Source organism: Rattus norvegicus, chromosome 7, assembly GCF_021556685.1.
Source record: "Rattus norvegicus strain SHRSP/BbbUtx chromosome 7, alternate assembly SHRSP_T2T, whole genome shotgun sequence".
Taxonomy (NCBI): Eukaryota; Metazoa; Chordata; class Mammalia; order Rodentia; family Muridae; genus Rattus; species Rattus norvegicus.
Window position 1 is genome coordinate 47,215,287 of NC_141540.1, and position 112,540 is coordinate 47,327,826.

At 38.1% G+C, this 112,540-nt stretch overlaps 1 protein-coding gene and 1 long non-coding RNA gene across 2 annotated transcripts; one reads left to right on the forward strand and one right to left on the reverse strand.

Moving 5' to 3' along the window:
* Nucleotides 1–34,232: 34,232 nt before the first annotated feature.
* On the forward strand, nt 34,233–77,760 carry LOC100910482 (uncharacterized). The gene is made up of 3 exons (XR_015624613.1): nt 34,233–34,342; nt 71,633–71,826; nt 74,907–77,760. It is a non-coding gene; the product is annotated as an uncharacterized LOC100910482 (long non-coding RNA).
* Nucleotides 77,761–77,939: 179 nt separating this feature from the next.
* Nts (neurotensin) lies at nt 77,940–87,435 on the reverse strand. The gene is given in 4 exon segments (NM_001102381.1): nt 77,940–78,300; nt 81,426–81,650; nt 85,166–85,227; nt 87,286–87,435. Coding segments are annotated over 4 exon segments (510 nt in total). The 5' UTR covers nt 87,356–87,435; the 3' UTR covers nt 77,940–78,147.
* Nucleotides 87,436–112,540: the final 25,105 nt, after the last annotated feature.

Here is a 112,540-nt window from a genome sequence, read left to right on the forward strand (position 1 = left end):
TCAATACATTTAGTGTGACATTGTCTTTTTGATTTACTGTATTTTTATATATAGTCAATAAATGTTATTCATCACTTTACGCCTTCACTTCCCTCCTCCCCACCTCTCCCAATTCTCTTCTCTCCAACTCCTCCATTTCCTTCAATTGAATGAGACTTTGTTTATTGTTCTAACATTTAAAATTAATGCAATTTATACAAGGAGTTAAGAATGGGTCAATTTAGATTCTTCTGCACGCTGACCTCCGCTTAAGCCAAAACCATTTGTTTAATATACTATCTTTTCTTCCTCTGGATGCTTTTAGCTCCTTTGCCAAAGATCAAGTGACCATAGGTATGTGGGTTCATTTCTGGGTATTCAATTCTATTCCATTGATCTACCTGTCTGCCTCTGTACCAATACTATTTGGTTTTTATCACTATTGCTCTGTGTAGAGCTTCAGGTCAGGGATGGTGAAGTTCTCTTTTTTGTTGGGAATACTTTTCATTATCGTGGGTTTTTTGTTGTTCCAAATGAATTTGAGAATTGCTCTTTCTATCTCTGTGAAGAATTGCATTGGAATTTTGATAGAAATTGCATTGAATCTGTAGATTGCTCTTGGTCACATGACCACTTTTACAATGTTAATCCTGCTGATCCATGAGCATGGGAGATCTTTGAATCTTCTGAAGTCTTCTTCAATTACTTTTTTAGGAGATTTGAACTTCTAGTCATACAGATCTTTCACTTGTTTGGTTAGAGTCACACCAAGATATTTTTTATTATTTGTGATGATTGTGAAAGGTGTCATTTCCCTAATTTTTTTCTTACCCTGTTTATTCTTTGAGTAGAGGAAGCCTACTGATTTTATATCCAGCCACTGTGCTGATATTGGTTATCAGCTGAACTAGTTTTCTGGTGGAATTTTGGGGGTAAGGAAAGTGAGTTTCATTGTGAAACTTTCCTGCATGCATATGTGTCTTTAACTACATTGCATATTTTAAATTATCAATCTATATTTTATCAGATCAAATCTAACATTACAATACAAAAGCAAGAAAATAAATAGCAATGTATTCATCCCATTATTATAAGCTGCATACTTCATTTCACTATACACTTAAGTCCACTTGTTCAAGAAGAATAAAAACAACCAGTTCTCCAGAGATTATTGTTTTCTGTATAAAACAAGCGAAAGATGGAGGGAAATATATGACTTTTTTCATCATGGAAAATGACATCCCAAATCCCCAACTTGTTTGTATTTATTTTTGTTTAGGAACTGGGACATTTACAATATAATTTTTAGGTTTTCAAATCTCAGAATCTTGAGACAGAAAACAAACACACTGGTGTGTTCTGGTTATTTAGAGGGCTAGAAGCAATTTTCTGTAACCCTTGATATATATTCCCAGAAAGGAAATAAATATTTATTTATAAAAACATACAAAATGCCAGAAGTCATAGGGAAGACTTTGTATTTTAAAAAATAATATGCCATGAGAGTAAATTATGTTGGTGTCAACATATCCATATCTAGTTCACATGTCCGTACATAATCCACCTTCACACAAAGTTCCAAGGAACTGCTTCATTAATTCTCCTCATATATTCTCAGGATTATGCAAAGGTTCATCGATAATTTTGGAATATAGAAAACATAAGTAAAAGTAACCAAATTAGGTAGAAAGAAACATTATGTCTGATTTGCTACAGACCAGTCTTTAACTGGTCTGTAAAGGACTACTCTTTTCTGTCTGTCATTACTGGCATTTGGAATGTTAATGATATGAAAGTATATATGTTATGAATTAGGCTGCAATCACACAGTGTAAAGAAGGACATAATGCTTTGTAAGTGACCTGTGAACTTTTTTATTTGAAACTGTCTAACACCCCATGTTCTGGATTTTGTCAGCCAGTTCTTTGCCAGCTACTTAGTATATTCCACTCTCTAGGTGTATCTGTCTCTTTTAACTATTGTCTTACAAGTAGGTCTCACCTTAGTTAAAGAGACAAGCCATGAAATCTTATCTACTTTATAAATAAGAAATAATTCAAGTTGATGAAAAGTTTTCATAAAAGTGAGACAATCACAAGAAACACTGAGAGCCATGATTTCCTAATTAATTCTTAATAGGAATTAATTGAAAAACATAAATATCTATATTATCTTTAGACAGGACCAACTTTGGATCGAGTGGTTTTCAGGGGGGTTGATGTCCTTATCCTTCCAATGGGGTCCCGGCTGGCTACTGTCAGTTGTCTTTTCAGATTCCATATCCCCAGTGTTGAACACTTCGGCTAAGATCACATACATTGAGTCTCCCCCATCCAAGGTCTCTGTGACTTTTTAGATATTCCATCCCACATCCCATACCAGCAACTGCATATTACCATGCATTCTCCTGGCCTTCTGGTCCTCTCTCTTGTCCCTCCCCAAACCTTCCTCCCTCTTCCACCCAGGTCTCTTGTTTCCTTTGCATCCCATGACTATTTTGGTCCCCCTTCTAAGTGGGATTCGAGCATCCTCACTTGGGACTTCCTTCTTGTATACCTTTTTGCATCTATGGGGCTATATCATGGATATTCTGTACTTTTTGGCTACTATACTTATCAATGAGTAGTTACTGTGCATGTTCTTTTGGACATGGGTTACATCACTGAGAATATTTTCTAATTTCATCATTTCCCTGCAAAATTCAAAATGGGTGTTCTTGGTTTAAATAGCTGAATAGTATACTATTGTGTAAATGAACCACATTATCCGTGTCCATTCCTAAATGCAGTGTCTTGCAATGAATTCAATTATCATTCTCTTATTTTCATTATATACACAAGTTTTACATGGCATTTATGTATTAATAACTATGATAATTATTTAGAATTTATTGTATAAATGAATGTATATTTGCACACTTAGTTCAATAGTCTTCTACTTTCCTTTATGCCATCATGTAGTTTAGCCATACCTTTCTGACAAGAATGATTTGTTACCTACATAATATGTGGAACTCTTTATGGAGCAAACATCAAAGTCATTTTCTTCTGTTATCATTAACTTAGTAATTATACAGTTATATGGTTAAATCCTATATCATTGATTGCAATTTTTTTATGATTTCAACCACCATAGTTATTACTGGTTTAGTAATTACACAATTTAATGAAAATGGTTGGTAGTGGGTTTATACTACAGATCCCAAAATTACTGATCTGATGCAATAGTTAAAATAGAAAATATGTGGTAGTACTTTAACAAGTTGCACTGGTCTTCAACTGATAGTTTACAAACTGGGCAAGCTATATCATCTGCATTCTCTTCTATGTAATGGCCAGAGCATATCAAGCCCATGGATGAGTAAACTTCTTTTGTGAGTAACTTTCTTTTTTTTTTATTAACTTGAGTATTTCTTATATACATTTCGAGTGTTATTCCCTTTCCCGGTATCCGGGCAAACATCCCCCTCCCCCCTCCCCTTCCTTATGGGTGTTCCCCTCCTAGCCCTCCCCCCATTGCTGCCCTCCCCCCACCAGTCTAGTTCACTGGGGGTTCGGTCTTAGCAGGACCCAGGGCTTCCCCTTCCACTGGTGCTCTTACTAGGATATTCATTGCTACCTATGAGGTCAGAGTCCAGGCTCAGTCCATGTATAGTCTTTAGGTAGTGGCTTAGTCCCTGGAAGCTCTGGTTGCTTGGCATTGTTGTACATATGGGGTCTCGAGCCCCTTCAAGCTCTTCCAGTTCTTTCTCTGATTCCTTCAACGGGGGTCCTATTCTCAGTTCAGTGGTTTGCTGCTGGCATTCGATTCTGTATTTGCTGTATTCTGGCTGTGTGTGAGTAACTTTCAATGTTATCATATTAGATAATAGTTGTGAGTAACAGGTTTTAGGCTATATAAGAAGAGTTCAAGCCCATACTGTTACTTCATTTGACACATTTCATACAAACAAAAAGATGAGTCCAACTGGACATAGCTCCCTGTCTTACAATCCCAATATGATGATGGGCATTGCTTTTCTCCAATAAACTGCTCAAAAATGAGTTCTTAGTGATTGCTTTTCTCATACAGTAACCTTGAAGTCTTAATACAATTCTGGGACTTCAGAAAGCACTTATAAGCTGTCAAGTCCAAGATTTCTGAATGACTTATATTGTATTATTTGACAATCAACGAAATTTATGCATCAATTTTCTTTAATAGTCTTTGGAAGTGGGACATTTCAAGTAAGCCAGGTCAGCACAAAATGAAAAATTCTAGAATATAGGATTGTTTTGGCAAGATTTCTTCTTTTGTTATTATTCTAGACACTCCTTTAGGATGATGTTCATCATGACAAGTACATGAGTTGCTCTAGGGGTAATAGGATGTATTAGGCAAAATAAGATGTGGGAATAATTAAATGGTGCAAAATGACAAGGGTTGGAATTGCAACTAAGCTGTGACTATATATTTAATATTTAATTCTCACAATTATAATCAAAACTATATATTTCTTATGCCCATTAGTTTCATCTCAAAACATTCCATTTTACTTATTCATTCTGCTCATTCTTTGAGACAAACACAACAGGGAAAGGAGGAGACAGCTCAATGTTCACACACAGCATTTTCATCTGAGTATAGAAAAATCTTACCTGAGCATTTAATTTGTTCTCTGTAATCAAACTATAAAATGTTTGGCTGCTAAACAATGCCCACACAGTTGAGAATCTCAAAAATGATTACTGTGTGATGGAGTTAAATGCTATATAGGTCACACTTAGTAAATCTGACTAACACACAACTATAATGTTAATGAAAGTCAACAACCATTTTCTTACCTGCTCTCAATTTACAATCCTTGTCCTGGTGACCCATACATTAAGTCAGAATATTCTTCTCATCTTTTCATCAGAAAGTCAGTGAAGAGATTATACTGTTATTCTTCTAATAAATAGAGAGTCTGATCTTATTTGGCAATTCATAATGCCCAGCAAAGAATAGTGATAAAAATATTTCAAGTACTTTAAGTTTAGAAAATGAAGTTGCATATATCACACAATGAATATTTAAAGGTATAACAATCTAGATTATCATTTATGGTATTTTTCTAGAATATGAAAGATTTAATAAGGATAGATGCAGCACACAGTCATACTACTCTGACTAGATCATGGATAATGACTTTTGACAATGAGATAGAGATCCCCCGAAGCACTAATGGAACATATCTTATTTCAAACTTATATGGATTGTCTGTGGGGACTAATTTATGTCTACAGCCATATGCACCATTATTTATTTTATCTTTATCTTACCAATAAGGACAAAATATTTAGTGCTTCAATAAGATTCCAATGTATGATTCCACTTTTTCTACAAATATTTCTGATCATAAAATGGCGTATCTTCACATCACTGGTCTCATTCTGTTGCTCAACAAAAAGTTCATTTCTTTTGTCATGGTACCCACTGCCCAGCATAATGACAGGTCAAGGATATTTAAAAAACATATTCCTGTAGGAACTTGGTCTCCATTAATTAGGTTTTACCATAAAAATCAGCATATCATTAACTAGTGTCATATTATGGCCACCAGAATAAGCAAAATACAGTAACTGTAAAATGCTAACAATAGTGAAACAATGAGTGACAATTAGTGTACACAAACAATAGTCAACTAACAATTTTCATTGATATTAATTTCATGTTGTAAAACATCTGTATACCGATATCCACAGTACATATTATTGTAAGATAGAAGATTAGATGCTAGTTGTAGAAATGCTGGTTATAATGCAAATTTCCTATTTGGATAGTATAAATAACTCATTAAGTAATAGAGACATCAGCGTCTTCATTAAATGAAGTTTGATAAAATAACTAAACACATATCAAGTAACTAGCATAAAATGACAAATATTGTTCTAAAATTCCTCCAAGAAGAAAACGGGGAAAAAGCATAGATAATCATGAGAAAAGCACAAACTCAGCCAGTTAGAGATGAGCAGAGACTATTCTAAGAATCAACAGTTATATGTATACTCTATATACAAGGGTAGGTGTCAGACTTAGAAATGATTTAAAACTTTTTGTTAAAAAAATGTTCTTCCACTATCTAAAAAATAAAGTAAAAGTGAAAGTTGTGTACCTCTAATCTAATTTAATTTCCAAGACTCGAAGTTACAGCAGCTTTCAAAAACTGTCAGAGAGTAACATGAAGCGAAGAAGAAGAAGAAGAAGAAGAAGAAGAAGAAGAAGAAGAAGAAGAAGAAGAAGAAGAAGAAGAAGAAGAAGAAGGAGGAGGAGGAAGAGGAGGAGGAGGAGGAGGAGGAGGAGGAAGAGGAGGAGGAGGAGGAGGAGGAGGAGGAGGAGAAGAAGAAGAAGAAGAAGAAGAAGAAGAAGAAGAAGAAGAAGAAGAAGAAGAAGAAGAAGAAGAAGAAGAAGAAAAAGAAGAAGAAGAAGAAGAAGAAGAAGAAGAAGAAGAAGAAGAAGAAGAAGAAGAAGAAGAAGAAGAAGAAGAAGAAGAAGAAGAAGAAGAAGAAGAAGAAGAAGAAGAAGAAGAAGAAGAAGAAGAAGAAGAAGAAGAAGAAGAAGAAGAAGAAGAAGAAGAAGAAGAAGAAGAAGGTACAAATCACCAAACTTAAATTTCATACACCCCATTATAAAATACGAAGGAAATTTAAGGAACTGTTAAGATGGAGATCTGTTCTTCAGGAGATTTTCCAGACTATTTTTTGGCTTCTATTTTGAAATTTCTACTTACAGAGTCTCATTGCTTCAGTTGAAACATGTAATTATAATTAAACAAAGGCATGGAAAAGGTCCTCTCGAACTCATCATATTCTTCGGTGAAATTCATGGGGTAAGATGATTTTGGTTGTGTTGTCTCGTGTTGAGAAGTGGCTTTCAGAAACCTAAGGCCTTAAGGAAAGTAGTACCTATTCTGAATCGACATCTAGTTTCCTTTTTAAAGCCCAGGAGAATATCAAATTTCATAAGATTTTATACAATTGAATAATCTGTTAATTAGTTTGATTCAATAATAGAGCTTAGCTGAATTTAAAATTCACTGCATTGTTTCCCCTTAATCTTGAATTATATGTAATAATTGAGTAATATAAGGAGCAGTTTTGGATGCTCAATTTCATATTGTGAATCCTCAAAATTTCTTGTTCTGAATGCATGTTTCCAAGGATCAATTTATACTTTTCAACAATTGTGGAACAAACAGGAAGGACATTTATGGTAAAAATTTTAACTAGCACTTCTCATGCATATGTTTATGTTCTCCATGGTATATGATCAATTGTACAATCAATATAAAAAGTATTATTATACTTTCTAACTTTAAGAAATAAGTAGGATCCAAAATAATTAAGTGAATTTGAGACAGGAATACATATAAATTTGTGATGTGACTGCTGCAACTCATAGTGTATAAAAGATGATTTATAAATTAAAGAATTCATGACGTTTTAGAATCATGAATGGTAAGTTACAGGTTTGTCCTATGTTAAAGATAATCTATTCTCTTATAATAATGCAGCCCAGAGGAAATAATTTGAGTCAAATAAGGATGATTTAAGTTTACAGGGAAAAACAGCAGCAGAAGACAAAATCAGTGGTGGTCCCCATCACACTTCTTATCCTTAATCATTTAACACTGTCATCAAAGTTTGACTAAAGCCACTGAGAGTAGCAACCACCCCTGAAAGGTTTTTTTCTTTCTCTCTCTCTCTCTCTCTCTCTCTCTCTCTCTCTCTCTCTCTCTCTCTTTTAAAATTTATTTTTCTTGGATATTTTATGTATTTACATTTCAAATGTTATCCCCTTTCCCCCTGTCCCATACCCCTCTCCCCGTGCTTCTATGAGAATGTTTCTATTCCCACCCATCCACTTCAACCTCAACGCCCTGGCATTACCCTACATTGGGGAAACCAGCCTTCACAGGACCTATTGATGACGGACAATGTCATCCTCTGCTTCATATGTGGCTGGAGTCACGGGTCCTTCCATGTGTACTCATTGGTTGGTGGTTTAGTCCCTGGGAGCTCTGGGGTGTCTGGTTGGTTGATGTTGTTGTTCTTCCTATGTTTGGTCTCTATGCTATGGTTTGTGTTTGGACTCATTCATTTCAAGCTGGTGCAGATTTTCCTTTCTTGCCCAACTCCAGAATGAAAGAAAAATTGATGGTATTCTTTAATATAGCAGCTATTTTTAACTGTATTTGGAATTAGCTATTTTCAGCTATATTTGGAATTAGTTTTCTTGGGGGTTGGGGGTTTAGAACAGTGGTAGAGCGCTTGTCTAGCAAATACAAAGTCCTGGGTTCAGTCCTCAGCTCCAGAAAATAAAACAAAACATAGAATTAGTACTCTGGATTCAAGGTCTATTTTCTTCTTGCCTCAAGGCTAATATAATATGATAATAAAATAATGATATCCATTTGACATAAAAATCATCTTCTAAAATTTCTATACAACCCCCCCCAAATCATTTTCACCTATATGCTAAGATAGATCATGAAAGTGTTGAGATGAAGGCTAGGAAGATATTTTCTGTGCTCATGTCTCCTTCCTAAGCCCTCAAACAGAACTAAATGATAGTCTATTCTCATTGGAGTGGCATGGCCTGCATAAACAATGAAGTGCAAGATCTTTAATCATCACCTACTTAACCAGTTTTTCTTTCAAGTTACAGATCTTCCTTCCCATAGATGCACTTGACCTTGCACTTCTTTTACAAATAAGAGACCTTCATTTATAGATTAAGAAAATCAAAATTAGACAGGAATCAATCCTAGGTACCAATACTCAGTTAATAGTAGAACTTTCTTAGGAAATTGAGTTCTGGTGAAAATTATTTATGAGGGTCAGTGATGACAAAATAACAGAGAAGAACAAAATAACAATTTAACAAGCCAAACGTAATAGTTAATACATTATATATATATATATATATTACGTATTATATAATACGTAATAGTTATACATGTAACATTAAGGCAGGAGGATCACCCTGAGTTTGGAGGTAGGCAGAGCTACAGTGTGAGATCCTGTCTCTGACAGAAAACCAATTGTATCAATTTTAACCTATGGCCCTGTGAAGGTTTTCACTTATTTCCTGTCATCACTGTACCAGGCCCACAAACAATGAGGCACAAAGTGCAACCTTTATGTGAGGCAGTTTTCATAATGGGAAGAAAATCACCGAGCAGTTGGGGAACTAATTTCAGCAGAATTTAGCCTATTCCGATATTTTGTCGGTTATGTAACAAGTGATCATGTCTTTCAATTGAAGTTATTATAAACATAATTTAGACTACTAGGGGTAAAACATAGGATTTTGTAGATGGGCTTCATCTCTGCCTCATATAACAATTATTTGCCCCTTGGTTATCTCCGTATGTGCCTGATAGGCAGTGTTTGAGGATAGTTATCATGTTGTTATAATGTTTCTTGTCTGTTGTTTGGATTATGTTTTACACAAAAAGTTCAATCCGAAGTTTACAAAAATACATTGATATTCTCTATGCCACAGGGGAAATGACCCTCTGTTCATCCAAACTTTTCAAAATAATAAACCCAACTATATTCTGTGAATCTTCTAAAACCTTGAAATGGATGTGCTCAAGTCCTATTACAGTTGGCTTATCAAAATGCTTTAACAATACAGAAATTCTTACCTTGAAGTAGCTACAATATGAACAAACTATATTTATATTCTACCTTATTTCAAAACAAAGTAATATCATAGATGCTAAGAAAAGATCTTGGTAGGATAAATGACTCATCTAACCTTTTTTCTGTAAACACAGCTTACACTTTCAATTGACACTTCTGTCATTGTCACTGATGACATGTATATAATTTATTTAAAATATGTTGTTTACATGTTAACATAACAAAAGGTAGCCAATATTTTTTTCTGAGAAAATACTGTAATTCTTAGTTTTCCCCCACAAAACAGAGGGTTGAATTCAAATTTGTGGGGAAAAAAAGGTCCAATTAATTACAACTGCCTCCCATCTAAATCTGTCATTTTAGAGGAGTGATTTGATTGTGTATTTAATTAATCAGATTTTGTAAATATATGACTTTTGGTAGCTAGTTGTTTAGAAACTATTATTGTATCTTTTTGTGAATGTGATTCTATAACAAATAGAAATGTTTACTGTGCATTACGAGTGACCATTTTGAGGAAATGACAGATGTGGGCTGATTAGTAATGTGTACGTATGAAACATGTGGGAACTAATGATCATTTCTATGTTTTTCTAGTGTGCATTATTGTGTAAATCAGATCATTACTATATCAGAGTCAAAGTAATGGAAGTGTATAATGGAAATACCTACCTTTCAAAATAAATGTTTCAATAAATTAGAAGCTAACTCAACACATTATGACTCTACTTCTACAAAACGGAATCACTCAGTTTGTGTTGTGAATTCCTAGATTCAGTGCACCATCTAGTGTTAAACTCCACAATTAGCAACATGAATGTCCCAAGAATTTTCTTTTCCTTGCTATTTCAAATTCAATGTTTATTTTACGTTTATCACTGCATTTTTATTAGTTTATTTGAACAACATTCCATAGTTGGAAAAATATCTGCTTACAAAGAAAAAGGAAAAATATGAAGTCAATAATTACATTTTGTTTTGTAGCATTTTTCTTGCTAGAAAAGAGTAATAGTGAAGAAAAATAACCCAGACTTATACAATAATATGAAGTGAACAAATATATACTAAATTGTAAGCGAAATACAACACATTTCTCAATTCTATTACCAATACTAAAGCTTCATTTAGTGATGAAAGATATCCAGACAGGGTGCTGTCTCCTCTGTAATCATTTTTAATAAAAGATAAATATTAATTATTATGCAAGCTGCTGTGGAGTTATGCAAACTGAGTTAGTAATCTACCAAATAATAAAACTATTTAGGAATAATTAATTATAACATCTATTTTGGATAAATAATTCTCTCCTGAACATGTAAAATAATATTAAATAGTTCAAATAGATATGTCAAGTAGGGGTGAGACACTTAAGGAAGGCAAGGTCATTGTCTTAGAGTTTGACTGCTGTGAAAAGACACCATGACCAAGGCAACTCCTCTTAAAAGGACAACACTTATTGAGGCTGGCATATAAGTTCAGAGGTTCACTCCACTATCATCAGCGTGGGCACATGGTAGCATCTAGACAGTCGTGGTGCAGGAGGAGCTGAGAGTGCAACATCTTCACCTGAAGACTGGGAGCAGAATACTGGCTTCCAGGCAGCCAGGTTGAGGGTCTTAAAGCCCAAGCACCCAGTGACACACCCACTCCAACAAGGCCACACCTCCAAATAGTGCCACTCCCTGGGTCAAGCATATACAAACCATCACATTCCTCTCCCTGGCCCCCATAGGCTTGTTCAAACACATGAGTCTATGGGGACTAAACCTAGCCATAAAATAAAAAAATGTACATTTATCCCAACTTCCAAAGTCCCCACAGTCTATATCAGTCTCAACAATATTAAAAATCCAAAGTCCAAAGTCCAAAGTCCAAAGTCTCTTCTGAGATTCAACCAATCACTTAACTCTAATCTCCAAAGCAAGACAGGAAACCAACTTGGCAAACTCTAAACATCTCCATGGCTGATGTCAAAGTCGTCTTCAGAACTCCACTCCTTTTTCGTCTTTGTTGGCTACAACAAACTTCTATCTCCTGGGCTGGTTCCACTCACAGTTAGCATCTTTCCTCAGCAGATAGCCCAAGGCTCTGGCATCTTGAACATCTTGGGGATTCCAAAGTAATTTCAATATTATAGCTTCTTGTTCCAATGTCTGGGATCCACACATGACTTTCTGGGCTCCTCAAAAGGGCTGGCATCACATCTCCAGCTCTGCCTTCTGTGAGTTCTAAGTTTAGGTCGATCCACTCCACTGCCACTGCTGTTGCTATTGATCACCCCATGGCACTGGCATCTCTAATATGTTGGAGTCTTCCACTGCAACTAGGCTTCACCAATAGCCTCTCATAGTCTCTCTTCATGATTCCAATCTCAACATTTTTGCATGTCTCCTTCAGTCCAGGGCCTTCAACTGCAACTGAGGCCATACCCTCACCAATGGCCATCCATGGCCTCTCACAGTGCCAAGCCTCAGCTGCTCTTCATGACCCATTATGCCTTCAAAACCAGTACAACCTGGGTGACACTTACACGTTAACAATTACAGCTGCAGCACAAAGTACAACCTTGGCTATCTCTAGAAAGCAGCTTCTTTGTGCTCTCAGAAGCCATTTCCCAGAAGATGTTACCTCAATGATGCTGTTCTCTTCTTAATTGCTACTAATTTCTTAACTCAGCCAACCAACAACAATTCCACATTATCACCAGCTTTCTGTTTTCCAACTCCTTCACTAAGCTTGACTGTCCTGGATCTTGCTCCACAGACTGACTTTGGACCCAGAGATCTGAATGCCTGTCTCCTAAGCCCTGGGATTAAAGGTGTGGTCCACCAAGCCTGGATTTAAGTTTTTCTTCACCTAGAACTTGCTCTGTGCCAGGATGGCCTTAAACTCAGAGATCTGCTTGTCTTTGCCTCCTGGGATTAAAGGTTTGTACTACCATGTCTGGATCTAAACTTGGCCAGGTGGGCTCTTGCCCCAATTTCAGTGCTTCACAGGATTTAGCTATATTTCACTTCCTAGTGCCCCTTTAATACTCCAACCATATACTTTCTATTTTTCCTTCTCTACTTGCTCCTTTTCATTAAAATGTTCTTCCTAAGACTGAACTTTAGTAACCATGAAATAGAATTTACACCAGGCTGTTTTGAGACTTCCAATTTCAAAGCAATTAATCTAAACCTCTTCACCTTAGCCTCAGGCAGACTCTCAGACAATGGCAAAGCACAATCACATTCTTCACCAAAATATCACAGAAACAGTCTCTAGGCCAAATACTGAAATTCTTCTCCACAGAAAACTTAAGAGTCAAGTTGGCCCAGTTCAAATCACAACTGCAAAGTCTTCCATATTGCTTTTAGGGTAGCCCATTGAACCTTACCTAATGCATTTCAGTGCTTTCAAAATCCAAAGTTCCAAGATCCATATTCTTCCAAAAATAAAAATAAAACATGGTCAGGCCTACCACAGCAATACTCCAGTCCCTGGCACCAGGGACTTCTGCCTTAGTTAGGGTTGTACTTCTGTGAACAGACACTATGACCAAGGCAAGGGAACTCTTATAAGGACAACATTTAATTGAGCCAGACTTACAGGTTCAGAGGTTCAGTCCATTATCATCAAGACAGAAACATGGCAGTGTCCAGGCAGGCATCGTGCAGGAGGAGCTGGATACTGAAGGCTGCTAGCTGAATACTGGTTTCCAGGCAGCTAGGATGAGGGTCTCAAAGCTCACACCCACAATGATGCACCTACTGCAATAAGACCACACCTACTCCAACAGGGCCACACCTCCAAATAATGCTACTCCCTGGGCTGAGCATATACAAACCATCACAGGCATGTTCATACTCCTGTTACCTGAAAGTCAGTTCTGGGTGAGTTCCATTCAGGTAGAAGCGTTATAGAGTCCAGAACTTCCTCATTACATAAATCTGGATGAATTTGCATTGGGATTGAGAAACTATAGAATGTCTTACCATGGCACATCAAGTAGGAAATAAAGAACTGTGAAAAAGGAGTCAGTGATAAATACAAATAAAATGATGCTCTTATTTAGTTGGCTACAATGTCCAAAAATAATTGGAGAAAAATGAAGTTCTCATAAGTAACAACTCTACAAAACACTAAAACTATTTTCTTTGATTATATCTTTCAATAGAAAGAATAAAATTTATACTATAACTGCCATTAACTAATGAATTCATCTCAAAGAACAAAAAGGAAACGTGAGTTTACTGGTGAAAACTGCTATTAATGAAATGTCAAATCAGCATTACCTATTTATCATGATAAATATCAATAATAAATGGGATTTGAAGAAAGTCTATTCTTAAAAAGTTGAAAGCATTTAAGTAAGTAATGCAAATACTTGACAATTATAAATGGCTATTCTTTTTATATAATATTATATTTATTAATTAATAATGAATAAATATAAAATGGACATTTCACATGGCTATCAAATATGCAAATATTGTTACCAAACACTTCTGATATCTTTAACACAAGCATCTCAAACAATGATAGTGATGTAAACAAATGAAATGTTTGTGAACTATAATCCACAAATTTGTAAAAGTTCATAAAACTTTACTTTGACTTAAAACTGGGAAAAATTGGAAAGGAAGAAGTCAACATATCACTATTTGCAGATGATATGAAATTATACATAAGTGACCCCCAAAATTCTACCAGAAAACTCCCATTCACTGATATACAACTTCAGCAATGTGACAGGATATAATAGTCACTCAAACAAATCAGTAGCATTCCTTTAAACAAATGATAAAACAGGCTGAGAATGAAATAGGGAAGCAACACCCTTCCCAATAGCCACAAATAGTATAAAAAATCTTGCTGTAGCTCTTACCAAGCAGAAACATCTGTAATACAAGAACTCTAAATCCCTGAAAAAAAGAAATCAAGGAAGATCTTAGAAGATGGAAAGATCTCCCATGCTCATGGATTGGTAGGATTAACATAGTGAAAATGACCACTCTACTAAAAGCCATTAAAATTTTTCCATCAAAATTTCAACACAACTCTTCACATACATGGAAAGAGCAATTCTCAACATATGGAAAAACAAAGCAAAACAAACAAACAAACAAATAGGCAAACAAACAGGTTAGCCTCAGGGAGTGGGAGAGGAAGACCCTTCAGAAAGAACCAGAGACTGGAGAGGTGAGAGTCTCTCAGGTGACCTTAGCCTGAATGCCCTACATCGGGGTTGGGGGTGGGGGAGTGGCAACTGGAAAGTCCTCCTCCAGTAGATAGACAGTATCTCAAGCAGATGGGTAGGGTTACTAACCCATGGTCAAAATTTCTGACACAGAACTGCTCCTGTCTAAAAAGAACTGCAGGGTCAAAAATAGAGAAGAAAGTCAGTCCAATGAGGAGCCTAAGAACTTGATATCCATCTCATGGAAAGGCACCAAGGCCTGACACTATTCCTGATGCTATGATGAACTTTCAGAGGAAAGCCAGGCATGGCTGTCCCCTGAGAGGCTCTACCAGCAGCTGATTAAGACATTGGCAGATACTTACACCCAACCATTGAACTGAAATCAGGGACCCGGTATGGTTGAATTAGAAGAAAGAATGAAGAAGCTGAAGGGGAGAACAACCCCATAGGAAGTCCAGCAGACTCAACTTCCTCAGACACAGGGAGCTCCAAGAAGCTGAGCCACCAACCAGAAGCATTAACATGCCAGTCAGGGGCCTTTGGCACATACATAGCAGAGGTCTGCCTGGTCAGGCTTCAGTGGAAGAAGATGCATCTAATCCTGGAGAGACTTGAGGAAGGGGAGGCCTGGTTAGGGGGGTGGAGAACACCCTCTTGAAGTCAAGAGAGAGGAGGAGTGGGATGAGGAACTGTGGGATGGGGGATGAGGGGGCAATGAGTGGAATGTAAATGAATAAAATAAAAGTAGAGGAAAATGTTACCATAAAGGGGAGGGGGTGATTTCCCAGCCAGTATGGTGTGATTCTGACACATCTCGAAGCAAGAGAAACTTATGTGAATAAAATGTAACCCCAAAGACCAAGAGTTTTCCCATTCACAGGTTATTGCTGACAGCTCTGTGGTTGATAAGTCAGGTTTTCTTTCTTCTTCCAGTCTCAATATAAGACTTTTGAGACCTGGGTTGCAGAACAAAGTATTGTGTTAGGTTATCATTCCTTATAGTAATTCTATGCACACCATAGAATTAAAATGATAAATAGGGCCTGGAGAGATGGCTCAGCAGTTAAGAGCACTGTCTGTTCTTCCAGAGGTCCTGGGTTCATTTCCTAGCAACCACATGGTGGCTCAGGAATATTTATAAAGGAATCTGATTCCCTTTTCTGGCCTGCAGATATATATGCAGCAGAGCACTCATACATAAAAATAGAATGTTTTAGGAAAGAAGGAAGGAAGGGAGGGAGGAAGATCCAATGCCAATGCCCTCTTTGGACCTCTAAAGATACAAGGTTCACGTGATACACAGGCACGCATTCAGGTAAATCATGTAGACAGATAAAATAGTAAACCATAAAATAGTTGCTGGCAACAAGGCATGATAACACTTTTGCTTTCCATACTGTCATAACCACTGATGACAGGGTATTGCACACAAACCCCCAGCAAACCAGTGTGATCATGTTACTGGATGTGTTGCTGCTCTTTCTTTAGCTTTATCTTTTAAGATAAATGTTGCTTCACTTTGTCCTTCGCTTAGACACATCTGGACGCTGTGAGTTGATAGTCAGCCTCGGCACATTCAGTGCTTATGCTTGTCAGGTAACAAAAAGCTAAGAAAGTTACCCTGTTTTCATAAAATTTATTGCTTTCTAGAAATTTCATCAAAACAAGAATATACACTTTTCACCTAGTAAGTAAGTGTTGGAATTATTATCCTGATAGCAGAAATGTAGATTGTGCTAAAATTATAATTTTATGCATTACATAAACTTATACAGATATTTTATTGTCATATGTGTGTGTGTATGTGTATGTGTATGTGGGGGGGTGTGGGTGAAGGTGGTGTTGTATGCTATGTGTGTGCAGATACCCATATAGTCCAGAAGAGCACACTACATCCCTTAAAGTTTGAAATATAGGCCTTTGTGGGTGCTGGGAACTGAGTTCAGGTCATTTACATGATCAGTCCATGGTCTTAACTACTCACTCATTTCTCCAGTAGTGCAAACTCATTTTTAAGTTATCACAAATACTCTCCTTTACAAAGAATGGATCATAAGTACAATATTTTCATAAATTCCACCCAGTAAAACAACACTTTTGCAGATTCAAAAATTAACACTTGAAAAGCTACAAGCACTCCAAGATCAGGCTTGAAGTGCACAACAGTGATTCAGGCTGAGTTAATTAAGAGAGTCTCGAAGGCTCCAGAATTGTTGAACCTCCTGTTAAATGTTACAGCTCTGAGTGGAAAGGCATCTCCAGCAGAGGTGCAGCGGCTCTGATCAGGGAAGGTTCATCCACGGTTAGTGTTACAAGTCTGAAGGAAAGCTATCCTACAGTCAGGAGCAAACGAAGACTACAGAGTCACACCACTCATCAAAAGTCACAGAAGAGATTTATTGGGAAAGTCATAAGAGGTGGCTGCCTCAACAGAGCAGCAACAGAGTACTGAGCAGAAGGCAAGCTTTCCAGCAGGTTTCTACTGAGGGTCATGGAATTTTTAAGGGATTGGTGGGATTTCAAGCAACACCCAGGGATTGATGGAATTTTGAGCTCAGGGATTGGTAGCTTATGATAAGTTTTCAAACCCAGACGTGGGCTCCGGGTTTAACCTAGACCATCTCTGTTGATAATCACTAGTCTTTCTATTGCATAACAGCATAAAGTAAGACTTGAATAACTTTTTAGGAATACCATAATATTCTTCAGCGTATATCTGTGTTATTACCATCTCTCTTAAAAATACTTCACAACTGTCTATTTCAACCTAACTTTCATTAATTTTATTTGTTCGTTTGATTACTTCACATCCAGTTGGTGAACCCCTCCCACAGTTAGTCCACCATCCATCTTCTCCTCTGAGAAGGTATAGGTCCTCCTGGGTGTCCCCTCACCCTGGCATATTAAATAACTGCAGAGTAAGGCAGTTCTCCCACTGAGACTACACAAGACAGTTGTGTTGGGGAAACAGATTCTACAGACAGGCAATGTTTTAGGGATAGCCCCAGCTCCAGTTGTTTGGACCCACATGAAGAACAAGCTGTACATCTGATACTTATGTGCAGGGAGGCTAGGTTCAGCCCACATATGCTCTTTGGTTGGTGGTTCAATCTCTGGGAGCTCCCAAAAGTCCAGGTTAGTTGACTTTGTTCGTTTTCCTGTGGAGTTCCTATCCCCTTTCAGGCCCCCAATCCTTACTCCTATTCTTCCATAAGAGTCCCCAAACTACATCCACTGTTTGGCTGTGGTCCTTTGTATCTGTCTGAGTCAGCTTCTGGGTGAAGCCTCTCAGAGGACAGTCACCCTGGGCTTCTGTCTGAAAGCATAACAGTATCATTTATAGTGTAAAGGATTAGTGCTTGTCCGTGGGCTGGGTCTCTATTTGGGCCAGTTATTTCGTGACCATTACATTAGTGTTTGCTAGCCCCTGTCCTTGCATTTCTTGTAGCAAGATACATTTTAAGATAAAAGTTTTGTAGGGAGTTTGGTATCCCTATAGCTCCACTAGGCTTCCCACCTAGATACAAGTGTTGGTCTATAATAGTTCTTTATCCCCACTGACATGAGTCTCAGCTAAGCTCACCCCCATTGATTTTTGGAAACATCTGGTGCCTCAGAATTCAAGACTCTTCCCACTTTCTTTTCTAACAGGTGGAGTCAAGCTGGCCTTATGTCGAGATTGTTGATCCATTTGGAGTTTAGCTTTGTGCGGGGTGGTTAGGATGGATCTACTTGACTTCTACATGCAGCTATCCAGCTTGAGGAATACCTTGCTTTTAAATATTGATTTTTTTTTGCAGGATGGTATTTCTAACTTTTTTGTAAAATAAAAGATCAGATTAATACAGGTGGGTGGTCTTATGTCTGGGTCTTCAACTCAATTCCATCCATCAACATATTTGTTTTTATGGCAATAATAAAAATATTCTTCTAGGGGTTGGGGATTTAGCTCAGTGGTAGAGCGCTTGCTTAGCAAGCGCAAGACCCTGGGTTCAGTCCCCAGCTCCGGGAAAAAAATATTCTTCTAATTATAACTTTGTAGTACAACTTGAAATCTACATGCTCATACTGCCAACAGTTCTTTGGTTAGTGAGGATTGTTTTAGCTAGCCTGAGTTTTCTTTTATTGTTGTCTTATTATTCTCTCTCTCTCTCTCTCTCTCTCTCTCTCTCTCTCTCTCTCTGTGTGTGTGTGTGTGTGTGTGTGTGTGTGTGTGTGTGTGTGCGTGTGTGTGTGTGTGTATATGAAGCTGAAAAATTTCTATTCCAGGTCTGTGAAGATTCATGTTGAAATTTATAGTTTGTATTGAATCTTTAGATTGCTTTAGATAGGTCATTTTAACTATATTAATCCTACCAATCCATGAATACAAGAGATCTTTCCATCTTCCAAAATCTTCAATTTCTTACTTCAGTGTCTTAAAATTTTAATTATACCAGTCTTTTACTTGCTTGACTAGAGCTACACACACACACACACACACACACACACACACAAACACACACACACACACACACACGCACAAACTCTTATAAAATAGCTTAAATCAAGAGTTAAATAGATTCTTATTAAAACTAATGTTGTTTTTCAAGTTTGATGCAAAATTTGTTAAAAACAAAAAACTTTCATGTATTTGAGTGTAAGTCCCTTATTAAACAAAAAATATAAAAGAAAAATGAATGGAGACTAAATTTTCTTTTCCATTTATTAAATCGTTGCCTAAATAATGTTATAAATTTGGTAATGCTGTATTGAGGTGTGAATTATAATGTTACTCCTTGAAGAATCACACATGATATTAAAACTGTACTGCCAGGAAACTTTCGCCTTGCCGTTTTTTACTTAGAATTATATTAATAAAATTCTAAGTAGCAAGGCTTAGAGATGGCTTGGTGATTGACACTTTTTCTTCTTGCAGATGACCTGCATTCAGCTGCCATCACTTGCATGGTTGTTTCAGGTACAGAGGATCTGACTTCCTCTGACCTCCTTGTGCTACAGCATGCATGTGGTACACATCCATACATTCGGGCACACATGTACACATACAACTAAATAAATAAATGCATAATTACATTAATGATCCAAGTAACAAAACAGAGCAAATCTTTAAAATAAGAGAACATTCACTTTAATTACTGGTAGGCTGACCATAAGACAAAACTAATCATCTCCTGATCACAGCAGAGTCTATATGCTTCTGGTATAATTATTACTGCTATTTTTAGTACTCATTGGCAAAATTCCAGTGAGAAAACAGTAATCTAAGGGGATTTGGAAGTGTAATTCTGATACAGGAAAGAATGATGTGTTAATAAATATTTCAAGTATGAACATCAGCGCTTACCTATGTGCAATATTCCATAAATCTTAATGAGAATATAACATTCAGTTTCACAGGAAATTAAAAAGTCCATCTCTTTACATTTTACCAGGAAAATGTAGATAATTGAATATGAAACATTTCTTATTTAAATGATTACCACTGTTTCCATTTTACACTCTCTAAAAGTCTCTTTGCAATTTTGAACAAAAGAAAAATTCATTATATGAGGAAATGACATGTAAATTATACACTCATATTCCATTATTTTTGCATCAAGTAAAGAGCATATTCAAATGTTCTTCTCTTGTCCTACAAAGAAAACTTACTACATTCATGCTCATTATCATCACTTTAAATAACTAAGCTCATTATAGTAATAAGATTCTTAGTTACTGTCTATTAAGGGATAATTTACATATAACTCACCCATTACATTTTAAGGCTGAAAATGATCAAGCAAGAATTATTAAAATTGATTATTGAAATATGATTTGGGGAAAATAAGATTCAGAATTCTGTATTATAATTTCAAAACACACAACCCTAGAATTTAACTTAGTCAGTAGCCAAATGAATAGCCACATAGAATAATCATGTGAACATAAGATACTGAATTTTTGAAAAATCAAAGGAAAGTAGTCATGATGGGAGCCATGTGAAATATGGAAACATGGCTGAGAATTAACAAAGAGACATTTAAAACGCTGTACATTCAAAATCCAGCAAAGTAGGTGCTGAGACCACTTCATTGCTTGTCCTTATCCCTGCACCCAAGTTAAGGCCAAACATAGAATATTTACCTACCTGCCATAGTCATAGCCTAAAGTTAAGATTTATTAAATCATCCTCTGCTTTAAACTCATTCATTGTGTGTCTTTTGTTAGTATACTACATAATTAAGCAGAAAGTTTCCACAGTAAATACTTGAAATTCTAGTTTGAAAAAAAAAAATCCAATATGTGTTTTTTTTAAGACATCAAATATCATTCATGTATTCAAGTCTCAATTTCATGAATTTTTAGTGGTTGGATTATTTGATTTTTAAGAATTAATTTATTTGTGTATGTGTGTGTGTGTGTGTGTGTGTGTGTTTGCACGCACACACATGCACATGGTTACACAGATATGGGCCACCAGATGTTGGTCCTGGAAGATCCAATCTTCTATGACTGCAGCAGGTGCTCTTAACCTCAGTGCCATTTCACTAGCACATTATTTATTAATTTATTTATTTGCTTATGTACATACTTATTCCATGTATGCGCGCGCGCGTGTGTGCGTGGACCTGCATATGTGCACCAGCTTAGGAAAGTCAGAGCACACCTTTGTGCAGTCATTTCTCTCCACTAACGTCATGTGACTCCATGGGATCAAACTCAGGTCATAAAGCATATAGATTTTTTAGTCAAACTATCACTTTGTTCCATTTCCATTGAACCTTTCCTCTCCTCTGAAACCACAGAAGTTAAGCCTTCTCTGTCCACATTTCCTTCATCAATCTTCTCTTCCAGGCTCCTACCAGAATAATCCATCAAGCTCTGAGAACCCAGTGACATTTCCAACCCCAAATTTTAAGCACTTCTTTAACTCTCAAATAAAATAGTCCAAATATATAAAAAGTGACATGCTCAGTATCTCTTGTCTGGTTGGTTATGAGGGAAGCATGCAGAATTCATAGCACACTAAGGCTCTTGATTTCTTTTATCCCTCTAGCAGCACACACAGCTTCTTCTAGTGCAATGAAAGCAACAGAGATGGAGCTTTCTGCTTGTATCAACTTTATTTATCTATAAACAGTGATCAGAAAGTGGTGTTTTCAAGGATAGGACCTTATAATCTAATTACAGTGGGCAGCAAACAAACAAACAAACAAACAAACAAACAAACAAAAAACCCAAAAAAGACACTGATACTTTGGCAACCTGTTTCAGCAACTCCTCTTTCAGTAATTAAACTCTTAAATGAAAACACACACACACACACACACACACACCACATACACACATATGCACACACACACAAATGTATAATCACACATATGCATATACACACATATGTACATATACACATACACATATACATATGCAAAGAATAAAATAGCTCTATTTTGTGCTCCAACATGTAACAAGGGACACATGCTCCACAATGTTCATAGCAGCCTTACTTGTAGAAACAACCCAGATGTCCCTCAACAAAGAAATGGATACAGAAAATGTGGTACATTTACACAATGGAGTACTACTCAGCTATTAAAAACAATGACTTCATGAAATTCGCAGGCAACTGGATGGACCTAGAAAATATCACCCTGAGTGAAATTGCCCAGTCACAAAAGAACACACATGGTGTGCACTCACTGATAAGTGCATATTAGGACAAAGCTCACAATGCCCACAATACAACTTAGACAATATGAAGCTCAAGAAGGAAGGCCAAAACATGGATGCTTCAGTCCTACTTAGAAGGGAAAACAAAATAACCATGGGAGGTAGAGGATGGGAGGGACTTGGGAGAGAGAGAGGAAAGGGAATGGGAAAAAAAAGGGTAGAATCAGTTGTGGAAGGAGACTGGAGAGATAGATGTACAGAGGGACAGGAAATTGAACAGAGGTATGTGGCTGTGTAGCAGTGGCGTATGAAGAACTGGGGCAGCTACCAGAAAGTGTCAGATGGCAGGAAGCAAGAGGCTCCCAGGATCCAACAGGGATGACATCAGCTGAAATAACCAACAAAGGGGAGAGAGAACCTTTAGAGACCATATCCAGAGGTTAGGTGTGGCCCCCAGCTGAGGGGTGGGGTCACCTACCCTTCTCAAAAATTTTAACCCAGGCCCAGACCCGGTGAGAGAGAGACCCAACCGCCTGGTCAGGTGGGCACTCCTGAGGCTGCAGAGCGGAAGAGACCACCAACACTGCTCACCCCTGCCCACATCCCTGGCCCAAGAGGAAACTTTATAAGGCCTCTGGGCTCCCGTGGGGGAGGGCCCAGGAGCGGCAGGACCCCTGCCAGAGACACCGCCGGACCCTGAAGGAAACAGACCAGATAAACAGTTCTCTGCACCCAAATCCCGTGGGAGGGAGAGCTAAACCTTCAGAGAGGCAGACAGGCCTGGGAAACCAGAAGAGACTGCTCCCTGCACACACATCTCGGACGCCAGAGGAAAAAGCCAAAGACCATCTGGAACCCTGGTGCACTGAAGCTCCCGGAAGGGGCGGCACAGGTCTTCCTGGTTGCTGCCGCTGCAGAGAGCCCGTGGGCAGCACCCCACGAGCGAACCTGAGCCTCGGGACCACAGGTAAGACCAAATTTTCTGCTGCAAGAAAGCTGCCTGGTGAGCTTGGGACACACAGAAGCAGAATTTCTCTAGAACCGGGCACGTTCTGTGTTTACCGGAAGTCCCACACCCGCGGATCCCGGCCCGCAGCAGCTCTCTGCTCCCAGACCCGGTGAGAGAGAGACCCAACCACCTGGTCAGGTGGGCACTCCTGAGGCTGCAGAGCGGAAGAGACCACCAACACTGCTCACCCCTGCCCACATCCCTGGCCCAAGAGGAAACTGTATAAGGCCTCTGGGCTCCCGTGGGGGAGGGCCCAGGAGCGGCAGGACCCCTGCCAGAGACACCGCCAGACCCTGAAGGAAACAGACCGGATAAACAGTTCTCTGCACCCAAATCCCGTGGGAGGGAGAGCTGAACCTTCAGAGAGGCAGACAGGCCTGGGAAACCAGAAGAGACTGCTCCCTGCACACACATCTCGGACGCCAGAGGAAAAAGCCAAAGACCATCTGGAACCCTGGTGCACTGAAGCTCCCGGAAGGGGCGGCACAGGTCTTCCTGGTTGCTGCCGCTGCAGAGAGCCCCTGGACAGCACCCCACGAGCAAACCTGAGCCTCGGGACCACAGGTAAGACCAAATTTTCTGCTGCAAGAAAGCTGCCTGGTGAACTCAAGACACAGGCCCACAGGAACAGCTGAAGACCTGCAGAGAGGAAAAACTACACGCCCGAAAGCAGAACACTCTGTCCCCATAACTGACTGAAAGAGAGGAAAACAGGTCTACAGCACTCCTGACACACAGGCTTATAGGACAGTCTAGCCACTGTCAGAAATAGCAGAACAAAGTAACACTAGAGATAATCTGATGGCGAGAGGCAAGCGCAGGAACCCAAGCAACAGAAACCAAGACTACATGCCATCATCGGAGCCCAATTCTCCCACCAAAACAAACATGGAATATCCAAACACACCAGAAAAGCAAGATCTAGTTTCAAAATCATATGTGATCATGATGCTGGAGGACTTCAAGAAAGACCTGAACACACTTAGGGAAGCACAGGAAAACATTAATAAACAAGTAAAAGCCTACAGAGAGGAATCGCAAAAATCCCTGAAAGAATTCCAGGAAAACACAATCAAACAGTTGAAGGAATTAAAAATGGAAATAGAAGCAATCAAGAAAGAACACATGGAAACAACCCTGGATATAGAAAACCAAAAGAAGAGACAAGGAGCTGTAGATACAAGCTTCACCAACAGAATACAAGAGATGGAAGAGAGAATCTCAGGAGCAAAAGATTCCATAGAAATCATTGACTCAACTGTCAAAGATAATGTAAAGCGGAAAAAGCTACTGGTCCAAAACATACAGGAAATCCAGGACTCAATGAGAAGATCAAACCTAAGGATAATAGGTATAGAAGAGAGTGAAGACTCCCAGCTCAAAGGACCAGTAAATATCTTCAACAAAATCATAGAAGAAAACTTCCCTAACCTAAAAAAAGAGATACCCATAGACATACAAGAAGCCTACAGAACTCCAAATAGATTGGACCAGAAAAGAAACACCTCCCGTCACATAATTGTCAAAACACCAAACGCACAAAATAAAGAAAGAATATTAAAAGCAGTAAGGGAAAAAGGTCAAGTAACATATAAAGGGAGACCTATCAGAATCACACCAGACTTCTCGCCAGAAACGATGAAGGCCAGAAGATCCTGGACTGATGTTATACAGACCCTAAGAGAACACAAATGCCAGCCCAGGTTACTGTATCCATCAAAACTCTCAATTAACATTGATGGAGAAACCAAGATATTCCATGACAAAACCAAATTTACACAATATCTTTCTCCAAATCCAGCACTACAAAGGATAATAAATGGTAAAGCCCAACATAAGGAGGCAAGCTATACCCTAGAAGAAGCAAGAAACTAATCGTCTTGGCAATAAAACAAAGAGAATGAAAGCACACAAACATAACCTCACATCCAAATATGAATATAACGGGAAGCAATAATCACTATTCCTTAATATCTCTCAATATCAATGGCCTCAACTCCCCAATAAAAAGACATAGATTAACTGGATACGCAACGAGGACCCTGCATTCTGCTGCCTACAGGAAACACACCTCAGAGACAAAGACAGACACTACCTCAGAGTGAAAGGCTGGAAAACAACTTTCCAAGCAAATGGTCAGAAGAAGCAAGCTGGAGTAGCCATTCTAATATCAAATAAAATCAATTTCCAACTAAAAGTCATCAAAAAAGATAAGGAAGGACACTTCATATTCATCAAAGGAAAAATCAACCAAGATGAACTCTCAATCCTAAATATCTATGCCCCAAATACAAGGGCACCTACATACGTAAAAGAAACCTTACTAAAGCTCAAAACACACATTGCACCTCACACAATAATAGTGGGAGATTTCAACACCCCACTCTCATCAATGGACAGATCATGGAAACAGAAATTAAACAGTGATGTAGACAGACTAAGAGAAGTCATGAGCCAAATGGACTTAACGGATATTTATAGAACATTCTATCCTAAAGCAAAAGGATATACCTTCTTCTCAGCTCCTCATGGTACTTTCTCCAAAATTGACCATATAATTGGTCAAAAAACGGGCCTCAACAGGTACAGAAAGATAGAAATAATCCCATGCGTGCTATCGGACCACCACGGCCTAAAACTGGTCTTCAATAACAATAAGGGAAGAATGCCCACATATACGTGGAAATTGAACAATGCTCTACTCAATGATAACCTGGTCAAGGAAGAAATAAAGAAAGAAATTAAAAACTTTTTAGAATTTAATGAAAATGAAGATACAACATACTCAAACTTATGGGACACAATGAAAGCTGTGCTAAGAGGAAAACTCATAGCGCTGAGTGCCTGCAGAAAGAAACAGGAAAGAGCATATGTCAGCAGCTTGACAGCACACCTAAAAGCTCTAGAACAAAAAGAAGCAAATACACCCAGGAGGAGTAGAAGGCAGGAAATAATCAAACTCAGAGCTGAAATCAACCAAGTAGAAACAAAAAGGACCATAGAAAGAATCAACAGAACCAAAAGTTGGTTCTTTGAGAAAATCAACAAGATAGATAAACCCTTAGCCAGACTAACGAGAGGACACAGAGAGTGTGTCCAAATTAACAAAATCAGAAATGAAAAGGGAGACATAACTACAGATTCGGAGGAAATTCAAAAAAGCATCAGATCTTACTATAAAAACCTATATTCAACAAAATTTGAAAATCTTCAGGAAATGGACAATTTCCTAGACAGATACCAGGTATCGAAGTTAAATCAGGAACAGATAAACCAGTTAAACAACCCCATAACTCCTAAGGAAATAGAAGCAGTCATTAAAGGTCTCCCAACCAAAAAGAGCCCAGGTCCAGACGGGTTTAGTGCAGAATTCTATCAAACCTTCATAGAAGACCTCATACCAATATTATCCAAACTATTCCACAAAATTGAAACAGATGGAGCCCTACCGAATTCCTTCTACGAAGGCACAATTACTCTTATACCTAAACCACACAAAGACACAACAAAGAAAGAGAACTTCAGACCAATTTCCCTTATGAATATCGACGCAAAAATACTCAATAAAATTCTGGCAAACCGAATTCAAGAGCACATCAAAACAATCATCCACCATGATCAAGTAGGCTTCATCCCAGGCATGCAGGGATGGTTTAATATACGGAAAACCATCAACGTGATCCATTATACAAACAAACTGAAAGAACAAAACCACATGATCATTTCATTAGATGCTGAGAAAGCATTTGACAAAATTCAACACCCCTTCATGATAAAAGTCCTGGAAAGAATAGGAATTCAAGGCCCATACCTAAACATAGTAAAAGCCATATACAGCAAACCACTTGCTAACATTAAACTAAATGGAGAGAAACTTGAAGCAATCCCACTAAAATCAGGGACTAGACAAGGCTGCCCACTCTCTCCCTACTTATTCAATATAGTTCTTGAAGTTCTAGCCAGAGCAATCAGACAACAAAAGGAGATCAAGGGGATACAGATCGGAAAAGAAGAGGTCAAAATATCACTATTTGCAGATGACATGATAGTATATTTAAGTGATCCCAAAAGTTCCACCAGAGAACTACTAAAGCTGATAAACAACTTCAGCAAAGTGGCTGGGTATAAAATTAACTCAAATAAATCAGTTGCCTTCCTCTATACAAAAGAGAAACAAGCCGAGAAAGAAATTAGGGAAACGACACCCTTCATAATAGACCCAAATAATATAAAGTACCTCGGTGTGACTTTAACCAAGCAAGTAAAAGATCTGTACAATAAGAACTTCAAGACACTGAGGAAAGAAATTGAAGAAGACCTCAGAAGATGGAAAGATCTCCCATGCTCATGGATTGGCAGGATTAATATGGTAAAAATGGCCATTTTACCAAAAGCAATCTACAGATTCAATGCAATCCCCATCAAAATACCAATCCAATTCTTCAAAGAGTTAGACAGAACAATTTGCAAATTCATCTGGAATAACAAAAAACCCAGGATAGCTAAAGCTATCCTCAACAATAAAAGGACTTCAGGGGGAATCACTATCCTGAACTCAAGCAGTATTACAGAGCAATAGTGATAAAAACTGCATGGTATTGGTACAGAGACAGACAGATAGACCAATGGAATAGAATTGAAGACCCAGTAATGAACCCACACACCTATGGTCACTTGATTTTTGACAAAGGAGCCAAAACCATCCAATGGAAAAAAGATAGCATTTTCAGCAAATGGTGCTGGTTCAACTGGAGGGCAACATGTAGAAGAATGCAGATCGATCCATCCTTATCACCCTGTACAAAGCTTAAGTCCAAGTGGATCAAGGACCTCCACATCAAACCAGACACACTCAAACTAATAGAAGAAAAACTAGGGAAGCATCTGGAACACATGGGCACTGGAAAAAATTTCCTGAACAAAACACCAATGGCTTATGCTCTAAGATCAAGAATCGACAAATGGGATCTCATAAAACTGCAAAGCTTCTGTAAGGCAAAGGACACTGTGGTTAGGAGAAAACGGCAACCAACAGATTGGGAAAAGATCTTTACCAATCCTACAACAGATAGAGGCCTTATTTCCAAAATATACAAAGAACTCAAGAAGTTAGACCGCAGGGAAACAAATAACCCTATTAAAAAATGGGGTTCAGAGCTAAACAAAGAATTCACAGCTGAGGAATGCCGAATGGCGGAGAAACACCTAAAGAAATGTTCAACATCTTTAGTCATAAGGGAAATGCAAATCAAAACAACCCTGAGATTTCACCTCACACCAGTGCGATTGGCTAAGATCAAAAACTCAGGTGACAGCAGATGCTGGCGAGGATGTGGAGAAAGAGGAACACTCCTCCATTGTTGGTGGGATTGCAGACTGGTAAAACCATTCTGGAAATCAGTGTGGAGGTTCCTCAGAAAATTGGACATTGAACTGCCTGAGGATCCAGCTATACCTCTCTTGGGCATATACCCAAAAGATGCCTCAACATATAAAAGAGACACGTGCTCCACTATGTTCATCGCAGCCTTATTTATAATAGCCAGAAAATGGAAAGAACCCAGATGCCCTTCAACAGAGGAATGGATACAGAAAATGTGGTACATCTACACAATGGAATACTACTCAGCTATCAAAAACAACGAGTTTATGAAATTCGTAGGCAAATGGTTGGAACTGGAAAATATCATCCTGAGTGAGCTAACCCAATCACAGAAAGACATACATGGTATGCACTCATTGATAAGTGGCTATTAGCCCAAATGCTTGAATTACCCTAGATCCCTAGAACAAACGAAACTCAAGACGGATGATCAAAATGTGAATGCTTCACTCCTTCTTTAAATGAGGAAAAAGAATACCCTTGGCAGGGAAGGGAGAGGCAAAGATTAAAACAGAGACTGAAGGAACACCCATTCAGAGCCTGCCCCACATGTGGCCCATACATATACAGCCACCCAATTAGACAAGATGGATGAAGCAAAGAAGTGCAGACCGACAGGAGCCGGATGTAGATCGCTCCTGAGAGACACAGCCAGAATACAGCAAATATAGAGGCGAATGCCAGCAGCAAACCACTGAACTGAGAATAGGTCCCCTATTGAAGGAATCAGAGAAAGAACTGGAAGAGCTTGAAGGGGCTCGAGACCCCAAAAGTACAACAATGCCAAGCAACCAGAGCTTCCAGGGACTAAGCCACTACCTAAAGACTATACATGGACTGACCCTGGACGCTGACCCCATAGGTAGCAATGAATATCCTAGTAAGAGCACCAGTGGAAGGGGAAGCCCTGGGTCCTGCTAAGACTGAACCCCCAGTGAACTAGTCTATGGGGGGAGGGCGGCAATCGGGGGAGGGTTGGGAGGGGAACACCCATAAGGAAGGGGAGGGGGGAGGGGGATGTTTGCCCGGAAACCGGGAAAGGGAATAACACTCGAAATGTATATAAGAAATACTCAAGTTAATAAAAAAAAAAATCAAAAAAAATAAAAAAATAAATACTGATGGTCAAATGACAAGAAACTCCAAAAAAAAAAAATTTTAACCCAGAATTGCTCCTGCCTAAAGGATATAAAGGGACAAAGTTTGGAGCAGAGACTGAAGGAAAGGCCATCCAAATACAGACCCACCTGGGGATCCATCCCACATGCAGCCACCAAATTCAGTCACTATTGCTGATGCCAAGAATTACTTGCTGACAGGAGGCTGATATAGGTAGGTGTCTTCTGAAAGGCTCTGCCAGAGCCTTACTGTTACAGATGCTGATGCTTGCAGCCAGTCATCAAATTGAGCACAGGGACCTCAATGGAGAACTTAGGGGAAGGACTCAAGGAGCTGAAGGGTTTTGCAACTCATAGGAAGAACAACAATATCAACCAACCATACTCCTCCCCGAAACTCCCGGGGACTAAACCACCAACTAAAGAATACACGTGGAGGGACCCATTGCTCCAACTGCTTATGTAGGAAAGGTTGACTTTGGCTGGCATCAATGGGAGTGGAGGCCCTTGGTCCTGTGAAGGCTTGATGTCCCTGTATAGATAGGGTGGTGAAAGGGGTGGGTGGAGGATAGGGGATTTGTGGAGGGGAAGCCGGCAGGGAGGATAACATTTGAAATATAAACCGGTGGAGGGGGACACCAACCCATATCCAAAATTTTAACCCAGAATTGCTCCTATCTACAGGAAATAAAGGGACAATGAGTGGAACGGAGAGTGAAGGAAAGGCCATCCGGAGACTGCCCCAGGGAGGGAAACATCCCACGTGCAGACACAAAACCCAGACACTATTTCTGGTGCCAAGAAGTGATTGCTGACAGGAGTCTGATACAGCTGCTCCTGAGAAGCTCTAACAGATCCTGCCCAATACATATGTGGATGCTCGAAGTCAACCATCAGACTGATCACAGGCACCTGAATGGAGGAGTTAGGGGGAAGGACAGAAGGAGCTGAAGGGATCTGATACTGCATCAACAGGAGAGGCCCTTCGTCCCATGAAGGCTTGATGCCCCAGTGTAGAGGAATGCTAAGACTGTGAGGCAGGAGTGGGTAAGTTGGTGGAGGCCCACCCTCATAGAAACAGGTAAGCGGGGATGGGAATGGGGTTTGCAGAGAGGAAACCAGGAAAGGGGATAACATTTGAAATGTAAATAAATTAAATATCTGATTTTAAAAATAATTTTAAAATTTAGCACCACTTTTAGTTCTTTGTTCTCCCTTTTAAACCTACCTAGTGATTATGTCTTTTCTTTTGCTCATTCTTCTTTATTAAAATTTTCTATGATTTATTAATATATTTTGATAATAGTTCTTCCGTTCCTCTAACTTTTCCCAAATACTCTTGACATCCTTCCTTACCTAACTTCATGATCTCTTCCTCTCTCTCTCTCTCTCTCTCTCTCTCTCTCTCTCTCTCTCTCTCTCCTTTCTCCAAAACAAAGAAAAACAACATAAATATTTTAAAATATCATCTAATTTTGTTTGTTTGTTTTAATTTGTTATCACACACACATCAATGAACATTTATAGAGATCAGAATAAGATATGCAGGAGCCAGCAAATTTCTCTAAGGGATCAAATCCAGGCTGCTGGCATGGCTTCAAGTGCCCTTTCCAATTGAACCCATTTCCATGACTTGTTTTTATTCTCTTTGTAAATCTCACACCAGTGTTTCTCAGTACTTCCACTTAATGTATGCTTTCTAACCTATATTTAACTTTGATAATATTTCCTGAAGTTGTTTCTAAACCACCTTTAAAATCACCACTGCACTATTTCTTTTCTCAATTCCTGAGTTTTATTAAGAGCAAACCTTTACGGTTGTCATTTTAATTTTACTGACCTGAGCTGATTTTCTCCAGCTGTGTTACTATTTTCTCCGATGCATAAAGTGCAATTAATTTTTTTTTCCCGGAGCTGGGGACCGAACCCAGGGCCTTGCGCTTCCTAGGTAAGCGCTCTACCACTGAGCTAAATCCCCAGCCCCCAAGCGCAATTAATTTAAAGTTGCTATAATAGCTGTATTATCAAAGTCTTCTGAGGGGTGCTTTGTGTTGTCTTCCCTTTCGGTTTATTATTCATATCATCCCTTGTTATATTTCCCTCATTGGTTTATGGTAGTCATTTACATTTTTTCAAACTCAAAGAGCTGGATAACGCATTCATCCTGCATGTGTGAAGTTCCGAGTTTGTTTCTTAGTACCACATAAAACTTCGAGTCAATGCCCCCACCTATAATCCCAACACTCAACAAGGGAAGGCAACATAGCCACAGAGATAAGATGGTATTTTTGTTGTCTAGATAATGAGTTTGTGGTCCTGAGCCAAGTAAGACATTGTATCATAAAAAAAAGAATAATTTAAAGATACTCTGTGACCTCGGGTAAAGTTATCTTCCTAACTACAGTGCATATTTGCATTAAGTCAAGATGCAAATGCTATCTTCATGCCTCTACTGCCTTAGATGTATGAGAAATCAAAGATGTTTCAGCATTGAAGTATAACTCCTAAAATGTCTAGTAATTCTCAACTCTCTCTCTCTTTCAATACATGACCTTCAAAGGTAAGTAACAGCAACTGGGAACATTTTTTGAACATGTTAATCTGTTACTGGATCAAATATCTCACAAATAACAACTTTAAAAGACAAAAGATTCACTTTACCTCACATTGGAGGTTTTGGTGCATGACTTCTTGGCCTCCTTCTTCGTCGACATAGATAGATGTAACAACTCAGCAAAGGAGGGCACTTATCTCATGTCTAACTGTAAAAGAGAAGACACCAGCACTCCATGGTGCCTTTCCAGGACCTATGCACAATGACCTATTATTTCCTGTACTCTTTATCTCTAATTCTTATTACCACCTCCCAATAGCACCACTCTGGAAATCAACCTTTAATACGTGGACCTATGGTAGATATATCAGATTCAACCTGACACTGAATATTTAATAATACACAGGAGGGCAATCCTAATAAATTAACCCTAAAATGAACACCCTTCTTCTAGCAATGATTCATACATCTGTGTTGCATGTGCTGAAATGTTAACTCATTTACAAAATGGGGTTTAATCTGAGTGTGTATTCATAAAAATAACTTTTATTAGCCAGATGTAATTATCATCTCAGAGGCTGACTGCTGAATAGCTCACTCTTTCTGGTTCTTTCTGAGCTCTGGTTGCTGGATCAACTCAGCCGTTCATGTTTCTCTTGGCTTCTCACTGAATTGCTCTGTTTGGCCTCGTACTAACCCTGGCAATCTGTTCTAATCTTCTAGCTCCTTCTCTTTCTCTGGCTCATTATGTCTTCTTAATCTTTGTCCAGCATGATCTCTCTGCAACCTGTTTGTGTAAAAAATTGCCTCAATTCTCTCTCTCTCTCTCTCTCTCTCTCTCTCTCTCTCTCTCTCTCTGTGTGTGTGTGTGTGTGAGTGTGTGTACACGCGTGCACCTTCTCTTTCCTTTCTGTTCGCATGTGAGTTGAACATGTTCTATCTCTGACTCATTCTATCCTATCTTTCTCTGATTCATCCAGTCTTCCCCTGGATTAGATGTGACTTTTAAACACAGCCGTTTCCTTCTAACTAATTTCACCTTCATTGTTTGGGTTTAGAGGTGTGTACTAAGGATATGACTGTATTCCAGGCAGGGGAATTAAACGTGTGTGGAGTGTTTGCATTCCCGCTGAATCACACAGACCAATGAAGTCTTTGAATGTGATCCAATACATTCAAAGTACGCTAGAACAGAGGCAGGCTTGTAACCTGGAAACCAGTGCCAGGCATCAGCTTGTTGGGGAGTAGCCTGGAAACTGGTTTTAGACACTGGTTTGTTGGGGAATAACCTAGAAACTGTTGTCAGGTACCAGTTTGTAGGGGAGTAACCTAAAAACTGGTGCTAGGGGCTGGATTGTTGTGGGAGTAACCTGGAAACTGGTGCTACGGGCTGGCGTGTTAGTTACCTTGAGTTCAACCCTCAGTCAGATTCTCTAATATGGAGTCTGACCCTAAGATCTGGCTATTCACTACTGTGACAAAATGCTGACCAAAACCAACTTGCAGGGAAAGGGAGTTAATACAGTTTATAGGCTACAATCAGCTACCACCAGGAAAAGCTGTAACTGGAGCTCAAGGCAGTGCTCTGGAGACAGGAACTGAGGTGTCCAAGAAGGTAGGCTGCTTGCTGGCTTGCTCTCTGGATTGCTCAGCTAGCTTCCTTAACAGCTCTGTTAGACCTAGGAATGTCGGACACTCCTACATCAATTAGCAATGAAGAAAATACCATACAAGCATACCCGCAAGCCTGTCTGATCAAGACAATATCTTTGGCTGAAGTGACTTCTTCCAAGGTAAGTGTAGCTGTTTTGTCAAGTTGCTAACTAAACCTAGTTAATGATGGCGCTTCCAAGGTTTGTCTTTAAACAGTCTCAACAGTAAACATAAAGTTGGTCTTATTTAATTTGTTTTTCTTCACATGCCAAAGGAGATTGCAGCATTGATTTGGCAGTTTATCTATATATTGTTTTTTAAACAAAGATTTAGTAGGGACATCTATTTTTCACATTCTCTGCTAGTGTAACAGATTAACGCTCTTTAGTTCTCATTGTGTTTACATACAGTCACCACAAAACTAGATTTTTCAGTAGAAAACTACTGCAGTTCCTTTCCATTAATCTTCTCTGGAAAATTAAAAGATTTATCCAAAATATAAAACAAAAATTATCCTTTAGATAATTAGTCAGACTATCTGATTTAGAGATGTCGAATCACTTGATAGGTGACTTGTCATTCAGTTTAATAAGGTCTTTTTCGTCAGTGTCTGATTGTCATTGTCATGATTCAGTTTGCTTTTTAAGGTATACATAGCTCTTAATTTATCAGAGAGAAAACTTTAAAAAGCTTATCACTGTGTATATTTACATGATCACCTCTCACCAATATAGCTGTAGTCATTACAGCCTGACGAAAGCTATTTTGCTAACATTTCTAATGAATTTCTGCTCTAAAAACTCAATTATATAAATTTTTAATAATTAATGGCCTCTCATTACCCATATACTTGTGTATAAGTAATGGTTCAATATTATTTGAATCATTGTGTACTATCAAATGAGACACTCTGTGTTTTATAACTTGACTTAAGACAACATGACAAACAATAAAACCAATCATGAAAAATGGTAAACAGATTCAAACCCATTAACATCTGAACATGTGAGAGTTATTATTTAAAACAATGTTAAGGTTTCCATAGTTCTAGTTTTAATGTTTACAGGAGTAAAATGCACTTCTATCATTCAGGTTGCAGTAACTGTATGTTTTTTTAAACAGAAATTTATTCAAATATATATATATATGTATATATATATCATTAGTAAATATTTAATATAACCCCTTATATCCTTGTATTTTAAGAATGTGAGTAAAAATGTATTATATAACTTTGAAATTCAGTAGCAAAATTTTTAAGTCAGAAGCTCATCTGTTTAAATATTTCATTAAAAATCAACCCCAAATTAATATTTTATATGGAAACCAGAGGTGGCAGATTGCACATCTATGTGTTAGGCCTACCACCTAGTGGTTAGAAATATTTATACAGCCTTACATTTTCCTTTATTTTATTATTATTAGTTTCTTCATTTACATAGCAAATATTGTATCCCTTCCTTGTCTCCCCTCCACAAGCCCTCCTACCAGAGTGCCCTTCCCCTTTGCCTATTAGAAGGTGCTCTCCCTCCTACCCACACACTCCTGCCTCACTCCTCTAGAATCCCTCTTTGCTGGGGCATCAAGCCTCCAAAGGACCAAGTGCCTGATCTCTCATAGATATAAGGTAAATCCATTCTCTGCTACATATGTAGCAGGAGCCATGGACCCACCAATGTACACTCTTGTGGTGGTTTAGTCCCTGGGAACTCTGAGGTGTCTGATTAGTTAACATTGTAGTTCTTCCTATGGGGTTGCAATCCCCTTCAGTCCTAGGCCTAACTCTTCCATTGGGGTCCCAAGGCTCAGTCTAATGGTTGGTTGTGAGTATATGCATCTGTATTGGTCAGGGGTTGGTAGAGCCTCTCAGGGAACAGCTATATCAGGCTCCTATCAGTAAGCACTTCTTAGCATTAGCAATAGTGTCAGGTTTGATGTCTACAGATGGGGTGAATCCCAAAGAACGGGTATGGGTCTAGATGGCCTTCTCTTTAGTCTCTGCTCCATTTTCTCCAGTCTTTGCATTTCCTTTAGACAGGAACCATTCTGGGTTAAAGATTTTGAGATGAGTGGATGACACCACCCCTCAACTGAGGATCATATCTATCTAACTGAAGGTGACCTCTTCAGGTTCTATCTTCCTGCTGTTGGGTATTTCAGTTAATGTCATCCCCCATTGGATCCTGGGAGCCTTTTTATCCCTGCTGTCTGGACTTTCTAGTGGTTCCCCCCAAATTGCCCCCTACATATTTCTATTCATTCTCTGGCCCTCTGGACTTCTGTCTCTTCCCAACCTGATCCAGCCCTTTTCCATCCCCCAAACTTCTGCCACCAAGGTTCCTCCCTCCCTCTGCCAGCCATAATTATTTTCTTCCCCTTAAAGTGGGATTGCAGCAGTTATACTTTGACCTTCCTTCTTGTTAAGCTTCATGTGATCGGTGAGTTGTATCATTGGAGGTCTGAACTTTTGGGCTAATATCCATGTATCAGTGTGTACATACTATGTATGTATGTATGTCCTTTTGGGTTTGGGTTACCTCAGACAGGATGATGTTTTCTAGTTCCATCCATTAACCTGAAAACTTCATGAAGTCATTGATTTTAAAGCTGAGTAATATTTCATTGTGTAATTGTACTGCATTTTCTATATCTAATCCTCTGTTGAAGGACATCTGGGTTTTTTCCTAGCTTCTGGTTATTATAAATAAGGCTGTAGACAACTTAAACTTGCCTGTTTGTGGTTAATTTTTCTCTATGAGTGTACCCTGACTTTCTTTATTATTCTACAGTTTTGAATTTCCAAAGTAAAATAAAGTGTCCTAAACCAAGGAAACCACATTCTCTGGTAGGAATGTTCAGAACTGTAGAAAACGATGTGAGAGTTGGTTTATGATGGTTGTCAGATTCACAGATCTTTCAGGCAAAACTCTTTTCACGTCTTTGAAGTATTTTGTAGAGTGAGTTAACTTGGATATTTGTGTCTACCTGGAATATAAGTGGCACCAGTTCATGCTCAAGGAATCTGGACTATGTTCAAGATGTAAAATGAAGGTGGGAACTAGCATTCATCTCCCTCTGCTCATCCTGGGCACAGATGGGATGTGTCTGCTTGCTCTCCTTTGGCACAGTTTTCACTCCATGGTGGGCTGAGACAAAATTACACTCTTCCCTAATTTGTATTTGCCAGGTATTTTGGCCCAACAAGGAAAAATAGTAATTAGTGCCATGTGCAAGGAATATCTACTTTAATTTGTTTCTGAATGGCATGGGGTACTTTTAATTGCAGAGAAATAAAATGCAAAATAGAAGAAGAATTTACCAAAGAATACACTAAACCTAGTAGTGTTTACAATGGTCTATATTTAAAATATCACATTAGGAATGAAATTGGTAACATTTAACATTAGGAAGCATTATAATAATAACGTAAGCTACTAACTAATGAGTCCCAGAAATAACTCAGCAATAGAGCAATGAATAGCTTGCTCAAGGACTTTTAACACTGCAGAAAGTAAGCAATGAAAATAAATTACTTACTCCTGAATTATTGATCTCTAAACAAGAATCATGGCTCTTTGGACTGGATAATTTTTATTGTCAACTTGACACAATCTCCACTCCCCTTAGAAGAAAGGGCCTCCATTGAGGAACTGTCGAGATAAGTGTGAAAGTGGGCAGAGCTGTAGGGCATTATTTTGATTGCTATTTGATGGAGGAGGCCAAAACCACTGTGACTTGGACCTCCCTTAGGCATGTGGACCTGAGATATGTATATTAGCTTAGCCACCCAATAAAAAGGGTTCCACTATGGTTTCTACCCTCAGGTCCTGCCTTGAACTCCTGTCCTGACTTTCTCACTCAGTGATAGATTGTAAACTGGCAGTTTAAGTGAAAGAAACCTTTTCCTATTCAGTGGACTTCTGTCACATTGTTTATCACAGAAAGCAAACTAGGACATGATCTATGTCAGTTGTAGACATTTCAGTAATCAGATCAATGGGATATGAATATTCCTATTCTATTACAAGTATTTCTTGATCGTGTGAATAATTCAGAATTATCAGAGGATAAACTGGATTTTCTCAGTAAAACTGACATAATTTTAACTATCTTCATAAAATGGAAGACGGGACAAAAAATTGAGAAGCTACATAATATGGAAATGGATGGTGAGGTTTGAACACAGAGGCAAGAATCTCTTCAACTGAAGACAAGGAAATGTTATCCCTGGCATCTTCCATTCACTGGAGGGCAAAGAAGCTGGCTTGTTTGGAGAAAAGGCTTGCCGCAGAGCAGCAATGGCAGAAATAGTATGACAGAAAATAATTGCCAGAAAAACAAAAAAGAAAACAAGCATGAAGCATCCCTTTCTCCTCCCATCTCCATGTTTCTCTTCTGTATGGAAAGATGTCACCTACCCTAGAAAAGGAACTTTGCCTCTCAGTAACTCCTTCCTGGATTGGCCTCACACATTTGCCCGACTGTGTGTCATTTTGTTGTTGCCAAGTCTAACCACGTTAACAATCATGACTAGCCATCACATTGCTAATGCTGACTTTAGATACCTGGCGTCCATGTCTGAAGCATACAACCCACTCTAATAAGTCATATTTTCTAATATATACATATATATGTATATATTTCTAATATATACATATATGTATGTATGTATATATATGTATATATATATATATATATGTCTGGTTCTGGTACACTGAAGAAGTCTAATAGACAAGAAAAAATCAAGTTAACTGCAAGATGGGTCTTTTGGAGGTTCAAGAGCATCCTGTTTTAAGTGAACAAGTTTGTGAATATTTGATCAATAGAGTGTTGATTGAAGATATGATAACTGGGACTTTGTCAGGTGATAGGGCACAGAACTTTAATCCCAGAAGTCTGGAGACAGAGGTAGGAGGATCTCTGAGCTGGAGGCCAGCCTGATGTACACACTATGGGCTACAGAGAGACATCCAGGGCTCAGAGAAAGAAAGGGGAGGGGGAGGGGGAGGGGGGGGGAGGGGGAGGGGGAGGGGGAGGGAGAGGGAGAGGGGGAGGGGGAGGGGGAGGGAGAGGGAGAGGGAGAGGGAGAGGGAGAGGGAGAGGGAGAGGGAGAGGGAGAGGGAGAGGGAGAGGGAGAGGGAGAGGGAGAGGGAGAGGGAGAGGGAGAGAATACTTCCTGACTTACAGAGGAACAATTATTTCCAACATATCTTGACCTTCCATCATTCTCTGTAAGCAATAATATGTTTAAAATGCATTTTACCTGACTTTTACTCCATCTAAATATAAAATTTCTGTTAATTGTGTTATGAGAAATATTGACAGAATTTCCACTTTATTCTGTGTTAATGCTAGTTTATTTAGTTTATCATTCATTTAGTTTTGCTTGTTAGAAAAGCTTTACAAATATTCCTCTAAGTTAATTCTTAATATACTTACAATAGAACTATCCAGTGGCCTGTAACCCCCTTTCTATGGCAGTAGTACCGATTTTCAAATATGTTTCATCCATTCATCCATCCATCCATTCAGTCATTCATTTAATCTATGAGGGCATTTGGTCAGAAAGTGTGTCTGTGCACCATGGGCACCCAGAGTGTCTATAGAGGATAAAAGGGCATTGAATCCTTCAGAGCTAGAAATATAAATGGTTCTAAGTGCAGTGAATTAATCCTGGATCCTCTGCAAGACCAGACAGTGCTTTTAACTCCGGAGTCATCTCTATAGCCATGGGATTCAATTTTCTCCTTTTATTATATTAATTCTATTATATATCTACACTATATCCTTCGATCAATTCTATGGTATCCATTGTGTTAAAGCATGTCCAGGAAAAATGAAAAACAAATAGAGGAAATCTTATGTCAGGACATGTCAAGTACTTACCAAAATGAAGGAAATGGATAAATAAACTTAGATGTTCTACAGTGTAGTTTTAAGGGAGGCAATACATTCTTACATATGTGCACAGCATAAACACCTTTGCATTCACAACCTTTTCCATTGTTTTTCTATTTGCGTTCCTTTTACTCACACGTTTGATTTGTCTTGTCTTCTCTAGTATGGATAGCAGGCTGCTTGGTGCTGGGAATTGTTTAAGGAGATATTGGAGACTGCACCTACCTTCTCAGTATTTCTAGAAAAATGCAGAGGAGTTACCCCAGTGGATCTTCATAAAAGTGTGAACAGGGAGGCTTTTTAAAGGATATACTGCCTTCATGGTGATATTAAGAAAAATATTGTCACCTATTCTTAGGATTCTTGGAGAAGAAGAGTTCCTCTGTAGAAGTTTTCCTCTCCACCCATCCATCTCTCCAGTTCAGTGCACTATTCTTCCACTTGTTTCATAACTGTTTAATATTTATTATGCACCTACTTAATATTTATTACGTATTACCGAATTCCATTTTGTTGAACTTTCATCCAATCTTCTTAGCATCTTAGATCACCAGGATTTTTTCTTTCATTTAACATCAAAAAGGCATCCCTCAAATAGCATTAGAGACAGTATACATTCAGTTTAAAATTAATGACATAATGAGCGCTAAACAATTCTGGCCCACAAAGTGACAGAAAGAATGGAGTTCCTCTTTTCATATGAGGCAAGAAAGTTCAGTAGGGATTTTCTTGTGGTGATGGTTGTTTTGTTTTGCTTTCCTGGTCCAGTCTGGGAATTCTAGCCCATATTAGAGAATTTATTCAGGCTTATAATCCAAGCCAGAATTACTTAAGGGACTATTAAATACTGCTATTCATCAACTCACACTAACTTAGCTTCATTAACTGCTATCTGAACAGCTAAGTCTTTCTGATCAGGGTTAATAAATGTATTAGTCTGTGTGCATAAAGTTATGGGCTTAGAAGACATTTTATTGTGTCCACTTAGCAGAATAAGAGGTCTGCTTTCTGGTCTATAACCTAATCGGGTAATTCGACCACGTAGAGTATCATCTTATACAGAAGGTTTTAAAACCAACTAAAACTTGATGGATTAGTCCTACATTTATGTCATTAGTGTACTAGTAGGCGTATTTTGCCAGGGGCATTATTACTGCATTCTGCATGAATAAGAATATTGATAACTTTTGCCCCGTCCACAGTAATATGCATATCAACTTCTATCGCTGTGAAAGCTAGACAGTCAAGGTGAAGCTTCCAAGTTGGGACTAGCTTCATCCCTCCATGGCCTTTGACCCAAGTATGCAGTGTCTTCAGTACTAGGTTGTTATTTTTGATGTTATTTTTAATGTCTGGGGGAAGAGTGTATAGAACCCCACTGGCCAACAAATTTAAAAAGAGATTCCCAAACCTGATTCTGAGCTTTGTACTAATAACATACGTCGTCTGGGCGAGGCATTGTTGTCCGTGACACAGTAACTGTTTACTTTGTTTTGAAATATTACATTTTAAAAATATTTAGATACTTGAATTTTCTTTTAAATCCTAACTTGCTTCAATTTACAGTACGTAGTTTAAAACATCTTCATTTAAAATATCCTTATATGTGTATATGTGTGTGATTGAGAAGGCAACTACAGTAGTGGGTGTTCATAAAGGATGTTCAGTGTCTCTCCACAGTCCTTGCTCTCCCTGTCCTCAGTCCCTATCCCCGGTCACCCTTCTGCTCTATTGTTTCTTGTCTTCACTACATACCACCTGTGATTTATCTCCCCTTCTACGAGCTTTCTGTCCATCTGTCTTAGTTACTGCTTTGTAACTAAGGATGACAGGGGGAGGAGACAGGATGGTGAAGGCGATGCCTATGAAGAAGGCATTTACGGGGAGCCTGCTTACGGTTTCATGATTGTATGGTGGAAAACAGGCAGGAATATGCTGAAGTCATGGCTGAGAGCTTTACATTGTGATCCACAGGCAGCAGGCAATGAAAGAAGATGAGAGGGGGCAGGGTTGGGGGCAGACTAAGGCTGGTATTAGCTTTCCAAGCCTCAAGGCTTACCAACATTGACGTCTATCTTCCTACAAAGCCATACATTATTCCAACAAGTCCACACCTCTTAATCTTTCACAATCAGTTCCATTAACTGAAGTTCAAGCTCATGGAGATTACTCTATTTCAAACCACCTACTTTCTATGGGTGCTCCAATTTAAGCACACATATATAACTAGACAAGTCTAGCACCCACCTATACGAGCATAAACATGTAAATATGAATTTTTTGTGTGTTTTATCTTTACCCAATTGCCAAGAGCCATCAAGGAGAAGCTAAAATCTAGGTGATCTTCCTGAGATGGTTCCGCCATCGACTGTCAGTCTATGATGGACTTGTTTCTCTAGACCAAGGAGATTAAATCTGAAGAAAGATTCCTGCTATAAATATGCTTTCCTTGTTATTTTTAAATATATAACACTCACTAGGTATTGAACCGTCCCTTTAATCAGATTTCTGCAGATCTACAAAGATGCACTATCTTGTAGTGATGCTATATAGACAAATAGGTAATGATTCTATAGAATTCCTCATTTGATTCAAGTAATTTCAGGAAGAAAGTTTTTAGAGAATGTCGTAGCTGCTAGAAAGATGTAATAAAGTTAGAATCAAGAATAGTAGGTGCCCACTCCTCATAATAATAAGTAAAGGTTGCTTAAGAAGAAATAAGATGAGCTTTTATAATTATACTAAAAAGATAAATAGACCTGGACAAATTTGTGTTCAAGAAAAAACAATTAGGTGCAAGGATAAAGTCACAGGTGTGCACTATGATCAGGCAAGGCCATGGTTTAAAAAACTGTTTCTTTGAACTAATAATGAGAATGTTATAATGAAATACCACTTTGAACTCTTATCAACATCGTTTTTTAACTCCCATTCTATGCAACATTTATCTCTGAGATAATTTGCTAAGGACCGTTTTGCCTAAGAAGTTATAAAAAAAAAAAAGACCAGGAAAGAAAGAAATAAAATAGTTGGTTGAATGGTTTGGCTTAATGAGCTTTGCCCCATCCATCCATCCATCCATCCATCCATCCACCCATCTATCCCTCCAAATGTTTATGCTTGTCTATATGTTGTGTGTAGCTATATGTGTATCTATGTAAGCATGCATGAATACTTGTGGAGTTCATTGTGACAGACCATGGTGCCCTGCCAGAGTGTGGATGTATGAATCTTTGAATGTATATGTGTCTGTGCATGTTTGTCCTTAAAAAGCATCTTAATTCTTTTCCTTTCCTTCCTCTCTGGTTCACAACAAATTAACCAGCTTAGCCAGGGAGGCTTCTGACTCACCACAGACAAAAACACTAGCAATAAATCTTTTTACTCGTTTCCCTGCTACTAAACAGCATGTGTTAATCGCCAGATATTAGCACTTATTAAGACACAAGTAATAAAGAATTAAGTTTTTAGTGCTTACTGGAGCACACAACAGTAAGAAAGAGTTAACTTTCCCTAGCAGTTATTAAAGCGTAAAGACTTAAACAAAGCTCAGGGAGTTATAATACGTAATAAATCACAGCATTAAAGAGAAAAGAAGCCAGAGGTATTTTTAACCATGGACTAAACAAGGGAGTTTTTAGAAACTTTTACGTTACTAGCAACCTCTCAGTATACTTAAAGAGGCAGAAGGCCAGAGACCATTGGTCTTTAAAGCCACATCTGACACTGTGTCCCTCTTCCAGCTCAGTCCAGGTCGGACAGACTCTCAGCACCTAGTCATACTGAATAGCATACAAAAAAGAAATCTAAAAAACAAACAAAAAGGCAAGCAAACAACAAAATTAACAAGTACTGGTGTAAGTGTGGGTAAAGGGAGACACATTCTGTTGGCCAGAGTACACACTTTTACAGACCCTTTGGAAATCAGTGTGGAGGTTCTAGAAATAGATCTACCAAATTACTTAGGTATATCACATGTGTATGCATACTCAAAGGACTCTATATCCTATTATAGAGGTACCTACTCCCCCAAATTTATTGCGGCTCAGGTCAAAATAGCCGAGAAACGGACAAACAAAATATGGTACATATTCACAAGGGTTTTTTTTAAGAGTCATTTTTAAAGATTTGTTTTTATATGAATGTAGGCAGGCATGTGCAGGTGCCTGTAAATTCCTGAGGCCTCGGATTTCCTGGAGCTGAAGGTACAGGTGGCCATGACACAACCAGTGTGGATTCTGGGAACTGAATTCAAGATCTCTGTAAAAGTAAACTGTGCTCTTAACTGCTGAGCTATCTCTCCAGCCTGCACAGTGGAATTCCATTCAGCTGCGATAATAAATGAAAGTATAAAATATTCATGTAAGTTAATGAGGCTGGAAATGGTCATTCTGGTTGAGATAACCAGACCCACTGCCCACATTTTTGGGGGGAGATTTTAAATTTCGTTTTGCTTGTGCTATTAAGTTCCCTTTTTTAGATCTTCAGACATCCTATACATCAAGTTGTTATTAGATCTATAGTTTGTAAACTTAAAGTTTCCTTTTCCATTCAAGTGTAACAGTTTTGGATTAATGTAATCTCATTTATCTGTATTTGATTTTTATTCCTGTCCTTAACAATAGTGTCCAAAATACCTTACTACAGACAAGCTCCTCAAGAATTGTCATCATTTTAGCTCTTACTTTTTAAGTCTTTATGTTGTGTTATTCACTATGTGACTTCCTACATGAAGGAATTCACACTTTTGGTTTGATTATTGTTCTTACTGCATGTTATTTGTAAAATGACCCTTAAGTTAGACGCTGAATGTCATGAATTGATATATGGTCTGGACAACACAAACAGACATGACTGATTGCCACTGATCCCTTTGCTCTCCAAACCAGCAATTCCTCCAGTTGCCTTTCCTCAAACATGTGCGTCAATAAGTTTTCCTGGATAACATATATCCTCGGAGCTACACCAGAACTTTTGTTTTCCGTACAAGTTTTGACCACTAGGTGGCAACATAATGCAAAAAATCAACGTTCCAAAAACCTCTGATTTTTTTTTTTTCCCACAAAACAGTTTTATGAATTGTACTGTACTTGCCTTGAATTTAATCTTTAACTCAAGGATAAAATACTGCCTAGGTATCACGTCTCTGATCTAAGTATTCTGGAAGCTGATAAAGAGGTCCTGGCAAAAACACATTAAAAAAAAAAGCACAAAACAGACAACAAGACGATAACAAGAACAAATTAGGTGCCTTCTTTATGTCTTTTTTCCCTTCACTTATATCCTTAAGCTTATAAAACTAAAAGAAATAAGCTTGTATATCATACAGATGAATATTATCTTGTTTCAAGATGTACAATTTACAAACGAAAATTACGGCATTGTTAATTTTAAATGAAATATAAGGTCACACATTACATAGTGCTAAGGATAAGAGGACGGTTTGTTCTGTAATGCTAGGCATACTAGTGCAAGTATATAGCCCTAGGAGCAAAGGTGCTTGCTTGCTTGCTTGTACCTGTCATGTCAGCTTGACCAGGGAGTGCACAGGCAGATATATGAAGGTCATTTGCCATCCAGCCTAGTTGAGTCCATTAGCTTCAGATTAGGTGAGAGACTCTCTTCTCAAAATATAAAAGTGTAGAGTAATGGAGATACCAGCCTCAGGCACATGTCCGAAAGCATCAATATGCATGTGTCATACATATGCACACATCAAAGAGTGAAGTCAGTCGTGGGGAAAGCTTCAAAGTATAAAAATTAGACAAGTTTCCTTTTCTGTTGGATAAGAATTTGGATTTATGATTTTATGGAAGCTTGTATTATTGTTTTATTTTTGTTTGATTTTTCTGTTTGGTTTCCTTTTTTTCTGTTTTGTTTAGTTCTTTAATTTGTCCTAGGTGACTTTATACATGAATATGATATATTCTGAGCATTCTTTGCTTGGACCCTTTTAAAAAATATTGTCTCTATTCCTAAAAAACCTGTTCTTCACCAGTCTCTTCACAGATTCACGAAAGTTTGGTTTGTTGTGTGAAACATTTAGTTTAGCCAAGGCTCTTGCTACGGCTCCTGATGTACCTATCCACTGGAACTTGGTGAAGTCACCACTGAGGAAACATCTGAAGTCAGTGGCCCAACTGCCAGATCACAGTAATGGTAGGAGTCCTGAAGCCCTCTTCCCTTCATGCTTACCCATTTGTAGCAGACCCACTTGCAACTTAGCTACTGTAAGTTCATGATTGCAATGGCTGTCTTGCCCAGTAGATGGCGCGTCATAACCCGGCTCCCTATACATCGAATTCTCATTCTTGCAGTCTCCTCTTCTGCAGTGTTCCTTGAGCCTTACAAGGGTTGAATGATATATTTTTGATGGTCAAATATTCATCACTTATTCTCAGATCATTTATATACTTCTTTACCGTTTCATAGACTAACCACATAACATTATTTTCTAAGATAATTTTAAAAAAGTTAATATTCTCTCCTTTGTTCATCCTTCCTTATGAGAGATTTTCCAAGGTAGACATGTACATGATCCGAGGAGCTCCTCAACATTATCCAACTGAAAGCTAAAAATCAACCCCTCACTTAGGGAGGGTCAGAGATTTAAAATTTGCTGGCTGGCCTTAGCCCTTTAATTTATAGGTATATTTTGATAGCCTCTCATAGCATTTTTAGTACTCATCACCTTGACTCTATTTACTTATTATTACTTTAATGTTTTATAAATATTCACTAAAACCTAATTTCATTATTAAAAAATTGAGGTAAAAATAATCTATTTAATATAAATGGCTAGGTTTCTACATCCTATTATACCTATTATAGATGACATAATCTCTCATACACACACACATACACACACACACACACAGAGAGAGAGAGAGAGAGAGAGAGAGAGAGAGAGAGAGAGAGAGAGAGAGAGAGAGAACATAAGTAAATTCTTAGTACTTAAAATTTTGGTAAGTAGAAGAATAAAATCCAATACTCAAAGTGATTTCCAGCTAAGTATACTAACAATTAGCAATATATCATACAGATTAAGTAACATCCCTATTGATAATAGTAAGGACATAAAGTATTTAGAATACAATAAGGGCAGGAAGTCTGTACAATATGAAACTTTTCCAGTGAAAATTTGAACACACCTAAGTCAGTGAAAATGTTGCCAATATTTTTAGAAGGAAAATATTATTGAGAACTCAATATTACCTAAAGTGACCCACAAATATGAGTACTGTCAATCAAAATATATTTAAACCAAAACTAGAAATTGCATCTAGAACTCATATTGAAATTTCAAGGGAGATCAAATGGCCAAATAAATGTTAGCCAATATTAAATACAGAGGCCTCACATAGTTTAAAAGTTTGCTAAGGAATAAGATAATTCAGAGATAATCCGGCATGCATATGATCCATTGATTTACACAGGGATAAAAGACCATCTCATGGATGGATGTCTTAGTTAGGTTTCAGTAACTGTGAAAAGACACACTGAACCTGGCAACTCTTGTAAAGCCAAACATTTAATGGCAACATCCAGGCAGGCATGGTACAGGAGAAGGAGCTGAGATTTCTACGTCTTGTTCTGAAGGCAAACAGGAGAAGACTATTGTCTTCCAGGCAAGTAAGATGTGGGTCTCAAAGCTCACCCTCATGGTGACGCTCTTCCTCCAACAAGAATACATCTCATAGTAATGCCACTTCCTGAGCCAAACATATGGATAAAACATAGACCACCACAATGGATAAAAATAAAAATGTTTCCTCAAACAATGCTAGATAATAATAGCTAGATAATGCTAGATAAATAGTATCTAAATGGAGGAGACTGAGTTTGTGTTCTTAATCTACCCTTCTGGTACTAACGTTTCCACCTAATGTAGAAAATAAAGTGAAACTGGTGGCAAAAACGTAAGAACCAATCCATGACAAGTCTTGGATGGCAACACAGAAGGCAGCTTCATGATAATTAAAGTGACACGAATTTACTACAAGACACCCCTAGGGAAGGAAAACCATGTGTAGATGTGTTCTTTTTCAAGGAAATGGTCTATTCACAGAGTTTTGAAGTTCAAAATGTATTAGAAATTATTCACTTTACGCTTTATTTAAGATGGATGGGGTCCTATTTAAAAGATAATAATAAGGATTATACATGGCCCTAAAATGAAGTGAATTGCTTTAATTTCTTAAGGTCAGACCATTCCCACAATATGCGTCAGATCACTTTTCACAGAAGTATAGGCAGGAAGATATTGAGATCAGTGTACTGACAACCCCACCACCCCCCAAATAAAGATGCAAAAATTCTTCAAAACATGAAGGAGGCATAGACCTGGGGGTTTTCCAAGCACAGTGATCCTTATAGAAGATATGTCGGAGTAGCTAGTACCAAACCTTTTTTTGAAGTCTCCGGGTTATGAGAAGCTTGGACAGATTTAAGCCTCATTCACTCTTAAACAGGTCAGGATGAAATATCAGCATCAGTTCATTAAGTCTAAAATAATATGCTTTTCCAAACACTCTCTGCAAAGCATCACACGTAAGGTCGATGAGCAACGCATTTTGCTCTGCAGACAGAAGCTACTTCGTATAGACGGATATATTCATGAATCTAAGACGCAAAGCGATAGTAATCTGTGATGCGATGAGCCATCCCAAGACCTGCCATTTTGCTTAAGCACAGTATTATGAAGAGTGGCGACTGCAGTAGACCTGGTGAGTCTCTGTTTCCACTGTCAAGCAAACGAAGAAAACCCACTAGTATCCTAAAACCAGAAGCATTGCATAAACAATTGCAAACACTGGCTCAGAAACGATGATAAATATATTAACAATGTTTAACTAGACATTCTCTATTTGAACCTTAGGTGAACATGCATTGACAATATCCCACTTTTTACCATGTATTTTGTTATTATATAAGTAGAGTTGATTTCAGCTGATGTATTAATTTTCGGGCCATCACATCAAAGAGATTGAAAACCGTTCATTATTTTGAACAATTTTCAAAAAAGTAGAAAAGTTTGTATTTTACCGAATTCACTTTTAATACTTTAACATTAAAATGTCTCTATTTTCTGTAGCTAAGCTTTAGGGTGAAAGGGGAAAAAAAACCTGTTATACATTTTAAGATGATAAAATCACCAAGGGGCCCCTTCTTGGCCTTTTGGCTAAGATCAGCTGTAAAAGCACAGTAGTTTCAACCCATGCATATTTATGCCAACCTTTCTGACCCTTGAGCTAGATAATTTAGTTGAAGGTGCAATCATTCTTTCTTTCCCTTGGTTAATGAGTATGACCTTATGGGAACAGGATGCCTCTAGGAGTCGTTTTTTTTTTTTTTTTTTCCCCTGGGTTTTAGTCATGAATGGTAGAGGTAACAGGTTTTGTGTCAATTCTAGTTATTTCTCTCAATGGATGCAGTAGGACAATTGTTTCCATAAAAGCTACATCAAAAATAATTCTGAGAAATTGCCTATTGCTGAAAGGAGACCAAGGATAGGGTGACCTAGATCACAGTAGAGCCCACCTCAATTAGAGGAAGCAATTCTCCTTGAGCACTTTCCGTCTTCCTGCCTCATTGGTGGAATGTGTATGCGTCTCATTGTTTCAAAGACTATTTGGGTTCTCTGAAAAGGAATCAAAATATCCTTCAAAGCAGGGTTCTTCTGTCAGTTCATAACACTTGCTTTTAGAAATCATATTGGAGCTTTGTAGTTCACATAAATATTCAAAATAAAATTTGCTTCTTCCTCCATAGGGAGTATAACTCTAATATCACAACTACTTTTTCTATACCAAAGTGAGAAGCAACTAAGTAATGAAACGGGAGATAAAAGTTTGACTGAGAGGCGAGAAAAAATGATTTGCCATAGTATTACAAATATGATCCTCCAGCCTAAGATGTTTTTAAAGTTTTAAAACTGTAGCAATCTGAATTTTCACTTTGCGAACCATATCCATCTGATATAGATATATGTGCCTACAGCATAATGTAGGGAATTGATTTTTAAATGTACTATAACTGAGATGAGAGAATGTTAAGACAAAAAACTCTTACTCTCTCCATAATCAATGGTTTTTTAAATTTAAATAATGCTAAAAACACATCCTCTGTCATCTATTACTCCTGAAATTAAAATAAAAACAAACAAACAAAAAGACCAAAATTAAACCAACTCAGAAAGAAATTTTGGACCTGACTTCCTTACACATCTATAACTTTCTCCTCATTTCTATACATTGAACACTGTGGTGATTTGAATATGCTTGCCCCATGGAAAGTGACACTATTAGGATGTGTGGCCTTGTTGGAATAGCTGTGACTTTGTTGGAGGAAATGTGCCACTGGGTAGGCAGGCTTTGAGGTCACCTAGTATTTAAGCCATGCCCGGTCAGAGAGTCTCTCCTGACTTCCTTCAGATTAAGATGTAGAACTCCCAGGACTAAGCCACTATACAAAGACTATACATGGACTACCCTGGGCTCCAACCTCATAGGTAGCAATGAATAGCCTAGTAAGAGCACCAGTGGAAGGGGAAGCCCTTGGTCCTGTCAAGACTGAACTCCCAGTGAATGTGATTGTTGGGGGGAGGGCAGTAATGGGGGGAGGATGGGAGGGGAACACCCATAGAGAAGGGGAGGGGGAGGGGACGGATGTTGGCCAGGAAACAGGGAAAGGCAATAACAATCGAAATGTAAATAAGAAATACCCAAGTTAATAAAGATGAACAAAAAAAAGATGTAGAACTCCTAGGTCCTCCTCCAGCACCAAGTCTGTCTGAATGCTGCCATGCTTCCTGCCATGATGATAATGGACTGAACCTCTCAAACTGTAAGCCTGCCCCAATTAAATGTTTGCTTTTGAAAGAGTAACCATAAGTAAGATAAACACCAATAATCCCTCCTGTCCTGAGACCTTTAGAAAGCCATTCTGTGGACCAAGATGGTGCCGAGTTATGTGAAGCCCTCTTTTCCTCACTGTCACGTCAGTGTTAACCCTCTAAGAGCACTCATCACACATCTGTACAAACATTGATTTTTCAATAAAAAGCTTTTGACTCCTTCATAAGCTCTGACACGATTGGTTGATTATTGTATATGATATATTTTCTAGTTCATCTTAAATTAGGTGATAACAGATTTGAAAGTATTTAGTATACTAGTTGGCAGGTAGAAATGCTGAATAAAGAAGAGCACATATCTTTGATTACAACGATGGCTTAATAGGACTCATTCACTGCTCTCCACATTATATTTTACTTACAACGTCCCATTGGTAAAATCTGCCATAAAAAAATAAATGTATATGAGAGAGCATGATAAATAAATACAGAGAATAATGGATTGAGGGCTACCCAGCCTCAGCTGTTACATCTACAGCAAAGCATGAGCATCTAGGTCTCAGGGAACATCATGCAGGAAAAGGTAGAAAGAATGTAAGAACCAGAAGACCAGGACATCTAATGTGACATATAGATGTGACATATATATATATATATATATATATATATATATATATATATATATGTATGCACTGTACCTGTGAAAATTGCAACAATATAAAAGATCTAATCTAGTTAAATAATGACAATATGCGGCAAGCCAACAAGGATGGGAAAAGTCTCATGGAACCCAATTTTGGCGTAGAATTACAGGTAACTCATGACTGCCAAAAGAGGGAAAATTAACCTTTTCCAGACATGAATGCCCTAATTGGCCACCCAAAACTAGATAGTTAACCCTAAAAACATAAACCTACAAGCAACACTAAATGGATTTAGCCAGTTGTATGTATTTATCTCTATATACACATGTAAATGAAGGAAAAGCATGAGACCATGTAGAGGACTGGAGAATTCATGGTCAGATGTTGGAAGGAGTAAAGGGAAAGGGTAAGTAAGGTAAACACATTACACATACAGAAAAATTGAAAAATAGATTTAATTAAAATTATAATAATGACACATTCTCAAAAGTCCCTTGAATCAGCTTGTGTCAAGTTACAGAAAATAGGAAACTCCAGATCTCTGCTAATGCCTGCTACTACAGCTACCTCTGTTCAACATAGGAATTTAGAGTAGAAAACTAAGAGCCAACCAAACATAATAAATAAAGTCATGGGACCCAAAGGTTGCAAATAGACTGCATTCAAAATTTAGAGATAAATCCATGTTGTTAAGAAATACACAAAAATAAATGGCAGGTAACATATAAGACGTACCCTGTAGATTACACAGTTCATGAAGGAAGGAAAGAAGAGATCCACAATCAAGGATATAAAAACTCTTCAGTATACTGTTGTGACACACTGTCATTTTTATCTCTTTCAGCAGTGTCCAACTTCCACATAAATAGCCTTTCTTAGGCCACCCAGATTCCCAAGTGCTTGTTACAACAAGTGCAATTTTTATTTCCTACATATTGGACAGGACTTTTGTGACCTCATCTCACAGTTGCTTATTACTTAAAGGCCTTAAATGCAAATAGAGTCACATTCTTAGGTACTGAAGACTAGGACAGTAGTAAATCTAAAAGTAATGTCTGCCTCCGAAATGAGTTTGTGCCAACATCTCAAAGAGGGGCTCATGTATTTTGACCTTGACAAATCAAACACGTCCTTAAAGAGTAGTGGAAGCTACAGGTGACTGTTGTCAGCCAGTCACTAAATCACTCTCATTGTGTCTATCAAGTTCCTGGTTTACATGGCTCTAATTTTATAAAGAATTTCTGCAAACTTTGGGTTTACAATGCCATACAGTACTAAAGCAATAGATGTAACTGCCACTCATCTCAGATAACCTAAGATATAGAAAAATCTAGAGCAGGGGTTCGCAACCTTCCTGATGTTCCAACCCTTTAATGAGTTCCTCTTGTTGTGGGATCCCCCAACCATAAAAATGTTTTCATTGTTACTTCATAAGTAACTTCGTAAGTGTACTATTGTTATGAAGTGTAATATAAATATCTGATACACAAGACACCTGATATTTGACCCCCAAATTGGTCCCAAACCACAGAGTGAGGTGTGTATAGGTATTTTTATATTTGGTCACATCAAGAACTAAGATAAATGAACACAACTCTAGACTTTCTGTAGCTTCTAGCAAGCTTGTCAGTGTCCACAAATACAAAGGTTAATTGTCTTAAAGCAATATTGCACATAAGAAGCTAAATGAAATTTCTCTGGCTCTCTGTACATCTTTTTTTCCAGAGACTGCTGCATCTTCTCATGTAGTGCCAACCTCATCCCTTAAACACAATGGTAAAGGTATTTGGCCAATTTGGGCACCTGCTTACCAGGGCTACTTCTGGCAATGTGTAAATTGTTGCCATCAACTACATTGACTACGTTTCAATAGGATTCTACCCATGGCAAATTCAACAACACGGTTCTGGCTGAGAATGGGGAACACACCACCATCTTCCAGGAGTGAGATCCCGCAACATCAAATAGAGTGATGCTGATGTTGAGTGTGTTGTGGAGTTTACTGGTGTTTTTTATCACCATGGAGAAGGCTGGGGCCCACTTGAGGAGTGGGGCCAAAAGGATTATTATTTCTGCTCTTTTTGCAGATGCTCAATGAGTGTGAACCATGAGAAGTGTGACAACTCACTCAAGATTGTAGGCAATACTTCCTGAACCACCAACTGCTTATCCCCCTGGCCAACATTACCAGGGAAAACTTTGTCACTGTAGAAGGACTCATGACCACAGTACACATCATCACTGCCACCAGAAGAACATATATGACCCATTAAAAAAGTTATGGGGTTGGTCAGAACATCATTCTTGCATCCACTGGTGCTGCCAAGTCTGTGGGCAAGGTCGTCCCAGAACTGAACAAGAAGCTCACTGACATGGCCTTCCATGTTTCTACCCACAACGTGTCTATTGTGGATCTGATATGCTGCTTCGAAAGAGTTGCCCAATATAATGTCATCATGAATGTGATGAAGCAGGTGTCCAAGGTCCCACGAAAGGGCCTCCTGGGCTACACTGAGGACCAGATTATGTCCTGTGAATTTAACAGTGACTCCTATTTTCTACCTGTGTTGGTAGAGCTGGCATTGTTCTCAATGACAACTTTGTAAAGCTTATTTCCTGGTATGACAATGAATTATGGCTACAGAAACAGGGTGGTGAACCTCGTTACTTCCATGTCCTCCAAGGAATAAAAAGCCCTGGACCACCCATGCTACCAAGGATCTGAGCGCAAGAGAGAGATCCTTGACTTCTGAGGAGTCCCTTTCCCAGCTTAGTCTCAGACCTGAGCATCTATATCCCAGTTTCCTTCCTAGACCCCAGTAATAATGGGAAGACCCTAGATTTTATTCTCTTGAATACCATCAATAAAATTCACTGCATCAACAAAAGAAAGAAAGAAAGAAACAAAGGAACAAACAAAGAACAAATAAGTTGGCCTTAAGACGGAGGTGCTCTGCCTGCATCTCAGAGGACCAGTTTTTTACTAGACAGATTTACCAGTAATTTTATTCTCTTTCTTTTCTAGGATACAAGTCTTTTTGATGGCGTTGTTTTCTTCGTGGAATCTGGTTTTTGTAATCATATCAAATAAAAGGAATTGTTTTTATTGCACACTTAACCTTGTAGGACTTACCCCTCATAATTCTATGTCTGAGTTAATTCACAGTGGCATAATAAAGACATTAGTCATTGTCTTATTACTTCTATTTCTGCTACTGAGAATTCAATTTTTTGTCATCTGTTTATAGGTGACCTGATTCTGTGAAGATAGAACATTTTCACTACCCTGAGGTCTGCTTTTACTTTCATAAAGTCTTACTAAGAACATTTTGGGTTAAATATGTATTTCCCCTTTGGGGAAATCATGAAACTTTCTGTAAAGTATCTTATTTCTTAACTTTCTCATTGAAGTTTTCTGTTTATATTTACACCTAAATAAATTCTTTCACATTTTAACCATTTTGGTTTGTCCTTTTCAAGTGAAGCAAATGGGAAATGGTCTGTGATTTTTCTGGTAAAGAATGTATATGGAAAAGAATATTAGAGGTTGATTTCATTATGGTTTTGATTGTACTAGCCAAATAACTAACAGTACTAAACGGAAAATAATAATTTTTTTTTATTGAATGACTACCTAGAAATGAATGGAGTCTTCAAGACTCCAAATCCTCCCAGGTTACCATTAAGCCATACAAATATGTTTCCTCTGACTATGTGGTGCAATGGAAAACCGAAATTTTAGCAGGCAGGATGAAAGAAATGCAAAGAAACAAATAATTATTTCCAAGGAATTAGTCTATACAAGGAATTTATGAGAAATAGCCACATGAAGGTCCTCTTCTATCCCACTGACCAAAATTTATATACGTGAATAAACTATAAGATTTAGAAAGATTTTTTTACAATGCAAACATTATTTGGTCTTAATGAATAAAAAACCAAGACTTATTTGTAACTTAGAAGAACGAGAGAATTTTGATAACTACATTTTTTTTGTATTTTGAAAACGGGTCAAATTCTTCAAAAAATTAAATCGTAAAAATAAAAACCTCTTCAAGAGTTCAAATTCCAAAAGAATAAGATTTTAGCAAACAAATTTCAACTTGAGACTCTGCAGGTTATCTTGAAGTTCATTTCCTGGAACTTAACAACAGCAAAAAAAAAGTCATAATTTCATTATTATAAAGATACTACAAATAAAGTCTCTATGACATAGTGGAGTATACGCAAGGTGGTGCATCTTTTGGGTAGATGCCCAAGAATCATATACCTGAATCTTCAAGTAGATCTATTTGCAATATTCTGAAGAACCTCCAGATTGATTTCCAGAGTGGTTGTACCAGTTTTCAATCCCACCTTCAATGGAAAAATGTTCCTCTTTCTCCGCCTCCTTGCTAGAATGTGCTGTCACCTGAATTTTTGATCTTAGCCATTCTGATTGATGTAAGCTAGAATCTCAGGATCACTTTAATTTGCATTTCCCTTGTGATAGCCAGAAGTTGAAAACAACCCAGATGTTCCACAATGGAAGAATGGATACAGAAAATGTGGTTCATTTACACAATAGAATACTAATCAGCTATTAGGAATGAAGACATCATGAGTTTTGCAGGCAAATGAATGGGATGAGAAAATGTTACCCTGAGTGAAGTAACCCAGTCACAAAAGGACACACATGGTATGCTCTCACTGATAAGTGGATATTACCCAAGAACAGTACAGAATGCCCAGGACACAACCTACAGGACTCAATAAGGTTAACCAGCTGAAATACCCAAGTAAGAATGTCATAGTCCCACTTGCGAGGCAGAAGAAAAAAGTTACAGGGAGTAGAGGGAGGAAGGAACCTGGGTGGGAGGGGGACAGGGGAGGAAGGAAGGAAGGAAGGAACATTGTCTGGTATTGTGGGGGATGGGAGGAGACAGGATTGAAGCCCTGAGGGCCAGCAAATAGAATAGAAACAGGCAACCTCTGGAGGTAGGAGGTGGAGGGACCCTCTAGAATGTACTGGAGACCTGGGAGGTGAGAGACTTTCAGGACTCAAAGGAAAGGACCTTGGATGAAGTGCTGGACAGTGGGAAGAGGAACTTGCAGGGTTCACCTCCAGCAAAGGAATAGGACATCAAGGTAGACTGATTGTGTTGCCATCCCATAGTTAAAAGCTCTAAGCCAGAATTGTTCCTGTCTGAAGGAACTGCAGGGACCAAAAATGGAGAAAAGCATGAAAGAAAGGTTCAGAGACAGGCCCAAATTAGGATCCAGCTCAATGGGAGGCCCTGACACTATAACTGATGCTGTGGTGTGCTTGCAGACAAGTGCCTAGCATGGCTGCCCTCTGAAATGTCAAAGAAGCTAAAAGAATCAGATGCAGTTACTAATACCCAACTGATGGACAGAAGCTGGGAACTCCTGTGGTTGATTGGGGAGAAGCTGGAAGAAGCTGAGGAGGGCAATTCCATGGGAAGACCAGCAGTCTCAACTAACCTAGACCCCCGCGATCTCTCAGACACTGAGCCACCAACCAGGCAGCATACAGCAGGTGATATGAGGCCCCAACACATATACAGCAGAGGACTGCCTGGTCTGGCCTCAGTGAGCAAAGATACATATAACCCTTGAGAGATTTGAGGCCCCAGGGAGTGGGCAGTTCTGGTCAGTTGGGAGTAGGAGGGCTGGGTACATCCTCTTGAAGACTGGGGTAGTGAGGTTTGGGAAGGGTAGCAGTCACGGGGGGCAGACTGGTAAGGGGGTAAAGTCTGGACTGTAAAAAAGGATTAAAGAATAAAAGTGAAAATAATAATAATAATAACAATAATAATAATAATAATAAACAAAAGAAAGGTACTATAGAAAGAAATAAGTTGAACACTCCTTTATTTGTTCTATCTGTCCTCAGCCTTCCCTTGATGAAATACTGCTTAGGAACATCTAGTCAGTCATATTACTTCTGAGAAGGGAATTCAACAGCATAATCCTAACTAGTACAGAAACAGTAAATAGGAATTGGCCTCATAGATAGGACACCGAAGATACTTTAACAGTTACTTAAATTATATCTAAGGACATGCAGGATTTTCATGCACTGACTTTTCTCTTGTTGGATCCTGTTGTGGTAAATGCAGCTTCATTTGTTGCTTCACACGTTCATAAAAAAAGAACTAATAATAATACTGCAAGGTGTGATTAAATCTCCTCCCTTATCCCCAATGCCCAGCTGAAAACTCTAAAAACTCTTACTTAGACTCATTTGTGTGTATTCCCTGCTGTTGGCACTTCACTACCTCTGTGGATTGCTCTCTTAAAGTGAAAGCACATTACAAAATTTAAAGCATTTTACATCAGAACAAGATTAAAAAAAAAAAAAAACAACAACTTAGAATCATTTATGAAAACTTTGGAAGCATTCAAAGATTTATTTTTATTTTTATTTTTATTTTTATTTTTGGTTTCAAGATACTAATCTGCACTTTGGATGCTTCTTTTTAATCAGAAAAAACAAAAACAAAAAACAAAAGAACAACAACAAAAAAAAAAAAACCCTTTAGTTTGGATAGATTATAGGCTCAGTAGCAATGCCTGGTAAAGGGATGCAACTAATTAACAAAATTATCAGGGCTTAAAATAGAGTTTAAATGTAGGGAAGTCTCCTTTTCTCAGGGGGCCATGCACCGGGGTCCCAGATGGCTTTAGGTGTTTTCCTCTTGAGTCAGAAGTGTGGGCAGAGTGTAGTCTCTTCTGGCTTCCCAGGCACTCTTCCCTGGCTTCCCAGGGGCACTCTGAAGATTTAGCTCTCCCTCCCACAGGATTTGGGTGCAGGGAGCTTTTGATCTGGTCCCTTCAGATCCTGGCAGTGTCTGGACCACAGGGAACCTGCCTCTTGAGTGCCACTGTCTTCCGGTTTGCAGAGGTCCTACACAGTTTCCTCTTGGGCAAGAGATGTGGGCGGGGGTGGGCAGTATTCGCGGTCTCTCCTGCTGTGCAGTCTCAGGAGTGCCCACCTGTCCGGACTTTGAGAAAATCAACAAGATAGATAAACCCTTAGCCAGACTAAGGAGAGGACAAAGAGAGTGTGTCCAAATTAACAAAATCAGAAATGAAAAGGGAGACATGACTACAGAATCAGAGGAAATTCAAAAAATCATCAGATCCTACTACAAAAGCCAATATTCAACAAAACTTGAAAATCTGCAGGAAACAGACAATTTCCTAGACAGATAAAGTACCGAAGTTAAATCAGGAACACATAAAGCACTTAAACAACCCCATAACGCCTAAAGAAATAAAAGCGGTCATTAAAGGTCTCCCAAACAAAAAGAGTCCAGGTCCAGATGGGCTCAGTGCAGAATTCTATCAAACCTTCATAGAAGACCTCATACCAATACTATCCAAACTATTCCACAAAATTGAAACAGATGGAGCACTACCGAATTCCTTCTATGAAGCCACAATTACTCTTATACCTAAACCACACAAAGACCCAACAAAGAAAGAGAACTTCAGACCAATTTCCCTTATGAATATCGACGCAAAAATACTCAATAAAATTCTGGCAAACCGAATCCAAGAGCACATCAAAACAATCATCCACGATGATCAAGTAGGCTTCATCCCAGGCTTGCAGGGATGGTTTAATATACGGAAAACCATCAACGTGATCCATTATATAAACAAACTGAAAGAACAAAACCACATGATCATTTCATTAGATGCTGAGAAAACTTTGAGAAAATTCAACACCCCTTCATGATAAAAGTCCTGGAAAGAACAAGAATTCAAGGCCCATACCTAAACATAGTAAAAGCCATATACAAAAAACCAGTAGCTAACATTAAACTAAATGGAGAGAAACTTGAAGCAATCCCACTAAAATCAGGCACTAGACAAGGCTGCCCACTCTATCCCTACTAATTCAATATAGTTCTTGAAGTTCTAGCCAGAGCAATCAGACAACAAAAGGAGATCAAGGGGATACAGATTGGAAAAGAAGAAGTGAAAATATCACTATTTGCAGATGATATGGTAGTATATTTAAGGGATCCCAAAAGTTCCACCAGAAAACTACTAAAGCTGATAAACAACTTCAGCAAAGTGGCTGGGTATAAAATTAACTCAAATAAATCAGTAGACTTCCTCTACACAAAAGAGAAACAAGCCAAGAAAGAAATTAGGGAAACGACACCCTTCATAATAGTCCCAAATAATGTAAAATACCTCAGTGTGACTTTAACCAAGCAAGTGAAAGATCTGTATAAGAACTTCAAGACTCTGAAGAAAGAAATTGAAGAAGATCTCAGAAGATGGAAAGATCTCCCATGCTCATGGATTGGCAAGACTAATATAATAAAAATGGCCATTTTACCAAAAGTGATCTACAGATTCAATGCAATCCCCATCAAAATGCCAATGCAATTCTTCAGAGAGTTAGACAGAAGAATTTCCAAATTCATCTGGAATAACAAAAACCCAGGATAGCTAAAACTATCCTTAACAATAAAAGGACGTCAGGGGGAATCACTATCCCTGAACTAAAGCAGTATTACAGAGCAATCATGATAAAAAGTGCATGGTATTGATACAAAGACAGACAGATAGACCAATGGAATAGAACTGAAGACCCAGAAATGAACCCACACATCTATGGTCACTTGATTTTGACAAAGGAGCCAAAACCATCCAATGGAAAAAAAAATAGCATTTTCAGCAAATGGTGCTGGTTCAACTGGAGGTCAGCATGTAGAAGAATGCAGATCGATCCATCCTTATCTTCCTGTACAAAGTCCAAGTGGATCAAGAACCTCCACATCAAACTAGATACACTCAAACTAATAGAAGAAAAACTAGGGAAACATCTGGAACACATGGGCACTGGAGAAAATTTTCTGAACAAAACACCAATGGCTTATGCTCTAGATCAAGAATCGACAAATGGGATTTCATAAAACTGCAAAGTTTCTGTAAGGCAAAGGACACTGTTGTTAGGACAAAACAGCAACCAACCGATTGGGAAAAGATCCTTACCAATCCTACAACTGATAGAGGGCTTATATCCAAAATATACAAAGAACTCAAGAAGTTAGACCACAGGGAGACAAATTACCCTATAAAAAAATGGGATTCAGAGCTAAACAAAGAATTCACAGCTGAAGAATGCCGAAGGGCTGAGAAAGACTTAAAGAAATGTTCAACATCTTTAGTCATAAAGGAAATGCAAATCAAAACAACCCTGAGATTTCACCTCATACCAGTGTGAATGGCTAAGATCAAAAACTCAGGTGACAGCAGATGCTGGCAAGGATGTGGAGAAAGAGGAACACTCCTGAATTGTTGGTGGGATTGCAGACTGGTACAACCATTCTGGAAATCAGTCTGGAAGTTCCTCAGAAAATTGGACATTGCACTACCTGAGGACCCAGCTCTTGGGCATATACCCAAAAGATGCCCCAACATATGAAAAAGACACGTGCTGCACTATGTTCATCGCAGCCTTATTTATAATAGCCAGAAGCTGGAAAGAACCCAGATGCCCTTCAACAGAGGAATGGATACAGAGTGTTATATCTACACAATGGAATATTATACAGCTATCAATAACAATGACTTTATGAAATTCATAGGCAAATGGATGGAACTGGAAAATATTATCCTTAGTGAGGTAACCCAATCACAGAAAAACACACATGGTATGCACTCAATGATAAGTGGATATTAGCCCAAATGCTTGAATTACCCTAGATGCACAGAACACATGAAACTCAAGAAGGATGACCAAAATGCGGATGCTTCACTCCTTCTTTAAAAGGGGAACAAGAATACTCTTGGGAGGGAATAGGGAGGCAAAGTTTAGAACAGAGGCAGAAGGAGCACCCATTTTGAGACTGCCCCACATGTGGCCCATACATATACAGCCACCAAACTAGATAAGATGGATGAAGCAAAGAAGTTCAGGCTGACAGGAACCGGATGTAGATCTCTCCTGAGAGACACAGCCAGAATACAGCAAATACATAGGCGAATGCCATCATTAAACCACTGAACTGAGAAAGGATTCCCCGTTGAAGGAATCAGAGAAAGGACTGGAAGAACTTGAAGGGGCTTGAGACCCCATATGAACAACAATGCCAAGCAAACAGAGCTTCCAGGGACTAAGCTACTACCCAAAGACTATACATGGACTGACCCTGGGCTCCAACCTCATAGGTAGCAATGAAGAGCCTAGTAAGAGCAGCAGTGGAAGGGGAAGCCCTTGGTCCTGCCAAGACTGAACCCCCAGTGAATGTGATTGGGGAGGGTGGTAATTGGGGGATGATTGGGTGGGGAATACCCATAAAGTAGGGGAGTGGGAGGGGTTAGGGGGATGTTGGCCTGGAAACAGGGAAGGGGAATAACAATCCAAGTGTAAATAAGAAATAATTAAGTTAATAAAGATGGAAAAAAAAGTAGGGAAATCTCCCAGAAAAGCAGACAGCAAGGGCTGCTCTTTCTAGAGAAGTTTATTACATATGTGATTTAGCACAGATTGAGCTAGGTAGGTAAGCTTTGGAAGGCAGAAGCTCCCTAAATGTTAATGGTACTCCAGGTAGGTTAGTGCCTCAAGACTGAAGTGCAATATGCATATTAGCATCTTTAAAAGGGAACAAATAGGCAAAACTGGTTCTTTATGTAGAACAATGGTTTTCAACCTTTGATCTCCATCCCTTTGTGTGGGCGAATGATCCTTTCCCAGGAGTAATCTCTGGCCATCAGAAAACGCAGATATTTACATTACAATTAGCAACCTAGGAAAATTTACACTTACAAAGTAACAACAAAAAATAATTTTATGTTTGGGGATCCCAACAACATGAGGAACTATAACATGAGGAAGGTTGAGAACCACAGGCTATAGAACATCACTTTACACAAGAGTACAGTAAGGACGCAGCAAGTAAGTCAATATCTGCTTTAGCCAAACAATACTTCAATTATTCAGACAACAGAGTCCACAGGACATGATATGACTGTGGTATCCAATAACTCACGACAGGTGCTCTTACCTGAATAAGACCTCTTGTGAGAAAAACCCAGTCAAAATTCCTGCATGGATGGATGGATGGGGAAGAAATCCAATGCCTCCTCTCCTGGCAGAAGTTGGCTGCTGAAGGCCACTTGGTGACATGGTTGCTTGCAAGTTGCCTATACCACAGTGGATGGCCAGACACCCACAGGCTTGAGGGCTGCAGTCACTGGACTAAATGGTTATTAAAAATAAACAAAAGAAAAAAAAGGCATGGAGGTGGGCAGAAAATCGACTGTGTTCACTGTGCTGAGTTACAGAAAGGTAGTAGAGGATGGATATTAAGAATACTCATTGCATAATGGCATAGAAATGTCAAATGATAAAATAAATATATACATATATCCATTTATATGAAGAGTCCAGACTACATGAAAGAACTAATTTAAAAGATAAAGCCATGAACAAGTTGTTCCGCTGCATCTGACCAATCTTAGAAAAGTTTATTATTACATTATGTACACAGAAAGGACTGGCGAATAAACAGATAATTTATTGTAGAAATTCAGGAAAATCATTTTAAAAGAACTTTATGTCATGTATTATACATATCAAAATACAAGTAGAAATATACCATCTTCATCTCAAGAGAATGGAAAATAATGAGTTAGGGAAGTAAATAACATATAAAGGAAAATAAATAACTTTTATATAAAAGAATATGACATTCAAGGAGCTTGATACCAAAGAGATCGCTGTAGAATGAATGTTGGTGTGTGTCACTCTCTAAGATAGCTAACTTATTTAGAAGCAATTTTCTCAGAGAATGAGCCAGTTACAGCTCATTTTTTTCTTACAGTTTTCAGTCTTATCTGCAGGCACACTTTGAAAAGGATTTGTGTAGTTATAATCCTCTGAAAGGAAATGTCCCACTCTTCAGTATACCAACCTCCAGTAATTACATTGTACTTTGGTAAAGAAGCCACCAGATGAAAACAGAAGATTCAGTTCCAGACAGAAATTAGGCTTCTGTCTCTCTGTTGGATTTAGGATCCCTAGGATAAGAAATTGGGGGAGATGAATTAAAATACAAAGCTCTAGAGCACATTGCTACCATGACATAAAATAATAGGAAATTTCACCTATTGTAAGTGACAATGTCAACTGATAGCAACTTATTAGTAGTTTCTTCAAACAGACTACTAGAGACTGGAGAGGTAGATCAGCTAGGAAAAGCAATGTTGCTCTTCCAAAGAGCCCTGAACTCCTGCTTTCTCAATTCATAGCAGCTCATGGCCATGTACAACTCCAGTCCCAGGGGATCCAATGCCATTTTATGGCCTCTTTGAGCACTAAGGAAATACAAGGCACATGGGAATACATGCATATAAGACACTCATAAAGATAAAAATAAAGGAAAAATTAACCTTATTCTTAAACTATTTGTCTTAGAAATTACTCTATTACTATTTACTCAAAGCAATCAAAAGCTCTATCGAGACAGAAAATTTCATACAAACTTTTATTGTAGCTCTAATCATAATGATCAGGACTTGCAAAGTCCTGAGATACTTTTTCAGCAGGTGAAAGGATGACTAAGCTTCAGTTGGCTCAGCTAATTATTTAATAAATTATCAAGCTATGAACGACAAGGAATATAAAGAAGTGAAAGACTCTACTCTGGAAAGATTATAGGTGGTCTAACTCATTGACATTCTAGAAAAACAATACAACAACAACAACTGTGGAGACAAAAAAACCTATTCAATAACCTCCAGAGTTTGCTGTAAGAAGAGTTGGGAGTGGGCAGAGTGTGGTAGATTTATGTTACTGAAAAGACAGTGATATGTTCTATGATTTATTATATGTCTATGTCAGTATACAGTTGCTGAAGTTTATAGACATGGAGGACCACCAAGACCGGAGTGAGTTTCAGAAGAGGAATCTTTGTGGATGCAGGTTCAGGAGTTGTAAAATATACATGTCTTCCCTAAGGCATGATGTCAGTGCTAGACCCAATGACTGAGAGAGAACACAATGTGTTTTTAACCTCTGAATTTTGGTATGGATTTAAACATGCTTCAAAATTTGCATTTAAACAATGATCTCTGTTCTGCAATAGTTAGTACCAATGAGACATAAGCTAATAAATTTATATTTGGTAATCTTAGGATATCTAAGCTCATTTGTATGTTTATAGAATGTGCTAAGGACTAGGAGTGAATGCTTACTATAAGGTCAGTTCTGTTTGTGTATTTATCTTTGGGGTCTATTTTGGCCTTTGTTTCTGCTTGAATTTGAAACAAAGAAAATTTTAGTATTAAACAGATAATCTGGTTGCAAACAAACAGATATTTGAGATTCTGAAGGCAGAGGTGATTTACATATATAACTGAGAACACAAAGTATTTGTGTAATAGTAAAATTCCTTAGGTTCCGGCTCAGAAATTCTATTTATAAGTCTGAATCCAATTCTAATAGTATTGTCTTAGAAAAATAAGCAAGCCAATCTTCCCTTGAGAATCATTGGTCTAGCATGTATTCTACAATAACAAAAATTTATATTGTAAATGAAAGTTCCTATAAAGCCTGACTCCTTATCTTATTGGACAGCCTCAATTCATAATTCTACAAAATAACCCCTGAAGCTGAGGTTCAGGAAACATAGTAGAAGAGGAGTTAGAAGGAATGAAAGTGCTAAAGGACCAGGAAGCCAGCTGTATGACCCTTTCACCTAGAAATGATAGGGAAGATTCAAAGCCATAATACTTCAAAAATATGGCTACCTAAACAAGACCAGAAGGAGTACATTGCCTATAGAATGTTCACATGAAAGAGGGTAATATGACAGGGCACCCCCCAACAAACACAGAGAACTAGAGGCAGCTATGTAATTCAGAGAGAGAACAGTAGTTTTCCCTTCGGATGAGACACCTAATTGTTTATCTCATACCAAGTGGTCAGCTCTGAAATCACATACATACAAACAGTAATAGACTAAACTGGTTGTATTTATATATTTAGGAATATTTATATAATGCCTATATATGTATTATTTATTTATGAATATTGATGTAACAATTACAAAGAAGGGAGAAAATGAAAATTTAATTGAAAAGGAAGTTAACAGAAGTAGGAAAATAAAGCTTAATTTATTTATAAAAATGACCACTTAAAGAAATTAAATACATGTTATCCTAATGATAATTTTTCAATTACATAAAATAAATAAACCATTATGTTAGAATGAACAGACAGCTTACCTACCACACCAAACATGAACAGAATAATATTATTATTTTTATGTTGTTTGCAAGTTAAGAAAGAGTTCAAAACTCTACAATATAAAAATTGATGAACTTTTATAAGCCAGCTTTTAATCTAACCAATAACCTTTTCAATTTAAGGGACACTGCAAATTCTTTCACAAGATACTCAGAAGTATATCCTACTCTATTCCTTTTTTTGTCTTTCCTTAGATGTGTGGTTTGAACAATGTAGGCTAAGAGAAATTAGCCATCTCTACCTTAAAGCTTGTAATACTCAATGGAGGTGAATCTGTTCTATATTATAAGAAAGTATAAAATTTATTTCAGTTTTGCAGCCATAAATAATGCTCTTTTTTCTACAATGCTTGTCTAACTATACTTGGGTTCTCTTTTCCTAAAATGAGTTACTCTCCTTATTGTAATAAGTTTCATGGAGCAATGGTAAAGTTTTAATGTAGCATGGTTTCCATAAAACTCTGCATTTTAGTAAGAAAGAAAAAGGAGGGGAGCAGGATGAGGTGGGGGGAAGGGTAGGAGGTGGGGAAAGGTAACAGGAGCAGAGAGGAGGAGAATGGAAGAAGGAAGAGGAAAAGAGCAGAAGAAGCACAAGAAAAAGATGATGAGATTGGCATCTCTTACACTGGACATGTTGTAAGACTTGCTAAATGATTAGAATCTATATAACACTGGGCAAGTAGGAATGTTACAGATGCAGAGCTAATTATAATTTTTTTAGCTGTCTTTAGCCCTCTTAAAACTTATTCCTCATAGGTAGCAATGAATAGCCTAGTAAGAGCACCAGTGGAAGGGGAAGCCCTTGGTCCTGCCAAGACTGAACCCCCAGTGAATGTGATTGTTGGGGGGAGGGTGATAATGGGGGGAGGATGGGGAGGGGAGCACCGATATAGAAGGGGAGGGTTTAGAGGGATGTTGGCCCAGAAACGGGGAAGGGGAATAACAATCGAAATGTAAATAAGAAGTGTCCCGCGCTATCGTCCCGCCAGCAAGAACACGCACAAACACCGGGATCCTTCTGCAACAAAGTGTTTATTGCATCTTGAAGAGGAGAGACCCGGGGCCCAGAAAGGCGCTGCTTATAAAACCCTAGCACGGCGCGTCCACGCCTGATTGGTCGCTTACCCATGATCTCACTGGCATGCCCCGGGGTGGGCAAAGACTTGGCGCGAACACACTCTTGCACATGCGCACACAGCTAGTTTCCTGAAAGGAAGTCGGGCTGGCGCGGCGGAAGCCAGCACCATCTTGTAATGGCGAATGCTATCCCGGCTTTCCACGTAGGGCGCAGTGGAAGCCAGCACCATCTTGTGATAGCGAATGTTATTGCGGCTTTCCACAAAGAAGTACTCAAGTTAATAAAGATGGGAAAAAAAATAACTTATTCCTTATGTTTCTCGGCATCTGACCTAACAGTCTTGAGATTAACAGGTAAAACCACTCCAAATATATTGACTTGACAATTGGTTATCAACCTGGGGATTGCAACTCCTTGGGTAGAGTTGTGGGTAGGAGGTAGGAATTGTGGGGTGTCAAACAACCCTTTCATAGGGGTTGTATATCAGGTATTCCACTTATCTCTCATTTACATTACAATTCATAACAGTAGCAATTTACAGTTCTAAAGTAGAACAAATTAATTTTAAGTTTGGGGGTCACCCCAACATGAGGAAGCCTATTATAGGGTCACAGCATTAGGAAAGGTTGAGAACCACTGGTTTAACCAATGACTTGCTTCTACCAATTAAATGGCTCCAAGTGTCACTGGAGAGCAACTGAGTCTAATACAAATATTCTTCCCCCTTGCTGTAACCTGCCCACCTTCCTGCAGCCTCCAACAATAAGTTTACAAAGTGCTTTCATTTAAGACTTTCTTTGTCCTATTATTTTAAATGCTTCTTGCAGCTTCTTCTATGTTAAAAAATGGAATCTAGGGTAACGCGACCCCATGATTCCAGACCACTGTCCTTTAAATTTAGCTCCAGAATATGCTCTCTCTCTCTCTTCATCTTGGAGGTGAGATTTCTGTTTTGTATCAACACCCCACCAAATTTCTGTTCTTTAACTTGGTACTTCTGTTCTACAATTCTAGGTTGGCTGTACTTGCCAGAATAGTTTAACTTGCCGGGTATAAACTATACACAGTTCATTTGCCTGAAGAGCACTCTGCAAGGGGAGTAACATAAGAAATGGGAATTATTTTTCACTGAATCGAGTTCTAAAATAAATTATCTGCAACCCTAACAGCACTTCTTTACTATTCTATAGCTCTGTATTTCTAAGACAGTGTGTTAAATGCACTGCATGAGTAGAAAAGGACCCCTCTCTTCTCCAGTCAGTTACTACAAATGTTTAAACTACTGAGAAGCTTCTTCAGGGAAACCTGTTAACCTAGAGCTTGATGACACAGGGTCAGCAAAAATCAGCAAAAGCAGACCCCGAAAAAAAGGGGTAATGTGACATTGCAAAGAGGCTGTGAGTTCCCTGTGTATCACAACCCTGCTCTACAGCAAGAATGTTCATTGAAATGCAGCAGATTGGTTCTAATAGTTTTTCTCTAGCTGCTTACGATTCTGAGGTAAGACGCTGGTTTACAATATAGTCCCATCTCAACTGTGACTTTTGTTAATACTTAAAGTAGAGAAATAAAATTGAAATTTTCTTTCCTAAAATTGAATTTTGTTCATTTCCACAAATGAGTATTTATTTTTTGTGAAAGAGTCAGAGTTTGAAGAGAGATATTGTTTTGTGGTGGTTTGTATGAATTAAGAATCAAATAGTATCTAGTTGCTATTTGAACTGTGTCTTAGTCAGGGTTTCTATTCCTGCACAAATATCATGACCAAGAAGCAAGTTGGAGGAGGAAAGGGTTTATTCAGCTTACACTTCCACATTGCTGTTCATCACCAAAGGAAGTCAGGACTGGAACTCAAGCAGGTCAGGAAGCAGGAGCTGATGCAGAAGCCATGGAGGTATGTTACTTACTGGGTTGCTTCCCCTGGCTTATTCAGCTTGCTTTCTTATAGAACTTAGGACTATCAGCACAGAGATGGCACCACCCACAACGGGCTGGGTCCTCCCCTCATTGATCACTAATTGAGAAAATGCCTTATAAGCTTAATCTCATGGAGGCATTTCCTCAAGGGAGATTCCTTTCTCTGGGGTAACTCCAGCTTGTGTGAAGGTGACACACAAAACCAGCCAGTACAAACTGAGAAACACTAATTTTTTTGGTTTAGCAGGAGTCTTGGTTTTGGTTGGACATCGCTGTCCTAGGGGTGTCAAAAAGAAAGGGCTGGTAAAAGATGAAATCCTCACTGTGCTCCAAACTGAGCTTCTGGATGCAGAGATGTAGGAGTGGAGAGGAAATAATATGTCTTTAGGATTTTGACTCAGTGTTAACTGTGGGTTTTATAAGTGCTTTGCATTGTTCTAAGACCTGGGAGAATCAAGTTTGTTTACCTTCGAGGCACATTTCAACAGGAAGGCAAAAGCAAATAAGTATATCACATTGGAGAAAATTATCTTAACATGTTTCTAAAATGCTAAGATTTTGAAAGAAATGTTTGCACTTCTAATTGCTGTATATCTCAAATAGCAAAAAAAAAATGGCTAAAGCATCAGACAGTATAATTTTATGTTTCTTTTGGTAATACCAAGTAGAGCACTTTGGAGGAGGAAATGCCTTTTCTTTAAAAGATCCTTGTGTTTCTTTCTATGTGAGACACAAAGCAGTTTTGTTTTCATATGCAAATCAATAGAAATGAGTAGTTACTAACCTTTTCAGTCTCAAAAAGTGAAATGATTTCCCAGGTTGTTATTTCACACGAATAAAAATATGAAAGAGATTTAGAATTTTGGTGACATTTCAGTGTGGGGGCTTTGAAGATAAAAAGGTACATTGCTTAGGAAATAAGCTGTGTTCTGAAATGTGGGAAAAGTTAGGGAAGAATGGCTTTCCTTTGACTCCCTTGTTGAAGAATCTGACAGCAGCAGTGTAAGGGGTATAATAGTGACTTTCCATTAGTATTCAAAAGAGCTTACATGACTAACCTATTAAAGGATTTTTTAATTGAATATTTTATTTACATTTCAAATATTATCCCCTTGCCCAGTTTCCCCTCTGGGAAAACCCTATCCTATACCCTTTCCCTCCCCAATCCACCCACTGCCTCCCACCTCCCCACCCTGACATTCCACTACACTGGGGTATAGAGCCTTCTCAGAAACAGGGCCTCTCCTCCCATTGATCTCCAACAAGACTACCCTCTGTTAAATATGTGCCTAGAGACCTGGGTCCATCCATGTTTGGTTGATGGTTTAGTCCCTGAGAGCTCTGGGGGTGGGGGTGGGGGAGTCTGGTTGGTTGATATTGTTGTTCTTCTTATGGGGTTGCAAACCCCTTCAACTCCTTCATTCCTTTCTCTAACTCCTGCATTGGAGACCCCATTTTCAGTTCAATGGTTGGCTGTGAGCATCTGCCTCTGTATTTGTCAGGCTCTGGTAGAGCCTCTCAAGAGACAACTATATCAGGTTTCTGTCAGTAAGCACATACATATTGGGATCTGCAATAGTGTCTGGTTTTGGTGTCTGTATGTGGGATAGATCCCCAGGTGGGACAGTCTCTGGATGGCCTTTCCTTCAGTCTCTGCTCTACACTTTGTCTCCGTATTTCCTCCCTTGAGAATTTTGTTCTCCCTTCTAAGGACAGAAGCATCCACAACTTGATCTTCCTTCTTCTTGAGCTTTCTGTGCTTTGTGAATTGTATGTTGGGTATTCCGAGTTTTTGGGCTAATCGCCACTTATCAGTAAGTACATACCATGTGAGTTCTTTTGTGACTGAGTTACCTCACTCAGGATATTTTCTAGTTCCATCCATTTGCCTAAGGATTTCATGATGTCATTGTTTTTAATAGCTGAATAGTACTCCATTGTGTAAATGTACCACATTTTCTATATCCATTCTTCTGTTGAAGGACATCTGGGTTCTTTCTAGCTTCTGGCTATTATAAATAAGGCTGCTATGAACATAGTGAATCATGTTTCCTTCTTATATGTTGGAGCATCTTTTTGGTATATGCCCAGGAATGGTAGCTGGGTCCTCAGGTAGTACTATGTTCAGTTTTCTGAGGAACCACCAGAGTGTTTATAGCAGCTTGCAGTCCCACCAACAATGGAGGAGTGTTCCTCTTTCTCCTCATCCTCTCAAGCTCTGTTGTCACCTAAGTGTTTGATCTTAGCCATTCTGACTGGTGTGAGGTGGAATCTCAGGGTTGTTTTGATTTGCATTTCCCTGATGACTAAGGATGTTGAACATTTCTTTAGGTGCTTCTCAGCCTGTCTGTATTCCTCAGTTGAGAGTTCTTTGTTTGGCTCTGTACCCCATTTTTCAATAGTGTTATTTGATTCTCTGGAGTCTAACTTCTTGGGTTCTTTGTATATATTGCATGTTAGCCCTCTATCAGATGTAGGATTGGTAAAGATCTTTGCACATTCTGTTGACTGCTGTATCATCCTATTGACAGTGTCTTTTGCCATCACACTTCTAGATATTTCTGTCCAAGGTTAGGTGGACTTATTCCCTTGATCTTCTCGTCAGTGGCAATGCTAGATTGCCTTTGTTGGGAACAAGTCTCAGAGTAAACTGATGGTGTTTTCCAAGAAGCAAAAATGAATGTGCCTCAGCATCCCATGTCCCCTTTATGTTTATGTGCCTAGTAGCCTATTTACAACTAACCTACCACTCTACCTACAGCAGAGTCTCACCTTTTCAAGGCTACCATTGCCTCATGATGATGAAACTCCAGGGTCAAGCCTTTAACACATGGACAGTCGCTATGTTCCTCATGCCAACCCTAGCAGTTGAGTGTGATGCCAAGTTGATGTGATTCACATGTTCATCCAGAAGGTCTGAAAATGAAATAGAATCAACACCAATTGTCCTTAAAGGTAAGCTAGAAGATTAGAGGTTCCTTCATTGTGAACAGGCTGGAATCTGGGACTAGCATTGGAGTTGAGTAAAGGAAGGCCTATAGCATGCCAACAAAAGTGCTCGACAGCAAATTATACCTCAGGTATTTCTGGATGAGTAGTATACTATCAAGAAATTCCCATAATTTTCTATTCCACGTTAAAGAGCTGATAAGAAAATGATCAGATAGACCCACCACTATGGGCAACACCACACACACACACACACACACACACACACACACACACACACACACACACACACGACTAAGAGAACAATTTGCCATAGATGATGATAACACGCTTTACTTTTTCGACAAATGAAATTGGCTCTGCAACCCACAATACTAGCTCCAAAAATAGTTTAATGAGGTTCATGATACCAAGTAAACCATGTAGTTTGATCGACAGTTTGGTTTTATTGTCAGCACTGAAATTCTGAGCTACTAGGCCCAATACACACATGCACACAACATCTTCACTTCATTAGTTTGTGGCTTCTTGGGTCTTGTCTCTCCAATCTGCAGAATAAAATTCATGGACCATAGATGATGAGTTTTAGAAAAAAAATATTTTATTACTCAGTCTGAGAGAGAGAGAGAGAGAGAGAGAGAGAGAGACAGACAGACAGACAGACAGAATCAGAGACAGAGACAGAGACAGAGACAGAGAGACAGAAAGACTGACAGACAAAGACACAGAGACAGACAGACAGAGAAAGACAGACAGAGAGAGACAGACAGCCAGACACAGAGAGAGGGAGACAGACAGACAGACAGACAGACAGACAGACAGACAGACAGACAGACAGAGAAAACATACATAGCAGTAGTAGAACCTAGGAAATGAAGTAAGATAATGTGCAATTTAGGAAGGATGGCAAAAACAGTTAAGTAACGGGGAAGCACTCGGCTGCTAGGTATCTCTACAGATATTAGCAGGGTGGAAGGACGTAGAGGAAAAATCCCACACTCAGACCCTTGTATTTGTTTTCCAGGGAATGTTTGAAATAAAGCACTATAATTTGCCCTTAATATTTAAATTATCATAGAAAGGTGGAGCTATCTGTACATTGTTGAGGTCCATTTCAACAAATCTAGTTCCTTTAGCTCAAAAGTTAAGGTCTTAAGTTTTAAGCCTGACCCTGGGTAGGGACCTGAATTTCTATGCTACCAAAAATATTCATCCTATTATCTCCGTCCTTTAAGATTTAATCTGGCTGACCTACTAATCACCTGGCCAGGAACCTATTACTGGTAATCAGGCATCTCCACTCACCACCTGCCCCAGGAAGTCAGCAGCAGCACCAGCTGCCAAGATGCTACACACAACCACTGTCCCCATGAGTGAGTCACATATATTCCTCCCAGTTCCTCCTCTCCTCACTCTCTTTTCCCCTCTACCCTCTCCAAGAGAGAAACCATGTATACCCCCTGTCCAATTAACCTCCCACAGAAGGGTTTGTCCCATAATGTGACTTTATGGCATCTGTGTTATAGATGATAACACCTATCCCTTTCCCACTAAAGAAATCTGCTTACCTGAAAGACTAAGTTTTCTTTGGGAGAAAGAAAAGTTCACAGGGAGATTGACCACACTCCAGTAAGTATATGGAGATCACAAATTGGATGAAAAACCGTTTCCTTTTCTTCTTTTATTAATTAACTTCTTTATTTCTTTATTTATTTGGAAGGGAGAGGGAAGAGGTCACTGAGGTAGTGTGGCTGAGAGGTGAGTGTGACTACATGAGGTGCATGATATGAAATTACCAAATAATAAATAAAAATGTTATCATGAAAAAAGAGAGATTTTGAGCTTTTCCTTGCCAACAACTTGCTCCCCCGCCCCTTCAGTACTGTGGTGGCTCTGCCTTGTTGACTGCAGGCCTTTCTGAGTGATACTCAGAAGGCGAACATTCCCTTTCTTTCTTCCTTTCTTTCTTTTCTTTATTCTTTTCTTTTCTTTTATGTTGGCCAAAACCTGAATGCTTTCATTGATGCCCTTGGATTTTTTCACAGGTTCCCTGAAGCTTCACAGCCCATGTTACCATCAATAATCCTTGCTAACCTTCCATTCAAAACTGGGGCTTTCTTCCAATGGGTTTTCCAACTCCCTCCAGCAGGCTTCTGCCAGGGTTTAAAGCTTGCCTAATTGATTTTTCTCTTAATCGCTAATAATACTGACCTCAAGCTTCATTTTGAGTCCATTCTAATGTTCTTTGATTAGTGAGACTAAAATGAGAACCCAGTTTCCACAGTAGCATGAGGTGACCCCAAGAGGAACTCAGATTTCCCTGATAACAACTCCAGTTGGCACATCCTTGGGGAATCCAAATGCTGTCTCTCAGTCTCAGTCACATTCCAGTGTGTCCTAGTGTGTCCTAGTCACCTCCAGGTAGGTGCTCATTTAAGAGAAGAGATAAAAGGGAACCAGGACACAGAATTCTCTTCAGCAATCCAAGACTCCAAGGAGGACACTCCCTACTGCTCTGGAGTCTTCCTCTTACATGGGCAGTTTCTGTCTTCTGTTCTCCTCACTAAAGTTGGGAAAATATAACCCTGTCTCTTCTTGCCCCTACTGCCACCCATGAAAAAAACGCCCTGTAGGACCACAGGAGGTATATGGGCAGAACAGGAAAAAAAATACTGGAGCTTCTGGCTCAGAGAAACAGATCCACAGCATACAAGATTCCAAGTCATTTTCCTGATTAAAGAAGCTGAACTTTATTTTTTTCAAGAGTTGGTCATTTGTACTTAATTTTTAAAGTATTGATTCCATTTACTTACTCACTCATTGATTGTATGCCTTTTTTTCTTGTTGGTTTGTGTGTGTGTGTGTGAATGTGTGTGTGTATGTGCGTGTGTGTGTGAATGTGTGTGTGTGTGTATTACTAAAGGTTTTGCTATCTATTATCTTATATATTCTAAGTATTGCGTCCCTATTGTAAGTTTGATTAGAAAAGACTTTCTCTTGTTAGTTGAGAAATGTTATTTTTTTTCATCTGCTCCCTTTAATGTGCTGTGCTGTGTTTTGCTTTGTTTTGTTTTGTTCTGTTACAGAGCCTGGCTTCTGCAGCACAAGCTGATTTCAAATGCCTTATCCATCTAGAAATCTAGAATGACCATGAACTCCATATTTCTTTGTCTCCATTCCCTAAATGCTGGGATTTCAGGCATGTGACACAGTGCTTTGCTGAACACAAACTTTGACTGTATGCAGTCTCCAGCGTCCCTTCTTACCAGTGCCTTCTAAGTTGTTGCTGTCCGCTCCTATTCAGAAAGTCTTCCCCTGTGGCTGTATCATCACATGGCTGCCCTGTTTTCCTCGAACTGTTTCAGTGTTTCAGGTCACATGCTCAAGTACTTGATTAATTTTGAATGGATTGTTGTACAAGACCAGCTATTACTTCTCTGCTTCCGTATGGATATAAAGATCTTTAAATCTCTATGTTAAGAATGCCACTGGGATTTTTAATCCTTAGTTAATGTATCTAAATACTTATTGTCAAACTAAAGAAATTTAGATTTCTCCAATGAGGCAAATGTTAGTGCTTTGTGTTTTACATCTTGGTCTATAATTTATCTTGCAGTATGTTTTAAGTGTTTAAGATTTCTTAGATTTAACTCCATGTGCCTCTCTTGTTATTGAGAGCATATTTGCTGAGAAGACATTTTTCCTTACCTTTTCCATTTCCTTAAGATCACATGATCAATTTTATATGGCTCCATCTCTGCATTCTGCTGTTTAACTGATTTATTAATCCACATTTTTACTCAGAACTACACTCCCTTGGTTAATATAGGATTAAGATAAGCCTTGAAATAGGATGGTGTCAGAATTCTAAGATAATTAGCTTGGTGGCTTTTTCTTAGTCTGAATCTTCAATCTTTAAATATAAATTCTCTACTCAATTTGCGAATGATCATTAACTCACTGAGAGATTTGGAGATTACAGTGAGCTTGTAACTCAAGTTTGGGAAGACAGACATCTTGGTAATGAGTTCTAAATTCCTTAAGTTTGATAGATACATTCCATGTGTTTACGTCTCATAATTTTCATCAGAGTTTTTATCTTATATTTGAAATAACCTGTAGTTTTAAAAATAAACAGAATAATTGTATGGAAGTGGTTAGAATATGCATCTCCCTTCTTCACTCTACATTACAGAGTGTTAATTGTTGAAAACAGGAGACAATACTGAGTTTTAAAGATAAACTTGCTGATGAAATATGACTTTTGGTGGCTAGTAAAATAAATGAGAAGGTATACTAGGAGAAAATTGTGATCTCTACTAAGGATAGTATAATAATATATCAAGAAATTTTATCATGGAAAACTTAGGTCCACTGCAAGTAATAACAGTTGAATGTAGTGTGTTCTTAATGTGTTCCACCATGTTCCTATGTGTTATGTAATATGTTATAATATGTACATAATCAAACCATTTCACCCTTCCACAAACAGTGCTCTTCTTATTCCTTTTTATAATTAAGGAAATAAAAGGGACCTACAGTTGTCCATGCTTGCTCCTAAGCAAATGGAGTAAATTCTGGATGTTCTGAATTTGAGAATACACTCTTAGTCTCCACACAGGCTTTGCTCTCTTAGTTGGTTCTTTGGACATTTTTAAATATACAGGTTCACGCTGCAGCTTTGTATTCAGATGCTAAAAACTGGTCTCTAAGATGTGTTTGCTCCCAACACAGAGATTCTCACATACAGCCTAGTGACACTATGTAAACACTGCTTCCCAAGTTAACGTTAATTAGTTAATAAAATTTTAGACAGTTATTGGGCAATAAGGAGAGAAAGGCATGACTTGAGGATTGAGTGAGGGGATCTCAGAAGAGACTAAGAGGAAGGAGAAATGAAAGGAAAGAAGGAGGAAACCCTCAGGATAACAAATGGACCATGAACAAATGGAGAAACAGTGAGTAAAAAGGGACATCTGGCTGGATATAAGTTAGAACAGCTAAAAACCTGTCCAGTCTAGGCTTACGACTTGTAAATAAATACTGGGATTCTGTGTCTTTTATACTAGATAGATATATAATTTCTTCTACAAGGTGGGTGGAGGAGTGTTACAAGGATAGGCAAGAGGAGTGGGAGGACTGTGAAGTGAGTGTGATGGGGGTTCATGATGGGAACGTCCCAAATAATCAAAACAGATATTATGCAAAAAATAGATGTACGGACTCTCTGAAGATGGTGACATAGTAGAAGTAGTAGTGAAAAATCAGAGATGAAAACTCTGCATTCTGTTAGGTTCTTGCAAACCCTTCTTTCAGATGTATTAAGCTTGGAGAAAGATAATCTCATCAAATGTAGCATGTTACCGATGACTTTAGAATGGGCTCTGAATTCATCTTCCATGGATGACAATGAATAGACTGCAGTTCTGTAAGAGAACATCTTTCTGGACTCATAATGGAGGTAATTTAGAGAGTCACAGATAACAAGATGCAAATGCCTATAACCCCATAACTATGATTTTAAAAGATAGTCAGGATGAATTATCAGATGCACAGCATTTAGCTTAAGTATGCCTTCCCAATAAAAAAATCAATCAATCATAAATCCTTAAGTGATATTAAAAATGCAGGTATATTACAGCTTGAAAGTATAAAAGAGGAAATTAAAAAGAATTCTGATAGAATAAGTAAATTTGCAATAAAGCATTAGATTATGATGATTGTTGACATTTATTAGCTATCAGTTCATTTGACAGGCAAAATATCCACGTAAAGATACACTGAGATCAGCATAAAGAATGATGTTTCATTAACAAGTCTTCCAGATGGGTCTTTATATGATAGTAACTTTCCTTTGTACTGAGAGATGAGCTAGCAGTTTATGGAAAGCATGTATATTTTGTTCAGTTAATAATAAAGCCATCAAATAATCAAAATGGTGCCATTGTTCTGCTTTGGGTTAATTGTGTGTGCTCAATTTTGTTATAATCTCTTATAATTTCCCATAAAGTGCTAAATGCCATGACTGCTTATATGACCCATTACATACCTTGCAAAATCACAGAACATTCTACATATGATAAAATTATTATCTATCCCAATGATACAGAACACATCATGCTCGAGATCTACCTTTATTTGAAAACATTGTGTCCAGCTTGCATGAATGCAGGAAAATCCCATCCAAGAAAGCACAATTGTGGAAAAGGTAAAATAATCAAGTTCTGGCATACATTCATACACACATATAATTATATATCTAGATAAGCATCATGTGTATCCAGATAACAGGTAAAGGATGAGAATCACATGTCAAGAATTAACTTCTCAGTAGTAGTAGGAGGCCCTCTTGAGTATGTAGGGCCTTCTGGGTTTATTCTCATAGAGCTGCCGTTTCAGAATATAAGGGATTTTTCTCTTTATCACTTCTTCCTTCTCAGTTTTCTCATTGCCATGATCGAGGATATCCTCCTGAATTATCTAAAACCAAGAAAACACAAAAGCAAGTTAGATGCGTAAAATATATTTGAGATATTTTTCTACAACCTCCTTGATTGATTTTAGGCACAATGTACCTGTAAGATCAGAGAAACTTTTTCTTTTTGTCACTTGACAGATGTTTATCAATGACTGACAAGGAAGGAGATTATAATCTTTCTGTATTATATATGTCCTTCCCCAGATCACCAGCCTACCTCTTTTCAGAAACGTATTCATAATTTCCAACTGAGGAACCACACCAGAGACAACATCAAATTAGTTTTGAGATTTTGAATACATGATGGGAACCCAAAATAATATGAAAAACATGACAGTCGTGTAGTTTTGAATCTGCCACGCCATTTGAATAAGAGGGTTAAAAAGATTTTATGTTTATCTGTATCAATTACTGACATGACTTGAAAGTCATTGTAGTAAGTTGCCTAAACAAAGAAAGAATTGCCTGTTTCAAGTATCTCAGATGTTGTAGAGATCAACAAATGTGGAAACTGTGTTAAATATCTAAGGTTTCTTCAGGTTATTTCTGTGTCCTAAACTTTGTGGGCACAATAACAAATACTGATATTTCCACATCCTATCACCAAATATTTTATTTCAACCCACAGATATTCAGTTTCAGGCAAGGAAAAACAGCTACTGTCAGGCAATGTAGGTTTTGAAATTTTTTCTTTGTTAAAAATCCATAGTCTGTAATTACTTGTACTGTGCTCAGAATGATACCACCATTTTATTTGTAAATGATTCAATGGTTAAAATAACAAGAGATCTAGTCTTATGTCCAATTGACTTATCTGCTAATTAGTTTATTGAGGGGGTCTTTCTTGTCTGGATAAATAAGGCATAATTGACATTTCCCTCTGTTAAGATTTTAATTTTCGTGTTTTATTGAGCTAAATAGTGTTTTAAGTACTGTACCATTTAGCTGGAATTAAAATTAAAGGCTGAAGAGTATGACAAGTAAATCTGAGCTAGCCTTTTGGCTTTTCATCTGGAAAACATCAGTTTGTTTACCGACTAGTATAAACAGCAGCAGTTCTGCTGGCATTTTTCTCCTTCCACAGGGTATCTCTGTGGCAGCCTCTCACAGGCTTGTTACATTAAGAGGGAGGGGCGCCATCGGACCTGCAATGTTGCTAGAAGACCACAGTGTAAAGCATGAAGCAAGCCTCTCAGAACTTGATCCGAAAAATATTGCTTTTCCAGTTGGAAAAGTGGAGTAGCGTCCCATGTTTCATTTTAGGAACAATTCAGTTATCTTCCTCATTTCTTTTCTTCTTTCGAATCAAATTTTGATACTTCTCCCCAAAGCTCTAATTTTCAGTGAAATTTTTAGTGACATATCCATCAAGACAATAAAAATTAAAGTGCCGATCGAGAATGTTACTTTGATAAATCATATTACTAAAAATTTCAGTTTTCCCCCTTTAAAGATAGGCCAACCAGATACAATAGTGCACACGTGTGATATTAGAACCTGAGAGGCAAGGGCAAAAGCATTGTTACAAGTTTGAGACCACTCTGGGATACACGGTATGTCTTAGGCCAGCCAGGACAACAAAGCTACAAGACCTTGTCTCAAAAAAACCAAAAACCAAAACAAAACAAAACAAAAAAACCCAAAATATAAATAAATATTCTAACTATACATCTAATATTTAAAGCTATTCCTTTAATGATTTCTTACTTGCTTATTTCATCAGTAAAGAAGTAGGTTTTTAAATTAGATCTAATTCCTATCATACATACAAACATACATTCACAAACACACACCCACACACAGAGACATATTACATTATTTTAAAAATTAAGATCAGGGTTGGGGATTTAGCTCAGTGGTAGAGCGCTTGCCTAGCAAGCACAAGGCCCTGGGTTCGGTCCCCAGATCCGAATAAAAAAGAAAAAAAGAAGAAAAAAAATTAAGAAATATTTTACTTGCCCAATAATCAATTACAAAAGCAGAAAAACTATTCAAGTGCACTTGCTAATCTCTGAGTTGCAACTAAAACTCTTTGATCTTTCAAACTTTTGTATTGTGCTTGTTATAGATAAGTACAAAGGATTTTTGATTTTAGCAAAACGGTTGAAGTAGCCTTACATTTCTTAATGCATGTCCCTATTACCAATATAGAAAAAACTGTCTCAGTATATCATCTGTTTACATATATCATTCAAATGTTCCTTTAAGACATATTACTCTTTTAACAGTGAAGAGAGAAGGGTTTGTTAATCTCAAAATGTTTGGAGGATACTTTTAAGTTAAAAAGAGGTGTTAAATGGGCAGTCTCTGGATGGCTTTCCCTTCAGTCTCTGCTCCAAACATTGTCTCCGAATTTCCTCCTATGAATATTTTTGTTCCAGTCTGTATACATACAGCCACCAAACCCAGACAATATTGCCAAGAAGTGCCAAGAAGTACATGCTGACAGGGACCTGATATAGTTGTCTCCTGAGAGGCTCTACCAGAGCATGACAAATACAGAAGTAGAGGCTTGCAGCCAACCATTGAACTGAGAACAGGGTCCCATTGGAGGAGTTACAGAAAAGATTGAAGGAGCTGAAGAGATATGCAACTCCATAAGAACAACAATACCAACCAACCAGAGCTCTCAGGGACTAAACTACCATCCGAAGACTACACATGGACAGACCCATGGCTCCAGCTGCATATGTAGCATAGGATGTCCTTGTTGGGCACCAATGGGAGAAGAAGCCCTTGGTCCTGCCAAGGCTGGACCCCTCCCCCCTGCCCAGTGTAGGAGAGTGTCAGGGCGGGGAGGTAGGAAGCAGTGGGTGGATGGGTGGAAGAACACCCTCACAGAAGAGGGGAGGTGGGATAAGGGATTTATGGACAGGAACCGGGAAACGAGATAACATTTGAAACGTAAATAAATAAAAAATCCAATAAAAAAATAAAAATAAAAATTGTAATAATAACCACCAAATTCTTATCATTTAAAAGAAGAGGCGTTGATTCAAAAACAGGGCTTATCACTTTCTAGTGTTTGTCAGTCTCCCTACTGAGATCTCCTTAGGGCATAGGTTGAATACGGAGGAGAGCCCAGTAGTGCAGCGATCCTCATGCCCTCCTTCGGGTTCTCTCATACCTCCCAGTGTTGAAAGGCCCGGCTGCGGCAGATCTTCTGGAGTTGGAATACGGTCAGCAGCGCTTCCAAGCTAAAGTCATCCAGGACAAGGGGAAGTTTCCTTTTCGCAACAAGGTCGTCATCACGCATTTCTCCCGCTTCCTCCGCTGCGCTGTTCAGGTTATTGATCAGGCTGCAAACGTTGAGCAAGGTCATTTTCCAAGAGGGAGGACTTCCTTTGCTGACCTGAAAATTTAAAAACCGAAAAGATATTGCAGTGACAGTTTGTACGATGAATATGCAACATGCTTTGTTTGTGTCAAACCATCGGTGTTTGAATTTCTATCCGCAATACAACTATGAATGGGTGAACCATTTTTATTATACCCCTAACTCACAGATATTCAAATCTATGAGTACAAGGATATTCACTGTTTTCAAAAAGGCTTTTAATCCTTTCTACTGCATGTTCTTTAGAGATTTTCTCTTTCAGTGTTTCCTAAGACTAGTTCCTTAGAACACTGGTTCTGCCCTCAACTACGTCTTGAATATATTTTAAACTGAAATGGAACTACGTCACTTCCTCGCTCCTCTTCCTCCATTCTCACGGAGGTTCCCTCCTTCAAAGCCCTTCCAAGTCTTCCCACACTCTTAGGTTCATGGCCTCTTTTCGTTTGTTTATTATTGTTGGGAGCATACACGTATGTGTGTGCATGTGTGCACAAACGCAGGTAAATGCAACTTGCTGAGTCTGGCTCTGTTTGTGGTGTTTATAAAGTATATATACAGACATCTGCCATTTTAAATCGAAATTCTACTTTCACTTACAAAAGTAGGGAAGGAAGTTAAAATTTTAATTAAATATCCTGAGACTTTACATGCAAATACTCAATGGCATGTACATGTAGATTAATAGGAAAAAGAAGAGCAGAGATGAAGAGAAGAGAGTGGAGAAGAGGAGAGAAGAGAATGGAAAAGAAGAATATGATGTGCTTCCTAGACACATTTGAACACTGAAAGTAGGGGGAGGACAAAAAGTTAAGGCAACTGACTTCATCACATCTATTTCTGTCTAACTGTCAAAATGTCGCCGTGGCCCCTGTCCTGCCAGGAAATAAAGCTGGAGTAGAGAATTACAAAGGAGGCACACATTTAATAATACATTTGAGGAAAGTTTAATGTCTAAGTAAAGGATTTACAAGGCATAAGCCTTGTCAAGTGTGTTTCCTTATTAAATGTGACATAAGAGATATGGTAAAAACCCACTACCTGTGACTCACTGAACTCAGATACACTGAGCAGGTGGTTAATTGAAGAATTTCAACAACTTAACGAGAATCAGCATGAGAGTTTGTAACATATTCTGTATTCTAGTTACTTATTCAAAAGCCTGCACTGAACTAGCATATACCGGGATTTCTGTTTGATTACAAAAATAACATGCTAAACCAGGACTACTCTTCATGACCCTATATTCCAATGCCAGTGATGATAATTTAAAAAATGTATTGTGAGAACAACGAACAAATTGTCCTGTGTTTGTCTTTTTTTTTTCATGCTATTTGAATTTGCTGGAGCTTCTTTTTTTCTTGATATTTTTAGCAATAATATTTCAATGTCTAAACCACATTATCCTAAAAACAGAACTTCTTTGCACAGAATCAAATAGTATTCTCATTAAAAATTTAAATGTAGTCATTAGGTTAAAGTAGACATATGTTTAGAGTTCTCACATAGTTCTATAAACATACAAAAATTATGGTTGAATAACAGAAATGAATGATAAACAATTTTATAGAAAAACATGAAATGCACTTTTTATTTTTATCCTAGCAGCAAATTGCAGTGGTTTTCTACCTCATATGTTCTTGTTGAAGAAGTGTCTTAGGTAACTAAGTTGAAATGAGTCAATGCAATGCAAGTACTTCCTCTTGGATTGTTTTAGACTGATTGAATCACACCATGGCACAAAATTGTCTTCTTTTTTTTTTTTTGTGGAAAAAAATGACATCATTTTAGATACTGAATTTATTTTTCTTACCTTTGCTTGGTCAGAGAGGGGAACCCATATTCTCCCATATTCTAAGAATGGTAGACCTTGCAAAACTTTGTCATGTTTTCAGGATTATTTAGAGCATGTATGTGTCAACATGTACATTTACAATTTCAAAAACAAAACCTATTGTAAGACACCAAGGGCTTCATAGCTAAGCTAAGATAGTATTAATGGGTTACACCCATCTTCCTACCTTGGAGATGAAAAGACTGCAGTCACTGTTACCGGATCGAATACTAAATAAAGAAGCTTATAATTATAACAGTACATTTCTTATTAATATTAACTAAATTCATCGAGCAGACTTATAAAGAGGCTATTTTGATACGATATTTACAAAATAATACATTATTCAATTGCTTTTAGTAGATCTTAACCATCACTGAATTGATGTGATCTTAGATTGTCCCAGACTGTCACTTAAGAACCAAGGCAGAACACACATCTTCACTGGTTCTAACGTGGCAACATCCTGTGCTCTCAAACACACACAGAGGGAATCTTTCCTTTCCGTTTAGCATCAAACACAATTAAATCGCCCTTGTGTACTAGAGATTTATTTTGCCTATGATATGGTTACTCAATTACAAAAGCGCTTTGTGTGGAAGAGCAGATTTAGAACATTGCTTCAGAGTTTAGGGCAGTTGTCCTGATCACTTTGCATCACAATTGTTAAACCCCAGCCTTGTTAGAACTGTGCTTAATTCCCTATGTGCCAAGAGGGGGGTTCACCTCAAAAAAGCCCTCATCTACTCAAAGTGATTTCATATGTAATGTGATATGGGCTAACACCTCTTCACGGTTTACGGTTTTTTTTTTTTTTTTTTTTTTTTCTCGGAGCTGGGGACCGAACCCAGGGCCTTGCGCTCGCTAGGCAAGCGCTCTACCGCTGAGCTAAATCCCCAACCCCATCACGGTTTGTTTTATTCCTAGGCAAACACTGGTAACTAGGAAAAGTGCTCTCAGGTTGCAGAATTTTGCTCAGAATATAGAACTTTACTGAAGTCATTGGCGAAATATTAAAAATATGCTGCTAATGCTTCTGAAAGGGCAAAGAAATGTAAACCCTCTCATAGGAAGTGGAGTTTATAATGACCTGTGAGAGAACCATAAATGTATAGATTCTCAGCTCCAAGTTTCGCACTTAAAATAAAAAAGCCAAGGTCGGTCTTGTTGACTAAGATTGACTAGATAAGAAATGAAGGTTTTAGGACTGCATGTCAAGGTTAATGTTTGCCTGTCCATAGCTTTCTTCTGCACTTTATTTCCCTCCCATGTTGCTGTGTTTTTCGGAAATGGATTTTATTTTCCACAATCAACCAGAACACATAACAACTACAATTGGGTTTCGCTTATTTATTTAACTTCATGCCATATACCTTTCATCATACCAGTGTAATAACGATGAAAACCATTTACTTTAAGTATGATTACATATCTTCATTCCATTATCTGTGGCTGTTTACTTAAAATTGAAAAATATATGCTGACAGTCCTATAGACGTTTTGTCTCTCATACCAACACATGTGACTCCTTAGAAGTAGAAAAAGAAAAATCTCTCGAAAGGGAAATGTCTCCCAAAGACCTTTAAAGCTTTGAGGTAGGTAACTATACATATTTTGATTGACGTTAGAAAATAATATGAAATTTACAGAGGATATTCATACATCCTTCTACTTTGGGTTAAAGGAAGAAAAACGTTACCTTCGATGCATGCATATTTGTCAGGAGATCTGCCTCCAGGGCTCTCACATCTTCTTCTGAATCTGAATAAAATCAAAACCACATGCTTACTATGTAATCACAGATCACATAATCATATTGTAACCGCCATATTTCAAATTGTTTTAAACGTCTTTGAAGCTTATTGTCTTCTGTACATAATTTCTTCCAAGCGATATTCAGAGAAAACCATATCACAGCTTAATTTTAGGCTGACAGCCACAATAATAGAATCACTTCTGAGAAAATGAGCCCATCTTAATTGGCTAAGCAAAGTTCTTACGATTTAGAATCGTCTATTCACTGGGTCTCAGTAAAACATTTAATTATATTGTACAATGTAGACCTTATCAAAAGATCTGTGCTTTGTTACTCTTACCAGCAATAGCCCACACATACAAAATATGTATGTAATAAAGAACGTAGTAAAATAGGAATATGAGTGTTGTTTTTTATTTCATGGCAAACCCGCAGTGAATTGCTTGTTGGTAGTCTTAGAATGAAAATGATACTGATCTTCAGTTCACTACAAATGTCATTTTGTAAAATTCTCTTGGAAAGAATCACACAAGAGGTTTGAATTGTGTGCTTTCAATTTTGCATGAGCCAGTGAGGAAGAAGCTTAAGCAAAGGCAGAGCTCCCATCGACACATGCTAAATCTACTGAAAACAGATCCTTGATTAATGTCAGAACACATTTTCCCAGATTTCTTTTATGTGTCTTGTTTAGAGAAGCAAAAACTTAGAAACGCTAAGGTATTGTAGAGCATTTAATATCCATTAGCCTTCTGTGATAAAGGAGGCAGAGCTTAAAATTGCCCCATTATTTACTATGTGGTCTTTAAAACACAAGATCCCACCTGAGTACCTGTAAGAACTGAGCTATTCCAGGGACACTTTTGCTCCATTTGTTTGCTGTTTGATTTTCAGAATGAATGTTAAAAATTAATCTTGTTAATCTCTGTTAAGAATGTGTTTATGTCACAGAAATGGGTTTCGAGAGCTAATATACAGTTTTTAATCAATAAGCTAATTTTAGAATCTATAATTAGAACTATATTTCTGTAACTACTTGATAAAATTATAGTTATGGGAAAGCTCCATTGGCTTATAAAATATTTACAGGCTCTTATACTAATAAGATCATCCAAAACATATCACAGTCTGATAACTTCTGATAGCTATCTTTGTATTTAAAAAAATCTTAGTTTGAACTAACACTTCAGAGTCTTGGTTATTAAGAACAATATTCACAAATATAAGTTAAGTGATTTTACTTCATTTGTCTTTAAGATTTTCCACTGTTAGGTGTTTGTTCAATTATTTCCAATTATTAATTAAAATACATTGCCATCATCAAAATATTTCATATTAGTCTTAAATTTATTTTATTTTTAAGAAGACGTAATTCATCTGATAACAATACATTTCTTCTTCTTAACTGTTATATACAGAACACTGTAAAGCTAAATTTATCATAAATAGAAGTATACCAATTTTATGGTTATAGTTTGTGCCAACTTAGATTACATTCAAAAAAGCAGCAGCTATATGAGCATCACGACTGTCAGAATGAAATTCTTTAAAATATACATTCTCAAAGGACTTGGGACACTTTTTGTTGCATTAGAAACACTCTTTTATTTACTGGTATTTATTTCACATGTTCTAACACACATGTAGAGTTGAAAATAACTTGAGGAAAATCACAAAGGTAAGTGAGAGAAGCCACCAGCTAAGGCAGTGAGAAAAGATGAGAATAAAAAATCATGCATGAGATCTCTTCATGGGAGCCTGCTGAAAAGCTCTGCCTCTGTTCTAGTTTTCATCCTTGTTTTATTACTCTTATTGATTTTTCCCTCTAGTAGTTATATTCCAAAGGAAAATAGTTTGCCTTTCCTTGAAACCTCATGAACTGCCTGCTTTACAGACTTTTAAAAGAAAAAAAATAATAGTTTCAGTTCTTATACGAGAGAGAGAGAGAGAGAGAGAGAGAGAGAGAGAGAGAGAGAGAGAGAGAGAGAGATTCCTCCTGGATTCATTTACCTGAGTAGCAGCAGACTGTAAGAGAAATCACTCACTTCAGAGAGGTGCGAGCTTACCTGAGCACAGACTCCAGGAGCTGAAAGCCAGGAGAGTCAGGCACACCAGCTGAAGGTTCATTCCTATCATCTTCTCTCAGCCTTCTGACAAGCAGGTCCACACAGACACGGAAGGAGCTCTCTTGGTGCTTCCTCTTGCCTTCAGCTGGCTTTGAAAGTGAGTGAACTGTGAGAGATGCTCTGGCCATGCCCTATATATACGTGAGCAGGAGGGTGATGTCATGACTGTACAGGATGTGCTCTGCCTTCATCTCCATCCCCCCTCCTTTCTCTTTGTCCCTCATCTCATCCCCCACCCATGAACCTTGATTGAAAGTGACGATCTTCCCTAATTGCAGCTGTTGCTCAGGGTTTCTGACTCACGGAAAGAGTTGTTCAAAAGCACTGCAGTGTACAGCTAGGAAGAGGCACCCCGGTACCTTTTATTTCTAATCCCCTATCGTGCTCCCAGACATTTGTCATTTTGATTTTTAAAAATGTGGGGTTTTTTTTATTCCTAATATATAAGCAAAAGTTCTAGAGAGATATCACTGCTTGGAAGACTCAAAGACTTGGGGTATATTTTCTGGTAACACAAACTTCTGAGCACGTGTTTCGTGGTCTCAAAACTCATAAAGAATTTTTTATAGCATGTACTAAAATAGGAAGGGGAACAGACAAAAGAAAATTGAATATAATAATGGAATAGGGTAACAAAACATCCAAGGTAAAGGAAAAATATCAGATAAAAGGAAGGAAATTAGATCTAATGAATAGTATTATGTCCTACTTCTTGAAAGTTTATTGTATGTAGCTGAGGGGAGTCTAAATTTCATATGCTGGTCTTTCATGGGGTGTTTTAAATAATATTTATAAAATAGAGGCACAAATAGGTTATGCATCAAAAGGTAAACTATGAATTGCTGTATTAATTATACCTCCCCCAATTAATTTCATAATTAATCACATTTTTACTACATTTTTAACTGTTTATTTGTTGCCGATACTGTATCTTCCTCTCTCCTTCATTTCAGAACTCCCTTAGCACTCTCTCCCTTCAGTTTAATCCTTTTTATTTGTAGAAAAGTGACTGTACTTTAGACAGAAAATAGTCTATATAACCAGCAACCACTGGAGTCACATTTCTAAGAGAGAATCTTCAGGTAACTTGTTAGTTACAATGATATTCTTTCCTTCTCTTGATTACTGGAAGAAAATTGCTCAAACGCCTTTTGAGGCATAGCTTTGTTCCTGTAGAGGATCCTTGCTAATACAAGAAGTGTCCTGAACTGGTATTAGGAATATGAATATCTAAAACCAAAGATTTCTGAGATCCGATTATTTCTTTAAAAAAAAACCCACTAATCATGTAAATAATAGGGAAAAATCAGGATTGTTACTACAGACAGTTGGTTTAAATATCCAGTATTTGGTAAGAGATTATCTTTTCCCTTAGAGGAAATCATTAGTTACAAAACTTGAACAGTTGTTTTAAATAGTAAAAGATATTTTAATTCAACTCAATGTTCAAAAGTTAAACAGTAGTTTTAGTTTTCCATTACTTTAATTTTGTTTTGTTGTTTCTGTGGCAAAAAAAAAAAAAAAAAAAAAAAAAAAAAAAAAAAAAAAAGCTTAATTTGACTCACCTGGAATAGTTTTCTCTAAAGGATGATTGACTGGTAAGCCTGAAGGATGCATGAATTTTTCCTTCCGCTAGGGGGAGCAGTGGAAGTATAGAAAGCTTTCCGTCTTCACAGAGAATGCTTGTTTTTCTCTTATTGTCCCAGCATTTGTGTGACAGAATAATTTCAGACCCTCATTAATAAAGAAGCTAATAACCTATATATTCTTTGAATGCTATTTTCTTTGCTTTACGTTATAAAACACAAAGAATCATCTTTGAAGAAGTGCTAAAATATGCGTTAGCTGTCTGATGGTGAAAGGAAAATGTGAAGCTTATTCCCTGAAGTGGTTTCCCAGCAAGTGGAAGTTTAGGGAACTGTTTATAAATGTATTGCTGATTAATTAACTCCTTCTAAGCGTATCACATGAATATTCATTATTAATGTGAGACATATTTTATGTATATATAAAAATGCCAAAGAAACACTACAAGAACGTGTAGCAACCACTATGAAAGACTGAAGACCAAACATTCCCTTTGGTAATATTCTTTATTACTAAAAATAAACAAATAACACTTTTTGATAAGATTACGATGTTGCTAATGCTTCCCCTTTCCTTTTTGATCTTAGTTTATTCAAATTAGAGCAATAGTATTAAAGGGTCTGTTTGGCAGGAAGTGACAGGTGCCCAGTGGTTTTTGCTCAGTGCCTGGGAAGATTCCCAAAGAGAACTGCCAAGAGAGGTCTTCACAGAAAGTCAGCCTTTTTCTAAACAAAACAACTGAAGCACGGCAGAGAAACAAATACCTCACAAAGTGCTCTGAAACCTACTGTGATTAATAAGACTGATAAACCATAAATGTAGCAGAAGACCTTTCAGAATAAATGATTTTTAAATATATTAGTGTAAGAACAAAAGAACTAAAAATCCTCCACAACTCCTTGCCTACAGCATTGGGATTGTTACAGGAGATGGGGTAAAAAGAAATCCAAGAGTAAGAGGAACTAGAAATTTGCTGTGAAATTTTTGTCTTGAAATGTCTAGAAATATCAAAAGCTTCATCCTAGTGTTGCGCCAACATTATTACCTAAGCATCACATGAACCAATTAGCATCAATAGAGATGTTAATGTGGACAGAGAGTAGGGCAGGAGGAAGCTCAAGAAATAGACCTCAACTCTCCACAAAAACTACAGGCAACTAAGGATCGCTGTGGGTGGGAGAAATAGTTTTTTGGAGGGAAGAGTATACCAAAAGATTAATCAATACCACATACCTTATGGGACTTTTGAAAACATATATACAAGTATCATTATACCAAAAAAGTATGTTACATTTATAAATACACTCACACACACACATACACACACACAAACACACACACACGCACACATACACACACTCTCTCACAATAAAAAATAAATAAATAAAGAACCCATGTATTTGAAAGACAAACATGGGAGGGGGTACATGTTAGCATTTGCAGGAAGGAAAGAGAAAGGGTAAATGATGTAATTATAAGCTGAGTGCATTTAGAAATAACTGTAAAATAGATAGCTACCTATAACATAGCATCCAGAGGGATGTCTCATTTAGTCAAGGACTTGCAGTGCAAGCATGAAGAGGTGAGTTTGGATATCTAGAACCAGTGTAAAATGTGGAAGTTGCAATGGGCTGCTGCTAAACCAAGACGTGGGGGAGTAAAGAGAAGGAACACGAGAAATGCTCAATGAGACTGCTCAGCTGGCCTAAGCAAGCTAGCCTATCAGGCTCCCTGATTGTCTGTCTTCTGAAACGAACAATTTCAGACAGAGCCACTGTCAAATTTCTGACCTTCATGCATACATACATGTATAGACACCTGTGTGCCTTTGTGTAAATACAATACCCCCCCACGCACACACACACTTAAATTTAACTAAGGGATACATTTCACACAGAAATTTAGGCAACTTCCTATGAAGATATGTGAATAATTTCTATTCTAAAATCATGCCTGTCTGGAACACTGCTTTACAGAGTACTAAGTAGCTTATGTGCTTCTATGACACCCGTCCTATGTTGCCCTTCCAGTTTGAGGTCATGGGGTTGACAGGGTTCCAATGGATGTCAAGAACTGTACAGTAGATGGATGTCTACGTTTGGACAGTCATTTGTCCCACATTTATTAGCCAATTGCTCAAAATAATCTACAAAGGCAATTAAATAATTATCACTTATAAAACAGCGAAGTGCTAATTGTTCATTATGGAGAGCAGAGAGCCTGAAACCACCAGATGGACAGTAGCCCTGCAGGTCCACGCCTGCTCTGTCTGCACCTGTGGAGACTTAGTCACATCATTGATCTTCATCCTAGGCTTGCTAAGATTTCTGTACCAACATAGGTACACACAGTCTGACTTTTCTACTAGCTTCAGCTTGGTATCTTCCTTTGATGACCCTGCATCCCCTTGTGATATTCTTGCTCGTTTGGAAGACTCTCTTTTATGGTCCAATCCTATCAAACCTTTGTACAACAGAAACCTAAGGTCATCCCATTGCCTTTCACTTTCTCTAGGTTCCCCTGGCAGTTGTACTATTCCTGACAAACCGCAGGCTTTGGATGGAGAGGACTCTGTATTTCATCAGAAAGGTTACAACTCATAATTGCTTAAAACTTACACACCACGACGGACACCAGAATATGAATTTTTAGCTACTTCTCATTTTTTTCTCCATGTCAAATTTGTCATTCTTTTAAACTGTAATCTCTGAAGTGCCCATAAATTTTTCATCTTTCTCATTTTACGTGAGCTTTTAGAGTAGGAGCCTTTCTCAGCCCTTCCCAATCATTCTGTCCCTCTATGACTAAAGCAATAAGTTTCGAAAAAGGCACTGAGGGAGATCATCCTGGAGCCATATGCCTTCATCAGCTCAGTGCTCAGATAATTGTGACTTTAGTTTTATTTCTCTAAATGCATCTCGGGTCTTGAGCTGTGGCTGTGATTCATCTGAACAAACAGTATGATAGATTTCTGTAAGCCTAATTGATTTTCCTGTTGAATTAAAGAACACTTTCATGGCATAATGATAGATATGTGCATGCACACACCCAAACTCGTAGACACTATCTTATGCACTAAATGTGTATAGCAGAGACCTTAGAGGTTTAGGTAAATGGAAACCAAATGGTCAATTTCCCACTGTAAGCATAAACAGGCTTTGCCCATAATCTCTACAAATTCCCAGCTCATTTTTGATGGTTCTTCCAGTTTCTGTTCTTCTATCCCTATAGATGATTAACTTGAGATAGTTGATAACATAGATTGCTATAACCAAGGAAAATTTTACAAGTAAAACTTTAATTATAACCCCTTCATTGTTTGTGATCTGTATGTCAATGAGTTAACACATTTAATAAAGGCTGCGATTTAATAAAACCACATTGTGATACCGCTGGATTCATTTATTATCTTATTTCTTGTATTTAAGAAAGTAAACATCTATAAGTCCATAGTCCCAATAAGTAATGTGACTGTAATTTTGCAATTGGTTTAAAACTTACCGTAAATATCAGTGTTTTCGGATCTTATGCAATTCCTGTAAAAGGGTTCTTCAACCCTTGGTTGAGAACCAATAGATACACTGAAACTAACAGAAGAGAAAGTTGGGAAGAGCCTCAAACACTTGAACACAGGGGAAAATTTCCTAAATAGGATGTCAATGGCTTATGTTCTTAGATCAAGAATCAACAAGAGGGACCTCATAAAATTGCAAAACTTCATAAGGCCAAGGACACTATTAATAGAAAGCAAAATGCCAACCAACAGATTGGGAAAAGATCTTTACCAATCCTACATCCAATAGAGGGCTAATATCCAATATACACAAAGAAATCAAGAAGTTAGATGGCAGAGAATCAAATAACCCTATTAAAAATTGGAATTCAGAACTAAACAAAGAATTCTCATCTGAGGAATAGCGAATGGTCACAAAACACCTAAAGAAATGTTCAACATCCTTAGTCATCAGGGAAACGCAAATCAAAACAACCCTGAGATTCCTCCTGACACCAGTCAGAATGGCTAAGATCAAAAACTCAGGTGCTGGAGAGGATGTGGAAATGTTCAACATCTTAGTCACCAGGGAAATGGAAATCAAAACAACCCTGAGATTCAACCTCATACCAGTCAGAATGGCTAAGATCAAAAACTCAGATGCTGGAGAGGATGTGGAGAAAGAGGAACACTCTTACATTGTTAGTGGGATTGCAAACTGGTACAAATACTCTGGAAATCAGTCTGGCAGTTCCTCAGAAAATTAGATATAGCACTACCTGAGGACCCAGCTATACCACTCCTGGGCATATACCCAGAAGATGCTCCAACATATAACAAGGATACCTGTTCCACTAAAATCATAGCAACCTTATTTATAATAGCCAGAAGCTGGAAAGAATTCAGATGTCCTTCAACAGAGGAATGGACACAGAAAATATGGTACATCTACACTGTGGAGTACTACTCAGTTATTAAAAACAATGACTTTATGAAATTCTTAGGCAAATGGTTGGAACTAGAAAATATCATCCTGAGTGAGTTAACCCAATCATACACACACACACACACACACACACACACACACACACACACAAGTAAAAAACCTGCACATGGTATGCACTCACTGATAAGTGGATATCAGCATAAAAAGCTCAGAAAACCTAAGATGCAATTCACAGACCACATGAGGCTCAAGAAGAAGGAAGACCAAAGTGAGGATGCTTCAGTCCTTCTTAGAAGGGGGAGCAAAATACTCACAGGAGGAAATACAGAGACAACATGTGGAGCAGACTGAAGGAAAGGCCATTCAGAGACTGCTCCACTTGGGGATCCAGCCCATATACATTCACCAAACCCAGACACTATTGCAGAAGCCAAGAAGTGCATGCTGACAGGAGCCTGCTAGAGCTGTCACCTGGGAGGATCTGCCAGAGCCTGACAAATATAGAAGTGGATGCTCACAGCCAACCATTGTACTAAGAACGGGGTCTCCAATGGAGGAGTTAGAAAAAGGATTGAAGGAACGGAAAGGGTTTGCAACCCCATAGGAAGAACAATATTGACCAACCAGAACCCCCAGAGCTCCCAGGGATTAAACCACCAACCAAAGAGTACACATGGAGCGACCCATGGCTTCAGCCACATATGTAGCAGAGCATAGGCCTGTCAGGGATCAATGGGAGGAGAGGTCCTTGATCCTGAAGGCTCAGTGCCCCAGTGTAGGGGAATACCAGGGCAAGGAGGAGAGAGAGAGACTGGGTGGTGGGTGGGAGATCACCTTCATAGAAGCAGGGGCAGGGGAGATGGGATAGGAGGTTGCCAGAGGTGAAACCAGAAGAGGGGATAACATTTAAAATGCAAATAAAGAATATATCCAATAAAATCAATGTTTTATTTGAAATATTAACATCTTGTGAAGCTTGTGGGTATTTCCACAGCATCTGTAATCTATCACCTGAGGTTCATTTCAGTTACTGTTTACTAAAAGCAGATTTGATTTTTAAAAAGTATAAGTCTTTATTTTGTTTTTTATTTGTTTCTTGTTGCTGGGAACAAAGGCAATGAGTGACATGTGTATGATGGACAAGCAATGTGCCAATATACAACTCAGGACTCACTGAGACACTGTTAGCATATTTGATGCGTGATAGTTTATATTACTTAATTCTTGATTCTGTTATTTGTTTTCAACTCACCTACATGAGCCCTGGGTTTAAATACCCTTTTGCCCCTTTCACCTTAAAATTTGAATCTATGATGTCTACAACTGAACTTGTCATCATTCGAATAGCAGGATTTTTTGGCCTTTCAGTGGGGCAGCATCCTGCCCACAGGAAACCTTTAGGATCCTCCAAACTAGCCATAGCCTCTCCCTCTTGTGTTTTATTTCATTTATTAGACTCACAATTTGTTGAATTGCATAAAATCAAAGAACCTGGATGCTTTCGTCTGTTTGTTTCTGTCTTCCATCTCCAAGCACTTCTGGACTAACACAAACCCGCGGAAGTGCAGGTCTGTCATTAAACTGTGAGCCATTTCCACATGCTTTGTCTTCCTTTATTATCACCATCCATCAGATCTAACTGTCCACGATCCCTTCCAATACATCCCGAGTAGACAGGATTGGTTTGTAAAATGTAATTCCATTCTTGTTGTTCTCCACTCATAAAATGTTGAAAGTCTTTGCTTGTACTTGGGACAAAGTCTGTGCCTCAGTCTGGTGTGGCAAAGTGGGCCCTTAACTTTCTTGTCACCAAATCCTATCACCCTTTTCTTTCTAGTCTCCCAAAGTTTCAAACCCCCTTGCTTTTATTTAAACATACCGAACTTTTTTCGCGAATATTCATAAAATGAACGTTATGATTACATTATTATTTAGCAAGTATTCCATAATGACTCCTAGAGGAAATGTATCCTTTGCTATTTAAAAATGGCCTCCATTATGGAACGTAACTTTAACCAACGGGATATTAGCAAGCAGCAGGAAAATTTATTTTGTATGCATTTGAAGCATTAGGCCTGGTTTTTTATTTCTCTTCCATTGCCTTAAGAATAACTGGTACAACCATTCTGGAAATCAGTCTGGAGGTTCCTCAGAAAATTGGACATTGGACTGCCTGAGGATCCAGCTATACCTCTCTTGGGCATATACCCAAAAGATGCCCCAACATATAAAAAAGTCACGTGCTCCACTATGTTCATCGCAGCCTTATTTATAATAGCCAGAAGCTGGAAAGAACCCAGATGCCCTTCAACAGAGGAATGGATACAGAAAATGTGGTACATCTACACAATGGAATATTACTCAGCTATCAAAAACAATGACTTTATGAAATTCATAGGCAAATGGTCGGAACTGGAAAATATCATCCTGAGTGAGGTAACCCAATCACAGAAAAACACACATGGTATACATTCATTGATAAGTGGCTATTAGCCCAAATGCTTGAATTACCCTAGATGCCTAGAACACATGAAACTCAAGACGGATGATCAAAATGTGAATGCTTCACTCCTTCTTTAAAAGGGGAACAAGAATACCCTTGGCAGGGAATAGAGAGGCAAAGATTAAAACAGACACAGAAGGAACACCCATTCAGAGCCTGCCCCACATGTGGCCCATGCATATACAGCCACCCAATTAGACAAGATGGATGAAGCAAAGAAGTGCATGCTGACAGGAGCCGGATGTAGATCTCTCCCGAGAGACACAGCCGGAATACAGCAAACACAGAGGCGAATGCCACCAGCAAACCACTGAATTGAGAATAGGACCCCTGTTGAACGAATCAGAGAAAGAACTGGAAGAGCTTGAAGGGGCTCGAGACCCCATATGTACAACAATGCCAAGCAACCAGAGCTTCCAGGGACTAAGCCACTGCCTAAAGACTATACATGGACTGACCCTGGACTCTGACCTCATAGGTAGCAATGAATATCCTAGTAAGATCACCAGTGGAAGGGGAAGCCCTGGGTCCTGCTAAGACTGTACCCCCAGTGAACTAGACTGTTGGGGGGAGGGCAACAAGGGGGGCGGGGGGGAACACCCATAAAAAAGGGGAGGGGGGAGGGAAATGTTTGCCCGGAAACCGGGAAAGGGAATAACACTCGAAATGTATATAAGAAATACTCAAGTTAATAAAAATAAAAGAATAACTTTTATGAACCCAACACCAAAAGGAACACTTCATGAAAGCAATCCCACCTGACATAAACCTTACAATATAAATCAGAGACTTCTGTACTTAAGCTAGGCTTAGCTGAATTAATTCATAGTCATGTGAGATGGTTTCTCTGATTGGTTTTAAACAGTTTCATTTTGGAGTCAGTTATAATGCAATATTTCTGTAGCAATAGCTGACTGATTTTTAATTCAATCACTTACAGTTTTGTCTATGTTTGCCATTTGTGTATAAAAGTAAGGGCCTGCTTTGTCCTGTTTCATTAAATTACCAGAAGAATCAATGCTGCTCTGGGTAGTAAGCATTTTGCAAATATTGATAATAAAATGAGAACGCAATTTCAAACTACCCTATCATTATGTAACTGGTATTTTCCCTTATATCTCAGAAAGGAGATTTCATTCTCTATAAAGCGTGACTCCCATGGAAGAAATATTTCGAGATGATTCTTAACCACGTGAAAAAGGAGACGATAGGAGAGAACTTCCTTGCAATGAGTCTTGAGCATTGTTTTAAATTGCAGATGACATTTTGTAAGTTGCCATTAAGAATAAAGTGGGTGTAAGTTATGCTGACAGCACCTCCAAGTCCCCTCCATTTGGTGAATCATTTTGAACAGAGCAAGTATGTGGTATCAAGGTGTCAGAAATGGAAGCAAGAGTGAACAGTATAGCCTAGAGACAGCCAATGAAACCAACGTCAGAGGACTGAGGCTAACATAAACGTGAATCTAAAATTCATTATTGGGCATCATTGAGAGATATGCTGCCAGATTAATTCTATTACACATAAACCAGAAAAGCATTAAAAATGCATAAGATGATCCTGTATACGATGTGAGCACTTTTTAAAATGAAAAAGCAATGGATATGGGTAAGTAAGTATTCTTCTTAGAATATTAAAAGGGAATAACATTTGTTCCATTGCTAAAGACAGTTAATCCTTGTCATACCAAAAAATATAAGACTTAATTCAAGTCAGAAATATTTTATCCTACAGAAAAATATTATTCCAATAAAGGATATGCTAATGCATTTATCTTGAAAATACCTGAGTAAAACAACAAGATGATTAAAGTTTACGTTGCATTTGCATCCCCTGTCATTAAATTAGCCATGCTTTTCTCTCTGTCCACGTGACACATCTTGAGTATATAGACTCTTTACCTCAGAATGCTTACTGTGCAAACTTAAATGCACTCTGTAGGCACTGCATTGCAGTTTGTTTGTTTGTTTGTTTGTTTGTTTAAAGGCCGGCTATTTATTCAGTTAAATTAAAAACATTTGGAAACTCCTCCACATATTCATCCAACTTAGAGAATTATGAGGTTTTCCTTGTGGAAACAATTTTACAAGTTAATTTGAATTTTACTTTAAATTGAAAATACTATAAAATATATAGAATACAATAAGGGATTTCTTTAAAATATGAGAAATTTTTCTTTACATAGAATATGATAAATACAGAGTATATTGACCATGATGCTTGTTTTCCTCAGTGGTTCCAATATCCAACTTCTCAGAACCACTGAGAACCCAGCCTGGGTTTTTCTTAGACATTTACAACCGTCTTTAGGGCTTCTTCTCACTTTGGACACTGCTTTTTTCTGTTTCCATAACCTTGCTTGCTCCTCTTTCCAGAGCTTTCTTTCATTGGTTTCACTGGGTACAAAGTAAGCATAACAAACAGAGGAGTTGCAGAGAGTGAACTTAGAACTAACCTGAGGGGTAAGAGGGGGGAGAGCGAACAGTTCCGACTCTGTACTCTAGGTGGAGACACCTGTATGGACAGTGGCAATACAGCCGGGAACCCTTGTTAATACCAGACAGTATTTTAACATCACCATAAGTCACTGACCCAGTGAATTCTAGACCTGGAAAAAGTTGTGTGGAACTTGTCTTGGACTTTTATTTGTCACAGAGAGAAATGAAGGCTAGATATTCTTAAATTGATTATAAATTGCGATGGCCACTTTCATGATTTCTTTCTGATGGCACAAATCTAATCTCACACCTTACCCTAAGGGGAGGTATGCATGGGACATTTACTCTGAAGGTTGACTTACTCTGAAGGTTTCTCTGTGGTTAGTTCTGCTTCCCCATAAGTTGGAGCTTATGCAAAAGGCATTGAATTAGTCTCTGTAGAGTGCATCTTCCTTTTGGACTGCCGTGTTTTTTGCCCTTATTGTAATTAGTCTTTTGCTTTTGGTATATTCAATTCTGTTGCTCTATTCCAGTAAACCCACACCAGTTAGTTTCTCCATCACAGGCTCTCTACTCAAATAATATTTTCTTACTTTATTTCCTATCACTGTCTTTTTATTCTTTGTCTTGTCTAGCTCTCGTGGCAGGTGAAAACGGTCATGACTTTAGCATATTTTGAAGTGCTGAAAAGACTCAACCAAGTAGCCTGTCTCATTTAAGACTTATAGAGTGTCTGCTTGCTTGGATCATTTTCCTGTGATGGGAAAACATACCTAAGTGAATGTTGATGTTAAACTTCATCTTAACGATCATTTTTTTTAAGTGTTATCATTGAGGAAGTTCCCTATTGTTTCGATAGTAATAGCGATTCAAGATACTGAATCAATGTCCTTGGTTTTAGATTCATTGCCATGTGCTGGGTTCATGTTCTTTGGTGACTTGTATTCTTTCTTTTTTGTTTTTTGTTTTTTTGTTTTTTGTTTTTTGTTTTTTGTTTTTTGTTTTTTGTTTTTTGCTTTTTGTTTGTTTGTTTGTTTGTTTTTCCAGAGCTGAGGACTGAACCCAGGGCCTCGCACTTGCTAGACAAGTGCTCTACCACTGAGCTAAATTCCCAGCCCCTTGTATATTTTGATAATGTTCCCTTATTATACAGCTCATTAAAATTACTTTAATATAATTTCATGAAATAATTCAGGGCTATAGTACTTTGTAATTATTTTTCTGTGGGATCTACACTAATATTCTTTTCAATGACTGCTACTATTGTGCCCCCAAGTTTTGCTTACTACTTAATATTTATTCGTTTATGTACCTTTCATGGGATAACGTTCAGCATTACTGTCTTTTGCATTCGTATGTCTTGTCCATTGCTTTCTTCCTTTCTTTTTTCTCATTTTGCTTTAAACTGCTGTTGACTCTATTTTCTGTGGGTAAGACTTCGAACTTTAACTTCGAGAGTTTTATTTTTCTTCTAAAACAAATAATGAATCAGTGGATTTCTATCATACCGTGGTTATAATCGTTTTTCACGACTTTTATGGTTGTTTTTCATTTATACTGAATCACATCAAAGATGCTTTTTAATTACTATAACATGAAATTAGAAATATTTACTAGAACAAGATCTGTAACATTCACAAGTATGTGTTAATTAAGCAATGTGCCATTAAAATCAAAATAGACGAAATATGAAGTTGATGAAAAAAAAGGAAAAACCACAACAACTAGAAGCATGGGACAGAAATCTTACACACACACACTACACAACCCCCCACACACATACACATATGATAACCATGATATTGTATGCCTGAAACAACCATGGATTAAGGCCTCTGAGAACATAAAACAAAATAATTTGTTTTTGGGTTACTAAGCTGATTTCTTTTTGGGTATTTTGTCATACAGTAAAAGGTAAAATAGTATGAACTACTCAGGTAGACATTTTGACAAGCTTTAGTTTCATAGCATATTTATTTATTCAAAGGATTATTTACAATATGATTTCGAGAGCAAGATGGAATCTACAGTCTTTATTACCATAATGCTGAAAATTAAATCCATAAATATGAATATATATGTATATATTTGTTTCTACTCAAGTGAACAAAAGTGCCCTAAAGTTTACCTATTTTGTTCAATTAGAAATGTCACTGCAGGTTGGGGATTTAGCTCAGTGGTAGAGCGCTTGCCTAGCAAACGCAAGGCCCTGGGTTCGGTCCCCAGCTCCGAAAAAAAGAAAAAGAAAAAAAAAAAAGAAATGTCACTGCAAACTACTCTGTACTCAAGACCAGAACAATCAATTTCACTTATTGGATGAACAAACATGGGAAAAATCAGTATTTTTTTCATAACTAAACTAAATATTAAGATTAAGCGTTAAGTCTCCCCATTCCTTATAGCAATTGTGTTTTCACATCTGTGGCCATTGTCTTAGATTTTAATTTTTACATGTAAGAGTAACTTTTATTTGCCAAATGTAATTGTCATTTCAGTGGATTATTGGTGAATAAACCTACCCTTTCTTGCTCTCTCTGAACTCTGGCTGGCTTGTTCAACTCAGGTGTTCTGGCCCAAACTCCTCTTCATGATGACTGATTCAAGCTGGATCTTGTCAGCTGTCTCCTGACTGAATTGTTCTGCTTGGTCTCAAACTAACTCTGGCAATCTGTTTTATTCCTGTGGCTCCTTCTGTCTTCACCTGCCACCTGTTCTATAAAATTGTCCTAGTAAAACTACATCCTCTCTTTTTGTCCTTCTTTCCATTGTGACTTGGGCATATCTTATCTCTGACTCATTCTGTCAAATTTTTCTCTGATTCATCACTTTGTCTGCCCCTCACTTAGAAGTTACCTTCAAACACTGCTGCTTCCTTCTACAAACTAATCTTAACTACATTGTTAAGGATGAAAGATGTATACTGGGGTATGTCTGTATTCCACACAGATCACACTGTAATCCAGGGCAAGTCTGCATTCCAGCCAGATCAAATAGACTTAGAAGATGTCTTCCTAAAATAGTCATGTTGCTGGATTAGAAGTCCTTGACTTTGATGTGCAATAAAACTTTGCTTCTAAATTGAAGTCTAACCCACTGGGTTCTTTGTACAATATTACATTGCTTTCAATATAAATCTATCAACTCACTGATTAAATAATTCTATTATCAGAATACCTAGTGTGCCCCTGTTGCTCTCTTCATTAACTATAGAGAGCAAATTATATATAGATTGCAGACAACACTTACAGTGACATAAAAATGAAACTCATTGCCTGTAGTTTTGGTGTTGTCGTTGTTGTTGTTGTTGTTGTAGTTTAGGAATAGAATCCTACAAAGTTTCCTCCTTTGGTGTTAATTTGTTTACTGACACTGTTGTTGTTCTAGTCTTGCACATGCAGCCATTTCTGAGGAGACCGTTTCCCAGCAGACTTCTTGGAATTCTGGTTCACACAATATTTCCATGTCCTCCTTTCCCAGAGCCATCAATGCAGGAACTATGATGTAGATGTGTCCATTGAGGATGTGATTACTATGATTTGTTGATCTCCACATTATGTTCAGGTGAGGTTATTTGTGTGTGTGTGTGTGTGTGTGTGTGTGTGTGTGTGTGTGTGTGTGTGTGTATTTCCATTTACTGTAAAGAGAGGTTTCTTTGATGAAAGTTGGTAGCTACACTTAACTGTGCATATGGGATAATATTCAGAATGTAGTGAGGTTTATTATGGCCTAGCAAAGTCATAGTAGTAGATTATTTTCTAAGGTCTAGGATTTCACTATTGTCAGAAAGCTGGGTATGTATTTAGTATCAGGCATAATTTCCCTATTGCTGTGTGGCCCTTAAATTCAATTCGATAGCTAATGCTAGCCAACAAAATCTGAGTGTCCATTTTGCACCGTTTTGCATATCTTGACATGCTTGTAATTGCCACCATTCAAAGGCATCATGCTTTAGTTGCTTACCTCCCTCGGCAGCTTGCATAGTGTTTTCTGGAACCATGGAAGCTATATCAACAGAAAAGAGGTGTTCTGGTCAGATCTGGTTCAAATCATCTGAGTTGTGTGTCCTAAGTATGTGGGATCTTCTTCATTAGGATTCCCCATCTCAATCTATGACAGGCAGCCAGATGTGACATTGTTTTGGGAGACTCATTTCTTTTACCTCTTTAAAAGAGGTTCCTCTTGTCTGGTACAGTGTTTTTATATTAGTCGATAGATCACATAGGAGCACTCTCAAGCGACTCAACAAAGTTTTATTTAACAAACACACACACACACATACTTGTGTGTGTTATATAATATCTCTCTATATAAATATATACTATGCACACAAATGATTGTCTTGTATACATATTGTATGCACGATTATATGTATTATGTATAATTTATATAAGTATAAAATATGACTTCTTTAGGCTTTTATCAAACAACCTTGGTGTTATTTTCCTCCCTTTCTTCCTTATTGTTCTCCCTCCTCCTCCTCACTTTATTGCAAAAAGGAGAATTAGTGCCTCCCATGGATGAGCTCTTATATTGGTTGTCAGTACACTGTGATCACCCTTGAAGATATATACATATAAAGAACAAAAATGGAATCAACAGATTATATTACTATATATTTGTGCACACATACACACGTGCAAATGCACATGTCCACACACATGCATACATGAACACCCTAACAGGCAACAAATATCATAAAAGTAAAAGAGGTTATCAACATGGAAATGGTTCAATGGTGTCACCTAGAAAGAGATGGACAAGACAGTGGAAAGGGAAATAATGCAATTCTATTTCCTTCAAAAAGGTCTTTTAAAAGAAAAAATAAAAATAAATACAAATAAAAATAAATAAAAATAAAAATAAAACTGGTAATGACATACTTGAAGTTAAAGATCTTCTAACCTGTCCTGGTTCCGTTGTCTTCATAGGTTTAGTCTCAAAGAGCAAGCATGACTATGAACATCTGTGATCACTGCTATCCTATGCTCACACTACTACAACCACACAAAACTTAATGCTGATGCTATAATATCATACATTATATCATTAATCTGTACTCACAAAGATACATAAGAGGCTTTCCGACCTCTACCTCCAGGTTTGCAGACTATCCCCTCACTCCCATCACTGAAGGTTTTTCTGTTGAGCCATAGTGATAACAGTATAATATTTCCTTTGCCTCTTGGTTGGGTTTAAATAACATTAACAACTCTGGCATCCCTGTGATGTGGATGGGCAAATTTACTTGTTAAAATTTGGTGGTCTTGAGGATCAAAGCAAGGTATGGATATGGATCTGCACTCTCAGGGGTATTCTAGCTTTAGGTGCCAACTCATCTATCTTTAATTACAAAACAAACAGAAATTGAAGATAACTGACAGGTTTTTGCTTTTTTCTTAGTGAACAAAAATCCAAGGTTGTTGGTATTTGGTGAGCCTGTTACTCTGTTTGGCCTTTCATAAGACATAGACAGGGTAGGTGAGCCTGTGAAACTTTACATTTCTGCCATTTTAGGAGTTAGAAAATCAGAAATTAATTGATTTCTTCCTAGATTATAGACATATTAATGTTTTGTACCCATAAAAATTTTCATATGCATCCTAGGTGGTGACAGGAATTGAAAATCTCATTTTTGTTTTTCTTTTTTTCTGTAGGGGCCAGAGCCCTTTCTGCTTATATGTCTATTCTTGTGACTTCTTTAACCTTCATTATTTAATTAAAGGTTCTATCCACACAGTCATATTAAGTTTTTACTACGTGATTTCAGATTGAGTCATAATGCAATCTACAACAATTATCGTTATGACTTTCATAACATGAGATTAGAATGGTTCCACAACATCAGGGAAGAAAATGGCACAGTACTAAATTCATACCACACTGACGATGGGATTCATTTTATAGCAGCAGAATTATCCAACCTACTCTAGAGGAGGGAAGTATCAATTAATGAACAAAATGGGCATAGGGATTTATCGAACAGTTGGTGTTGTTAAATAACTGTGACATTTATATAATCTCACCCCTCAATTATGTGACTTTCCTCCATGCTCAAAAGATGTGTTCCTTTTATTTCTCCACATCATAAATTTAACTTAACAAGAACACAATTCAAGAAGGGTCTATATAATCCCCTCCACATTGCCACTTGAACTGACCCTTTTGTAAGCTGGAATTTTATCATATCTTCTTCGAATAGGTTTTGTCCCGTGCCTTCATACTATTCAAGTTCCATAAACATTTATTTTTCCTCACAGAAAAAATCAATTTCTAGCCTTTACATCTATTAAATATGAGGGAAACATATATGGGGAGGAACAATCATCATCAACCAAATGAACTACCATTCTGTTTGTATCTTTTTATTACTAATAGGTTAACCACTTTTACCCCTTGCAAAAATCATTATCGTTAAAATCATTAAAATTTTCCTTTGCATACTGATTTAAATTCAAGCATATTTTATTTTAAATTCCTACTAACAATGCTTTTCAAAAGAGAAAATCAGACAGCAAGCTTTATGTTTTCGGGCACTCTTTGAATAAAGCTCAGGGGTTTAAATAGAACATAGAAATCTCTTCTAAAACTTTCAAATGCTCTGAATTGAAAGCAAGTTTGAACCCTTTCTCTGATGTACAGACAGAAGTGACTGGGGTTATGATTTTCTTTCTGAATCTGATGCAAAGTCCTGCTACCAATTTTCTGCAAAAAAAGTACCACTCCCAGTGAACTATGTAAAGAATTACACCAGGTATAGTAGTGCATATCTGTAATCCCAGAACTCATAGATGAAGGAAGGATGATTGTGAATTCCAGGCTGGCAATTTTGAGGCCATCTAGGATTATGATATTGAGTTTCTCTGGGTAACGGATAACTGAGACTACCTCTACTACACAGAACACAAAACTCAGGCTGTAACTTAGTTGTACAGCACTTCCCTACCATGCATAATCCCTAGCACAGCAAAATCCAAAGAACCTACCAAAATAACATGTAGGAACATGGAATCATACTTCTTTCCACATATATTCTTTGTTCATTAAATGTTATTGACCTTAAAGTTAGTCTAACACTTTAGAATGGGAATACTTTTATACTGCTAAGTATGCCACATGTTTTGGAGAGACAAAACTTGGTTTATTTTGCAAAAACAACTCTTGTGCCTCCTGGTTTCCTGATGTTTTTCTTTTAAATTACAAGAGAATAGTGACCAACATATAAAACTATGGGAAATTTACAAATGAATTTATTCCCTTCTGGTTTCAGAATTCGTAGCAGAAACATGAATCTTTATGTGAATATGATCTCCCTTCAGTCTACAGACTTCAGATTTGTTTTGGGATGTTTGTTTGTTTATTTGTTTGTTTGTTTGTTGTATGTCGGTTGACTTCAAGCCATCACTCGCTCACTGGCATAACCAAGGTAATCTGTTTTGGTTCTGTTCCATGCAAGTTGAACAGCTGAACAAGAGCTCTCATTCCCGGCCCCATGGTCTACCTTCATACAGTGAAAAACTGGACACAGTGAGTATCTGTTTCTCATGACCAATTCTCAAATCACCTTGAGTTTTAGGTTTATTCTGGTTTTGAGACATTATCCAGTAAATCAATAGCTCACTTTCAATTCGAGGATAATATTAAGATAGTGCTGTCTTCCTTTGTCACCAACCGGGACAAAATATGATGTTAAATACACATCACCTTGTATAATGAGCAGAATAATACTGCAATATTATTAACTACAGATGAGTGTGCTTTGGAGTCGTTTACACAGACATTTTTTTTTTAGAAATTTTATTAAAATACCAGATTTCCCAGCTTTCCAAACTTTCCCTGCGGTTGTGCAATGTCAAATAGTAACAGCCTTCCACGGATTTGTCACCTACCCATTAGAGTTAATAACAGTCATGGCTGCTTAGTGAAAACATTTGGCCTTTTATTTAGGTCACAAGTACCTGGCCAACACCCACCCAGTCAGCTATTCAAACACCGAGTTTAATTAATTAAAAGCTATTTTTAATGGAAACACCCATTGAAGCTGGGTGACTCATTATACACCCTGGCTATATAAGTCCTACAAAGCTTAGGAGTGTCTTTCTAGCCTTTTATGGGGAACCGAAAGGACACAGCCAGCATAGGTCTTTTAGCTGAAATGGACTCTTAGCTCCTTGTTTTTGCCTACAGCATTTCAAGATAGCTCTTTCTCCCTTGCTGAAAACCTCTCGGGATATTTCACAAGCCCTGACACTTAACATCTAGGAATTAAATGACATTATGAGCCAAGCCACATCCATTCCAGGTTCTAGACACACTTTTTATAAACAAGAGCAGATTTAGGGCAGGCAAGAACTGCAGATGCCAGGCGCTCACCGGGTAACAGGCACAGCGACCCTGCACAGCCTTTGGAATTCAGCTGAACTATTTGTTGTCCACAATTAGGGGTGGATTTTTGTACACTCTTCTGAAGACAGTTCTGCTTTGTCCTATGTAGTTTTCTCAGCCACATCCTGAGGGTCCAAAGACCCACACACTGGTGTTTATGCCTCCCATCTGACAGGCTAGAATTAGTTCTCATCTCCTCTCTTTTGTCTGGACAAAAACAACCTACATATTTTATTATTTTTTTCCCTTAACTGAGATTGGTGTTTTTCTAAAGTCAGAAGAACCAACTCATTTTAACAAGCTAACCAGTGTGTGTATTATTTCTTCTCAGATTACCATGTAAGTGGTGACAAATTGGCTCACAGTCACCCGTGTGTAATCCCAGACTTAGAACTTCAGGTCTGCTGTTCTTTTTAACACAGCCCCCAGGGAAAACTGGCTCATACCAGCACAGATGCTTCTGATAAAAGAAATCAAGTAAGCCAATTTAATTGTTAAAATGTGAAGAGGAAGTGACTAGTACAGAGATTATAAAATGCCTGTATAAAATTTTTTTAAGAAAAAAAAAAACTTCCCCTTAAACTTGTATTTCATAAGAATGCTAGAAAATCGAATGATTACTTTCTTCCTTTTCAATAGAAGAAACCTGAGGCTCAGACCAGTTAACCAGTACCTATAGTCCCTAAAACGAAGCGTCAGAGCTGTAGCACAGAGTCCAGGATAGTTGGAACACTGAAAGCTGAACGTCTCTGCAGCTTAGTGAAGTCACATATGCTGGAGTTAATGAAGCTTAATGATAACAGAAAACAGTAAATACAGGGTTACAGAGCAGATTCTACAAGTGTTTTAAAAGAATTAAGCTGGAAACAGGATGGTACTTTTACCACATATATTTTAATTGTTATTATATATTTAAAATATGTAACTGATGAGAAACACCTATATTCTATATAGAGCATTTTCTATAATGGAACACATTTAAAAAAATACCTGATTTACATGATGAGAAAATCGTGACATCCTTTGTACTAGTGGGAGGTTTTAGGAAACAAATGTATTTTCCTATGGCAAGAGCAGCTGTAATCCAGTCATTAAGCAAAAGCCTTGGATTCGATATCTGGCTCCATGTTGTACATTACCCTCTGGACTTGTTCACCTTATATATTTGCTGTTTTAGCGTCTGCATCTTCCCAATCCCTCCCTATCTCCGACACTACTAATGGGAGCAATATTTTCTTTTTTCTTTCCTTTTATCAGATATTTTCTTTATTTACATTTCAAATGTAATCCACTTCCCAGGTTTCCCCCTCAGAAACCCTCTATCCCATCTCGCATCTCCCTGCTTCTATGAGGGTGTTCGCTGACCCACCGACCAACTCCCTCCCACATCCCTGCCCCTGCCCTGGCATTCCCCTACATTGGGGCATCCAGCCTTCACAGGGCCAGAGGCCTCTCCTCCCATTGATGCCCCACAAGGTCATCCTCTGCTACATATGAGGCTGGAGCCATGGGTCGCTCCATGTGTACTCTCTGGTTGATGGTTTAGTCCCTGGGAGCTCTGGGGGTTCTGGTTGGTCAATATTGTTCTTCCTATGGGGTTGAAAACCCTTTCCACTCCTTCAATCCTTTTTCTAACTCCTCCATTGGAAACCCCGTTCTTAGTACAATGGTTGGCTGTGAGCATCCACTTCTATATTTGTCATGCTCTGGCAGATCTTCTCAGGAGACAGCTGTAGCAGGTCCCTGTCAGCATGCACTTCTTAGCATCAGCAATAGTGTCTGGGTTTTGTGGTTGTATATGGGCTGGATCCCCAGGTGGGGCAGTCTTGGGGTGGCCTTTCACTTCAGTTTGTCCTCCACACTTTCCTCCTGTGAGTATTTTGTGACCCTTCTAAGAAGCACTGAAGCATCCACACTTTGTTCTTCCTTCTTCTTGCCTTCCAATGTCCTGGATGTGGAAGACATTTGAGGTTTTAATATAAATGCTGTGAATGTATGCCTGGTTCCACTCCCCATTGTATGCATGCAAAGAGCAGATCAAATAGTCTTGAAAGGTACTTGTCAAACTTCATAATATCAATAGAGTTCAGTTCTATAACTTAAAACTTAACCGTACCAACAATGTGTACATATATTTCCTGCTGATAGCTTGCACAAGTAGGTATTTTTTTTTGTCAACGTGCTTTTAACACTTTTCAGCTTTTGGTACCAAAGGAATCACAGCTTAAACAATATTCATTTACTTGGGGGAAATATTCATTTTTGTCACTACTGGTTTAATAACTTATGATTTTCAAATGCCAATATAAATATGAAAGATAAGGTATTAGTTACTTCTGTATGATTGTGAACAAGATCTGGCATAATGTAAGAGAGTGAAGATTCACTTCGGCTCAGAGCGAGTTCAATTCACTGTGGAGTGGAAGGAGCACATGGAGTCCTTGTTCACAGCTCTGCCACTGACCCAGGCACAGAGCACAGATAGAACTAGGCATGATGGAACCTCTAAAGCTACCTCTAGTGAGTGCTCTGTACCAGGAAGACCTCCACTGTCTAACGATTCCAAAGCAAGTGCCAATCATAGTACTGTAAGTATGCATTTTCTTTTTTGGGCTCAACTTTCTTCACACACAGACACACAGACACACAAACACACAGACACAGACACACACACACACACCACAGAGAGAGAGAGAGAGAGAGAGAGAGAGAGAGAGAGGAAGAGGGAAGAGGAGGAGGAGGAAGAGGAGGAAGAGGAGGAGGAAGAGGAGGAAGAGGAGGAGGAAGAGGAGGAGGAGGAAGAGGAGGAGGAGGAGACACTAGCCATCATCTACCATCACAATGATTTGGTTTGCTCCTGAAACAAACTTGTTTATAGCATCCTTAGCTTTTTTTTTATAATTTTACATCAGTCTCTTATCAATGAATAGTTCAAGGATGTGTTGTTTCGGACCCTCTTATAATCCTTAGACAAGTGTTCTATTATATCACTGGAAGGTCAAGAGGTCATTATTGGCCTTATTTTCAAGTATGGAATAATTCTGGGGAAAAAAGTATTTAGGGTAAAACCCCATGTCAACATTTTATAGACAATATTTCATTTGCTTAGCTGAAGAAATATCAGTGAACATTAGCCCTTGTCAGAAATATTGTTACTTTGGGCAAACTCTGCTAATAAATTTGGCTTCAGTGTTGACTATTTTGTAGATAACTGTTGTAAAAAACCATGTTCATTTGTAAAAATTGCATGTATCTTTATACTATGCATGTAGAATATGATCTTCTGACCGTTGTATTAGCAGAGGAGATCATCTGAATTAAAAACCAGATGAATGTATAAAATCAAAATAATGTCGCCTTTCAGTTACTTATACAATATCTTCTTATCAGTGGACCAGACTTTATAAAAGCATAACTTTGTCAGTGTCTTTTAGGGATAACATTATGGCTGCTGCTCTGTTGTTTTCTACTTAAGTTGTACAATCCATGTTTTGTATTTCTTTCTGCTTTTAATAACTAAGGGATGGTAACATTTTGTGCTGTTCTCCATCGTTAATGATATATAATTGACAAATAAAGACACATCTGCTTAATGGGTATACAAACTCCTCAGTGTTTAACTCTTCTACAAGAAAGAGCTTGTCATGAAGAGTATTAACAGCATATTTTATGTGAGACATAATTACGTCTTAAGGGTAACTCATTGGTGATAGCTTGAAAGCAGCATGAAGGTTACGCTAGTAAAAGTGTAATGTTTCCTCTTCCTCCATTAGAAGCCCTTGCTAGCAATACAGGGTACATACATACTTACACAAAGAATGTTGATAAAGGTAGGAACCAAAGCGATAGGATACACAGAGACAATAATTAGTAAATGATAAAATGTCTACAAGTTGTTAAAATTAATACGTTAATACATAAGCAGTACATCTATAGAAATGCAATTTAGAAAAAAAACTTGAAGAACTTTCTCCAAGCTTCCCTAATGACTTAAATCATTGTATGTGTTAATAAAGGAAATCGAAGTATACACCAGATTATGTGACTTTTATTACATAGAAAATATGTAAATATAAAAATATCAAGCATGAAATATCACATATATGTTCATGTGATTATACACAGAGAGAAGCAAAACACAAAGTGGGTACCTTTATTATTGAAAATGCTTTTTCTAGAATTAAAATGGTTATTATACTTAAACAATTCTAGGGCTTTAAAATATAATAAATTATAACACTGTCTTTTGTAATGTTCAAATTTATAATGGCTCAGGGGAATATGAATAACTTATATAAGATTATAAACAAAAATAGAATTTTTTTCTACAAACATTTCTATTTTATTATGGCAAAGGTGAAAATGCCACCTTCTCCACAAGAGCAACCAGTAAAACTTTTCTCCCTAATAACTCAGTACAAAACAGGTTTATTTCAGAATTTAAAAAAGGGGGAGGGGCTTTACATGAGTTTTTAGATCCTATTTTAAAACAGGAAAAAAAAGAAAGAAACAAAAACAAACCCACCATTGTCTGCACAGTCGGGTTGCCAACCCTCCCTCTAGGCGTCACAGAGTGACAGATGAGGCTTCTGGGTCCTGTTACCTGTGTGGATTTGTGTGGTGTCTTAGCTGGTGTCCATCCCTGCTTTGTAAGCATCCGTCTGTGTCTTGGTGTCTGACTCCTCTGCAGAAAGCTGCTGCTTTCAGTTCCTGCTGGTGCCTCTACCTCTTTCCTGGCTGACTTCAGGAGTCCTTCTCCTTGTGTGCGTGTCCCTCTCCTAATGTCTCCACCACCAAAACCCCCAGAAGGAAGACTTGCACAAAGCATAAACAGGGGTGGCATGACAAGGAAAATATAACTTTAATTAATGTAAAGACATATGCAGATGTATCCTACAGACGACTTGAAGTTGTGATTGCATAATGAAAGTGGTTCTTCTGAGCCCTGTGAAGTCCTGCACAGTGAAGTGTGTAAAAGAATAACAGGACCCCTTGCAACTGTGTCTTGTTTGCTGATGCCCTTTTCCAGGCAGGATTTCCAAAGAAAACACGGGCCATCTGTGTCTGAGACTCAAGACATCTATCTGAAAAGGGAAGTTGTAAGGCCCACAGCCATTTCCCCCTCAGTTCCCTTCCCCCAACCCCACCAGAGCATGATCAGGAGTTGCAGTGGTGTTTTAGGGAGTTGGTGGGTGGTAAGTAGTAGATTCTTCAAAATAAGGCTTAGAGTAAATCTTCCAGGAACTTTCCCCTGGTCACTTATCCTCTTGTGTCTGCTTGCTCTCCCTCCCTCTTTGCTCCCTCCCTCCCTCTCCCCATATGCCCGTTGTAGGTTCAAGTTTTACACACACACACATACACACACACACACACACACACACACACACACGCGTTTACAGTATACCTATTTTAGATCCATAGGCCCATTCTGCTGTTCAATAGATAAAGGTAGTGGAGCTGACAAGCAACTCCCTCTTCCTCTGGCACCACCCAGGTCCCAGAGGCACAGCATGTGGTCTAGAAGGCTGAGGAATGCCAGCACTTGAGTGGACAAGGCAGTGATCTGTTAGCCCTGCAGCCCTTGGTCCTTCCCAGGTTTTTTTTTTTTTTTTTTTGTTTGTTTGTTTTTGTTTTGTTTTATTGCTTTTTGTTTGTTTGTCCCCCTCCCCCCCTTTTTTAATGGAGACCTAGGGAACTTGCCTTGTTAGTAGTCACACTCCTCAACTGGCCTTACCACCATGGCTTGCATTCAGGGAAAGGGAGGGTTTATTTTGTGTGTATGGAGGATGTAGGGAAAAGCATTCCTCCTGCTCATTCCTGTTTGCCAGGATCAGATTACTTTTCAC